Raw genomic sequence first — 144,179 nt, forward strand, 5'->3', positions numbered from 1 at the left:
TTTCTTCCAACCCTTAATCCAACTAGTCTATCAGAACCATTTTTCCAACACCATGCTCACTTCATGTCTCTATGTCACATTTTGGTAATTATTGAAATATGTTAAGCTTTTATATTATTATCACAACTTCTGTGGTGATCTTTTATGTTAGATTGTTGTTGTTTGGGGGTACCATTAACCTCCCCCTTATAAGACAGCAAACTTAATAAATGTTGCCGGTGTTCTGACTGCTTCACCAATTGGCTTTCCCCAGTCTCTCTTACTCCTAGGGCCTCCCTATTCTCTGAGATTCAAGAATATAAAAACTAGGCCAATTAATAGCATTACAATTCTAAGTGTTCAAGTGAAAGGAAGTGTTACTCATCTCTCACTTTAAATCAAAAGCTAGAAATGACCAAGCTTAGTGAGGAATGCATGTCAAAAGCTGATATAGGCCGAAAGCTGATATAGGCTGAAAGCTAGGTCTCTTACACCAAACAGGTAACCAAATTGAGGATGCAAAAGAAAAGTTTCTGAAGGAAATTAAAAGTGCTACTTCAGTTATCATACCAATGATAAGAAAGCAAAATAGCTTTATTACTGATACACAGAACGTTTTAGTGATTTGGATAGAAGATCACACCAGCCACAATGTTCTCTTAAGCTAAGCCTAATCCAGAGCAAAGTACTAACTCTCTTCAATTCTACGAAATCTGAGAGTAGTGAGAAAAAAAGAAAAAAACTGAAGCTAACAGAGGGTTGCTCCATGAATTTAAGGAAATAAGGCATCTACATAACATGAAAGTACAAAATGAAGCAGAAAGTGCTTATGGAGAAGATGCAGAAAGTTATCTAGAAGATCCAGCAAAGATAATTAATGGGATGACTACACTAAACAATAGATTTTCAGTGTAGATGAAACAACTTTGTATTTTAAGGAGATGCAACCTAAAACTTAAAGCCAATGTTTAGCTTTAAATCTTCAAAAGACAGGCTGACTCTCTTGTTAGAGGCTAATGCAGCTAATGACTTTAAGTTGAAGCCATTGCTCATTTACCATTCCACCAATCCTAGGACCCTTTAGAATTACACTAAATCTACTCTGCCTGTGCTCTCTAAATGTAACAACATAGCCTGGATGACAGCACATGTGTTTATAATATGGCTTACTGAGTATTTTAAGTGCACTGTGCACTGTTGAGAACTACTCCGCATGGGGGAAAAAATAGTAACCCTTTTAAAATCGTATTGCCCATTGCCAATGCACCTGTTCATCCAAGAACTCTGATGGAGATGTACAAAATTGATGTTGTTTTCATGTCTGCTAATACATTCTTCAGCCCGAAGAGCAAGGAGTAATTTTGGCTTTCAAGTCTTATTATTTAATGAATACATTTTGTAAAGCTATAGCCGCCAAAGATAATGATTCTTTTGATGAATCTAGGCCAAGTATATTGAAAACGTCTAAAAAAAAAAAAAAGAAAGAAAATTATCACCCTCCAGATGCCATTAAGAACATTAGTGATTCAAGGGAGGAAGTCAAAGTATCAACATTAACAGCAGTTTGGAAGAAGTTGATTCCAGCCCTCATGGATGACTTTGAGGAGTTCAGAGACTTAAATGGAGAAAGGAAGTGTAGACGCAATGGAAATAGTAAGTGAACTGGAATCAGTAAGTGGAGCCCGAAGTTGAGACTGAATTGCTGCAATCTCATGATTCAAATTCAATGGATGAGAAGTTGCTTCTAGTGGATGAGTAAAAAAAGTGGTTTCTTGAGATGAAATATACTTGTAGTGAAAATGCTATGGACATGGTGGAAATGACAAGAAAGGATTTATAATACTGCATAAACTAACTTGATAAAGCAGCAACAGGGTTTGAAAAGATTGAATCCAATTTTGAAAGAAGTTCTGTGGGTAAAATGCTATCAAAAAACATCACATCCTTCACAGAAATCTTTCACAAAATGGAGTCAACCTATGGGACAAGCTTTATTGTCTTCTTACTTTTAGAAATTGCCACAGTCACCCAACCTTCAGCAACCACCACCCTGATCAGTCAAGTGGATATAGGTAATAGCATGTAGAAAGAAATGAAGTCAACAGCGCAACCATCAACATCAAGGTTAAATCCTCCACTAGCAAAAAGATTAAGACTCACTGATGACTCAAATGAATATTAGCATTTTTTAGCAACAAAGTATTTTTAATTAAAATATGTACCTTATTTTTTATGCATAATACTATTGCACAGATAGTCGACAACAGTATTGTGTAAACTTTCTATGCACTGGGAGTTTTAAAAATCCATGTGACTCACTTATTTTGATATTTGCTTGATTCAGGTGGTCTGGAACTGAACTTGCAAAATCTCTAAGGTATGCTGTGTATTTATCCATGATCCCCAAAGAGAACTTAGCAATGGTCAGCTCATCTCTACTTATATCATTATAATGAGTTTCCACAATTTAAGTGGGAAACTAATTTGATCTTATAATAAGAGTGTGATTGTTCAGATGGGGCTCTGTTTATTCTCCTCTAATGCTTCTTCCTCCTTCGATACCTGCTTCCCTTCTACCTCACCTACTTTAAAAAAAAATACAAATATAAAAAGCATGTGTCTTCCATGTCAAGTGCTGTGTAAGTTCCAGGAACACGATTCTGAACAAAACAAAACACCTCACTTCTGGGAGTTTATAGACTACTGTAAGAAATAGATAATTTCAATATAGTAATGAATGCTGTTCCAAGGGTGAACAGAGCACATAATCAGGGCAAACAGTCCCACAAAAGAAAATACAATCTAAACTAAGAACCAAAAGATGTGCTGATTTTAGTCAATGATTAAGGGAAGAATGGTATAGGTAATAGCATGTAGAAAGAAATGAAGTAGAAGAAATTTAGAATGCAATAGTTAAAGAACGATAAATATAGCAATTGCTAGGGGACAGAGGCAGAAACCTATTGCAAAGAAGGAGGGTTACCATCTTAAACACTTTGTACTGAAGGAAATAAAAAGACTTGAAATGATTTTTGTACCTTAGAAGGTGTATGTTTATGTAAAATCTTGTTTCTTTGTGTTTTCTTGCTTAAAACTTTATTTTATACACCTCTACTAATGTGTTACTTTAAAAGAAAATATATTTGCATTTATCTGTAGAAATAAACTTAGTAAAATAATATTAAAAGGTCAACATTATTGATTCCTAAAAACAAAATACAATCATTAAACGTGTTCTCCTAAATGAAAGCAAGCATCAAGAAATCTGATACAATATATTCATATTCCAATAACAATTCTGGACATTAGTAAAATATTTTGAAAACACTTTCATTAAAATATAAATAGTGAAAAGATTAATTAGCTAGGTTCTTTTCATCACTGCTTTGGCATTATTATGTGTGTGTGTGTGTTTATGTGTATTAAATGTGTGTTAAATGCCATAAATCATTTTGATAATAATAAAACCTCTTTGTATTAAGTAGGCTAGCACAATACATTTATTTACATCATTTTGAATAATATGCCATATACGTCTAATACTGCTAAGATAATAATATAGATTTCACTATTTTCCTTCATATTTCTAGAGAAAAATACAAATAACTGAAAAATTTAAAAGTATAATTCTAGTCTGATCATTCTCTTAAAAATACATCAGGCTTGATAGTTATTCAATGAGCCAGACAAGGTTGCCATGCCTGGCTGATCAGTGAAGGACATCAAAGAATGGAAAATAAAAGTAGGAGCTCACAGTCCATTACTCTGTCCAGCGCACACTTTTCTTTAACGATATTACACAGCTAATACTATTGTATATTAAAAGATAAAATCTCATCCACATATAATTAGTCCTTCCTCTCTGATAATCAAAACTATAATGTGAAGACAGAAATTTATAATTCTATTCAGTCTATTATCAAGTAATTATACTTTTTATTAAGACAAAGCATAATTTAATGCCAAAAATATTTTCTTCCTATATGAAAAACTTTTTTATGGCCTTAACATTACCTGAAATTGTATGACTATAATTTTAAAAAGTTATTATGCTTTAATAATATACAACTATTGAATTTTCTGAAACAAACTACTTGTGAAATTTCAGATATTTTCACATAGTCATCAAAAATTGATGAAATAGAAAATTAGCTGGCGGAATCAAGGCAAAATCTCAGAATTAATGTTTATCAACATTATATGCATCATGAAATGCACACTAATGATGAGAATATGAAAAAAAGTGAATGTTTCTACCCATCCCTATCATAGAGGTATTTGCTCACTCTGCCTAAGTGAATCAGTTCTAACAGCTTAATTTAAACAAATTGGAAATTTGAAAATTTGGAACCTCTGGAAAACTGAAGTTTAGTATTGAACTATCGTGTTTTCTAAAAACACACAGGTAAATATACAACAAAGTCATGACAAAAATAAGTGTTGTTTTTGCTATTGAAATAAATGAATAGCAAAACCAGAAGATAGATTTATTTACTTATTTTGGTTGAAATTTGTTTGAATATAAATATTTTATTAACAGTTGAGAAAAAATAAAAATGAAACGGTCCTGGATAAGAAAATGCTCCCTCTGCTTTATGGATGAGTTATTATTAAAAGAGTTATAAAGTAAAAACACAATAGAAAATAAGTTCCATATCATGATATTAAAGTGTATATGATGTAAATGGTCAGACTTATTTTACTGAAACTAATTCCTAGAACCAGTTTGCCAGTTGCTTCATTTGGCAAAAGAAATGGAGAGTAGGGCTGGGCATGGTGGCAAGAGCCTATATAGTCCCAACTACTCAGGAAACGAGGCAGGAAGATGACTTGAGCCTAGGAGTTTGAAGCTGTAGTGTACAATGATCACATTAGTGAATAGGTACTGCACTCTAGCCTGGGCACCATGGGGAGACCTTGTCTCTAAAAAGAAAAGAAGAAAAAAGAAATGAAAGGGAAGGAAGAGGAGGAGAAGAAGGGGGAAAGAATGGAGGAAGAAGGGAGGGAGAGAAGTAAGGAAGGAGGGATGAAGAAAGGAAGGAGGGAGGGATAAAGGGAGGAAAGAAGAAAGGAGGGAAGGAGGGGAAGGGAGGGAGAAACAGAGGGAGGGAGGAAGGAAGAAAAGAAAGTGAAAGAAGAAAAAAGAAAGAAGGTAGGAAAAAAACAGAGAAAGAAAGAGAAAGAAGAAAAGAAAGAAGGAAGGAAGGAAGGAAGGAAGGAAGGAAGGAAGGAAGGAAGGAAGGAAGGAAAGAAGGAAGGAAGGAAGGAAGAAAAAGAGAAAAAAGAGAGAGAGAAAGAGAAAGAAATAGGGTAGATATTGCTATTTAGAATCGCTGGTTGTTTGGTTGGTTGTCTATTTCAACATTGCATTACTTGATACAGGAACTCAGAAAAAAGAAATTTGAAAAGATTAAATCTCTTGTAGGAATGCTTACATAAAGAAAGAATTCAAATTATTATTTTGAAAAGTGGATTTAGAAAGTATAGAGTGAATAGTTAAACTTTGGTCTGATTTGTTTAGCAGAGATTTGACATCCAGGTCCCTTCTGCTGAGACAGGCAATCTTCATTGTTCAGTTCTATAAGATATTAATTTCATTCTTGTAATGCTCATATGCTCCAACTTTAATCCTTTTAATATTTGCTCAAATTAAAATCTTTAAAATGGAGGTTTAAAAAGGCATATCCCCGATGAGACAAAGAGTGCTCTGGAGGCAATAAATCTAAGCCAGGTGTCTGCATTACGAATTCTATTGACCTTGCATTAATGTTTGTAAATGCTAATAATGAGCAGATAGAATGGGTGTCACATTGCTTCTGTGCTTGAAAATTATCAAATTTACTCTATATTATCAGGTCAAGGTTTGCCGGGGTTTCATGTTCTACTTTTTTTTTTTTTTTTTTTTTTTTTTGCTTTTTATAATGAAATATTCCTTAAAAAACACTGAAACAACAAATTTTTGGAACTAGAATAATAGACTGTTCCGAAAAAAATTCTATTCTCAGAAAAATAAATGTCAATCTCTACTAATTAGTTTTTTTAAAAAAATCTTCTTTACTATGCAACTGAATATACCTTGAAAAGGCAATCGATGAAAAATAATAGCTGCTGGGATATCACCACTCATCTACAGGGGATGGTTTCTTTTATTTACACGGCATCACATATGGTATTGCACAGGCATCACATGGCACATTTTTGCTGTTCAAACAAATCAGGTGTTTTTGGCTTTGGTGGTGATGGTGTGGGTACATAGGTTTTGATGGTGGTGCTAAAAATGATCATGGTGTGTTAAAGCAATAACCAAATCCAAAGGGCATTTAATTTAGGACAAGATAATGTGTAGTCCCTTTTTTTCTTTTCACCTCCGTATGAGAGGCATTCTTTTTTTTTTTTTTTTTTTCTTCTTTTTTTTTTTTTTTTATTATACTTTAAGTTCTAGGGTACATGTGCATAACGTGCAGGTTTGTTACATATGTATACTTATGCCATGTTGGTGTGCTGCACCCATCAACTCGTCAGCACCCATCAATTCATCATTTATATCATGTATAACTCCACAATGCAATCCCTCCCTCCTCCCCCCTCCCCACTCCCCCCTCCCCATGATAGGCCCCAGTGCGTGATGTTCCCCTTCCCGAGTCCAAGTGATCTCATTGTTCAGTTCCCACCTATGAGTGAGAACATGCGGTGTTTGGTTTTCTGTTCTTGTGATAGTTTGCTAAGAATGATGGTTTCCAGCTGCATCCATGTCCCTACAAAGGACGCAAACTCATCCTTTTTTATGGCTGCATAGTATTCCATGGTGTATATGTGCCACATTTTCTTAATCCAGTCTGTCACAGATGGACATTTGGGTTGATTCCAAGTCTTTGCTATTGTGAATAGTGCCGCAATAAACATACGTGTACATGTGTCTTTGTAGTAGAATAATTTATAATCCTTTGAGTATATACCCAGTAGTGGGATGGCTGGGTCATATGGTACATCTAGTTCTAGATCCTTGAGGAATTGCCATACTGTTTTCCATAATGGTTGAACTAGTTTACAATCCCACCAACAGTGTAAAAGTGTTCCTATTTCTCCACATCCTCTCCAACAACTGTTGTTTCCTGACTTCTTAATGATTGCCATTCTAACTGCTGTGAGATGGTATCTCATTGTGGTTTTGATTTGCATTTCTCTGATGGCGAGTGATGATGAGCATTTTTTCATGTGTCTGTAAACCCTAGAAGAAAATCTAGGTAGTACCATTCAGGACATAGGCATGGGCAAGGACTTCATGTCTAAAACACCAAAAGCAACGGCAGCAAAAGCAAAAATTGACAAATGGGATCTAATTAAACTAAAGAGCTTTTGCACAGCAAAAGAAACTACCATCAGAGTGAACAGGCAACCTACAGAATGGGAGAAAATTTTTGCAACCTACTCATCTGACAAAGGGCTAATATCCAGAATCTACAAAGAACTCAAACAAATATACAAGAAAAAAACAAACAACCCCATCAAAAAGTGGGGAAAGGATATGAACAGACATTTCTCAAAAGAGAGGCATTCTTAAGACAAACTTTTAGGTAGAATTTCATGTCATAATAACTAGAGGATGAGTCAGTTTTAGAGTCAAGCATTTGAGGAAAAGTAACATATGAAGCATTTTATTTCAGTTCCAAATTGTGAAGATGAAAATATGCTATACTCAGTAATAGATAGCTTATGGAATGTTTTGTTTTAATATTTCCAATAACTTTCTAGAGTTTTATGGTTTTCTCTTTTTGTCAAAACTTTATGGCTCAAAAATTTACAACTAAGCACTTTCATTTTCATTCTGTTTGAGAAAAGGCAATAATAATTTCTCTTATTTCATTGTGTGTTGCTATAACAGAATACCAAAGTCCGGGTAATTTATAAAGAAAAGAGTTTAATTAGCTCATGGTTCTGCAGGATGGGAAGTTCAAGAAGCATGGTGCCAGCATCTGCCTGGCTTCTTCTGAGGGCTTTTGTGCTGGTCACAACATGGTAGAAGGTCGAAAGGAAGAAGACGTGTAAAAGGGACCAACCAGGAGGAACTTCCCTTTACAACAACCCAATCTCATGGGCACTATTCCATTTTTATAAGAACTAACCCAGTCTCACAAGAGTAAGAACTCACTTCTGCAAGAAAGCCACCAAGCAATCCATGAGGGGTCTCATGACTCAAACGTTTCCCATCAGGCCCCATATTCCAATACTGCCACATTGCAGACAAAATTTCTACATGCATTTTAGTTGGGGAGAAACCGTATCCAAAGGATATCAAAATCAGTATTTTACTTGTCATTTTTAAATTTTCCTTACACCCATAATTCCTAACCAAGAATGCATATTAGAATAACTGTGAAGTTTTAAAAATATACCCTTGTCCTGCTTTCAATCCCAAAAGAATTTTTATTTAGTAGGTTGGAAATTGATATGGTTTGGCTCTGTGTCTCCATCCAAATTTCATCTTGGATTGTAATCGAACTTGTATTCCACATGTGTTGAGGGAGGGACATCATGGGAGGTGATTAGTTCATGGGAGTGGTTCCTTCATGCTGTTCTTGTGATAGTGAGTGAGTTCTCACAAGATATGATGGTTTTATAAGGGATTTTCCCTCTTCACTCAGCACTTCTCTTTCCTACTGCCATGGGAAGAAGGACGTGTTTACTTTGCCTTCTGCCATGATTGTAAGTTTCCTGCGGCTTTCCCAGCCCTGTGGAACTATGAGGTAATTGTACCTATTTCCTTTATAAATTATCCAGTCTCAGGTATTTTTACAAAGCAGTGTGAGAATAGATTAATACAGAAATACAGCTTTAACAAAGGTACAGGTGATTGAAAACATACTTATAGTTAAGGAGCACTATGTATTGATATTGAATTTACTGGAACAACATACTCATTTGATGATTTCTTAAAAAGAAGTAACTTCTGCATAAAAATACACATAAACACAAACACATGAAAATGCAAGCATATTTTCATGAAATTATGTCCTAAGATCTCCCTGCATCGACATACTAAACTATCTCATCATGACTCTAATACCTTACTAAGTACATTTTCTCCTTTATTCTTTTATGCTTTAATTTTTTTATTTTTAATTATTGTGGGCACATTGCAGGTGTACATATTTGTGGCTGATATGGTTTGTCTATGTCCCCACCCAAATCTCATCTTGAATTGTGACTCTCACAATTCCCACATGTCATGGGAAGAACCCAGTAAGAGGTGATTGAATTGGGGGGTGGGTCTTTCCTGAGCTATTCTTGCAATAGTGAATGAGTCTCACAAGGCTGATGATTTTAAAAATGGGAGTTTCCCTGTACAAGTTCTCTTTTTTTGCCTGCCACCATCCACCATCCACATAAGATGTGATTTTCTCTTCCTTTCCTTCCGCCATGATTGTGAGGCTTCTCCAGCCATGTGAAAGTGTAAGTCCATTAAACCTCTTTCTTTTGTAAATTGCCCAGTCTTGGGTATGTCTTTATCAGCAGCATGAAAATGGATTAATACAGCTGCATGCATGAGACATTTTTATACAAGCCTGCAATGCATAATAAAATCATGGAAATGGGGTAGCCATCCCCTCAAGCATTTATCCCTGTGTTACAATCCAATTATACTCTTTTAGTTATTTTAAAATGTACAATTAAATTATTATTGACTATAGTCACCCTGCTGTGCTATCAATAGTAGGTCATAACTCATTTTTTATAACTATTTATTTTGACTCATCAAGCATCCCCACCTCCCCCACACTCCCCAACTCTCCTTCTACCTTTCCTAACCTATGGTAACCATCCTTCTACTCTCTATCTTAATGAGTTCCATTAGTTTGATTTTTAGATCTCTCAAATAAGTGAAAACATTCAATGTTTGTCTTTCTGTGTCTGGCTTATTTCACTTAACAAGATGACCTCCAGTTCCATCCATGTTGTTGCAAATGACAGAATCTCTCATTCATTTTTATGACAGGATATATTCAAATGTGTAACTATCACATTTTCTTTACCATTTATCTGTTAATGAACACTTAGGTTGCTTCCAAATCTTGGCCATTGCTGTGACAAACATTGGAGTCTAGATGTATTTTTGGTATAGTGGTTTCCTTTCTTTTAGGCATATAGCCAGCAGTAGGATTGCTGGATCACATGGTAGCTTTATTTTTAGGTTTTCAAGGAAACTCCAAAAGGTTCTCCATAGTGGTTGTACTGTTTTACACCCCCACCAAGAGTGTACAAGAGTTCCCTTTTCACCACATCCTTGCTAACATTTGCTACTGACTGTCTTTTGTTTCTCTGCATTCTCTATTCTGTTCCACTGGTCTATGTGTCTATTTTTATGGCAGTATCATGGAGTTTTGGCTAGTATAGCTTTGAACTATAATTCAAAGTTTGGCAATATGATTCCTCTGGTTTTATTCTTTTTGCTCAGGATAGTGTTGGCTACTCTGGGTCTTTCGTGGAACTGATTTTGTATGGTGATTTTGTATCTTGCCACTTTACTGAATTTGTTTATCAGTCCTAACAGTTTTTTTGGTGGAGTCTTTAGGTTATTCCAAACATAAGACCATATCATCTACAACAAGGATAACTTGACTTTTTTCTTTTCAGTTTGGATGCCCTTTATTTATTTATTTATTTCTCATGTCCTATTGTTCTAGCTAGGACTTCCAGTAGAATTGATATGTTGAAAAATAGTGGTGACAGTGGGCATCCTTGTCGTGTTCCAGATCTTAGGGGAAACGCTTTTAGATTTTCCCCATGCAGTATGATACTAGCTATGGAGCTGTCTTACATGGCTTTTATCATGCTGAGGTATGTTCCTTCCATATCCAGTTTTTGAGGGTTTTTATCATGAAGCGACACTGAAGTTTACCAAATGCTTTTTTAGCATCAATTGAAATGATCATATGGTTTTTATCCTTCATTCTGTTGATATGATATATCACGTTGATTGACTTGCAAATGTTGAGCCGTCCTTGCATCCCAGGAATAAATTCCACGTGGACATAATGAATGATCCTTTAAATGTGTTGTTGAGTCCTGTTTGCTAGTATTTTGTTGGGGATTTTTGCATGAGTATTAATCAGAGATATTGGTCTGGCATTTTATTTTTTTGATACGTCTTTGTCTGGTTTTGGTATCAGAGTAATACCAGTCTCATAGAATTAGTTTTTAAGTATCCCCTCTCCTATTCTTTGAAATAGTTTGAGTAGGATTGGTATTATTTCTTTTTTAAATGTTTGGTAGAATTCAGCAGAGAAGCCACTGGGGCCTAGGTTTCTCCTTGCTGGGTAAGTTTCATTGCAGCTTCAATCTCATTATTTGTTATTGGTCTGTTTGGGTTATATATTTCCCTGGTGGGTTGTATTGTCTAGGAATTTATCTGCTTTTCTAGATTTTCAAATTTATTGGCATATAGTTACTCATAGTATCCACTAACGATCCTTTTATTTATTTGGGTCTTCTCCCTTTTTTCTTTGTTAGTCAGGCTAAAGGTTTGTCAATTTTGTTTATCTTTTTAAAAGATATTTGTTTTCTTGATATTTTGTATTTTCTTCATTGCAAATGTATTCACTTCTGCTCTGATCTTTATTATTATTTTTTTCTACTACTAATTTTGGCTTTGGCTTGCTCTTCCTTTTCTAATTATTTAAGATGCATCATTAGGTTGTTTATTTGAAGTTATTCTCCTTTCTTGATGTAGGCACTTATAGCTGTACATTTTCTTCTTAGTATTGTTTTCATGTATCCCATGAGTTTTGGTATGTTGTGTTTCAATTATCATTTTTTCCAGAAATCTTACATTTTCTTCTGAATTTCTTCATCGACTCACTGGTCATTCAGGACCATATAATTTACTTTTAATGTGTTTGTATAGTTTCCAAAATTTCTTTTGTTATTGATCTCCAATATTTTTCCACTGTAGCCAGATATGATGCTTGATATTATTTCATGTTCTTGAATGTTTTAAGACTTGTTTTGTGACCTAATGTACGACCTATCTTTGAGAATGATTCATGTGCGGAGGAGAAGAATGTGTATTCTGAAGCTGATGCATGAAATTTTCTGTAAATATCTGTAAGGTTCATATTTGGTCTATAGTGCAGATTAACTCTGATTTTTGTTGATTTTCTGTCCGGGAGATCTGTTCAATGCTACAAATGGGGTCTTGAAGTCTCTGGCTATTATTTTATTGGAGTTTCTGTCTCTCTTTAGATCTGATAATATTTGCTTTATATATCTGGGTTCTTCAATGTTGGTCACATATTTATAACTGTTATATCTTCTTACTGAATTTACCCCTTTATCATTAAATAATTACCTTCTTCATTTTTTTATAGTTTTTGTATTGAAATCTATTTTGTCTGACATAAGTATACCTACTCTTACTCTTTTTTGTTTGTTTCCAGTAATTTGGAATATCTTTTTCCACCTTTTATTTTCAGTCTACATGTATTTTTATAAGCAAAGTGTGTTTCTTGTAGGCGACAGATTATTTGTTCTTTTTTGTTTTCATCCATTCAGCTGCTCTATGTATTTTGATTGGAGTATTTAGTTCATTTATAATCAATGCTATTATTGATAAGCAAGGACTTCCTCTTGCCATTTTGCTAAATTTTTTCCAGTCGTTTCATTGTCTTCTCTTTTTTCTTTTCTGCCTGTATTTCTTTTAGTGAATATTGTTTTCTCTGGTGGTATGATTTAATTTTTTACTTTTTATATATTCATTATATGTTTCTCAATTTGAGGTTACCATGAAGCTTGCAAATGCTATCTTATAATACATTATTTTAAACTGATGACAACTTAATACTACTTGTATAAATGAACAAACATGCCAGAAGAAACCTTATAAAAACTCTATACTGTAATGTAATCCCCTACTTTAAAAACTGTTTTTCTTTCTCTTCATATCTTATTGTACTATGTCTGAAAGTTGTTGTACTCATTTTTAATGGTTCATTGTTCAGTCTTTCTACTTAAGATATGAGTATTTCATACACCCCAATTACAATGTCATAATATTCTATCCTTTTCTCTGAGCTTACTATTATGTGTGAGTTTTGTATCTTCTTGCTTATTAAAGTCATTTTCTTACAAATTCAAGAACTCCCTTTAGCATTTTTTTTGGAGAAGAGGTCTGGTATGAATGAAATCTCTCAGCTTTTGTTTGCTTAGGAAAGCTTTTATTTTTCCTTCAGGCTTGAAGAATATATTTGCTATATATACCATACTAGCGTAAAAGTTTTTTTTTATTATTATTTTATTTTTGGCTTCAGCATTTTAAATATGGTATGTCACTCTCTTTTGGCCTGTAATCTTTCCACTGAAAAGCCTGCTGCCAGACATACTAACATTCCATTATACGTTATTTATTTCCTTTCTCTTGCTGCTTTTAGGAGCCTTTCTTTATCCTTGACCTTTGGAAGTTTGGTTATTCCATGCATCGACATAGTTTTCTTTGGCTGAAATCTGCTTAGTGTCCTAAACCTTGCATTTGAAAGCTGATATTTTCTAGGTTTAGGAAGTTCTCTATTATTGTCCCTTTGAATGAACTTTCTACCCTGGTCTCTTTCTCTATCTCCTCTTTAAGGGCAGTAACTCTTAGATTTGCCCTTTTAGGCTATTTCCTATATCTTATAGACATGCTTGATTCTTTTTATTTTCTTATGTGTGCTCTGACTGTATTTCAAATAGCTCACTAATTCTTTCTTCTGCTTGATCAGTTCTGCTATTAAGAGATTGATGTATTTTCAGTATGTCAATTGTACTTTTCAACTCCAGAATTTCTGCTGCTTTCTAATTATTTCAATCTCTTTGTTAAATTTATCTGATAGAATTCAGAATTTCTTCCTTGTGTTATCTTGAATTTCTTTGAGTTTCCTCAAAACAACTATTTAAAATTCTCTGTCCGAATGATCACATATCTCTTTTTCTCTAGGACTGGTCCCTGGTGCCTTTTACTTCCTTTAGCAAGCTCATGTGTTTCTGAATCATCTTGATGCTTATGGATGGTCAATGCTTCCAGGGATTGACGAGTCAGGTGTTTATTGTACTCTTTGCAATCCGGGCTTGTTTGTGCCTGTCCTTCTTGAGAAGGCTTTCAAGGTATTCAAAAGGACTTGGGCCTGAAGCCCAATAATGCTGTTTTGTTTTGTTTTGTTTGGTTTTGTTTGTTTTGTTTGGTTTTGCAGATTCACAGAGATACCACTTGGTGACTTGAATAAGATCTGGGAGCATTTTCTGGATTACCAGGGAGAGACACTTGTTCTCTTCCCTTAATTTCTCTCAAATAAATGAAATCTCTCTTTGTACTGAGCCACCTGGAACTGGGAGTGTGGCACTGAAAGTACCCCTGTGGTAACCACTGCTAGAACTATGCTGGGTTTGACCTGAAGCCAGCACAACACTATGTCTCACCCAGTGCCCTTTGTAATGACTACCTGGCTACCACCTGTGTTCATTCAAGGCCCTACAGCTCCACAATCGGTAGGTAGCAAAGCCAACCAGTTCCTTCCTTTCAGGTCCTTCCTTTCAGATGGTGGGTTCTCCCAGGTCCCAGACAGGTCCAGAGATGCTGTCTGGGAGGCAGACATTAGAGTCAAAAATCTTTAAAATTTACCTGATGTTCTACTCTTCCGCAGCTAAGCTGGCACTCAAAGCACAAGACAAAATTCTTTCCACTCTTCCCCCTCTTTCCTCAGTCAGAGGAGCCTCTCTGTGGCCACCATCACCACCAGCCCATAAGGTTCTCTGCCAGACCACCACTGATGTTCACTTAAAGACCAAGTACTCCTCAGTCAGCTGTGGTGGATGCTGCCAGGACTGAGACACACCCTTCAGAAAAGTGGGCTCCCCTCTGGCCAAGAGCTGGTCCAGAAATGCTGTCCAAGAGCCTAGTCCTCAGCTCAGAGACCCCAAGACCCTGCTTGTTGCCCTAGCCCATTGTGGCTGAGCTGGTACCTAAGGTGCAAGACAAAGTCCTCTTTATTTTCTCCCGGATTTACTTAAACAGAAGGAGTCTTTCACCATTGTCACTAGAGCTAGGAGTGTGGTGGGTCACATCTGAAGCCAGTACATCTCAGAGCCCAAGGCCCATGGCATACTACTTCAGTATCACTACTGGTTATTCAAGGCACAAGGGCTCTTTAGTCAGCAGGTGATAAGTCCTGACGGGACTGGGTCTTTTCCTTCAGGGCAGAGGCTCCCTTTTGGCCCAGGATGTGTCTAGAAATGTCACCCAGGAGCTAGCATCTGGAATGGGGACCTCACAGCTCTACCCTGTGCCCTATCCTACGGTGGCTGAGCTGGTATACAAGATGCAAGATACAGTCCTTCTTACTGTTTAATCTCTCCTCAAGCAAAAGGAAGGACTCATTTTTGTTGCTGTGAGTCACATTGCCTGGGGTTGGGGGAGTGGTGGCACAGGCACTACTCCCTTAACCACCCAGGCTGGTGTTTCCCTAGGTCATGTGCCACCATAGTCCATCCTAGTCCCAGCCCAGCAGTAGGAATTGCCTAGGAATTGCAGTCCTTGTGTCCTAGTCTGCCTTTCAAGTTTACCTAGGACCCCAGAGCACTTTGGCCCATGTTGTTGAGGCTTGCTGAGACACCCAGGTTTTGACTGCTGGGATGGGAGATTTCCTTCTGGCTATGTGTGGTCCAAATACTCTCCCTGCGCACAGGTGCTGACTGAGCCCAGCACAGCTTTTCTCTCTACTGTGGCAGGGCAGCACTGAGTTAAACGTAAAAGTCCCTTAGTCACTGTGCTTTCCCTTCCCCAAGTGCACAGCCTGCACAGCAGTCCCTCTATTAGGAAATGGGAAAAAGGTGGCTTCAGCAATTCAAGAATGTCCCCTACCTCTTCAATGCCTGTTTCAGCAATATGAAGTTAAAACCAGTATTATGAATGTTCACCTGATTTTTTTGTTCTTGTGATCGTGCTTTTCTGTGTACATGCAGTTGTTAAAATTTGGTGTTCCTGCAAGGAAGATAAAAGGTGAAGGCTTCTATTCCACCATCTTGCTCCACCCCGTCATCCTTTTATTCTACTCCAGAACATTTATTATCCCTCCTGTCTCAGTCCCTAGTCTCCTTTCTGTTTGAAGACAGACGAATCTTGGCTACATCACATGGAGGTGCAACATTAGGCCAGAGTTTATAGAAGTAGTGGAAAGTAATACAAATTTGAAAGCCTCAAATTTTACAGTATAGAGAAGGCTATTTCAAACTGCTATTTGTTGATTAAATCTTACATTGCCTGGGAAAAGGCAAGTAGCAGGTCTCACTGGCAAACAAGAGAAATGGAAAAAAATGAATAGCATTTATACTCTAATTATAATGGTGTCTTGCATAAAGTACTTAGAATAAGTTAGAATTTTAGTTAATAGATCCTGAGTGAATAAATCAATAAATACGTGTACAGCTGAAGAACTGACTGCGTGAAGGAAGCAAAAAGAAGAGCACTTTGTCCATTTTTCTTTAACTTCCTTGGCCAGATTTCCTTATCTGCCAAGTGAAACCATCATAAGGGTTTTAAGTTCTATTTCAGCTCAAAAATAATATTCCTGCATTGTTCATATTACTCAGCGAATAGAAGGATGCAGAAATAATTCCTAGTGCAAGGCAGGTACCCAAACTGTAGATTATATCAAAAGGAAATGAAATCAGCACCTCATGGAAGATCTGTGCTCCCACATGCATTGCAGCATTATTCATAATAGCCAAGATATGGAAACAATCTAAGTGTCGATCAATGGATGAATGAAGAAATTATGACATATATATACAATGGAAGATTATACCATTTGCAAAAGCATGGATAAATTTGGAGGACATTATGCTAAGTGAAGTAAGCCAGACACAGAAAGAAATAGAGAAATAGAGCATGATCTCACTTATATGTAGAAACATAAAAAAAAAAAAAAAAAAGCCAAGTATATGGAAACAGAGAGTCAGAGAGTAGAATAGTTGATTACCAGGAGTGGGAAGAAGGTGAAAATGGGGAGAAGTAGGTCAAAAGGTTCAAAGTTATATAGATGAATAACTCTAGAGGTCTCATGTAAAACATGAAAATAATAGTTAATAATATTGTATTGAATACTGAAAAAATTGCTCAAAGAATAGATTTTAGGTTCACCAGAAAAGGCAACTATGGGAGATGATGGACAAGTTAATCGCTGCAACTATGTTTATGTATATCTAAACAGCATATTGTACACCTTACATATATACTTTTTTTTGCTTTCACTATATTTATATACATTAAAACAGCATGTTATATGCCTTAGATATATACTTTTTTTTTTTTTAAGAGCCCCCATGGCAAGAGAGCGAGAGAAGAAGAATGGTGCTATTTGGCAATGCATTATGTGTTACAGTTAAAGTCTGGCAGGTTAAGTATTATAAAGATTAGGGTACCATATAAAAATATTGCCTGGACACAAAAATAAACAAAATTTTTATTACTTCAGCCTCTGAAATAATGAAGCACATTTGTGAGTATTCATATGTAAAATGCTGTCCAAAATAAATTTTTCACAGAAATAAGTAAGACATAGACAAAAGAATATAGAATGCTGTCATTTATGCAATGTATTGTATTTCCAGAAGGATACACAAGAAACCGGCAATGGTGATTGCCTTTAAGGATGGACAATGGATGGCCAGGAGAAAGCTGGATGAGAACTTGCTTCACACTGAATTGTCATATTTTTTTAGTTTTGTATAATGTGCATATACTGCCTATTTATAAAATATTAAACATTTTTAAAGGGATACAAAACATAATATTTATGAATATATTTTAAAAGACTAAAAATTTATGCACCAGTGGAATTAATATTTTAAATGCTATGATACTGTTTATTAACATCTATCTATAGCAGAGCAAGAATACTGGCTGAAATAAATCAATAGATACGGCATGTTTATTACTCACCTATTTTGCTGCTATTTCCGTCACTGTTTTTAACATGTAACTGATCTGGTGGTAGGATAAATGAAAGATTTTTAACTAGAGGGCACTCAGTGAGTGCCCTATCCAATCTGCTCTATCCAATTTCATATATACAACAGTTTTATTTAAAAATCATAGTCTTTTATACTTTACAGACAATATTGACACAGCAAGCAGTCAATTGTACACATGGTTTCTTGGGAGGCTATAAGCACTTTTTCAAGAATCATAAGACTACATAAGAACACCATTGAACCATAATATTCTATTTTTCCTTTGTCTCTGAAGTGGTGGTAACTCTATTCAATCAATGTAATTAATCCCACTTGGAATGTGATGTTTAGTTATTATGAAATACCTAAGTGCTGACTGAAATGAAAGACAATCCAGTTGAGGTGATACAAAGAAAATCAATGTGAAAAACAAACATTTCTAAACTTTGTTTATTTGTAGATTAAAATGTAATGCATTACAATTTTAACAATCACTTAAAATGATTTATATTTGCATAAAACAGAAGCAAAACAGAAATAGATTAATTAAAATGTCATCTTGCTTCAAGTTTTCAAATTAGTACTTTAAGTACTTATATGCATTGCAAGTATATTGTATAAATATACTATGAATCATCTTGAAACCACAATAAATATCAAGTAGATTTTTAGGCACACGGCATAAGAAAAATGCAGAGTCTGCATAATTCTTGAGAGTGCTGAGTAACTCACTCTAGCTCATTTTCACACATATATTTTACATAAAATATACAGCCATCACTCACATGATTCTCAGTCACCTCTGAATCTCATCTTTCATCCCAGCATTAGTGCCTTCTTACGCTTTGATGCTATTGCTCTATACAGCTATTACATAAGAAAATATTTTGCAGTTTTCTTCAACTAATTGCCTAAGAAGGTATCAATGCTACCAAAATCAATACAGCCTATCTGCATAATATATTCATGGAAATGTGCTGAGAGGCACCCACTTACAGAACTGCTCATTGTGATACTGGAAGTTACCCTGAAGGCAAACTTATAAATTTTAAGGTATACCATTTTTAATTGCCAACACTACTAAACCCAGAAATTATTAGAAACTGAGGTAACACCATTTTTTTAAGAGATAGAAATACTTGAAAATACACCAAAGGTACTTAAAAAAAATCCTGGCATACATGTGCTTCAGCCATCCTAAGATTTGTCTGCAAACCTTTCTGCACAAATGTAAACCAAAGAATCCAAAAGAATGCTCAAGTTGAACTGACATATACTGTTAGGATTAAAGATCACAGCCATGGAACACCTGAGATCGCCCTCTGATAAGGGAAGCCTAATGCTTCTCTTAGTAGGGCCAATGTTCATTGGTAAAAATGAACCAAATAAAACCCACTGACTTTTCCCCCAGCTACAAATCAGACTCTGGCATATCTGGCATAATATCTGCCATCAAGTACCCTATTCCGTACCGTCCATTGGGAGCAGTATCCAGAGTTGGGGATCCACTCTGTTTTCGATAAATATTTTTACCAAAATTTGGAGATGGCATCTCGCTTGATATTTTTCCGTGAATGAGGCTTGTATCATCGCCCTCTAAGTTTACAGGCTCTTTCAGGACCCTTCCTCTCTTATAGGTCACGGATGCTAAATTACCAGAACTATCATCTATAAGGTTGAAGCGACGAACAATGAAGACTACAGGGACCGGGAGTATTGCAAAGACAACCAGAGAGACACAGACGACCAGTCCCCAAGTTGGATAGCTCAAAAATTCTTCAGATGCCTGTTAAAGAAGAAAATAATAATTATTAGTAATCTTTCTTTGCACATACATAAAATATTGTACTTGCTTCAGGTTTATAAGCAAAGAATCTGGGCTGGCTTAGTGACTTGTTTTGACCAATAGAAAGCGGTGGAAATGATGCTCAGCAAATTCCAAGACTAGGCCTTAAAGACCTTCCAATTTCTGCTTCTGTTTCTTAGAATGTTGCCCTGAATCCATAACGCTTGGAAACGTTATAAATGAAAGACCACCCAAAAAGAGAGCCCAGCTCTCCTCCAAGCTGAATGCAACTGCTTGAGTTAGCCCAGGCAAGAAAAGAAGAACAACGGCTTAGCTCAGCCACAGAACTGTAAGAAATAATACACCAATGTTGCTTTTAGCCATTAAATTTCAGGGTGGTTTGTTACTAAACAATAGATACTTCTTAAATGTGTCATATCTCTTTCTAAAATCTGAAAACTAAACTTTTGAAGCACATCTGGCCCCAAGGGTTTTGGTGAGAGAACAGATTTGTTTATGCCTCAGTCTAGAATTATTAACCACAGGATAGTTAAAGGTCACAGGTATCTCTGAAAATAAGCACTTTGATTTTATAGCAGCTGACATATACCTAATGATTACATTATTATTCAGCTTGAGAATAAAAATTGAAATAGCCATTGCTAATATAAATGTTATAACAGAACTTTACTTCAAAATTTACTAATTTAAATTGTGTACTTTGCTAATACATATTTTTCATCATTACATAAAATCTGGGATAAAATTCTTGTTTATTGATTGATTGATTGATTGATTGATTGATAGAGCCTTGCTTTGTCACACAGGCTAGAGTACAGTAGTAATCATAGCTTACTGTAACCTTCCACTCCTGAGCTCAAGCTATCCTTCAGCCTCAGCCTACCAAGTAGCTAGGACTATAGACGAGTGCTACTATGCCCAGCTAATTTTTTTTCATTTTTTGTAGAGACAGGGATTCTTTACGTTGCACAGGCTGCTCTCAAGCTGCTGGCCTCAAGTGATCCTTTTGCTTTGGCCCCCCAAAGTGTTGGAATTATAGGTATGAGCCACTGCACCTGGCCTGGGATACAACTTAATAAATTCATGTATTAAAACATTTCTGGTTTTGATTAATGTGTTTTCTAGAGTCAAAGGCCCAATAATTATTGGTTCATCAATGTTAAGATGGATATATCTGCTTTAATAAGGACAAGGTCAGTGTTTCATATGTGTTAAAAACATCCACAATGTATTTTTAAAATCATATATGCTTGGGGCAGGACACAAATGTAAATCTCATATCCTTGCATAAAAGCTATGCTATTCATTAACAGCAAAAAAATGCTGTGACAGAGACAAAAGAAAAAGCCCTCTAAAAAAGCTTTTTATGTACCTTTTAAAAATGTAATTCCCTTATTTTGTATTTACCTTATCTTCAATCCATGCATTATAGCCAGGAGGACTTAATCCCATATTCACAACACTAGCTATTAGCAATGATAATAGCATTAGAGGAGAAATGTATTTCCACATATAGTAGTAATATCTGCTGGGAGCAAAGCCCAGCATATCTTTTAGGTCTTCCATAAACCTGAATAAAAAGAAAGTATTTAATTATTCCTTAATTTAATATTGCTAAACCTTAAAAATGTGCATTGTATTAATGGTCTGACAAAAGATTTAGCCATGGATACCCTATGACATTTTAAATTGTATCAAAGTTCCTCTTGGAAGATGACTATAAAGTAAAATGAAAACAGTTAAGTACTATAATTTTTATTTAGGGAAAACTCTCTTAAGCCAATTATTGAATTCTTCTACTGATAACTTTCTATTCTATAAACAAAATATTTTCAGTGCATTAAAAATTTATTGTCTCTTTTTTAGTAATACAAGTAATAATTACTAAAAGAAATTATTTAGAAATTATTTATTTTAGTAATTATTGCTTAATTATTATCAAGAAATATTAAGTAATTATATATTAAGGAATTATTACTATGCTATTAATACTATGCTATTAAGGAATTATTACTTTTAGTAATAATTACTTTTTAGTAAATAATAATTATACTAACTACTGCTTTTACTAATAATTTTTCTATTACTTTTAGTAATAATTAGTAAAAGTAATAATTCCTTAATATCACAGCATTAAAAGCATAATAATAATTCCTTAATATCATCAAATATAACTAATCAATGTTGTATTTTCTGAACTCTTCTTTTTACATTCTCAATTTTTAAAAAGGTCTACATATAGTAACCAATTGTTATGAATTGTCATGTCTCTTAAGTCCATTCTTTCTTTTTTTTTTTTTTTGAGACAGAGTCTCACCTGTTGCCCAGGCTGGAGTACAGTGGCACAATCTCAACTCAGTGCAACCTCGTCTTCCCGGGTTCAAGCGATTCTCCTGCCTCAGCCTCCCAAGTAGCTGGGATTACAGACGACCACCACCATGCCTGGCTAATTTTTGTATTTTTAGTAGAGATGGCATTTCACCATGTTGGTCAGGCTGGTCTCGAACCCCTGACCTCAAGTGATCTGCCCACCTTGGCCTCCCAAAGTGTTGGGATTACAGGCGTGAGCCACCGTGCCCGACCCAGTCTTAATCTCTATGTTTCTCCTCCCTTTTTCATTTCTTCCAAGTTGTTCCAGAATCTTAAAGGACATCTTCAGTGTAAGAATTCTATACCTGCCCTTTAGTAAAAATACGAACTTTGAAGACCAAGAGACCTCATTTCAGATCACAGTTCTGTGTTCTTTTGATGTGTATCTTAATCTCTCTAAGTTTCATTTTTGGCGTTTTCCAAAAGGATAATATAATACCCACCTTTGACGGTTATTACTAGAACCATAAACAATGGATGCTTAGCATACTACCTCACATATGGTACAAAATCGACAGACGCATCTATTAGTAGTAGTATTTTTTCTTCTGTTGTTATAAATAGTGTTATTCAGGAACACTAGCATTAAAAAGAGAGATTCTTTAGTAAGTTTATCATGAATAATTAACCGTCTAAATGGAAATCTAAACTACAAATGTATTTATAGATCAATCCAATAACAATATCAAATTCCATCATGGTACAGGTTATGAGTTTTGAGTAGCCTAGTAAAACTTAGAGAAAACTGGCCTTGAAATGAAGGTCAAGGTTACAGTACTGGCTCTACAGCTAACATATTGTATCCTCCTGTAAAAGAAGGGGCAGTTTCCCATCTGTAAGATATGGTTTATGTTAGTTAACACGGACTATTTTTTTTTATTACAGACTTTATTTTTTAAGAGCAATTTTAGGTTCACAGCAGAACTGAACGAAAGTGGAGAGATTTCCCACATAGCTCCTACCAATATACACGCATAACCTCCTCCATTAACAGCATCTCTCACGAGAGTGGAATATTGGTTACAACTGATGAACCTACATAAGTTAACACATCATTATTACCTAGAGCCCACAGTTTACATTAGAATTCACTGTTTGTGTCAAAAATTCTCTGGGTTTGGACAAATGTATAATGACATGTGTCCACCATTACAGTGTCATACAGAGTAGCTCCACTGCCCTAAACATTCTGTGCTCTGCCTATACTTCCCTGGATCTGGCCCAACCCCTGTCAATTGCTGATGTTTTTACTGTCTCCATAGTTTTATCTTTTCCATATAATAATATAGGGGAATCTTACAGTATGTAACCTTTTCATATGTGACTTGTTTCACTAAGTAATATGCATTAAAATTCCCTCTGTGTCTTTTCATGGATTGAATAATATTTCATTGCCTGTATGTATCACAGTTTGTTTATCTATTTACCTACTAAAGGATATCTTGGTTGCCTCTAAGTTTGGGGAATTATGAATACAGTTGCTATAAACCCCCACATGCAGAATTTTAAGTGGGCATAAGTTTTCAACTCCTTTGGGTAAATACCAAGAAGCATGATTGCTGGATTATATGGTACGAGCTATTACTACTATTATTATACAGTACATGATTATTAAATGTAAGTTCTCCTAACCTTCCTGGCCTGGAGCTTTTGGCAACCATAAAACTTGGTTACAAAGCTCATTCAATACCAACAATATTCTTTATGTTGCTTAAAAGGACTCTGGTCTTCACTTAAGGTGCATGCATTGCTACTTTACATAGGGCTGTAATGAGCTTGGTGATCTTATTACCTCTCAGTCCATATATGTAATTAGAGACAGTGGCTATAAAAAATATTGGACAAATCCTCCAAAGGTCTTTTTCCCTTGAGATTACTCTGATGCTTCACATCAGTTAAAATACATATACTTTTCATATCAGTGTACCTGATTGATGTGAAAAGTATATGTATTTGATATGAATTTATGAATAGTGAATTTATTCATTGTTTATGCACATAGCGAATTTAAGTAATGACTCCATATAAATATAACGTTTGTGTGCATCAAATGACATATACATCTCACCTGGGAAAATATCATTTCCCAATATTGTCCTGCTATATAAGTCATTATGACACATGCACTCCTCTTATAAATCAGTTTAGCAAAATAATTAGGAGATAAGCTTTAGAGTTAAACAGAAATGGACATGAGTCCCAGGTCTGTCGCTGTCCAGGTGGGTGACAGGCAAGTCACAGGGTATCTCTCTAAGCTTGATTTTCCTTATCTGTGAAATGTAGATAACAACTACATCTGCGGAATATAGATTAACAACTCAAAAGAACCTAAGGTTCTTGGAACACTGCCAATACTTACTAGATCCTGAAAGCTACTTTTTGATAACCAGGACTAAATCAAAGCTCTAAAATTCTACACACTATTACATCCTATATAATTCTATTTGCCCAATAGGTAAATGTACTTTACCAAAACTGTCGAATCAATAAGAGCCTGCAAAAGATTTGATTTTTTTAAAGAATTGTTTCTTCGGCCGGGCGCGGTGGCTCAAGCCTGTAATCCCAGCACTTTGGGAGGCCGAGACGGGCAGATCACGAGGTCAGGAGATCGAGACCATCCTGGCTAACACAGTGAAACCCCGTCTCTACTAAAAAAATACAAAAAACTAGCCGGGCGAGGTGGCGGGCGCCTGTAGTCCCAGCTACTCCGGAGGCTGAGGCAGGAGAATGGCGTGAACCCGGGAGGCGGAGTTCGCAGTGTGCCGAGATCCGGCCACTGCACTCCAGCCTGGGCGACAGAGCGAGACTCTGCCTCAAAAAAAAAAAAAAAAAAAAAAAGAATTGTTTCTTCTATTCATTTCTTTCCTCTTCTTAATGAAATGAATGTTGATAATTGATGTTTTCAAAAGAGAGATAAAAATGAATACATAAAAGCAAATATACTTACTTATCTATGCCATAAACAAAGCATACAGCAATATTCTCCAAAATGACTACAATTAGCAGAGGCAGTGTAGCAGAATAATCATCAAACATTGTAACAAAGTAATTTCCAGAGCGTTGCACAAATATCAGGCCAATACAAAATGCCAGAAGACAACAGATAACTAGACAAAAGAAACAAATGAAAAAATGAGACTCTATTCAGAGCCAAGCCCTTTAAACTTTATTATAAATTATTATATTCAAACTTTTAAAACTTTTATAACATGTCCATCATATAAGCAGGCAATACCTTTCCTGATACATGGTATATAACCTACTAGGAATTAGGTTGCCTGGGTATTGTCCCAACATTCATAAAAATTTATTCTAAGACAGTGATTCATCTCCCTGAATTCATTTACCAAGGTAAATTTACCAAAGTAAATAGGGCTGTAATGAGCTTGGTGATCTTATTACCTCTCAGTCCATATATGTGATTAGAGACAGTGACTATAAAAAATATTAGACAAATCCTCCAAAGGTCTTTTTCCCTTGAGATTACTCTGATGCTTCACATCAGTTAAAATACATATACTTTTCATATCAGTGTACCTGATTGATGTGAAAAGTATATGTATTTGATATGAATTTATGAATAGTGAATTTATTCATTGTTTATGCATATAGTGAATTTAAGTAATGACTCCATATAAATATAACATTTGTGTGCAGCAAGTTATTCATTTACCAAGTACAATAATAAATGAGACAAAATTTACAGAAAATTTTGAAAGTATAAATTTCCATACTCTATTCCTATAATTAATAGCAAAGTGACTTCTTCAGACAGCAAATATTCATAGGTAATTTCTTCCTTTAATAATGTTCTGTAGTGTTGAAATATAGATGAAATTTTTGATTTAATAATGAGACTAATATGGCTTATAATATTATGAAATATACATATTATATCATTGATTGAAATATGGTTACTTTTCAAGCATAACTGAAAAAATCTGATCACACCTAACCTCAAAAACAATCCATATTTATATCTTTATCTTGCCTGAATAGATTAGTTTGGAAACAAATTATAATGGAGTTATGCAATCTGATCATCCAAATAGCATCTAAGAAAAATAATCTAAAAAGAGTTTCCCCAGTAATAGCTAAGAAACAGATGCATAAATTCCTGACCAGCTACTACTTAGAGAAGATTTGAAATTCATATAATATTCCCATATTTTTGTTAGACTCTTTGTTTGTTTGTGCTCATTTGCAGAGAAGCCTCCAAAGGTAAAAGATGACTGCATTCCATTCCTCAACCACATTTCGGCAGAGGTGAGTAAACTTGAAAGAAGTAGAGTAGTAATGGCAGCTAAGGAAAAAAGACATCCATGGATTCAATCATATGAATGTTCCCTAACAATTTCAGCAAGTATGTGTTACATGAAGAAATTACCTCCATCTCTTAAGTACTATACTGGTGCTGTGAATTACATCTTACAGAAATGAATATCATATGTAAACATATAATGTAGAATAAGAAAAGTAACATTTACTTGGATTCTACTACATATTAAATTTAAATGCTTATCACAGTATAAAATAATATTGCATTATCTCACTTAAGTTTTATAACATCCCAATTGAACAATGTATTGCTTTCTTTACAGATTAGAGAAATGGTCCTGAAGAACGTTAAGTAATATGCTTAAAGTCTCAAGCTGAAAGTAGCAGAGTCTCGATTTGCACCCAAATCTGTCTTTCTCAACAGCCTGTGTCACTTTCACTATCTCCTAATTACACCACAGTATGAGGCAAATATAAAAAAAGTACATTATAAGTGGTACAGACAGTAAGAGTTTTGCTGGAGATGTGAGGGAAAAAGATAATGAGTAATTCATTTGCCTAATCTTACTTCATTAAAGAGAAGAAAACACACCTACCAAAGAAAATGAGGTAACATTTCATTGAGGTCAAATATGACTACTATTTGAAGTATCAGTATCATCCCAAAACATAAGAAGTGGGAAAGAAGGTACATTCCCTTTTGCTCTTTCCAAATAAGACTTCTAGAAGGAGTTAGAAAATACTACTTTATGTGATTTTCCCTTTAACTGTTACTTTTTCCTTAACCTGTAAGCCCTTTACTACAGGAGAGGACAGTTTGGATATGGTAAGCAAGGATAAGAATACAAAAATGACCTTAGCCTGCATTTCAGGCAGGATATAGATTTTCATATTAAGAAGTAGAAATCACTTTCTTGAATAATATAAAGCAGCTCCTCATTTCTGTTCAGCTGAATTGTGGATATACAGCTATCAATATTAACAAACTGCTGAAATTAAATTGTTTTATACACACACATACAAGCACATGCACAAACACATACAGACACACTTATCAGAGCAGCAAGTGATAAAGGTATATATTTGAGAGTTATTTACATATAAATTCTTAGTTAATTTTTTATGGCTAAGAAATAGCCTTGGGGAGATGCACACCATTGTCCAGCATTCAAGGTTATCCATAAAATTTTTATCCAATCTTATTTTACATCACTTACCAGTACTGTTTCTGTACTCTTGTATGGTTAGCTTTCTTATTGTTGCCTTTATCTCCATTTATGTATGTTTACTAACGTTATCCTCTGACCCTTGAGAAGACCCTTCCTCTTTCCAATTCAACTTCCATCTCTTTCTCTGACAGTTCCATCATATATTTAGATGACTTAGAATCTTTTGAATTCTTACATGTAAAATCCATTATGCTCTCTATCAGTATTTTACATGCTATAAGTCTTATCTATGCAATCTGATTTTAGTTTTAGTGTTATTGTTTTTGGAGATTTTTTAATATGTATTTGTTTATCTCTTATAATTTCTTTTATATCCTTTATATCCCTTAAATGAGAGTGTGATGCATTAAACTGGTACTTTAATAATCACTTGTAAATTGGACCTATTAACTACCATTCATATTGATAAATTATTTTCTTCTCTACTTGGAGACATTAACTACTAGTAAATCACTATTGCTGCTGTATATGAGAACTGAATTTAGGTTTATCATTTTCAGCTATGTACTTTTTGGATAGGAATATTTCATCTGAACTGCTCTATTTATGATTATTTGACTTGAATACAAAATTATACACAAACACTCCGTGACTTTATTCTAGTGTCAGTAATTCTTGATAATGCATTACTATTAATGAATTATAACAATAAATATTTATTAATAAATGATAAAATATAATTTATATTAAAACATTCATATTATATAATATATATACAATAAAAATTTATACAATTAAAATAAAATAAATGTATACAATGTATACAATCATAAATAAATAGTAATAATAGACATTAATAAAACTCAAAATGTAAGACTTTCCAGTTTTCATCTCTAAACTTTCACCAAGAATAAAATGGCCTGGTTTTGTTCAATAAAAAGTCAAATACAAAAATACTCACCAGTAAGAATTTCTTTCCTCACTTTGAAAGTGTCCACAATAGGCGTGACAATCCCTTCAATGGTTCCAAACATACTGCCAAGGCCTAGATTGACCAGCATGAGGAAAAACATCACTGACCAGAAGGGAGACGCAGGGAAATGTGTCATCGCTTCTGTAAAGGCAATAAAAGCTAAGCCAGTCCCCTGAACAGCCTGCAAAATACACAAAATAGCAACATTAGTACAGAATAATAATTAAACAATGGCTCTATATATCATTTACAATGAGGAGAAAAGAACTCTGAATAATGTCCAGGGCTGCTGGAAATAGACATGCTCACATCGGCTCTTAACCTTATGAATCATGTTGTCATTCTCAGAACCAGGATTTAATGAGATCAAGCAGATCCAAATAATGAAATTTTGTGTATAATTACTGAACAGAGTACATGATTGTGTTGTATACACTAACTATTTCACAAGACTCCTAGAATGAAAAATTATATTAAAGAATACATAATATGTTTGGTTTTTTTAAAGCTTATGAATATGAATAGTGACATATTATCATAGACATACAAATACATATATATATACATATATAAATAAAACTATTTCTGGCTCATATATATATAAAGATTTTTAAAATTTGGTTTTACCTTACCTCAAAGTGGCTCAATCAATTGTTGTAAAATATATATATACTATGAATAATAAACTTGTTTTGATTTAAGAGAAAACTGCAAATGCAAAATGAAAGGATGTGAACAGAATAAGTAGATCATAAAAAGCCAATTTTTAATTTAAAAAATCTGTATCTTTACATTTTTTACTTCTGATATTCCTACCTCCCTGATTTAAAAAAAAAAAAAAAAAAGTTGGGCTGTTTTTCGTAATTCAGGAGACAGAGTGAATTTCCAGACAAAATTAATAACAAAATGAATTAAAAGACAGATACTCCAATTGGGCAGAAAGAAATTGAATTACTTGCAAATATTAATGTTAGCTTATTTTTATAAATATCACAAATATTGAGTTGCAAAATAACAACTTACTTCATCTAACTGTACCTATAACCAAACTTCAAGTCGATTGTGTCGTCTCAGAAAGATAGATGAGAATTAAAAAAAAAAAAACAACTTTGAATGCTACGTTCGTAATTAAATATTTCCTTAAGAAATTCAAGGTTTTTATATTAATGATGGCTTTATGTTTTTAATGAATAATATCCACACACGATTCCTTACGTTAGTCTCAAGTACATTTAACTATCTTAAAGCAAACAGTGACTAATTTCTCCATTATATTTCCCTTTTTGACAAACAGGAGACAGTGGCAGCCAATACAAGGATGTGTATTGATGGCGACCTTTTTCTTATTTAATACAACATAGCTAAGAAAAAGAACTTGATCGGTCGGGCACGGTGGCTCACAACTGTAATCCCAGCACTTTGGGAGGCCAAGGCAGGCAGATCATGAGGTCAAGAATTCGAGACCAGCCTGGCCAACATGGTGAACCCCCTTCTTCCATCTCTGTTAAAATTACAAAAATTAGCCAGATGTGGTGGTATATGCATGTAATCCCAGCTACCCAGGAGGCCGACCAGGAGAATTGCTTGAACCTGGGAGGCAGAGGATACAGTGAGCCAAGATTGCACCACTGCACTCCAGCCTGGGCGACAGAGTAAGACTCTGGCTAAAAAAAAAACAAAAAACAAACAAACAAATAAAAAAAAAAAAAAAACTTGATCATGACTTGTGGAACACAACAACTAAAATTTCTATTTTAAATATTATTCATGCATCAAAGCAATCATGTGAGGTATATGTAAATCAGAGCCATAATTCTAATTCTGTATTGAATATCATAGCAAGAAAGATTTCAGACTGATCATCATTCTATGATGAAAATCACTTTGTATTCACATTTTAAATTATTGTGGCTCAATCGATGAAATATCTTTTTAAAATAAAGCAAATCTTTGCCATTTAAGGAAACATATTCTCGGGCCGGGTGCGGTGGCTCAAGCCTGTAATCCCAGCACTTTGGGAGGCCGAGACGGGCGGATCACGAGGTCAGGAGATCGAGACCATCCTGGCTAACACGTTGAAACCCCGTCTCTACTAAAAATACAAAAAAATAGCCGGGCGAGGTGGCGGGCGCCTGTGGTCCCAGCTACTCGGGAGGCTGAGGCAGGAGAATGGCGTGAACCCGGGAGGCGGAGGTTGCAGTGAGCCGAGATCCGGCCACTGCACTCCAGCCTGGGCGACAGAGCAAGACTCCGTCTCAAAAAAAAAAAAAAAAAAAAAAAAGGAAACATATTCTCTAAAATTAAGAATGTAAATTCTGAAGGCCTTACAATGCTCAGGAGCTTCTCTGGGCATTTTAAGAGCTTTCTCGGGCATTTTAAGATCCTTTTCCTGAAGGGAGTCTGCGGATAATGCATATTTCAACTGAGTGATAATGATTTTACTGCTCAAACATGGCTTACTAACTTTATTTAGCTCTTCTTCAATTTGGCAGGAATTGAGATGAAGAGCAGGAAACTCTTCTTCCTTCACTTTTTGAATGATATCATAAACTAAATGATAATCTTCTGCAGTAACAGCTGAAAGGTTGATATGATGGGGAATAATATCCTGACTAATGTTTCCCATTTGCAAAAATTTCATGATCATCTCTGAATTTCTGAAAAATAAAACAACATACAAATGAGCACATAAGAGTTCTTTAGTGTGTAGTTTGTAAATGACTATGCCATTATAAGCTAATGAATGAGCCATGTTCCCCACACAAAGACATGATTAATGTTTGAGGTGATGACTATCCCAATTACCCAAATTTGACCATTATACATTATATGTTTGTGTCCAACTATCACATGTATGTCATAAATATGTATAGCTATCATGTATCAATAAAATTATAAATAACAAAATAAAAACTAAACAAGAAAAAAGGCAAATGGAAATTAATATTCATACTGCGTAATGCATTTCTCATTTATGACATTTGCTTTGAAGCCCAGAACTGCAAACACCACCAGTGTTGCCAGGACAGAAGTGAAAAAATTGATGAAGGACACCAGGACAGCATCAAAGTGGCAGTTGTTGTCTCTCTTGTTGTAGCTTGAAAAGGCAATGACACCACCAAATCCCAGACCTAAGGCAAAGAATACTTGAGTAGCAGCTTCTCTCCAGACCTTGGGCTCCAGCATTATTTCAAGCTGTTTAAAAATAAACATAATAGAATCAGCTACAAAATAATATTTCAGAAAAATTATTTTTTATGGAATTTACTGTTTCAATATATTACAATGATATTTATGCAGCCAGGTTATTTAAATCAGGAAATAATATGTTCTTAAGCATAAATAAACATCTATTTTTAGGAAATAAATAATTATGAGTAAGCAAGTTTATCAGTCCTTTACATGGAGATTTTAAGTACATGGGGATTTTCTACTTACATGGTGGTTTTTAAATATTTTAAGAATATGAAAGGAAATATGAAATGAGAATATGAAGAAAAATTAGTTATCTTCAGTAATTTCCCATTATGTCTTTTTTCTTTCCATAGCAAAACCGGTCAATTACCAATAAAAGTTAATAGTTGCTTCACTAACACTCCATGTTTTGTGTTTTCTGCTGTTAATCTAATGGTTGAAGCAGAAAACGATTATAAACTTGTTAGAGTTGAACTATTTGTACTTTGCATATTCACATATGTATTCTTCATTCATTTAAAAGTCTACTAAAAGATTTTTCTTTGAAAATAGAGTAAATTCATCTATATTGTCTATAAGATACTCTTTCAGATCCAAAGTTCTGACACTGAACAGATATTAAATATTGAACAGATATTTCATGCAGTTGTGCTTTATGTCTTAGATAATTATCACTGTATATAATCAAAACTTAAATGAAACAATTCAGATCAGCCATTTGTGGCACAGACCTCAATACATCAAAACAGTTCAGTTTGATTTCAGTAATAATAGTGTTTAAATTGGCATTTTGTCTCTTTTTACCATTACAATCAAATTGCCTTTATTGAGAGCAACGTCAAACATGGCTAAGAACATGAATTCTATAGAGAGTTTCAGATTCTGATTCTGCCATTTGGTAATTTTGCAATAGTGCAACCAATGGCAAATGACGTGTCCTCTCTGAGTTTCAGCTTCTTCAACAGAAATATCAGAATAATAAGAAGGGTGCCACTTACCATGGTGCCTACCACACTCTAAAAATGCTCAGTAACCGATAACATAGATGAGCTATAGCGGCAAACACACTGAAAAGCATTTTATATGGCTTAGTTCTTTTAGTATTCACAACCACCCATGAAGTTGTTGCTACTTTTAACTGAGTCTTAGGAAGGTTATATAACTTGCCTAAGGTTACACAGCAGCTCTGAGGTAGAGATGAAATAAGAACACAGGTAGATTCCAAAATCCATATTCTCTCAAACAATAGGATGTATTGCCTCAACTAATTTTGGTTATTAAAATCTATGAAATATTCTTATTAAACATAATCATGATTATCTTCATAATTTATGAACAATTAACATACGCATATTGTTTACTGACCATTGCTACATCATATTCTATTAAAATACACTCAACTGTCTATTTCTATTTTGCCCACTAGATGGCAGAAAAGACCTATTTATTAAAGACATTTCCAGCATTCCTTCCAATCTCTGACCTAAACCTCCACTCACTGTTTCAGGAGTATTTGATGTGCTTACATACTTTCTCCCCTGCACAAACAATGTAATTTTTTTAAAAAAATTACAACTACTTCTCATATTGAGTATCACATCCTACAGAAATGTAATAGAGTCTTATCAACACTCAATGAAAAGTTAGCTGAAGGAAAATTAACATTTTAATAGTGATCCCTAGCCCAGGTCAAAAATGTTAATTCATGCTGCAGTTTTCAGTACTGGGACTATATATAATTATTATATATAAGCATTTAAATTCTAAAATATCTAGTCAAATCAAATGTTTAGAATTTTGTTAGAAGCAATTTTCAGTTTAGAAAGAGAATATATTCTAGAAATTCACACAGAACTTTGGTTGTCTTGAACTCAGAAAACATTTTCTTCAATATTATACATATAAGTTTTTTGGTCATTAAGTATGGCCCATTTGTAGCAGATTTAAATTATAGTGGGGCTGAAACTCATAAATCTTAACTAGTTGTTCACAGAGAAGTTCCAAGAACTCTAAATGTTAAACAGGACGTTTGAAGTAGCTGAGAAAACCAGACACCAGTGTCAGCATTTTTGCTACTACAGAATGAATACCAACTCAGAACCAGACGCACAAAAAACACAGCTTCTTTCACGCAGTATCAAGGCAGCTGCCAGGAGTGACAAAGAATTCGAGAGAAGCTAATCCCTTCCGCCCAAATCTCACAGCACAATGCTGCCTGCACATTCATCCTTCAGATAACTTTTAATTTCTAAACTAATTTTGAAATCATATCTTTAGACAGTTTCATCTTTATGTCTGCCTATGATAGCATTAGCAAACTAATAGTGGGGATCACCTTCATTTCAGTGAATTTTATATATATATACACATATATATACACACACATAAATATAATATAATCAAAAACTTATTTGTTTCCTGTTAAATCAATATAAGAAGTTATGATTAAGTCTGCAGTTATGATTAACCAGGTTAAATGTGCCCAGTGTTGAGTTTAGCTCTACTAAGTTGCATGATGGATTATAAGTTCTGAGCCCTTGATGGAGTCTAATGAGAATTTTCCTAAAATATACATGCGTCTATAGAAGTTACAGAATTTCACAAGCTGATCACTATATTCTTCCAGAAGATACAAAACTACAAAACCTCAAAAAAATTCATTAAGAAAAGAAAACACTAATTTTCTCTGAGAGAGTATTTTAGGGTTCTTAATCTTATTTTAGGGTCCACGGATTCTAGGTGATCGGTCAACCTCCGGATACACTAAACAAATTAATATGTTCACTACTTTTTTTTGGTAAGAAAATCCTCGTCACTTTTTCAAATGGGTCCATAACACAAAAAGATTAAAAAGCACTAGAATAAAGGGGAAAGAGTAAATGAAGACCAAAAAATTGTAGTTTAATCAGTATAAAAATTAGAAATAAATTTATTATAAAAGAGGGATTTTTGAAGTTGAAATAGTGGTAGCCTTACTCTAAAATCAAAATGGGATATAGAAAATGGAGATAGATGGCCATAATTATACATAAAAAATGCTGGTTTTTCTAGACTGGTTAAAAACTATATTTTAAAAGTTTAATGTACATATATTAGAAAAATTATTCCTTAAATATAACTTAGAACATTTTAACAATAAACATAAAGCTTTCATGATCATAAGCCTTAAATAGAAATACGGTACATACCTTAGGGGTAAACATGTGGCGAATTCCATCAACTGAACCATTTAAAAGGAATGCTCTGATGAGGAAGCATATAAGTACCACATATGGAAACAGAGAACTAAAATATATTATCTGCAAAGAAAGAAAAATAAAAATAAGTGAGATGCTATGACAATTATATTTTTATAGTTAAGATTTTATATGTTAGTTTCTGTACTTTGACAGTCACTGTTTCATGACAGGGTTAATAAAACTATTAATAACTTCTAAAGTCATTTTTTAAGAATGGTTTATGAGTTGTGATTTGGCCTTAAGATTCTATCTGAGATGTAATTTAAATTTAAAAGATTCTATCTCCTTTGAAAAAATCCATAAGCTATGGTGTAGCTTCAATAGTGTTGATTCCTTATAGTCCATAAAACAAGAAATATTTAAGACAGAAATGAACACGCACTACCTACCTAATGAATTCCTACTTTTTTGTTGTTCTAAGTAGCAAAATAAAATTCTATGTCTTTTTCTTTTAACCAAATTTTCACTGTGATTCTGTAAAGCTTTCAGTGCAGCATTGTTCCTATGCTGCATCTTCCAGAATCCAAACAATCAAATGTGTAAAGATTTTACTTTCCGCTTCAGCAATTTTCACCATTAAACAGTTCATCAAATATTTATAATAGAAAAGGAAGTGTGCTACTCAGACATTCACTGCCTCCTTGACATCTTCCTCTGGAGGCCTAGTAGGTCTCTAAAATGTTTCAGATCCAGAAGAAAACTCTGAATTTCCCTCAAAGTTGTTCCCACCCATCTCTATTTCAGAAAATGGCCCCACCCTCCATCCCACAGGTAAAGCCAAACATCTAGAAGTGGTTCTGAACCATTCATAATATTCTCCTCTCTGAATTGCTGGCTGCCCTTTGGTTTATGTCATTCCCTGCTTAAAACACTCCAGGAATTTCTAATGCCATTGGAGTTAAGTGTTGATTCCACCCTCTGGCCTGCAAAGCCTTACGCTACAGTGCCTGACTGCCTGCTCACCACTCTTCCCATGGAGCTCTGGCCACTCAGGCCCCTGCTATCCTGTGAGTCTACCAAGCTCAGCCAGCCTTAGGGTGCAGGGCTGCACCTTCCTTCAGAAGCACCTCTTCCTTATTTGCAGATGACTTGCCCCTCCTTACTATTTTAGTCTCATCTTCATCTTCTCCCTGAGGTCTTCCCTGACCACCCAAAATAAGGTGACGCCTTTTTCCATTCTCTCTCTCCCATCTGCCCCTGCCAACCCTCAGTGATATTATCTGGGTTTGTTGTTGTTCTTTAGAGTACTTAGCACTTTTGGAATTTTATTTATGTGTTTCTGTGTTTGTTTTTTGTATCTTCTACCAGGGTATAAGCTAGTGAGGGTAAAGATCTTTTCTGTTTACTACCACATCCCACACACCTAACACAGTTGCTGACATAGTAACTCTACTATATGTATCTGTGGAAGGAAGGAATGGAAGGAGAATGGAAACAATGGAGGGAAAAGTGTCATAGCAAATGATGCCTCCGGGCAGGTAAGAGATACTGAATTCAGTAATAACTACAAACAACATTAACATAAGGTAACACAATAAGGGGAACTTTCTGTCTCGTTTTACCCACTTAAGAATCATATTTAAACACGTGGCACACCCTAAGGAAAAAATATGGATAAAATGTCAGCATACTTTAGAACTCAATATTTTAAAACTAAATTATATTTTAACTTAATTAGTTGTAATGAACATAATTTTTTAATAATTTCAAATTGGTTTAACCCTTTGATTAATCCTTCACTCAAATTTTTTGATTTTTTAAAAAAATCAGAATGCTTTCAGATGGATTTTTTTCATTCTCCCTGCCTGCATCTGGCATTCATTACATTTGGCAGTCGCCTTGATCTCACTTGAATCAAAGTTATCACCTTTATGACTCTTCTTCACAAGTGCTGAGGCTAGTCAGAAGTATGAATTTATTTTTGAACAATAGCTTGTTTTTACCTTTTAAAACAAAACTCAAATGTACTGCTTTATAAATAATATAAATGACTTCCATTAATTCTACTTTTATATAAATGAAATGAAGATTATACATTATAAAGTCTAGATTATGATTTTATCCAATAAAATATACCTTTTTAATTTTATATTTTAATTTCATATTTTATCTTTATATTTTTAATATAATTTCTAATTAGGTACTAAGAAAAGATTCTTCCTGTACTCATTATTCCAGGCTAAAATATTCGAATCTATCCTTAGTATGTCCCTCTTTCTCAAATCCCGTAAACCAACTGATCACCACACCCAGCTAACTCTACCACAGAAATCTCACATCTGTCCCTTTGCTTCCCCTCTCAATAGCACAACACCTTTCAGTCTGAAAACAGTTTCCTGCTCATCTTGCCTCCAGGTTCTGTTAGCTTTCCTCTGCATCCCAGAAATCCACCTTTCATCTTTCACACTTGCCAGAGTGATCTTTCTAAAAATCTGGTGCTGTCACTGAACTATTTAAAATCCTCAAATGTTCCACACTGTTTGCTAGGTAACAGCCCATCATTTGACAAGAGTTCACAGATCCTTCAATATCATCAATCAATTTGCATATCATCCTTCATCTTCCACAAGCTGCACAAGTTGTATGTAAAAGTCACACAGAAATATTCAGCAGTCGTTGAGCTTTGTACATGCTGTTATCTGTGCCTACACACAGTTCTCTGTGAACTTGCTGGTGAACTTCTCTTCAACCATCAAACCCTGCTCTAAAATTTACATCCCCTGTGAAGCCTTCTTCCAAATCCAGTTTAACTGCAATTGCTGACTCTACACTATCACACACTTTCTTTTTTCTTTCTTTCTGTTTTTTTTTTTTTTTTGGAGACCGAGTCTCACTCTGTCACCGAGGGTGGAGTGCCGTGGTACAGTCTCGGCTCGCTGCAACCACTGCTTCCCGAGTTCAAATGATTCTTTTGCCTCAGCCTCCTGAGTAGCTGGGATTACAGGCACCTGCCACCATGCCCGGCTAACTTTTTGTATTTTAGTAGAGACAGAGTTTCACCGTTTTGCCCAGGCTGGTCTCAAACTCATGAGCTCAGGCAAGCCACCTGCCTCGACCTCCAAAACTGCTGGGATTACAGGCGTGAGCCACCGCCTGGCCACTATTACACACTTTCTATGTGCTTCTGTTACTCCACTTAGTATGTTCTAATCATCATTACAATATGTTGTACTGTTGTTTTACAATAATATAATACTAAAAAATATTGCACATTAAGATAAGATTTATAGGAATTTAAGTTTTTCTTCTTGTGCACAATTCATTGAATTATGGGTTCCATGAGGACAGACTGTGGCCTCATAGGCATATCCATCAGTGCCTGACAAACAGCAGATATTCAAATACATTGTTCATTGAGATAGGATTTACAGGAATTTGAGTTTTTCTTTCTGCATAAAATTCCTAAAATTGCAAGCTTATCTTTATTCTGCAGTATTTTGAAAATTATATTCTAATTATATGTCCAGACATTTCAATTTTCATTTATTAATTCAACAAACATTTAAATTCTTAAGAACACTGATCTGTATTCAATAAAACCTAGTAAGTTACAATAACATTTCAAGCCCACAAAATGGAGAAAAATAAGTCAATATTTCAGACATTTAAGTGATATTAAGAAGGCAACACATCAATTGTATTCCTCTGTGAGCAGGTAAGAGGACAAAACATTTCATTATTAAATTCCATGATTTAAAAAGATGTGTCTTAGGAGTCAGCAGGTTATACAAATATCTGTGTCATTTTTAAACACAAATTATTTGCATCCGGTCATATAGCTCTAATCTTATTAGACCAAAATAGTCAGTTGCATATTATTAAAATGAGTTAAATTCAACCTACTGACTATATGCATACCAACTACTTTCTTGTTTCCATGCTTTATGTTTTGTAACTTGAAGTTATTTTATAAATGTGTTTATCGTTTGCTGCCTCTGCTACTATAATGGAAACTCCATGAGGACAGGCACATTGTTTACCTTGTTAGCTATATTTCCTAAACTAGATCAGTGTCTAGAACATAGTAAGTGCTTAATAAATATTTTCTCAAAATAATAATGAATGGGTGAATCATTCTTACACATTGTCCAAGAAGTATACATTTTTAAAACTGGGAAATGATACAATGAAACATGCTCCGTTGACTGATTTTTAAGACCCCCCTGGGCCTTGACAACTGTTACACCTGTAGAAGCAAGTACGTTAGTAAGAGAGACTATTTTATCATTCAAAAGATTGTATAAAACATGTATAAAACATTTTCATTTTACTAAACTGTTTAAAAAATCAAAACCATAAACCATTGTTTTACATATGAAAATGTTTATTATACATATTCCTTCAGAATGTATCATTCTTTTTGAAAATTTTGTAGCCTAGTTTTAGCCCTGTCTATCATGTATTGGTTGCTTAATTCTAGCCAATTATTTATTTTTCCTGAGCTTGTCAACTTTGCAGTGAAATGGGGATAAAATACACAAATTATCTAGCTGACAGAAAGAATAAACAAGCTAATGTATGCACAGTATTTAGCATAGTAATAGTAATAATAGAAAAGTAGTCGGAGTAGAAAACACTACCTTAGAGTTAGAAGAAAGCTTGGAGCTGCTCATTTCTATCCTCCATATTTGAGACAGGCATCCCTTTATTAGATGCTGTAACTAGGGCACATGCCACTTCTGTGTGACCATCTCCAATGACGCTGAGCTCTCTACCATTGAGGCAACTGATTTCATTATTATCAAGTTTGATTCTTAAAAGGCCTTTCTTTCTTTGAAGGCTTACCACCATCACAACCTCCTCCATAATACCCAATATTTGATCACAGTTTTGCTTTCTATGGCCACACAAAGCAGCCCTATTCTTCTTTTGTTTAACTATTTGAAGACTTTGATCACAGAGCTGAAAGTTCTCATAATAAAAAGGAAAATACAATATTTCAGTAAAATCCAGTATTGCAGATGTGGTCCAACTGTATGTACCTACCTAGCCCAAAGGACAATGTCCCTATCATACCCCTCTTTTAATTCATGCAGTTTCCACTTAGCATTTTGTGGTATATGTATATGCATGTATGACTATGTGGTTTGACCAAGCACATCACCAGCTGACTCATTCTTCTTTTAGCTGCTAAATCCTCTAAGTTGTTTTTCCATGCACTAGCCTTAAACAATATTTCTTCTCTCTTCAGTACTTGTGATGCTGTTTATTTGGGGGCATTTTCTGTTTAGTAGGTAAACACAAAGCTTAACATTTAATTCCTCATGAAGTCATTCTTATTATACTTAACTCATTGTTTCAGATTGAGGAATTGTGACTATTTTGGCTTCCACATCTTTGCTCACATTACCTACAGCTAGCTTTCTCCCCATCAGTGCCTGTTAAATTCTTTCTTCAAATATTGCCCAAATACTAGTCTTTTCCTGAAGCATTCTCATTAAAGTAATGAGTGTATGTACTAAATAAACTGTATTACATTTTCTATATAAATTTATACTATGTGACATGAGAAAAACAAGCCCAAGATTCTGTGATAAGAAAAAGATGCATAGTTCGTTAAGTGATGCTACGACACAGACTAAGAAGAAACAGAAACAAAAGGTGGTAGTAACGGAACTTGAGTACAAGAGTTTTCGAGCTTCTCTGGATGACTACAGTTGGTTTTCTTTCTACCAAATGATACTATGTTAGGAATCATATAAATATGGTTAGGTCTTGTTTAAGAATCTATTCCTTCATTTATAATGTGAGGGGAATGTAGTTCTGACGTAGTGGAAGACACACAATTGAACAATTTGAAGTTATTTAGTCATACAATACAATAACATTTGCCAAAGACTTAAAGATATTTAGATGTGTTATCAAGTATATTCACAAATTCAAAAGACAAAATGATACAGAGTTTCCTGCAGGAAGGTAAATGTAAAATCAGCTACAATTTACAATTTTAAAAGTCACTAAAAATTGTAATTAAATATAAAGTAACAGGAAGCAAAGATGAATTAGACAGACTTCTGCCCTGAAAGAATTCACTAATTTTTGGGACTAGGACAGGGTGAGACATTATAGTGTTGCAGTTAAAGAACATGGGCTCTAGATTGAGACAGACTTGCATTTGACTCCAAATACTAGAACTTAGTAGCCATGAAACTTTGGATAAGTCAACCTAATTTCTCAAGTCTGTTTATTTTAAATCTGCAAAATGGTTCTGAAAATCAAAATTACTTCTCAAGAGTTGTTTTTATAATTAAATGGGATAAAGCATAAAAAGTAGTTATCACAGTGCCCAAAGCAAAATAAATTTGTAATAAATATTGGCTTCAATTATTGTTCTTACCCTAATTATTGTCAGAAACATCTTTATCATCATCTATTATTATTATTATGTCTACTTCTACTATTACTGCCGCTACTACTAATACTATTGCCATTCCTGCTAGTATGTGATGATGAGTGGTAATAAGTCAGCCTGAAATCAGAGTTACACTTTGAAAAGGAAAATGGGCCGGGCGCGGTGGCTCAAGCCTGTAATCCCAGCACTTTGGGAGGCCGAGACGGGCGGATCACAAGGTCAGGAGATCGAGACCATCCTGGCTAATACGGTGAAACCCCGTCTCTACTAAAAAAAATACAAAAAACTAGCCAGGCGAGGTGGCGGGCGACTGTAGTCCCAGCTACTCGGGAGGCTGAGGCACGAGAATGGCGTAAACCCGGGAGGCGGAGCTTGCAGTGAGCTGAGATCTGGCCACTGCACTCCAGCTTGGGCGACAGAGCGAGACTTCATCTCAAAAAAAAAAAAAAGAAAGAAAGAAAAGGAAAATGGTACAGCTGTACTGTTAAAGGGCAGAGAGAAGAATCAGCAGTAAATTCTTGCTATGATCCAGCCAAGAGATATAGAGAGCTTTAGAATAATGGCTGTAATAATGAAAAAAAAAAAAAAAGGAATATGAAAGCAAAATAGTGAATAGCAATTACTTTCCTAGTGCATCCTTTAAAAATAACAACAAACAAGCTACCTAGAATTCACTTAATGTCTTTTTAAACCACAACCATTCTAATTTTCAATTTGCCCTAGAAGGAATGATATTTAGTCTTTTACACCACTCTGAATTCCTTGTTGGAATTATTATTAACTACTTAATGATGTTCAGAGCTTTAAGAAACCCTCCACATTACTTTATTTCAAAATGTCTTATGCAACTATTCCTTAGAACACCTACAGCAGAGTGAAACAAATGATATCAAACAAACAAAACGAATGAATTACTCATTTTACTACTTTCCCAACTTCCATAATTTAACTAATTGGTAATTAGAGAACTGAAACATTAGGGTAAATTGAATAAATGGCAAGAAGAAAGGACTTTTAAGTATTAACAAAAATTTTAAAGATCTTGTTGAAATAAGGAAAGATTATAATTAACCTTAGATTTTATTATAAAACACTTATGTTTTTGTCTTTTTAAAAATTTAAGCACACTTTTAAAGTGTCACTTTTCACTAATCTTTAACTACCTAGAATGATTTGCCCACAGAAATTTGTAACAGAATTTGAAAGAGGGATGAATCCAGAAATGGTGATTAGCAGAACAGAGAAGGGCTCTAACATACTAACTTTTCCAGAAGACTGAATGCCTTTGATCATAGCCAAGCAAACCATGACCCAGGCAGCCAACAAGCAGATGGTCATCTTCCAGTTTAAGCCCCCACTTTCAGAAATGGAACTTGAAATATTCAGTGCTTCCCTGTACCAGTAATAGGTGGTGGCAGAACTTTGTTCACATTCTGGTTCTACAACTGTAGAAAGAAAAGTAACACACAATTATTTCAGAATATAAAGAGCAATGAGACAATTTTTTGTCCAATAAACCTGTAAGTGAATTCTTAATGCTTCCTAGAAAAGTACTACCATTGTATAGCAGCATGTAAATTCACAATGAACAATAAAATCTCAACTGTGCAACCAACAGAAATGTATCCTCTTAGATATTTCTTATGCACTTCTGCAGTAAGAATATGTGAACTTCTTATCAAAGTAATTTTTATTTATTTATTTTTATTTTATTTTATTTTTATTTTTGAGACCAAGTTTTGCTCCGCTGCCCAAGCTGGAGTGCAATGGCACGATCTCGGCTCACTGCAACCTCTGCCTCCCAGGTTCAAGTGATTCTCCTGCCTCAGCCTCCCAAGTAGTTGGGATTACAGACACCCACCACCAAAGCCAGCTAATTTTTGTATTTTTAGTAAAGATGTGGTTTCACCACATTGGCCAGACTGTTCTCAAACTCCTGACCCTCAGGGGTTCCACCTGCCTTGGCCTCCCAAAGTGCTGGGATTACAGGCGTGAGCCACTGCACCCAAACCCTTATCAAAGTAATGTAAACAAATCAGGCTTATCACCCCTACTACCCCTGGAGTTATGGGATTGACTCCCTGGGTAAGCACTGTCAAATATGCTAGCTGCTGGCCAAGTGTTGCTTTTGAAATGGGGCCAATCTAAAGTGACATGGGTTACAAATGTGAAATTTGAACTAGATTTCAGATTCAGTATTGGAAATTATTGTGAATTATTATATTAATAATGTTTAGAGTAATTATATATTGAAATAATATTTTCATATATTAGATTAAGTAAAATATTTCACCTATTTCTTTTTACTTTCTTTAAACATGTTTACTTGAAAAATATAAACTATACTTGTGCATTAGAATCTATGTTTACTGGACATCACTACTATAGGTGACTGCTCTTTATAATATTTATATTATCTTATGGGATTTAAAAAATGATGGGAAAAGTACGAAACAAGAGAACCAAAGATATAAAAGCAATTATTTTCATTCAAATTCATATTTCTGTCCCCTTTGTGTTAGTTTTAATGAAAATGTAAGGCATCAATCAGGGCATACAAAATAAAGATTATCAAAGTTAATAAGTGAAGGCTTATAATACTTTACCCTAATATCATAGGGCATAGTAAAATAACTAGGAAAGAGCTAGAAAAACTAGATGGTCCCAAAAGTCTACCTCTAAGAGTATGTCAATCCTGAATGTGAGCAAAGTCTGTTATAATGATAATTTTGAATGATGTTTCTACATTATTTTTAAAAAGAAAATATCTTGAAAGCTTGTACCTTTGCCACTCTTATAATGCTTAAATACCAAAACACTATATTATACATATCTTACAAGTGTGTGAAGCATTTTTCACCAAAGGACACTGATCCCAAGGCAGGGGTTGCTGAAAAGACTGAGAAAAATAAAACAAACTCCAGCCAATGATGACGTTGTAGTAGAGAGCCACAAAATAGCACACCTGCAAAATAAAATGACATTCCATTAAACCTCTCATACCTTTTCCATTAAAACAATGAAATCAAATGCATAAAATGTTACTTAACATTTAAAAATCCTCTTCATTTTATTATTTATTTGGAACACATTATCTTTTCTAAAAAGTTAATGTCTTTCTCAGGACTTAGAACAGGCATTAACAACACCGAGCTATAGCAATATTTATAGTTAGTCCATATGCCAGTAATGTTTTCTAAAACATGGTAAAAGAGTTGTTTATTAACACACACTCCAAAGTTTCATTTAAAAATGAATTATATCATTTCAAACCCTATAAAGATTACAGCATACATCAACACCAGGAAACTTACTACACAACTTGCAAATCCAATCCCGCCCAGTTTAGGGCTTATGTAATTCCATACACCAATGCTGCCTCGCCGAATTCTTTGACCCACAGAGAGTTCCAGGAAAAAAAGGGGAATGCCTATTACCATAAGTAGTATTAAATATGGTAAAAGATATGCACCTAAAGAAACAAGAACAAAACATAGATTATATTTTCAATACTCACAGTAGAAAATACACTAATTCACTTTATCCCATTAAAGATATTTGAATTACTATATAGTGTCATTATGGAGAACTCTGAAGAAAACACAGTTTCATGACTTTGCACTTTCTAGATTCTGAAATTTGAATTTGATTTTTTTTTTTTTTTTTTTTTTTTTGAGACAGAGTCTCGCTGTGTCACCTGGGCTGGAGTGCAGTGGCCGGATCTCAGCTCACTGCAAGCTCCGCTGCCTCCCGGTTCACGCCATTCTCTTCCCTCAGCTTCCCAAGTAGCAGGGACTACAGGTGCCCGCCACCTCGCCCGGCTAGTTTTTTGTATTTTTTAGTAGAGACCGAGTTTCACCATGTTAGCCAGGATGGTCTTGATTTCCTGACCTTGTGATCCGCCCATCTCGGCCTCCCAAAGTGCTGGGATTACAGGCTTGAGCCACCGCGCCCGGCCTTTGAATTTGATTTCTACGAAGAGTTTCTGATAATAAAATAACTAGGATAAAATTAAGAATATTAATGAATAGCTTTAGTTTAAATTTATTTAACGAGTAAAACAGTTTCATTTTCCATAAAAATAATTGATTATTTAAAATTCATTCTTTTCTGGGGCAGGTTTCACAAACTCCTAGAAATCTTATTCACACAATGTTTATGAACTCATTTATTAAAATTTATGCAAACTCATTGAAATAATGTATTCTAAATCAGAAAAATTAGAGTAAATGAGATTTTATGGTATTAAAGTTGACTTTTTTTTCCAAATAAAATAATATCATGGAAGAAGAAATGTCTGCTTAGACTGAAAAATTTTAAAAACAAAAGGCAAAATAATTTCTACCAGAGACAAATGTCATGTTTTCCCATAAATACTACAGAAAAGAAGTATACAAATAGTTTTTTGTTTTCCAAAATTATCAGAAAAGGTAGTGAATCATTAAGAAACTAAAACATTTAATGTCTATTGTAAAAATGTATATGTTATTATCCTTGTAATAAAGTTTCCATATTTTAAAAAGCATTTTTTAGTTAAATCACAAATTAAGACGTATGCCTATGACTGGTGTTTTTAAAAGGTACCTAAATAATTTGACAGTGTTAATACAAGATTCTATTAACTGAATTATAAAAAGATAAATGTGAAAGCTTTACTCATTTCTTTGTGTCTTTCTTTTCTTTTGGAGACAGGGTCTCACTCTGTCATCCAGGCTGAAGTACAGTGGTGTGAACACTGTTCACTGCAGTCTCAAACTACCCAGCTCAAGGGATCTTCCCACCTGAGCCTGCAGAGGTCATTCCTACAAGAAGCTACATGTGCAAATTATTATTAAATAACCTCTTAGCTAAACTTCTTACATTCAATTTTTTAATCTGCAGTTTCGTCCAACTAGATACTGTTAAATGTAAAGATCTTCTTTTTTTTTTTTTTTTTTTTTTTTTTTTTGAGACGGAGTCTCGCTCTGTCGCCCAGGCTGGAGTGCAGTGGCCGGATCTCAGCTCACTGCAAGCTCTGCCTCCCGGGTTTACGCCATTCTCCTGCCTCAGCCTCCCGAGTAGCTGGGACTACAGGTGCCCGCCACCTCGCCCGGCTAGTTTTTTGTATTTTTTAGTAGAGATGGGGTTTCACCATGTTAGCCAGGATGGTCTCGATCTCCTGACCTCGTGATCCGCCCGTCTTGGCCTCCCAAAGTGCTGGGATTACAGGCTTGAGCCACCACGCCCGGCCACAGGTCTTCTAATCAATGGTAACTAATTCCTATTTTCTATAAAGAGCCTTTTATTGGCCGGGCGCGGTGGCTGAAGCCTGTAATCCCAGCACTTTGGGAGGCCGAGACGGGCGGATCACAAGGTCAGGAGATCGAGACCATCCTGGCTAACACGGTGAAACCCCGTCTCTACTAAAAAAAAAAAATACAAAAGACTAGCCGGGCGAGGTGGCGGGAGCCTATAGTCCCAGCTACTCGGGAGGCTGAGGCAGGAGAATGGCGTGAACCCGAAAGGCGGAGCTTGCAGTGAGCTGTGATCAGGCCACTGCACTCCAGTTTGGGCGAGAGAGCAAGACTCCGTCTCAAAAAAAAAAAAAAAAAAAAAGAGTCTTTTATTATGCATTTCCTACATATTCATCATGTATTTAATGGCACTGAATAGATTTTTGAAGTATTCAAATTGTCTTAATGGAATATTTAGTGGAATACAAATATTTAGTGAATAACTGTCTTCAGCTGAAGCAGTGAAATAACGGATTTTTTCAAATTATTTATCTCAGCATTTGTATATCTCTGTAATAATGATTATATACAGGAATTTTCCCTACATAGTGGTTGCTACATAATCTGAACCTTCCTATGACTGATTTTCAGTCTTTCATTCTTAGTTGATTCTAACAAAACTACATATACAATGTAAAAATTGGATGCATGAGCTTAGAAAACAAAATTCCAGTTCTAAAATGATTAGTAACATTCAGCAACTGTTGACCTGAACGTTTTTCCCAAAGACTGAAAGTGAATTTTAACACCTGCATCAAAACTTAGATTATGAATGGGTTGTTTATATGCATGTGAATGAGTAAGAAAAGAGAGAGAAAGAATTATGACTGAACTCATTGGGGATTTTTTTTTCCAGTTATGTGTGTGTGATGTGCTGTTGGATACTTAGACTTTTCTTCTGTCTCAAATTCTTCTATGGAAAACAGTATGAAGATCTCTTAAAGAACTGAAAGTAGATCTACATTCAAGCCAGCAAGCCCACTCCTAGATATCTACCCAAAGGAAAAAAGTCATTATGTGAAAAAAGATACTTGAGGCTGGGCATGGTGGCTCATGCCTGTAATCTCAGCACTTTGGGAGGCCGAGGCTGGCAGATTGCTTGAGCTCAGGAGTTCGAGATCAGCCTGAGCAACACGGTGAGACCCCTGTCTCTACTAAAAAACAAAAATCCAAAAGAAAAGAAAATAGCTGGGCATGGGGTATGCGCCTGCAGTCCCAGCTACTTGGGAGGCTAAGGTGGGAAGATTGATTCTTGAGTCCGGAGCGGGGGAGAGGTTGCAGTGAGCTGAGATCATACCATTGCACTCTAGTCTGGGTGACAGAGCGAGACTTTGTCAAAAAAAAAAAGCCAAAAACAAAAAGGAAAAAACACTTACATGCATATATTTACAGCAGTACAATTCACAATTGCAGAGATGTGGAACCAACCTAAGTGTCCATCGATTAATGAGTGGATAAAGAAAAGGTGATATTATACACCATAGAATACTACTCAGCCATAAAAAGGAAAAAACTAATGCCCTTCATATTAACTTGAATGGAGCTGGAGGCCATTATTCTAAGTGAAGTAACTTAGGAGTAGAAAACCAAAAGCTTTATGTTCTCATTCATAAGTGGGAGTTAGGCTATAAGTGTGCAAAGGCATACAGTATGATGTAATGGACTTTAGAGATTCAGAAGGGGAAGACTGAGATGGGGGATAGGGTTAAAAAACTACATATTATATACAGTGTATGCTACTTGGGTGAGGGATGCATTAAAATCTCTGAATTCATCACTATATAATTCATTTATGTAACAAAAATCCACTTGTACTCCAAAAGCTATTGAAATAATTTTTCTTTTAAGCGTGGCACCTTGGCATGCTGGGTACCTTCAACTAAAGGAAATTGGAATGACCTCAGAAGCCAAGGCTTCCTGGCCTTTTCCTTTATTCCTGTCTCCCACTCTTTTTTTGTCCCTGAAGCAAGTCACAGACACGAGATTTCTTTTCCCTCAAGGTGGGTCATAGAATCTAGAATGTCTCTTCCCCAAAGCAAGCCATAACACCTAGAAAGCTCATTTTCTCCCTTTTCCCTTGAAGATCCTCATTCCAGAGAGGTCCTGTTTCATATCCAGGAGGAAGGAATGCTACTCAGAGAGGCTAAGAAGAATCTGAACAGACAGGATTTGCTGGGTTTGCTTCCTTTAGTCTATTCTCATTAGATCATACCCTTTTGTCCAAGTACATTTCTACATGACTGCCTATTCTTCACGTAATCTAAGCATAAAAATAGTTTTCCCTGAGTCTTTGGGTCTTCATTTCTGAAAGTTCTCATGTCATGTAAGACTATGATTAAATAAATGTGTTATGCTTTAAAAATATATATTTGAACATTTACTATTTGCCAGCCACATTTCTAAACATATTACATGTAGCTATTAATTTATCCCTTACAAGAATCCTTGGAGAGAGATACAATTATTAACCCTATTTTACAGGGTGGAAACTAAGACTGAACAAATGAGGTAGCCTGTGAAAGGTCACATGGGTAGTGTGAAAAAGAACCAGGCTTCAAACAGTCAAATTGACTTCCAAACCTGATCTGGAAGTCTCTATATTATACCACCTACTTCGCTTAACCATTGTGCTTTAAAAGGATAAAATCATTTGAATATTAAACTTATATTGACTCTACTACTTTTTTTTTATTACTCAGAAAGTGCTTAAATGATTCATGAATAAGATTTTGATAGCCTGAGGCTGAGAACTATCTTCTTGTTGTTTAGCCAGAAGATATTCCTCCAACAATTAGAAGACTCAATGCCATACTGAATTTTGAGTACCATCTTTGGTACTGTAACAACCATTCTAAAAAGAAAAATCAGGTGGTATTTTATAATATGTACAGTACTGCTTTCTAATATTTCCATTTAGTAGAAAATAAATAAGACTAGAAAGATACTTTGACTTTTTTAACATATGGAAATAAGAAGGAGGAGCCATTTTTGCTACGAACCCATTACTACATATAAAATCTTTCAGCACTCTCCAGCAAGACAGAAATTGTACTAAATGGAAGTCACCCTGACTTTTTAGCCAAATCAGCTATCCTCTTTAACAGTGTGGTCAATACCATTTACAAGGCAAAAAAGTCTCAAAACCAGAATTGATCTTCTGCTAGTCTTGGCAAATGGAATGATTTGTGAGAAACAAAAAACAGGAGAGTACATAGCTGCTTACAGCTGATTTGATAAATGATTGATGTGTGAGGTTACTGGCTAGCTAATGAGCTGTTCAGTATAGGGATGCACAGTGCATCACTGACACTATGTATCGATCTTTACCTCTAAGGCAGATTTGCCAAATGGGCTACTTTTTCCAAACCTTTTGTTTTGCGCCTGCTTGAATTAACTAAAAGATATCTTAAACATATTTTGTCACCATAACATCTTAGAGTTTCATGTTTCAGTGGCCAGGAAAAAATTTACATACGCATGGGTTTTATTATTTTATTTGATGCAGGGTTTGTAGATTACAACTATATTAAAAATAAACCATATTTTTGCCCAGTCAATAAAATTATCACAAACTAGACTCGAATACCAAAATATTTGTTATATACTTTGTGTCCTGAAATGCATGACATATGGAGTATTTTGTTTTCAGCCACAGTTATTTTAACAGCATGTACATGTACATAAATAATAATATTTCATATACATAGATAATAACATTTCAATCCAGTGTTAGATTAAATTCAGTTTGATTTTGGTGTACTATAGAACTAGCATCATACATAAACAATTTTCCCTTTTGTAAAGTTTTTTCCCTAGACTTCTAAGATAATTTTTGCTAAATAAGCCTTTATAAGTACAAACACAGATATTAATAGCAAGAATAGCAATGATGTTGCAGCTAATTTTGTTCAAAATTAAGGTTGCTAATTTCTTTAAAGTTGTCTTTGAAACTGAACATTGTTCCAAAATACCATGGAACTGGAAAGGAAATACATAAAATGCCTAAGGATGAAGAATGTCTAGCATTATATTATCTGTTTACATTGCTTCTACTGGGATTTAAATGTTCTCGTCAGCATTTGAAGATCATAATTATTCTAAATTACATATCATTTTTTATTTTTTGAAGAGTGAGGCAACTTAAAATTAAGAATTAATAAATCATGGAGAGAAAATTCTCTGTTTTCCTTCACCAGTATTGTCATATATCAGAAGCTTTAGATTATTCTTCAAAGGGAATAACTGACAGGCAATAACAAATGATGCAATATTTGTTAGAAAAGTTTCACTCAGTAATTCAGAGATGTTTGATAAGCTTCCAGAGAAAGAAGTTGAGAACGTGTTACCCTTAAGAGATCCCAGAGTATTCACAGCAAGCCCATCTGCTCCTATGGAAACCTAATCCGAAAACATATCTGGGCTCACTTCCCACAAAGAAGTGTGTTTCTCTAGTTTTACAATGAAATTGAAAGTTTCAAAACTAATGAGACACAGCAATAATACGAGCTATTTGAGAAACCCAATTGCAATTTACTACAGTAATTTATCACTTAAAAAAATTACTTACCGCCCCCATTCTTCTGACATAGGTATGGAAATCGCCACACATTTCCTAAACCTACAGAAAATCCAACTTGGGCCAGGATGTATTGTAGTTTACTGTTCCAAGCTGGTCTTTCATCTTCGACTTCAGATCCTTCTTCAACATCTGTATCTTTCTCTTCTGGGCTATCAACAATTAGTTCACTTGTCTTAAAAGCATCATCAGCTGAGTCTTCATTGGAAAGAAGGTCTTTGACAGACTCAGTAACATCATCATCTAATTCTCTTTTTACCACCTTGCTATTTTTAGGCATTGGAAAGTATGGGAAGTATTAAAAAAAAAAAAAAAAAAAAAAACTCCCTATGGCAAATGTGTTAATTCTGTTTTTCAAAACAATGTTACTTGATAGGAAGACCGAGGATGATATCAAATAAATCCTTGATTCAAGGTGATAAAGCCTTATGGATTCTGAATCCGTATGTCCAGTATTCTGTAGGTACCTGTAAAATTATAAGTTGAAATGTGATTATATTTAATGATGAAAAATATTTAAAATACAGAATTATTCTTTTTTATTTTTATGACAGAAACCCTTTCTACAGAGTATAAGACATGTAATTGTCTTTAGTGTTTCAGGGCTTAATATTCCCATAAGTATAAGAATTGTAAAGCACATATGAGCTTCAAACACAATTTTCTTAGCTAACATCCTCCTTCTTGCAAAAATCTCAGATATACTCCAAAGCATAATGAATATTCTGTTCATTAGTAACTAAACTTTTAGGACTCTTTTTCTTAATTCTTTATTTTTTCCTCCCTGACTAAAGCAGATCTTTTCTTATATATCCCTGATTTTGTTCCTTGTAGAATTATATACACAATTGCAAACCAACTGTGTAAATTTGTCTTATATATAATCTCTTCTGTTCAAATATTTGTCATTCACTCATTTGATATTAATTGTTCTTCTTAAAAATTTAACCTAGTTTATTTTATTTTATTTTTGGAGACAGGCTCCCACTCTGTCACCCAGGCTGGAGTGCTGTGGCAAAATCAGGACTCACTGCAGCCTGTATCTTTCCCATAGATACTCTTGCCTCAGTCCCACAAGTAGCTGGGACTAAAGGTGTATACCACTACACCCAGCTAATTTTGTTTTTCCTTTTTGTAGAGATGAAGTCTCACTATGTTGTCCAGGTAGGTCTTGAACTTCTGGGTTCAAGGGATCCTGCCTTGGCCTCCCAAAGTGCTGGGATTATATTGCATAAGCCATTGCACCCAACCCGTTTGATATTTATTGTGATGGGGCTTTATGGGATATAATAATCAATGAAACGTACAAAGCATGTTTTTAAGGATATTATATTTAACAGAGAGAAAGGGACATCAAATAACAATACTATAGTGCAGAATTTAAATGACCCAACATTATTACAACAGGAAAAATCGAGAACGTTGGATAAAATTAGAGTTGAGCACAAATGGAGTGAGGTCATACCCAAACATAAGGAAAAGTATAAATGAGACGAGAAATGGTCAATGTACATTATATATGTGATCAGTCTCTTAACAGCTCAAAAAAATACCATAATCACTTTGGGATTTTTTTTTTCCTTTTTTTATTTGTATGTTACATCTCCTATCCTTTTCCCCATTCAGACACAGACCGAGTAAGTATACAAGACATGTCTACAAATCAGTGACACTATGTTAAAATGTGACTGAAAATATGAGCACTTATCTTCAAATCTGGATCAGGAAGCTTATGAAATGGTAGCCCAAGAATTCTGCCCTTCATTTATGGAATAAAATATAATTTCTTAAGAGAGCTGCTATTAGATTGACATTAAAAGTCAAAGAAAACAGCTATCATATTTCAATCTACAATCTTAAGGAGCAAGACAAAGTGTTGGGTAACCCAATGGAAAAAAATTACTTAACTTACTATGTAACTAATTTGTTGCCTTTAGGTTGGATGATGTTTAGTTGTTTCCAAAATTAAAATATACACCCTAAGAACAAACACTTCTCATTTAGGATTTGGTGAAGATTAAGTGAAAACTGTTTAGAAAATTGTGAAAGAGGTGCATTCCCAAAATATTTTGACTGATAGACACATCTCTAGAATAGGTGTAAAACTTCCCACAGTGATTATTTTAAACTGGTAAGAACAGATAGTACACTTGATCTTAGCAAAAAGGCCGAGAAGTGATCACAGTGACTATTTCACAGAGGTTTTGATATGGAAATAATTCATGAGGTTTGACATTTTGTCTGTTTAATTTATATTGTTTTCCCCTACAGCTCAGTAAATATTAGTTAAATACATTAATAAATATAGCCATTGAAAAATTGAAATAAACAAATTTCTAGACAGTATTTGCTGGAAGAAAACAACAGGATCTATAAAAAATTGTGATTTGTAAGACATGAGTTATCCAGAAAAAAAGATTTACATTTATTAAATTATCTGAAGATAATGTGTTGGCATAGTAGCAAGTGATATATGGATAAGAGCATGGATTTAGTCTGATAAATTTGGAGTTGTGTCCTAGCACTACAACTTATTAATTGTGTAAAAGCTGATAGTTATGCCTCTCTTAACCTCAGTTCCCACAATAAACTTTGGTTTCTTACTCCTTTTGCTTTTTCCATATAGACAGAAAAGTAAGGAGGATATCCAAGCTTAGAGATACTATCATAGTAAAAACACTCAACATTTTATAAAGAAAAAATATTTAAATAGTGTTAACCATGAATCTCCCCCAAATTATTATGGAAGATAGTATATCTCTTCTATACATTTCTATTCTTTGAACAAAATAATACACAAAGAAAAATCAAAATAAAAGGTAATACCTCTGGCTACTACTGCATGTTTTTTACACACCAAGTGAATAATCCTCACCAGTTTAGATAAGACATCCTTTGGCAAAGTTTACACTTAAAAATTCTGATCAGACTACCTAAAGGTCATATTTTCTGTTTTAAAAAATCAGTATCTAATGTAAACAAATTTTAAATGTAATATTATATCATAAACACTTTGAATATACATATATACTATAGATATTGTATAACAACTCTAGCCAAACTTTATATAATAAAATACTTATTAAAAAGGGAGTTGAAGTGAGTATTTGCAGGCATTAAGAGCTCCTCTTCTAATATGAGCAAAAAAAAAATAATGAATCCTTAACGATATTATAAATAAAATTATTTAAGCTCTCTTTTCTTACTATTTTGTTTACCCTCTCCCACTTCTTGGTCTTTCTAGGGTGGCTGTAGGAAGATAGCGGAAGAATTGTAATTAACAGTAAAGTATTCACAATAACATGTAAGTCTGGGAGAAAATAAGTCATTGCCTTGAGAATGGCATTGTTTATCTTACCCCCATATTATCGGTGTTTAAACTCATCTGTTGAATGAATGAACTGAAAGGTTTAAAGAATAAGATCATATAACTAAACAAGTATTGTGCAGTATTAGATGTTTTCTTTTTTTTTTTTTTTTTTTTTCTCAGATGGAATCTCACTCTGCTGGACTGCAGTGGTGCAATCTCGGCTCACTACAGCCTCTGCCTCCTGGGTTCAAGCAATTCTCTGCCTCAGTCTCCTGAATAGCTGGGATTACAGGCTCCTGTCCCCATGCCCGGCTAATTTTTGTATTTTTAGTAAAGACAAGGTTTCACCATCTTGGCCAGGCCGGTCTTGAACTCCTGACCTCGTGATCCACCCTCCTCAGCCTCCCAAAGTGCTACGATTACAAGGGTGAGCCACCGCACCCAGTTTGTTTGTATTTTTACTCCAAGACCATGCACCCACTGAACATAAGAATTCACTTCTTGGCCGGGCGCGGTGGCTCACGCCTGTAATCCCAGCACTTTGGGAGGCCAAGGTGGGTGGATCACAAGGTCAGGAGATCGAGACCACGGTGAAACCCCGTCTCTACTAAAAATACAAAAAAAAAGCCGGGCGCCGTGGCGGGCGCCTGTAGTCCCAGCTACTCGGGAGGCTGAGGCAGGAGAATGGCGTGAACCCGGGAGGCGGAGCTTGCAGTGAGCAGAGATCGCGCCACTGCACTTCAGCCTGGTGGACAGAGCGAGACTCCGTCTCAAAAAAAAAAAAAAAAAAAAAAGAATTCACTTCTTGTGCACAGGTTTCATACAGCCAAAAGTAAATAAATAAATTTAGTTTCTGAAGAGATTTATTAAAACTAAGTATAGTGACAACAATTTAGAAGCCAGATCAATTTCAAATTTTTAAGAGCAACTTTCTTGAAGGATAACCATTTTTATAAATTCTAAAAGTCCGCCTAAAACCTTAGTCCATAAATGTAGTCTATAAACATAGACAAAAAAGAAAATCATAAGAGAGGTTAGCAATTGTCAAAAATGTGTTATAATTGTTACATCTGGGAATAGAAGAAGAAACGAACAGAATTGTCCAGGAAGAGAGATAGAGTGATAAAGTACAGTGCTTGATAGGTCATATGGACAGTGGTGGAATCAGTATCAAGTAACAGCACAGCCTCTGCCAACTTACAGCATCCATTCTTGTGACAGAGAATCAACTGAGGAACAAATTATCACTCACTGCACTTCCTCTGCACCGAAGTGTTGTAATACTTGTCCTCATCATTATTTGGTAAGGGCCTCCTGTCTACAACTGTACAATAGAGGAAGAGTCAACAAAATATTGCTCATGGGCCAAATAAAACCCACCATCTGTATTTTGTAAAAAAAAGATTGTATTGGCACGTATCCATGCCCATAAAATATTGCTCATGGGCCAAATACAACGCACCATCTGTATTTTGTAAAAAAGATTGTATTGGCACATATCCCTGCCCACAGATTTACATATTGCTATGGCTGATTTTGTGTTACAACAACAGAGTTATTGTTATGGACCGTAAAGCCTAAAATGTTTACTAAGTCTTCACGGAAAACATTTGCCAACCTCTCTTTCAGAGAATAAATCTAAATGAAAAATGTGGAGTTCCCCAGTTCACTCCATTTGTACGGCACTACTTTCCATGTCAAAAAATATTCTAATATAGAACTTTTCTTATTCAAAATGAGTAGTTTCAAATAATGAAAAACATGTGTATGGAAATGGAGAGATATAGGTGATAGTGGACAGAGGAAGAAACATAAGCAAAAGACATATACAGAATATAAATATACACCAGGAACAATGTGCTTCAGAGTTACAAAGAAAACATGTATTTAAAATAAATTTCATGGAAGTGAACTAAAAGATTAACTGAAAGAAGAAGGTAAGTGGATGAACACCAGAAATGGGAGAATTCATCAGGGGGCTAAAAATCACATTAGAAGCAACTGAAGGCCGGGTGTGGTGGCTCATGCCTGTAAACCCAGCACTTTGGGAGCACTAGGTGGGTGGATCACTTGAGGCCAGGAGTTCGAGGCCAGACTGGCCAATATGGTGAAACTCCCTCTCCACTAAAAAAATACAAAAATTAGCTGGGTGTGGTAGCGGGCACCTGTAATCCCAGATACTTAGGAGGCTGGGACAGGAGAATAATTTGAACCAGGGAGGCAGAAGTTGCAGGTAGAGGTTGCCGAGATCACGCCACTGCATTCCAGCCTGGGTGACAGAGCAGGACTGCGTCTCAAAATAAAATAAAATAGAAAAAGAAACAACAGAAACTAGAATAAACAGTACTGAAACTATATCTGAGACATGGAGGACAGATGTAAAGAAAGTTCACAAAAAAGAAATGAAAGGGTACAAATATCTTAAAGTAATTTAGAAGAAAGATAATGGAAACTGAAGTCAGCTAAAAGTAGTCCAACAAACTTCTAATTGGTATAGCCAAACACAATAATACAATTAATAAGACACAAAATACTACAAGAAAAGCAGAGGTTTTGCTTGAAGACTTGTATTTGCAAATAATAGTAACAATATAGAAGAATAAACACTGAGAATTTACTAAGATAAAGAATTCCTAGGGATTTCAAGCAGAATTAGAAAGATGAAATTAAAACACTTCTCATAATATTCATTAATAGATGAAATTAAAACACTTCTCATAATATTCATTAATTTCAATAAAACTAAGAGAAAAATATGTGCTTTCCAATTTTATACCCAATTAATTTGTATTCTGATTATAAAAGCCACAGGCAAATATTCCTATGCATGACAGAAATGATGAGTGCTATGGGATGAAGGAGTGGGGAATGGAGGGAAAGACTAAATAATCATAAAATTTAGCCAAAGAGAGAAAACGAAGTAAAAGATCTTAGTAAAGAGGAGCCACGTTAAAGAATAGAAGTGGGCCGGGCGCGGTGGCTCAAGCCTGTAATCCCAGCACTTTGGGAGGCCGAGACGGGCGGATCACGAGGTCAGGAGATCGAGACCATCCTGGCTAACACGGTGAAACCCCGTCTCTACTAAAAAATACAAAAAACTAGCCGGGCGAGGTGGCAGGCGCCTGTAGTCCCAGCTACTCGGGAGGCTGAGGCAGGAGAATGGCGTGAACCCGGGAGGCGGAGCTTGCAGTGAGCTGAGATCCGGCCACTACACTCCAGCCTGGGCGACAGAGCGAGACTCCGTCTCAAAAAAAAAAAAAAAAAAAAAAAAAGAATAGAAGTGAACATTAATTTAAACAAGGAGATATGGTTTACATTTTATAGAAATTATGTGCAGGGAACAATTATGAATTGTTATAAAAATAAAATCAAAAATTGAAATGAGAGGAGAAAAAGAAATAAAAGTGTGAAAATATGCTCATCTTTCATGTAGGAAGTAATAGATACTGTGTAAATATGACTTGGTTGGGCTCAGTGGCTCACACCTATAATCCCAGCACTGGAAAGCTGAAATGGGCAGATCACTTGATGCCAGGAGTTCGAGACCAGCCTGGCCAACATGGTGAAACCCCATCTCTACCAAAAACTACAAAAAAGCACCTTTAGTCCCAGCTACTTGGTTGGCTGAGGCACAAAAATCACTTGAGCGAGGAGGTGGATGTTGCAGTGAGCCGAGATAGCACCACTTCACTCTAGCCTGGGTGACAAAGTAAGATCTGTCTTAAAAAAACAAAACAAAACAAACAAACAAAAAAAACCTTTATTATGTAAAAGAGGATAATAACCTTAAGCTCTTCATGTTTTCATATAATCTGTCCTATTTAATTGTAATGTGATATTATAAGAATCAATATGTGTTGATGTGAAAAGACATGTATTGTTCCCAAATATTTAAACATAGATTTTAGAAAGAGATTATCTTGAGTGCAAATTGTAACTCTGTCACTTATGGTTTTATGACCCTGGCCAAGTTACTAAACTGTGCTTCAGTTTCTTCATTTATAAAATGAGAACAATAATATACTTATCTACTAAAAAAGTGCATAAACTCAATGTCAGCACACTGAGAGGACTCAATATATTCTCTCTTTTATTACTATGATTATCACAACACGAAGACTATAACTGATTTGTTGTATATGCTTCTGTAATATTAAGGACAATGTTAAGTCCAGAGCCAATGCTACATGTTTTAATTTTCTTCTTAACACAACTTTTTTGTTTGTTTCAGATATCCATTGCTGCACATCAAATATCCTCTCTATTTAGTGGCTTTGAAAAAGTTTAATTCGCTCATGATTCTCTGGATTAGCAGTGTGAACCAGGTTTACACGATCAGTTGTTCTTGAATTCGGTCCTGCACTGCAGTGATCTGTCAGTTCCAAGGAGGTGGTCTAATATGGTCTAACTTACATTCTAGCAAAAGGCAGGCTATCAGGTGGAGCACTTTGGTTTGCTTATAAGTAATCTCTCCAAAATACTAGCTGCAACTTGTTCATGTTGTAGCTCAGATTTCCAACCGTAGCCAAAAAAAAAAAAAAAAAAAAAAAAAAAAAAAAGGTGAGTCCAATGCACAAGTGCTACTGGAGCCTCTCTCTAGTTCACATATGCTAATGCCTCATTGGCCAAAGAAAGTCTCAAACCTAAGTCCACACTGATTCAAGAGTAGAGATAAACCTTACTTTTTGATGGAAGGGGCAACAAAACCCTACTGCAAAAGGCATGCTTAGAGAGGAAAAAAAAATACTGTCACTATCTTTGAAAAAAAATCAGCATCTGCTTAGTTTCCACCTCCCTTGAGTTTTAGTCTTGAGGAGAGGCACAAAGAGATTTCAAAAGTAGGCATGTCATCCAATTCCATCAAAGGCATTATGCCCAGGCTGTAAATACTGCCGTAGTCATGGACTTTGGTTCCTGGTTTTCAGAACTATTTTCATTCTTGTCCTTTTCCATTTCATTGCCAAGCACCCCATTGTTTCTTTGAGCTCCTGTGGCTGCCAATATTACTTTTCTTTTGCCTCTTATCCAGCATAAGTTTCTACAGATTGCAAAAAACCCCAAATGGCACACCAATTATGAATCAAAAACTACTTCTCTATTTCCATTCATCTATCTCTGTATATGAACATAAGTACACAAATATGTTGGGAACTTCACATTATTTAACTCTGAACTTATATTTACCTCTTTCTCAAGCTCTCATTTTTTGTATTGCTTTAGTTATCTTCGTATATTTTTCAAAATAAATCCATTTTGAAGCACTTAAAACTAGATCCAAAATTTTTATAACCATGATAATAAATTTCCATCTCAGTGGTTCTTAACCCCAACCATTTTGCTTTTTGTGTTCTTTCTCAAGATTGTTTCACCTATTCTAGGTTCTTTGATTTCCACATAAATTTTGAAATCAGCTTGACAATTTCCACCGAAAAAAAAAAAAACACACACACACACACACACACACAAAACAAAAACAGCCTACTAGGATTTAAAATTGAATTACGTTGATTTTATTGATCTATTTGGGGAACACTGACATCTAACCAATTGAGTTTTCCAGTCTATAAACTTGGTGGATCTTTTTATTTATTTCATGCCTTTAATTTATCTCAACAGTGCTTCAGAGATTTCATTGTATTGGTCTTGCACAACTTTTGTTAAATTTATCTCTGATTAATGTGTGTTTGGGGTATGATTGCAAATTCTTTTCTTAGTTACAGGTTTCAATTGTATTTTGCTACTATGTGGAATATAACTGATTTTTAATATAGGCTTCTACCCACAAAGATGCTAAATCAAGTTTTGTATCTTTCTAAGATCCCGGAGGACCTCCACTTACATAATCATGTCATCAGTCAATAATGATAATTTAATTTTCATTTGTATAATTGTTTACTTTTATATCTTTCTCTTGACTTATTTTACTGGTTAAGACATCCACCAAAATATTGACTAGATATGCTAAAGGCAAACATCTTCATTTATGTCTCAGTGTTACTTGAAAAATAGTCAGTGTTCCCCTAGTACAATATTAGTTGGGCAATTTTTTCATAGATCCCTTTATTAGTTTAGATATGTTACTTTATATTCCTAGTTCAATGTGGTAGTTATTTTGAATTATTGTGGTAAATTTTGACAAATTACTTTTGCCTTTATTAAGATAACCACATGAGTTCTTCATCTATTGATATGGAGTATCCCATATTCATTGCTTTTGTATCTTAAAACAATCTTTCATTTATGAAACAAACCTCACTTGGTCATGATGAATTACTTTTTAATATATCACTAAAATAAATCTGCCATATTTTGTTATAGATTTTCTTTCAACTGCATTCATGGGAAAGTGGGTATTTTCTATATAAATTTATTTTGTTTCTCTGGTTTTGGTGGTGTCTTAGAAAGCTTTAAAATGATTTCTCTTTTATTTTCTGAGAGTATGTGTGTAGAATTAGTTTTATTTCTTCTTTAAAAGTTTGGCAGCACTCACCAATAACCCAAATCATCTAGTTTTGGGGTTTTCTTTCTGAAAATGTTTTAAATTAAAAATTCAATTTATTTCATTGATATACAGCTACTAAGATTTTCCTTTTCTTGTTTTACTTTTGGTAAGCCATCTTTTTGAGGGATTTGTCCATTTTACGTAAGGTGCCAAATTCATTGCCATAAAGTATTCTATAACATTCCACAGTTTTTAAAACATGCATAGAATTTGCCATCATATCTCATTTTTATTACTGATATCGGTAATAGGTCTTTTTCTTTGTTTTTATCTTGACCAGTCTTGCTATATAATATGTTCACTACAAAATTAACTCAATACTTTCTGCCATTCTTGTTCCATCTTTCAAAACTTTCTACCCCCCAAGCCATTGTTACAATCTCTTTTGAAATTATATTACATTTTAATTAACATTTCCAGGGAAAATATGCAAACACTTGAAGTAGCAGGTAAGTATCTGCATCTGACATAAATGATGGATGACTCAAACAGATATGTCTGCACTGGCTAATTTTTGGCATTTGTCACAAGCTTAATATTCTATAATAAAGCACTAGAACACCAGTAAATTATCTCCCTGACTTTGACAAATCAAAATTTCACTGAAAAAAAAAAGTTTTATTTAAATATGAACTAATCTGAACATGGAATTAATTATTTACAGATTCAAATGCAATTCATTTTTCTATTTTCTAATATAGGACAAAAATAAAGACCATTCAAATCAAATCAAAATTTGGACCATACTGTAATGCTCAAGAAAATTTGTCACCATATGCTGATTAGTTTATAGTTATGGTATAATTACAGAGAAAAAAATTTTCATCAAGAGATTTGGTGAAATACTGAAATAATAATCTTGATGAAAAATATGAATTTTTTTTGCAAATTATATCCCCTTTACATAAAATTTTTGCATTAAGTTATAAAATAAAAAATTACAGAACCAATCAAAAGGAAAGGAAATTTTTTTTTACAAATAGCAATACCAAGTCACGATTTATCCTTCATTAAATATATATATTTTTTTCCCAAAAGGTGGACTATAAATATAACACTTGTCAGAATGGCTAAACTTTGTTTTTTAAAGTAATAACACCAAATATTGGTGAGAACATGTAGAAACTAAATCAATCACATGTTGCTGATAGAAATGTAAAATAGTACAGTCACTCTGAAAAAAAGCTTGGTTACTTTTAACACTAATAAAGACTTCTCATAGTATCCACCAACTATATTTCAGGGATTATCACAGAAAAATAAAAAAAGACTTACAAAACTTGTATACAAATGTCCATAGCAGCTTTACTCATAATAGTCAAAAACTGGAAACTATCCAGTATGCGTTTTAATGGGTGAATGGTTAAATTGTGCTATATTCACACCATGAACCACTAATCAGCATTAAAAAAAACTACTGATACATGCAACAACTTGCATGTTCCTAAAGGAAATGATACTCAGTGAAAACAATATAAAAATGCCAATTTCAAAGAAATACATATATAACAGTTTTTATATAACATTTGTGAAATAACGTAATTATAGAAATGAACAACATATCCATGGTTTGAAGAGTTAGGGACAGAGAAGGTAAGTGGGTGTGCTTATAAAAGAGTAGCAAGGGCCGGGCGCGGTGGCTCAAGCCTGTAATCCCAGCACTTTGGGAGGCCGAGACGGGCGGATCACGAGGTCAGGAGATCGAGACTATCCTGGCTAACATGGTGAAACCCCGTCTCTACTAAAAAATACAAAAAACTAGCTGGGCGAGGTGGCGGGCGCCTGTAGTCCCAGCTACTCCGGAGGCTGAGGCAGGAGAATGGCGTAAACCCAGGAGGCAGAGCTTGCAGTGAGCTGAGATCTGGCCACTGCACTCCAGCCTGGGCGACAGAGCCAGACTCCGTCTCAAAAAAAAAAAAAAAAAAAAAAAAAGAGTAGCAGGTTACTATCTTCATTGTGGTAAGGGATACAAGAAGGTACACATTTTATAAAATTTCATAGAGCTGTAAACATAGACATATTGTGGATTATGCCACATCAATGTGCTGGTTTTGATATAGTACTGTGTCTTATATAAGATGTTAAAGTGGTGGGGAAGTCAAGTAAATCGTGCACAGACCTCCATGTGCACCCTTCTGTGAAATTGTAATTATTTCAAAATTAATTATAATCATAAAGCAATTTTCATAAACTGGAGTATATTTTTGTTGACTTCTGTGAACCAAAGACAGACAATCTTTCAAAATTCTTTTTAAAGATTTCTGAAGTAGAGAAAAAGTTTTTAAAACAAAGTTTTATTAACATATTAAGAACACCTCAGACTTAGGCATTATATTCATTTCATGAAGATTGCTTTAACAAATTACTTCAAATTTAATGTCTCAAACAACAGAAATGTATTCTTTCATACTTCTAGAAACCAAAGAATCCAAAATAAGTTTCAGTCAACCAAAATCAAGGCGTTACCAGGTCGGTATTTTCTCGGGAGGCTCTAGGGGAGGGTGTGAACCTTGCCTTCTCCAGCTTCTGGTGGCTGCTGGCATTCCTCAGTTTGTGGCCTCATTACTGCATTCTCTGTTTCTGTGGTCAGATTGCCTACTTCTTTCTACTTCAGTCTAATATCCTTCTCCATCTTTTTTATAAAGATGCTTGTCATGGCATATAGGGCCCACCTGGATCTTCTGAAATCATATCTTCATCTCAATACTTTATCTGCAAAGCCTTTTCTTCCAAATTAGGTAACATTTACAGATGTCAGGGAGTAGGAACTGGACCAATCTTTAGGAGGCATATACTATTATTTAAACTAATGTATACTATGTTTTCTAAAAATAATAATTTAAAGGCACTGAATATGTTTTATTTGTTCATAAATCCTTATAAAATGTTATTGGATCTTTCATAGTGATTTGCTATAGTAGGCTGTTTTCCCTTCTTTTAAATCTGGGTTAACTTTGAGCTTGCTTTGACCAGAAGGCAGCAGCAGTGAAACTATGCAAGTTCCAAGGCTATAGAAGCTCAGCAGTTTCTGCTTTCCCTCTTTTGGAAGCTAGGCACCATGTAAAACAGTATACTTCTCCTGCTAAAACCCCACATGGAAAGAGGGAGAGAGAGAGAGAGAGTGAGAGAGAGAGAGAGCGAGCGAGAACGAGAAATAGTCTCAAGCAACCATCATCTGAGGTGAAGCTCCAGACATAGGAAAAAAGGTATTGATATTCCAACCCTAGCTGAATTGCCAGCTAACACCAATCAGAACAGATGAACCATCCAAATGAGCCCAACCACCTCACAGAAGAATGATTTTTAAGTCATTATTTTAAGACACTATGTTGTAGAATGGTTTGTTGTGTAGCAATAGATACCTGAAAGGCCGGGCGCGGTGGCTCAAGCCTGTAATCCCAGCACTTTGGGAGGCCGAGACGGGCGGATCACGAGGTCAGCAGTTTGAGACCATCCTGGCTAACACGGTGAAACCCCGTCTCTACTAAAAAAACACAAAAAGCTAGCCGGGCGAGGTGGCGGGCGCCTGTAGTCCCAGCTACTCCGGAGGCTGAGGCAGTAGAATGGCGTAAACCCGGGAGGCGGAGCTTGCAGTGAGCTGAGATCCGGCCACTGCACTTCAGCCCGGTCGACAGAGCAAGACTCCGTCTCAAAAAAAAAAAAAAAGATACCTGAAACATTTTCTATGGATAAGATTAATTATGTATTGGATTTAACTAAAATTAAGCAAACTTTACTGAAATTTAAAATACTGTCCAATAATCTTCACAATGTGGCAAGATCTATGTAGAGGATATGTGGTTTAGGTGTTTAAATACTCACAGTAATTTTATTTTAACCATAAAATAGGTATTAACTTTCCAAGCCACATTTAGTGAATCATATGTAAAGATGCATATAGTCAATTTCATGCTTAAGGCATCTTGGAAATCATAAGTGAAACAGAAATTATCACTGCAAAATCTGCAGACATCAAAATGACCATGAGAGAATACTAACATAAACTCTACACACATACATTTAGCAACTTAGGTGTAACCAATCAGTTCCTTAAAAAACACAAACTACCATAACTTAGCCAATAAGAAATAGATCATTTAATAGCTATATAACTAATAAAGAAGTTGAATGCATAATTTTAAAACTGTCACAAAAGAAATCTCACTGGAAAATTCTACCATACATTTAAAGAAGAATTAACACCAATTCTACACAATCTCTTTAGACAATAGAAGATGATAGAATAATTCGAATTTCATTTTATGAAAGCAGTATTACTCAGATACCAAAACCAGGCAAAGATCATAGGAAAAAATAAAAAACTACAGATCAATATTCCTAATGAATATAGACACAAAATTCCTTTACACAGTGTTAGAAAACAGAATTCAGCAATGTATAAAAAAATTATATTCCATAACCAAGTAGGGTTTATTCTAAGTATTCAAGGTTGGTTCAATATTCAAAAATCAATATGTAATATACAATAATAACAGACTAAAGGAAAAATCACGTGACTATATCTACTGATCCAGAGAAGACAAAAGTCAATATCCATTTATGATCAAAAATGTCAAAAATTAGGAATAGAAGGAAACTTTCTCAACTTGATCAACAGCATCTACAAAAATTTTACAGTTGACATTATATTTACCGGTGAAAAACTAAATGCTTTTCCTTCAGGATAAGAAACAAGACAAAAACGCCTACTCTCACACTCTTATTGAATATAGTATTGGAAGTTCTAAGCAGTGGCATAAGGAAAGGAGAAGGAAATACAGTCACCCCTTAGTGTCCAAGGGGCATTGTTCAAGGACCTCCCACAAATACCAAAATCCTCAGATGCTCAAGTCCCACATTCATCTGTGTGTCCTGCATCCCACAAGTATTAGATTCACATCTGCATTGGTTGAATCTGTGGATGCAGAACCTAAGATATAGAAAGCTAACTGTATAAGTCACATAAATCAAGAAAGGAGAAGAGTCAAGTTACAAATTTATGTGTAAGTCACATAAATCAAGAAAGAAGAACAGCCAAGTTACAAAAGAGTTCCATCACATAAGGATTCCTTGTGTTGGCCTTTTATAACTACAACCACTTTGCTCCAGTCCCCAGGCTCTCCTTAACTCCTGGCAACCTCTAATCTGTTCTCCATGTTTATTTTTTGGTCATTTCAAGGATGTTATATGAATGTTAATAATACAGTATTCAATTTTTTTTGCAGACATTCTGAATGTCTATATTATAAATTCTAATGAATCTACAAAAATACCTTCTAGAGGCCGGGCGCAGTGGCTCACGCCTGTAATCCCAGCACTTTGGGAGGCCGAGGCGGGCGGATCACAAGGTCAGGAGATCAAGACCACGGTGAAACCCCGTCTCTACTAAAAATACAAAAAATTAGCCGGGCGCGGTGGCGGGCGCCTGTAGTCCCAGCTACTAGGGAGGCTGAGGCAGGAGAATGGTTTGAACCCAGGAGGCGGAGCTTGCAGTGAGCCGAGATCGCGCCACTGAACTCCAGCCTGGTGGACAGAGTGAGACTCCGTCTCAACAACAACAACAACAACAACAACAACAACAACAACAACAAAAAAACCTTCTAGAATAATAATCCAAAAAAATCACAGAATACAAGGTAAACATACACAAATCATTTATAGTTCCATATGTTAGCAATAAACAAGTGGACGCAAATTAAAAATGCAATAGCATTTATAATCATTAAACTGACATAATTACACAAAAATGTAACAAAACCTGGATGGTACATTTTTTGCTGAAAACTAGAAAGTGCTGATAAAGTAAATGAAAGAAGATCTAAATGTATGGGAAGACATGCCATGTTCATGGATTAGAAAACTCAACATAGGAAAGATGCCAGATTTCCCTAAATTGATATATGGTTAAATGAATTCCTATCAAAATATCAGTGACATTTTTCTACAAAGAAGATTATTTCAAAATTTATATGAACAGGCAAAAAATTAGAGAAGCTACAACAATTTTAAACAGAAGAATGAAGTGGGAGGAATGATTCTTTCTAATTTCGTGACTTATTATGTAGTTACAGTAATGAAGTCTATGTGAGGTTGGTGAAAGGATAGCCAAAAATGAATGTAACAGAAGAGGCTACCCAGAAAGAAGTGCACACAATATGCCCAACTAATTTTTGATAAAGGTACCAAAGCGATTTCAATGGAGAAAAAAATAGCTCTTTCCACGAATCGTTCTGGAAATAATTGGACAACCCTAGGCAAAAGTATAACCCTGAACCTAACCTCACACCTTATACAAAAATTAATTCAAAATGAATCACAAACTTAGGTGGAAATTATAAAACTTTAAGAAACAAATCATCAGATTAAATCTTTGAGATCTAGGGTTAACCAAAGAACCCTTAGACATGACAAAAGCAGGATTCAGCAACACGAAAACTGGTAAACTGGGCCTCGAAATTTGAAACTTTTGCTCTGTGAAAGAACCTATTAAGAGGATGAAAAAAAAAAAAAAGCTTAAAAATGGGAGAATATATTTGAAGGTCACAAAGGACTGGTGTTTAGGATATATAAAGAACTCTTAAAACCCAACCGTTGCGGGGCGCGACGGCTCACGCCTGTAATCCCAGCACTTTGGGAGGCCGAGGCGGGCGGATCACCTGAGGTCAGTAGTTCGAGACCAGCCTGGCCAACATGGTGAAACCCTTTCTCTAGGAAAAACGCAAAAATTAGCCAGGTGTGGTGGCAGTCGCTGGTAATTCCAGCTACTATACTAGGGAGGCAGAGGCAGGGAAATCTCTTGAACTAGTGAAGCGGAGGTTGCAGTGAGCGGAGATTGTGTCATTGCACTCCAGTCTGGGGCACAAGAGCGAGACTTGGTCGGGGGGGCGGGGAACAAACTCAACCATTGCCAGCCGCGGTCGCTCACACCTGTAATCCCAGCACTTTGGGAGACTGAGGCGGGCGGATCACGAGGTAAGGAGATCGAGACCATCCTGGGTAACAAGGTGAAACCCTGACTCTACTAAAAATACAAAAATTAGCCGGGCGTGGTGGTGGGCACCTGTAGTCCCAGCTACTCGGGAGGCTGAGGCAGGAGCATGGCATGAACCCAGGAGGCAGGGCTTGCAGTGAGCCGAGATGGCGCCACTTACTCCAGCCTGGACGACAGAGCCAGACTCCGTCTCGGGAGGAAAAAAAAAAAACAAAAAACCCACCATTATAAATAAAATAAGAAAATAGGTACAGACATTTCATTGAATATAATATATGAATGACAAATAAGCACATGAAATGAGGCTCGATATTATTAGCCATTAGGTAAATGCAAATTTAAAATACAATGAGATGTTGCTATATACCTATCAGAATGGCCAAAATATAGTGACAACCAAATTCTGGCAAGGATGCAGAGAAAATGGATCATTTATTCATTACTGGTGAGAATGTAAAATTGTACAAACACTCTGGGAAACAGTTTGAGTGTTTATTTAAAAACTAAACGCACAGCTACCATATAACTGAGCAAGTGTTCTCATTTATCCCAGATAAATGAAAATTTATGCTCCAGAAAAGCCTATGCAGGACTGTCCATAGCAGTTTTATTTACAAAAACCCTAAACTAGAAATAATCCAGATGTCATTCAATGGGTAAATAATTATAAATTCTGGCACATCCATACCATTAAGTACTACTCAGCAAAATCTACTGATATACATAACTTAGATGAACCTACAGAAAATTATGCTGAGTGAAACATTAATTCAAATACATTGAATACTGTATGATTACATTTTTATAATATTCTTGTAATGACCAAAAATTAAATATGGAGAACAGATTAGAGGTTGCCAGGAGTTAAGGAGAGCCTGGGGACTGGAGTGAAGTGGTTGTGAAAGGCCAACACAGGGAATCCTTATGTGATGGAGCTCTTTTGTAACTTGACTGTATCAATGTCAATATTCTGATTAGGAAACTTTCATATAGTTATTACAAAATGTTATATTTGCAAAATGTTATATGTATTGTGTAAATGTTATTACACAATGTTATATTGTCAAGCGCTTACAAGAACTCTGTGTTATTTCTTACCAACTACATGGGACTCAACTCCCATCTCAAAATTAAGACTTTTTTTAATACCCTAAAATTATGCCTTTTTTTTTTTCTTTTTTTTTTTTTTTTTTTTTTTTTGAGACGGAGTCTCGCTCTGTAGCTGGGGCTGGAGTGCAGTGCAAGCTCCGCCTCCCGGGTTTACGCCATTCTCCTGCCTCAGCCTCCCGAGTAGCTGGGACTACAGGCGCCCGCCACATCGCCCGGCTAGTTTTTTTGTATTTTTTTAGTAGAGACGGGGTTTCACCGAGTTAGCCAGGATGGTCTCGATCTCCTGACCTCGTGATCCACCCGTCTCGGCCTCCCAAAGTGCTGGGATTACAGGCTTGAGTCACCGCGCCCGGCCGCCTTTTTTTTTGCTAGTATAATTGACTAACTTTATTGAATCAAGTACTAAATATGCTTCTACAATATAATTTTATTACTAAAACTCTGGAAAGAGGAAACTCGCTTGTAAATTCAGAAACAACAAAAATCAGGGAGTAGTCAAAATACTCATTGACTTTTGTACCTTACTAATTCCATGACATGTGATGAATGAATAAAACTCTACCAAAGGTGTTCATTTGCCTCTGTCTTCACTTTAAAATATTTTATGTATTTATATTTTGAATACAGAATACTATAATATGGTATTAAAGGGCACAGAGTAAAGAAATATATATATCTTCCTACCCTTTCTCCCTAGAATATACTGTACCATCTGTACCTCCCAATAAGTAATCAATATCTTCAATAAATATTTTCTGTATATACTAGCATATATAGATGTGTGTGTGTGTGTATACACACTTAAACATTCTCTGTATATTCAAGCTAATATGTGTTTTCTCCCCACCAGTCCCCAATCTGCTTCTTTTTACACAACAATTACGATGTGCATAATTCTACCTCTTAGTTTTTCACTCAAATAAATTCTTTGAAACTTTTGATCTCAATGTAATAGCTTCATTTAGAAAAACTTCTGTATGATATTGCTTGGTATAGGTATACCATATATTTAGATCACTGCTGATAATTTGCTACTACAATGTTCCAACAAATTACTTTGTATATCTTGCATCTCCATATCTATAGAATAAACTTCTAGAACTGGAATAGCTTGATCAAAAGGTATGAGCTCTTATAGTTTTCATAAATATTACCAAATAGCCCTTTATAAAAATTGTGTCCATTTGCACTATCACCAGCAATGCATGAGAGTACCTGCTTTCTTCTGCCCTCTTCTGTATAACAAATAATCTCTTTGATCTTTGCCAATCTGATAGGTGAAGAAGTTCCCAAAGTATGCATTCTATTTAAAAATAAAAATCAATTGATCTTACGTGAAAAGATACCTTACTTAGCACATTAATCACAAGGAAATAAAGTGACCTTCAAGGCTGAACACAACTTACAACTCTGCCCTGTGCCAAGTGATACTACGCATTTAAAATTGCCCTAGGCCGGGCACGGTGGCTCAAGCCTGTAATCTCAGTATTTTGGGAGGCCAGAGACGGGCGGATCACGAGGTCAGGAGATCGAGACCATCCTGGCTAACACGGTGAAACTCCATCTCTACTAAAAAATACAAAAAACTAGCTGGGCAAGGTGGCGGGCGCCTGTAGTCCCAGCTACTCGGGAGGCTGAGGCAGGAGAATGGCATAAACCCAGGAGAGGGAGCTTGCAGTGAGCTGAGATCCGGCCACTGCACTCCAACCTGGGCGACAGAGCGAGACTCCGTCTCAAAATAAATAAATAAATAAAATAAAATAAAATAAAATTGCCCTATAACCCAGTTTATTTTTAGGGCTTGTTGTTCACAGAAAAAGAGATGATAATTACCAAAGTTAATATTTAAGCAGATAAATATATCAAAAATTATTTAGTAAAGACTGCCAGAAGAGTAGTGTTATAAGTAAGGGGGAAATAAATCTAATGATTCCTGCTGTGTAACCTTGAATGTTGTTCATGCATCTAACTATGCCTGTGGATTTTTATTAATATCATCTGCTGAGAAACCATTTCAAAATCTACTCTGCAGAGCTGCATAGGAATATACTAATATATCCTATCATGCATATGTATGTAGTAATAAAGAATTAACATACTCTTCCACAAGGTGAAAGGTCCATTGAGAAATGAAAGAAACGTTTTTAGGAGCTTTTGATAGCCACCAAGTTCTCTTTTTGAGAGAATTGCCATTCTAAGTCAATGATTGAATTGCCTCGATGATATAATCCCAGAGTTAAAAAGAACGCACATATCTTACCTATTCACATACACATTTTATTTTATGACAGGAGAAGCATATTTACAACTTCAACTATGATCACTGGGTAAGGTAATAACTATGAATATGGACTTTAGATTTTAGTAACTAGTCTGACTTATTTTAAATGTTTCAGTGGGTGATAAGGAAGGCATCTCATCTGATTATTGGCATCTCTCATAACTGTTATCCAGTTTTAAGATTCCATATTATTTCATATTTATTGAGTGATAGAGTACTTATCTCCTAGAAACATATAAAAATGCCTTTCTTTATTCCATTAAAATATTATATCTTGAGTTAACTATATTAGAATTATAAAATAATTTTTCAATCAAGTATATAACATGCAATCAGAAAAAAGAAAAGCTTATCAACAGTAAAGTATTATCTTTCTTTAAAAATCCTATTAATTCCTGTCATCCCAAAAAAAAAAAAAAAAAAAAAAAAAAAAAAAAAAAAAAAACACAGACTGAAAATCACCGGATTTTCATGGTCGAATATCTTGAATTTAATATGAAAGAAAAAAATACATACTGTTTATTAGTCCAAACTGCACCATGTTGTAAGCTCCCTGCTGTTTTGCAGACCTTGGTCAAAGCGAAACATTTCACAGGGGTTCGAGCTGTGAGAAACATCCCGTCTAACCAACTGTCCACAAGGGGGACAAAGGCCCAACTAAAGAGACATCCCTATCATATCTTGTTGGACAAAGGTCCAAAGAACACCCTGAACACCAGAACGACATTCCGCCGGAACAAGGGCCAGAACTGCCTCTTCATGGAAGCATCTTATTAATATCCCGCCGGGCACCAAGGCATACTGCTCAGATCCCTTCTGCCCATACCTTTAAATTGACCCAGCCTGTAAGTGGCAGCGGGCTCTGGCATTAGCCGGGTCCCCCACTTCTGTAGATTTTATGCTGGACAGAAAGCCTAAATTTGCTGTTGAGCCGCCTTCTTTCTGTGTGTGTGTGTGTGTGTGTGTGTGTGTGTGTGTGTGTCTTTAACCCTCGCCTTCCCTTCAAAACCTGACACTGTTCAAAAAAAATTTAGTCCATCATTAAGCATTTATTAAGAACGTACAAGTCAAGCCCAGTACTAGGTGCCTAAGACATAAGTAGGTCTGTATTTCAGCACTGTTCTTGCAGAAATGAGACTGGGTAGGTGAGGGGCTTGATGAGGGTTGTGTCTGCAGAGAATAATTCCTCAAAGCAAACACTTTGTTGCTGGTGTAGCGGAAAAGCAATCAGGCATTGACAGGTAGAAAATAGCTTTTACAGGATGGGCTATAAGGAGACCAAAGGCAGCATATAAAGCAAATCCTTCATCTCTCCCATACGTCTTAAGTAGTGAACCGCAAGGATGGTGCAGACTAAGATTGGGTCTACCTTTAAGATCTGGAGGGGGAAATGGCAAGACCAGAAAAACGGTCGCAGACTCATTTGCATAAGCACCCAAACACTGCTTACGTCACTGCGCCGGAGTCCGGACCCCGCCCCGTCTTACTCCAGCCTTTCCCAGCTAGGGAGGAGGATGGAAAGGGAAAGCGGGAGGATGGAAAGGGAGAGCGCGACGCTGTAGAGCGCGAGCCTCGGGGCTTTGCTTTCCTCAAATGTATATCAAATGCTGCTTCTCAGCTCAGGGAAAATAATTCCCGCTCCCGCAGCCTGTGCCACTGGGTGGGTCATGCCTGCCCCCGAACGCCTCGGGCGTCTTGATTCATTCTTATGTATCACGCTGGTGCGCTACGTTAGAGTGCAAGATTTTCCCTGTACTCAATACCGTCTTCCCAGTCACACACAGAGCAGCCTAGTGAAAGAAAGGTAGAAACGATCTGGGTTTCTAACTGATTCCCATCTTCTTACAATCCCAGCAGCACCACCCTCATCGCCACACTCTCAAATTCCAGGTGCGCAGAAACACAGGAGCCGTGATTTCTCCAGCAGCCACGTGCCTTTCTCACGGCGAAAGGCCCCCTTTCGGGCCATTTATCACAGGATACCTCAAGCAAAAGGGAACTGTGGTCACATGAAAACACTCTGTCCTCGGTAGTCGCCTTCTGCCTTTGCAAAAGCGAACGGAAGCGAATGAGGAATAAAGCTCTCTGCTCTCCCCGCCCCATCGCCCACCTGCACGAGGTTTAGCTTCCAATTCACCTCGCGCCTCTCTCTTCCCCGACCCTCCCAACTTTCCTCTTGGACTTCCCCATGTTGGACCCCACCCTTCAACCAACCCCGACTTGACTTGGAAACGAGTAGGTCTCTGGGGATGCTGTGGGTAATTTCCACGACGGGAAGGAAGGATGGCGGCACGTTTCAACCCATGTGCTTCCCCTTACATGTGCAGCCTGTCGCCCCCCACCCTGATTGTGCAGAGGTGCAGAGTTAGAAGGTTGCCCGCCCAGCCCAGCTTCTCCCTCCCAGGGCTTTTGAGCTGCCCTCCCTCCTCCCACCCCAGGACGCAGCGAGTCCTTCCCGGCATCCGTCTGCCAATTCGCTCCCTGTGCTGGTGCCCAGGCTCCTGGGTGGCTAATGGCGAGCCCCACCTCATCCCCAGTTGTGCCCTTAGCCTAGGCGCTTGCCATTACCGTCAGTGTGTCTTGACCAAGCGCCTTTTGCTGCTTCCACGTCCCAGCAGGAGCAGCAGCAGTCGCGAAAGGGTAGGGTCCAGGTGGCTGTGACGGAGGCCGAAGAGGAGCTGTTTTCAGAGAAGCAGCTTCTTGCCTAGGATGGGACCAGGAGCTGGGTTTTGGGAGCTGCTGCCCTGCAGGCTGGCAAGGAGAGACTCGTGAGCGCCTGTGTGTCTGCCAGGGAAACAGCACGGGATACAGGCGCGCGGGTGCGGGTGCGCGTGTGCATGCGTATGTGTGTGCGCGCGCGCGTGTGTGTGTATGTGTGAGGGTGTGACGGAGGCGCCCACGTGCCCGGCCCGCCCGTGTTGCGGGCGCCTACAGGCTGCGGAGGAGAAGGGTAAGCTGTGGGCGGCGGCGGGACGCGGAGGGGTAGCCAGGAGAGCAGGCTGAGCTCGGCACCTCCCCGCCCCAAAACCCACTGATGCAGCGGCCACTGCGGCTGCCCAGCGGCGTCTTCCAGAGCCCGGGGCTGTGCCCGCCCGATGCGGGGTGCAACTGAGGAAGCCCGCTCCAAAGCAAAACAAAACAAATTCCTCCAGCCATCCCGTCTTTCTCCAACCCACTCAAGCGAAAGAATGGACACCAGTTACCCGCCCCTGACTTTTGCCTCAGTGAGAATAATAATAGGCATGGTGCTACCTAGCACCATCTGAATATTCTCTAAGAGTCAGTAATGGGACTAGAAAAAAATGGGTGACCCGAAGAACCCTTTTCCCAACCTATCTCCACAAGCCGGCCATTACCATCTCTTGCGAAAGAAAAAGCCTCTGGGCACTGGCTTCTCCGTCAGGCGGTGGCCTGATAGCGCTCAGTGATTCCCTCCAGGTTATGAAAGGCCGTTTTAGAAAGCTGGTCCTCCCTCACCTACCGTGTGTTGGTGCCTCAGCAGCCGACTCTTTTCCAAGGGGTCTCATTAGAAGATGAAGCCTGACTTACCTCTGCTGACAATCAAAGCATGATCGTAATTATGCCACGTGGAGAATTCCTAAAATATACATCTCTGAACACAAAGCTTAGCCTGCTTTTGAAAATGGCTGAACTGTCCCCTAAACAGTGCATATGCTCTAGGGATGAAATTTTCCGTCCTTGAAACATTCAAAATTTAAAAGAAATGCAAAATGAACCTAGAACGTAGGTAGAAAGGTTCAGTAACTTAGCAAAGTACATTTTTCACTTCCAGATTATTAACATTACTCTTAAAAATACTTTTGTGCACTTTTAGGCCTTTTAACAATCCCTTAGATTTTTACGGTTCATAACCAATTAAGATTGAATTAAGTAAAAAAGGCCATTGCAGACAGGTTTTTCATGCAGTGAAAAATCTCTTGGAAAGAAATCACAAGACCTAAATTTCAGGTCAGAACATTGCTACTAATCCTTAGCTTTTAAAGCAGCCAAGAGAGCTTTTTCTCAGACTCTCTTCCAATCCCAACTTTGAAAAATTAAAAGTTAAGAAATTAAATTAGATTTGATTCCCTGATACCCCTTCCCTGCCATGAGTAAATAAATGCTCTTTGATAGATGCACCACAAGAAAAAATAAACGGTCAAAATAAACCTTTCATAGAAATTGTTTGCTTTTTACTTCACATTTTGGTGACAGGCAAATATTTAATGTTGATATATAAAGAAACTGAAATACAGTACCAATGTTATCAATAACAACTGAGAAAATTTTAAGAAAATAAGGAGAGCTGTGTCCACCATGATCAGGATTAGGATTATCTGTGGGAAACACAGTTATCCGTATGCTGGCAGAAATAGTTCACGGTAGTACCAAGAAGTACTAAAATTATTTCTCTCTCATGCTTTTTCAGTAATGTCTGATACCTAATTCCAATACATATGCATAGGTCACAAAATATTTGTAGAGTGATGCCCTCCATAATGACTGATACTAATTTATGTCTCAATGCCAATGAAGAGAAGTAAGAGAAAGGAACTATTGTTTTAAGCTTCCCACTAAGTACCTGGGGTTTGATAATATCTTATTTAATCCTCTCAACTAATTAATGAGGTGATTTTCCCTAATTTAGAGATTAGAGAGAGGTGATACTCAAACAAATTGCAAAAAGTCAGACAACTTGTTCAATGACAGAATGGAGAAATAAATTCAGATCTGCTGGCCTCAAACTTCATGTGCATTTATACTATTTTGTAACCCTTTAACAAATTTATATATTTTTAACAGGAGGAAGAGTAGAATCTCAACACATGTAGTAGGCAACTTTGAAAACAATAAATAGAGGAAGAATGGAGAGACCCCAAAAGGAGAGTCTGGGAACCCCAGCCAAAGGTAAAATGTATCCATTTTTAAAATTTAACAACAGTGAGTCTTCAGAGATTTAAAATTCAGTTGCTAATATCTTTTAGGGTAATGATCACAGAGTTCTTTCTGTTTCACCATTGGGCAAAACAGCCAACATGGTATTGGTGTGGGAGGAAGAGGCAGCACACAGAAAGGAAAAAAAAAAAAAAAAAAAAAAAAAAACAGAACTTGGAAGAATTAACTACAAGTTAAGGTAGACTAGTGCTTCTAGCCACACTGTATTTAATAATATTAACAGGATTCATTAAATGTTAATTATGTCTTTGCAATGTACAGAATAATTTCAATATTTTATGAATATTTACTTCTTAATTCTTACACCAAGCCTGTGATGTAGGTCTAGTTATTATCAAACATTGTCAAAGAAAAAACTGAAGTTTCGATTGTCCAAGGTCATACAGTCAGAAGGCATCTGTTAGATATTGTAAAAATAAAAACCTGCCCCTATCTAAATCACTTTCTGAAATTGATACCTGCTTTCAAGCAATTAATATTACACTTATTATTTTTAAAATTTGATAAAAGATCACATGAAGGAAAAGATTATTCTCTTTGACTAGAGGAGAGAAGGAATCTGACTCACCAAGCCTTTCTACCTAATTTCTTAAACCAAATCCCTTAGAATAACAATATTATGTAAAAACTTCCAAAGATGTAGCACTAGAGTTCAGAAAATAATTCAAACATTTACTGAGGGATGATTTTAAAACTACAATACTAAAAACAAAAACAAAAACAAAAACATTGAAAACAATTCACATCCTAGCCCGGGCAACAGAGCAAGACTCCGTCTCAAAAAAAAAAAAAAAAAAGAAAAAGAAAACAATTCACATCCTAAGATTACATTGATTCATTTGCTTATATTGCTATATGTGCATTAGAGTATATTGTGAGGATCTTTTTTTGCATTGTAATAAAATTTTTTATTCTAATGTCCTCCATGCCAAATGCTGTTTGAAATATGGTCTCCAAATTTTTATGAAACCAAAGTCTGCACAAGCCCAAAATATCCACTGAATATTCTGTTCTGTTCATACTACTGATAAAGAGCTGAGAGGTAGATGCAAGGAAAGTAGGTTCTCTGATGACTCAATAGGTAGAGGATGGGTTAACTGAATTGATAAATGCCAAAGTAATCAAATCAATTTTTTAACTAATTGATTAAGATAGTAAAGCAATTAAGACAATGTAGAAAATAATTGAATTTTGCTGTTTCTGCACTTTGAAGATAAAGCCTAAATGGCCCTGGCAAGTAAAAATACCAATACAAGCTGTCATTTTTTTGACAGAGAAGTGCACCCCCTACCTCTGTGAACTGATTATAACCACTAAGTTTTTAAGTTACTCTTTTATTATAATGTTTAATATAATAGCAGACTATGTCTCTAAAACATTTTGTGTGTGTCAGGTACTATGCTCAACATTAGTCTATATAGTTACTTAAATATCCAAAACCAAAATATTTAATATTTGTTTTGTATAAAGCATATGAGTTGCCTTTTATTTGCTGCATAGTCTCACTGATATATACAGATTCTATAGGCTCCATGATTTTTATACTTACTTCTAAAATATAATTTGAATACAAAAGTGATACTTGCTCATTGAATACATTTCAATCTATGAACTCGTACATGGTGAAAAGTTAAGGCCCCTGTGTTTATGTTCCCCTGACTTTGAGGAGGGTCCCAGGAAAAGGGTAGAGTTAGATTTTAAATGGAGTGGTCAGGGTAAGTCTCACTGAGATTTTATTGGTGCAAGGACATGAAGGATTTGCAGGAGTTAGCCTTATAGATATTAGGAGATGGGGGTAAGTTCCAGGTAGAGGTCAGTGAAAAGGGTCTTTTCAGTCCATTTAAAAAGATTGTAGGATCAGTGAATAGACTGTAAAACAAGAATTTAACTGGTGTGTTTGAGGAAGAGAAAGGAGACCCAGACATTGCAAAGATGTCTTACTCCGTAAAGACAGCTTATAGTTTTTACAATTTAATTTATTTAATAAAATTCACATTCATAGATTTTCTGTTATTGAACCATGCTTGCATCCCTGGAATAAATCCTACTTGATTATGAGATACTATTCTTGTTTATATAAATTGATGGACCCATTTTTTTCATATTTTTATAGAGTTTTTCATCTATATATGTAAATGTAATTGATACGTGATTTATGTTCTCCTTATAAGGTTATTCTAGAATTGTAAAATGAGATCCAAAGCTTACACTTGTAGTCTCTCGAATACCCTTTTATGAGATAGACATTGTTTCTTACTCACCTGAGAAATCAAGCAAAGGAGGAAAGGGGTAAGATAAAGATATTTTATCTATGCTTTTTTTTTTTTTTTTTTTTTTTTTTTTTTTGAGACAGAATCTGGCTCTGTCATCCAGACTAGAATGCAGTGTTGCAATCACAGCTCACTGCAGCCTCAACCTCCCAGGCTCAAGTGAACCTCCCACCCCAGCTTCCCAGGTAGCTGAGACTACAGGTGCATGCCACCATGCCCAGTTAATTTTTTAATATTTATTTATTTATTTATTTATTTATTTATTTATTTATTTATTATTTTGAGACGGAGTCTCATTCTGTCACCCAGGCTGGAGTGCAGTGGCACAATGTTGGCTCACTGTAACTTCTGCCTCCTGGGTTCACGGGATTCTCCTGCCTCAGCCTTCCGAGTAGCTGGGATTAAACACCACCACGCCTGGCTAACTTTTTGTATTTTTAGTAGAGACGGAGTTTCACTATGTTGGACAGACTGGTCTTGAACTCCTGACCTCGTAATCTGCCTGCCTTGACCTCCCAAAGTGTTGGAATTACAGGCGTGAGCCACTGCACCCACCTTAATTTTTGTAGAGATAGGGTCTCACCATGTTGCCCAGGTTGGTCTTCAACTCCCGTGCTCAAGCAGTCCTTCCACCTTGGCCTCTAAATATGCCAAGATTACAGTTGTGAACCACAGTACCCAGCAATATGTTTTATTATTTATTCAGTTTTTCTGTTAGTCTATTCAAGTTAACTAGTTTTTCTCGAGTACATGAGTAAATGTTGGTGGTTCATTTATTTTAAAATGTTCATTTCACCTAATTTTTAAAAGTGCTTCAATAATTTTTATACTATTTTCTTTTGAATTTTAAATCCTAGATTACATTTATAGATATATGCATTTCTCCATATGATTGGTTTCAACCTTTTCTTCATTTCTCTTTTAATCTGTTAAGTGCTAAATGTTATCTGTTAGTCTTTTCAAAGAAACAGCTATTAATATTACTAGTGTTGTAATTTTTTATTTTCTGTAAATTTCTTTTCTTGTGTTATATCTTTCTTCAACTTTCTTTGAGTTCAGTCTTTTTCTAGCTTTTGAATTTGAACAAGTGCATTATATTTTAATTTCTACATTGCTTCAAGGTTATAATTTATTTTATGAGTATAGCTTTAGCTGCAACCTAAACATTTTGGTTATATAATACTTTAAGTGCTCATTTAAAATAATTTCAGAAGTCTCTCTGAACCTATTCTGGCTTGAGGAGGCTGCCCTGAAAAATAATAATCATAATTTCAATTATTATTTGCTTAATTTATAAGCATATTTTAAACTATTTTACTGTTTATTACTTATAGTTACATTTAAGTCATATAACTTAATCTTTATGATATCAATTCTGTTGAATTTGTTGAGACATTCTTTGTGGCCTAGTACTTGCTCACTTTCATTTACGTTATCTATGTTGGCTTCCAAAGAGTACATATGTTTTACTTGTTAAATCTAGCTTATTAATTGTGGATTTTAAATCTTCAAATATGCAGCATAGACTTTTAAGACACATATGATTGCATAATCCTATTCCAACTAGATTTAGATTTTTATTTGTTTGTTTGTTTTGAGAAGGATTTTTGTTCTTGTTGCCCCAGCTGGAGTGCAATGGCACGATTTCAGCTCACTGCAACCTTTGCCTCAGGGTTTCAAGCAATTCTCCTGTCTCAGTCTCCTGAGTAGCTGGGATTACAGACATGTGCCACCACACCCGGCTAATTTTGTATTTTTAATAGAGAAAGGGTTTCACCATGTGGGTCAGGCTGGTTTCGAACTCCTGATCTCAAGTGATCCACCGACCTCAGCCTCCCAAAGTGCTGGGATTACAGGTATGAGCCACCATGCCTGGCCTAGATTTATTTTTATTTTTTTTCTGTTTCTTTCTTTCTTTCTTTCTTTCTTTCTTTCTTTTTTTAATTATACTCTAACTTCTAGGGTACATGTGCACAATGTGCAGGTTTGTTACATCTGTATACATGTGCCATGTTGGTGTGCTGTACCCATTAACTCATCATTTACTTTAGGTATATCTCCTAATGCTATCCCTCCCTGCTCCTCCCACCCCACGACAGGCCCCAGTGTGTGATGTTCCCCACCCTGTGTCCAAGTGTTCTCATTGTTCAATTCCCACCTATGAGTGCGAACATGCGGTGTTTGATTTTCTCTCCTTGCAATATTTTGCTCAGAATGATAGTTTCCAGCTTCATCCGTGTCCCTACAAAGGACATTAACTCATCCTTTTTTATGGCTGCATAGTATTCTATGGTGTATAGACTTAGTTTTGTTTTTTTTTTTTTTTTTAATTTTAGATTAAAAAAATAAAATGTGGGGGGGGGGGTTGGTTTGTTTTCTTTATGTTTCTTTTTCCTCCTCCTCCCCCTCTTCCTCCTTCTTTCCCTTCTCCTTCCCCTTCCCCTTCCTTCTCCATCTCCTTCTCCTTCTCCTTCTCCTCCTTCTCCTCCTTCTCCTCCTTCTCCTCCTCCTCCTCCTCCTTCTTCTCTTCCTTCTCCTCCTCCTCCTCCTCCTCCTCCTCCTTCTTCTCTTCCTTCTCCTTCTCCTCCTCCTCCTCCTCCTCCTCCTCCTCCTTCTTCTCCTTCTTTAACTTCTATACCTCCCAGGGAAGACTTTGGCTATGTTGGGTCACATTCCTACACCTGAGTCAACCAAGGTGGCTTCAATAATGAAGTTCATTTTTCTGTATGATCAAACAGAGTGGCATAAACTTCTCCCAATGAAAGAAAACACTATTAACAGAAAAAGGGCAAGAGGGGGAAAAAAAAAAAAACATTTTAAACACTCAAAAACATGAACAAATAAAAGATTTCCTACACTTCGTGGTATGAAAATACCTTCTACAGGGAGTATAGCTACATTGGATACTAGGAACTGAAGAGTTTGAGTCATTGAGAAAAAGTTTGATGGTCTAGCATGTAATTAAAGGGTGATGTTTGGGCCTGGCTTTCTCAGCTGATGGTGGAATCATGAGTCAAGAGTACTCGAATGAAGAGCATCATCCCTGAGTAATGGCGAACTCTGACCTCCTATTGTTATTTCTGTATCTCATCCTTGCCCCCCCCACTCCTGACCACAAGCAATATAATAGGGGTGGACTTGCAGGTCACCAGTCTACTAATTTGGAAGCTGGCTTTAGACCTAGAGAATTTGGAATTTTCTAGGTGTACAGGGATTCAGCATATGTAATTTTATGCAAGCAGTAAATATTTACTCACCCACCTCCCAAATCTAAAGTTTACGTATGCTAGAACCTCAGTAGATAAATGCCCTAGGATTATCAGACCACATTCAGCAATACAGTAGTCTCCCTTTATCCTGGGAGAATATGTTCTAAGACTTTCCATGGATGCTTGAAATCATGAACAGTACCAAACTGGATTGCCATCAGTTGGAACATGTTTCTCTTAATGTCTTTTATCCACAAATTTGATGCCTTCTCCATCTTATCTAAGCACTAAATATGCACTGTACCTATAACTTTTGCAGTTTGATGTGCGACAGGAAAACCAGCACAAATCTACTTTTTTCTTCACAATGACACAGATAGAAGAATTATTCTTAATGTAAATCTTAGCAACCTCAGCGTACGATTGTTTCTTCTTTTCATATTGAGAGCTTTCATCTTTTTATTTTTATTTTTAATTATTGAGACAGATTCTCATTCTGTTGCCCAGACTGGAGTGCCTTGGTTCAATTATAGCTCACTGTGGCCTCAAACTCCTGGGCTCAAGCAATCCTTCTGCCTCCGTCTCCTGAGTAGCTGGGACTACAGGCCTGCATCAGTACTCACAGCCTCACATTTTACTTAAAGAAAGCAGTTTACTCCTTTCCTCTGGCATATCGAAATTGCTAGCATCGCTACTCTTACACTTTGGGGCCATTATGAAGTCAAATATGGGTGAATTGAACACAAGCATTGCATATCATGATAGTCTATCTGATAACCGAGGCTGATAAAAAGTGACTAATGAGCAAGTAGTGTCTACAGCATGAAGAATCTGGACAAAGGAATGATTCATGTACTAGGCATGACAGTGTGGTACAGAACAAGATTTCATCACACTACTCAGAAGGGCCTGCAATTTAAAACTGATAAAACTGTGGATAAGGGGGGACACTGTAGTTTATTTCTATAAATTAACTTAATTTCTAACTCTGAACTCACACACAATTTATCTGGCAAAGAAAAAAAAAGTATACTTCATTCATTCTAAGGGCCTCCTTGCAATCTCCAAGCATCCCCCGTGCCCCCATCTCATTCCTACATTTTTATATCAAGGATTTTGGGACTTCATATAGGCCCCAGGCAAAAGAGCTGCTATCATCTGATTACTGGGTTATCTGTCTGCAGAGATAATCACTAAGATGTCCACTGTCTTTGCTCATATTATTCCTTCAGGTTTTATGGGGTACCATGGTTTCCATTCCAAGTTTGGGACACAAGACTCTGCTAAAGCAGAGTCTAAGTCTATGCTTAGAATTCCACCCAACCTACAGTTAAACTTTACTGATTCCCTGTTGCCTCTTTAGCTTAACAGATGCTAATACTAAGCCAGAAGCTATTAGAATTTATTAATTGCAAGGCAGTTTGCTTGCTATCAAATAAATACCCATGCATACTTCTTCACAGACCCACATATGCTACCATGTGGCCCTCCCTACTCAACCTCAGTATTTCTTTACTGGAAAACACATGCCAAACGACGACACCCAGAGAACTGGAAACCCTGGGAAAGATTTTGTGATGCCCCCAACTTTACCTTACAGGGAGGGTACTTAAGTAAAATCGCATTATAGCATCCTCCATAGGGAATTGTCCAATAATTGCAATGACAACATTGTAAATTAATAAAATTGTTATGTTAATCTCTGTTGCATGAGGAACACAAAAATAAACAAAGGCAAAGTTACTCACTGTTAGAGAATAAGAAATAAAGGAGGGAAGCTTGTTGTAGTGAAAAGGGGGCTATGTCATTCATGGGCATCAAAGTAAGGGGCAGAAACAGTTTAAATCAAGATCAAATATCTACATTTGAGTTTCAGATATTCCATTTGTAGCTCTTATAGCTTGAGTTTGGTCCCCCAACTAATACTTCGGTGACACTTCTCATACTGACTCAATTTTACCATTGTTATTTAGTGTCTTTCCTAATACTAAAGAGACTGTCAGAATCTCATTTACTACTGGCAGGGAAATCACTAAAGCCTTTTAATGTAAGCAGATTCTAGAACCACTTTCAGACTCCTTTCCTTAAAGTCAGTTCCCCTAGAACCATTCTTGTATGAACATTTTTATTAGTCCTGGTTTGGTCAGCAAAGCAGAGCCACTATAAATGTTACAGGAATAAGATATTTAACATAGGAAACAGAACTTCAAAAATTTGGCAGGAATTAACGTAGGAGAGTAAAATTCTAGAATGCTACAGCCAGAGAATCAAATATTTACCAACAACTTTAGCTTCAAGCAATGTAAGCTGGTTGTATGACCTCCTGAAAATTGTGGCTTCTATTTATGTCTTCCAAAATACATGAACATTTATCTTATTATCAAGCCCTAAAAACCTACAGGAAAGAGGATTCTTTGAAATGTACTGCCCACTATACTAGAAGAAAGTAATGGTAGCAACAAAGTGACAACATCCAATCCAGTAAAGTATTTCTATCTCTAACAGAAATTTTTTTCTCATGAGTTTGTGTGTGTGTGTGTGTGATATTTTTGTTAGATGTTGTTTTTATGGCAATGCTGATTTTTACAAAATGAATTGGAGATATTTTTTGTTTTACCAAATTGTCAAATAGCATGGATGTATCTTCCTGGAAGTATCTCTTCTTTGCAAGATCGAAATAAATTAGCTTGTAAAGCCATCTGGCCTGGTAGTCCTTAGGAGGTAATTCTTTCACATTTTTTCCAAGATCTTCTTTAAAAATCTGCCTATTTCATTTTTTCTTTCTCTATAGCCATTTTGGAAATTTTTTTTCAGAAATAATTACTTCAAGAATATTATTTTATATTGAAAAATCAACTTTCCTGTAAGCTTGTATTTCAATTAGTTCAGGTTGCTGTAACAAATTATCATAGACTAGGCAGCTTACACAACATTTATTTCTCACAGTTCTGGAGGCTGGGAGTCCAAGAGCAAGACGCTAGTAGGTCTGGTGTCTGGTGAGGGACTGCTTCCTGGTTTGCAGATAGCTGACTTTTTGCTGTGTCCTCATGGCAGAGAGCAAAGAGAAGAAAAACAAACCTTAGAATCCCTTTTATAGGAAGACTAATCCCATTCATGAGGTGTCCACCCTTATGATCTAATTAATTAACTATGGATCAGTCCATGGCAACTTGTCTCAGACAGCCTTACTGCACCACTATTCAGCGAAAAATCTGAGTTCCTTACAACACAACACACATTTATTACTCACTCACATTACATTCCTGCAACTGTAGTTTGCTCAGCTCTGCGGCTCTGCTCCACTTTGCTCCATGTTTCTACTCATTCTGGAACTTTGCCTGAAGGAGCGAACTTTCTCAGGACACACTTATTCTCTTAGGAGATAAGTGGAAAGGGAAGAACAAGAGGACAGATCAAACCACGCAATTACAAATAGAGCTTCTGTTTAGATGTAGTTAGTATGTTTCACATTTTTCAGTTTTCATTTTCCAAAGCAAGTCAAGTACATTTGTGGCTGCTCTTAATCTAGAGACATAGTACGGGGGGAAAGCCAAGTTGTCTAGCCTTCTACTCTTGCCACCAAACCCCACAATACAAATCCAATACTTAATGGCAGAATGGGGACAAGATTAGCTATGATAAGCACTACCTTTTAGAGTATTCATTGGTTCATAGCAATTCTGCAGCCTCACTGAGCTAACTTTGTTGAATGTTCCTACTCTGATCAAGGAAATGTTACTTAGAAGTTATGGTTTTCCTCCCCAGAAGTAGCACACTTGTCTTTTGTTCTCCATGACTCCTGGGTTCCCACTCTTTTTCCATTATTATCTTTGGCCACATCTGAAATGGAGAGTTTTGTGCGTAAAATATCTGTCTCTCTAACTAAACTGATGGTGTTAGGGAAACAGGAGCCTACAAGAGCCAGAATAACGCCATTTTAAAATCAACTCCATTTTGAGACTAGCAAAGCACATTTCTTACCGATCACAACCCATATTCACAGATGCTTATAGCAAAAGAAACAACCTAAGGATACGTGCAAGGACACACTCCTACAACAGCAAAGTCCAGATCTCTCAAAACCAATAACAATATATGTTCTTCAGATAATAACAGTTATGATTTCATGTAGTCACAAGCTAGACTGTCAAGGCTAGTTCTCTTTAAATAAATAGAGAAATAAATTTGTCATAATGCCTGCTCACCCACATGTGGACACAGCTTAGCTTAGTCTTTACATAGACAAGATCCCTATATAAATAATACCTTAAAGCCAGGGCATCCCTCCTCTTGCTTGCTTACCCTACTCTGCACCCAGGCTGGAGCCCAGTGGCCGATCTTGGCTCACTGCAACCTTCACCTCTCAGGTTCAAGCAATTCTTCTGCCTCAGCCTCCTGAGTAGCTGGGATTATAGGTATGCACCACCATGCCTGGCTATTTTTATTTTTATTTTTAGTAGAGATGGGGTTTCGCCATGTTGGCCAGGCTGGTCTCAAACTCCCGGCCTCAAGTGATCCATTCACCTTGGCCTCCCAAAGTACTGAGATTACATTTTTACTTTTACCAGTTAGAGAAGAGAACAATATATTTCCAAATCCTGCAAGTCTTGAATTTCTAAACTGCTTTTCTCTTTCATCTCGTTTTGAAAATGAGCTGATTCTTCCTTGAACTTAACTCTTTCTTGGAAGGTATCTTATCAAGTGCAGCTAATACCAAAAAGCTCATTTAACAACATTCTGTTTAAAAATTCCTTTTCCCAGAGCTACAGTTTCATTACATACAATTATGTGTTTTTTAAATTATTGCAAGTGACATATTTACCAAATATTTTACCATTGCATTATGCCTGTTGCCATTTTTCTCATCTCTAGTAACTGTTTACTGTCTATCTACAGCCTGATCACAAGCCAATATTACATGTGTCAGTTGTTTTGTCGATATTTGCTTATTTGTTATGTGTTATGTCAGGACCCACTTCTTGTATCCATTTCTCTGTTAATCCTCTTTATTGGATAACAAACATGCTTAATGTAGCTTATTCTGGAGCTCTTGCAGCAGATGCCTATGTGTCCAGGCAAAGAGCAGAGGCAAGAATATAAGCAAAACCACGGGATCATATTCATAACTGCTAATACATTCAGAATGTTTTAATTTTGTGAAAGACTCAACTCTTAAACTTATTTATATATTTTATCAATTTTTCTACTTTCCAATTTACTAAATTTGGCTTTAACTCTGTTATGTTCTTCTTCTGCTGTTATTGATTTGTTTTTTTATTTCTGCCTCCTTAAATTAATGCTCAATTCATTTTCCTTTCCTCCTTACCTTCTTTCTCACCTTTTTTTTTGCTTTCTTAATGAGGAAGTGATCTTACCAGTCACAAAGTGATGTTGTATTCAGCCTCTTCCCTAGAGTTGCTGACTCAGTGTCAGGAACTTTCCCCAGATGCCCTTTTATTTCAGCTTTCTCTGAAAGTTACTTTCTGTTGTCTGTTGGCTTATTGACTTATGGTTTGAAGTCCAGCTGCTTTCAAATTTAAACAGTTCCATTGCAGGAAAAAAAAAAAGAGAGAGAGATAAATGGTATCTCTGCCTCATACTTGATTGAAGATTTTACCCCTTGCTCTACAAATCAGAGTGCACTTAAGATGTTCTAAAAGGGTATGTCTTTATTATTTAGAAGTGACACAACATTTTCAAGGAGAATAAGAATCCTCTTTATGCCTTCATTTGCTATATCTAGTTAAAATTCTTCACAGTTATTTTTTAACATCTTTCTTTAGTTTTCAGTTTATATTCAGAAATTTCCTCGTGAAAATTCCCTTTGATCATTGCAGTGAGGAGCCAAGGAGGATTTAATTGCCTGTGTTCATCTTACTCAAAACTTCTCTTTTGAATCATACACATATAATGCAATACAGATTTCAATAATGTCTAAATACACTGAAGTTGTAGGGAGGCAGAGTTTTTACTTGTGGAGAAGAGTGATACAAATGAGCAATGCTGGAAGTCAAAGAATGAAAAAAAATGTAAAGAAGAACCCCCTACTATTGCAGCAGAATTGCAGATATCAGAATAAGTTCATTACTTAAAGGTATAATTTAAGCTTTAAGTGATTAAAAAGAGATGGGAACATTCAAAAGGATACAGGAAATAGCTTGAAAGATTTCCAACCTGATATATATATTTAAATTGTATATTTGAATGGAAATTCAGTAGAATTTTATAATCTTTATACTTGAATATATAACATATATTTAAAAATAAAATGTATTTATAAATCATAATATATGTCAATTTTAAAATAAAATTCATGAAATATTACCAAAAGTGCCTAAAGTCAAAGACACACCTAGCAATGAGTATACTTAGAAGTCAAGTCTTGGCTTCTAGATGTTATTCTCAATTCACAAGAATCAAAGTTTCTGAAAGGAATGGCTGCATCAAGATCTGGGACCAACACAATACAAGATGAGCTTGCAAATATCCTGTGTCAAAAGTGATTAAAATGGGATAGGGACATATCTAAAGGAAACAGAAGTAGCTTGGAAATTAATAATAACAGTGATGTAGTATAATTCAGTAAATAGAGTAAGTCCAGACCATGCTAACAATAAATAAATCAATAATTATGGGGGGATAAAAAAGCTTTTTGTTACAGTAAAATGCCAACTAATAAATGTTGATGGAATGAAAGACTTAGAGAAACAATCATTTTGCATCCAGGAGAGTAATCCTAGATTAGAGTAACAATATGATTTTGAAAGGTAGTGGTTAACATATTTTCCAATACTTACTATGAAAAATCTCAAGCATACAGAAAAGTTTAAGGAATTTTCTAGTAAACACTGATAACCCACCACTTTGATTCTACCATTAACATTTTACTACACATGGTTTATCACACGTTGTGACATAATAAGGATGCATATTTGGTCTCTGCCCCCAAGAGCCCCTAAACTACTTATCATTTCCTGGGTCACAGAAAGATTTTTTTGTTCTAATGAGGGAACTCTTGTTGGGCTCCTGATAGCTTCATAGTTGGGGCTAGTTACCAGAAAGACCAAGCCATAATTAGAATCTTGGAACTTTCAGCCCCACCCTTTATTATCTGGGAAAGGGAGAGGGGCTAGAGATTGAGTTAATAATTGATCAAGCCTATATGAAGAAACCCCTATAAAAACCTCTAAACTATGGAGTTCAGGAGCTTCCAGGTTGGGGATGCATCCATGTGCCTGGTGTGTGGCACACCCCCACTCCATGGGGACAGAAGCTTCTGTGCTGGGAACTCATCTAGATCTTGCCCTTTGTGGACCTCTTCACCTAGCTGTTCATTTGTAACTTTTATAGTATCCTTTACAATGAGCCTGTAAACATTAATAAAACGTTTCCCTGAGTTTTTTCGGCTATTATAGCAAATTCTCAAACATGAGAAGAAGGTGGTAGGAAGCCCAATTTGTAGCCAAGCCAGATAGAAGTGAGTACCCCAGGCACTAAATACTTGTGACTGGTGTCTGAAGTGGGAGCAAGTCTTGTGGGACTTACCCTTTAAACTGTGGGGTCTGCACTAAATTTGGATAGTTAGTGTGAGAATTGAATTAATTGTAGGATACCCAACTAGAGTCCACAGAAAATTGGGGAGTTGGTTGGTATGGAAAACTTACATCTTTGGTGAGTACTGAGTGTAGAGAAACAGTTTCCTATACACATTAGACCATCTTTTCACCATTCTACCTAACAATCAATCCATCATATTTTATTGAAGCATTTCCAAATAAATTTTAAACATCAATGCATTTTCTCTCTGAACACTTCAGCATATATTCACTGGAATTCAATATGTTTGTAGTTCTTTTTTTTTTTTTCTTTGGAGATAGAATTTACATAAGACAAAGTTAACAAGTCTTAAATATATCATTTAGAATCTTGACACAACTGTGTAACCCAACTACTTGTCAAGATACAAAACACTGCCATCACTGGAGAAAATTTATTCTTTTCTCTTCCTAGTCAACACCTATACCATTCACCAGAGACAACTGCTTTTCAGATTTTGATTTTCCAACATATATACATTTTACTTCTCTACAACTTTTAAATAAAATCATAGAGTAGTGTCTTTTATTAATGCTAGTTTCACTGAGTGTAATACTTTTTGATTCATCCATGTTGTTGGAGTTTCTTTTTATTGCTGAGTAGAATTCTTTCAGAGGAACACAAATATACAACGATTATTCATACTCTTACTGATGGGTATCTGCGATATTTTCAGTGTAGAATGTTTAGAATACATTTGCTACAAATATTCTTGCATATTTCTTTTTGTGTACTTTTTTTTCATTTCTTTTAAGTAAATTCCTTGGACTAGAATTCTTATGCCGTATCATAGTTGTATATTTAGCTTTAAAGGGAACTGGTGGAACTTTTAAAAAATAGGTCTAGCTTCCAAGTTTGTATTCTTAATGACTATGTATAGAGTCGAGAGGGACTTTATAGGAAGAAATCGGATTTTTTTTTTTCCAAAGAGGAAATTTAGAGAAAGATATTTCAGATCAAGGGAATAATACCAAAAAAAGTACAGACATGTCAGAGTACATTTCGCCCATGAGAAGAAATTAGGTATGTTTTTGGATATAGTGAGAGACGAGATTGTGAAGGTAATTAAATAGCGTCCTGGAGGTTTGCTTGATCACAGTGCTAAAGATTTGGGACTTAATGCCACAAAAAGCGGGCAATCATAGCAGTTTTGGGGAGAAGGAGTAACCATTTATTCATTCATTCTTAACAGAAAACATTTCTAAACTGCTAAGCATACGTAAGCACTATAGTAGTCTCTCTAGTAGTTTAAGAAGAGATGCAAGGTGTCTGAGACAGTACAATCTTAGGAAAGGAAAGAACATCTCTTGAGAATCACTGAAAAGGTGAAATCTAAGGGATTTTGTGGTTAATTAGCTTCAGCTTTCTGAAAGAAAATAAGGGTCTGTTGTTAGCCCGAATCTGAAAAGTTGGGAAGCTAACATTGCCTTAACCAGAATAGGAAACCTAAAAGATAGTCAAGTTAAAATCAGAAAGCTGAAAGCAGGAAGTGTTTTTGAAGACATACCTCTTAGGAAACACAGCAGTTCTGCTATGATACCAAGTATCTCATAAAAGAGTTTCTAATTGTGAGAGTTTGTGTTCCAGGTTTTACATAACAAAATAAAACTTGTTTAAACTGTTCTGTAATAAATACAGGGCTATTTTAATTCTAAGTTGATATGCCATAGTCCAGTTACAGTTATAAGGATCTGTCAGATAATTTCTTAGAATAGTTTTGTTTGTTGTAGGAAAGAAATACAGCCAAGAAGATCATATTTCCTTTGAAAATAACAATATTCAGTGTTTTAAAATTGGATTTTAAGTCAAGTGCGGTGGCTCACCCCTATAGTCCCAGCACTTTGGGAGGCCAAGATAGGCAGATCACATGAGCCCAGGAGTTCGAGACCAGTCTGAGCAACGTGACAAAACACCAACTCTACTAAATATAAAAATTAGCCAGTCCTGGTGATATGTGCCTGTAGTCTCAGCTATTGGGATGCTTGAGGTGGGAGGATCACTTGAGCCCAGGAGGTGGAGGCTATAGTGAAGTGAGACCATGCCGCTGTACTCCAGCCTGGGCAACAGAGCAAGATTCTCTCTCTAAATAAATTATATATGTATGTGTATGTGTGTGTGTGTGTGTGTGTATATATATATATGGATTTTAGAGCTTTTAAAATGTATTAATGTATTAGTATTAGTGCCTTTTTGGACTCAGGCTAAGCCAATATACAGAACTAAGAGACAGAGGGAGCTATAATAACTTTATATTTCAAGGAAAAGCAGTGTACAATTGTATTTAATATGTCACTTTAATTTTCTGCCTAGAAAGGATTTGGGGATTTGCGTAAAACCTGAGAATTCAGAGAGAGTCAGAAGTGAATCTATAGTCTCATAAAAGCTCTACTAACAATTTTTCTCTTTCATTATTTTAAGATGCCCTACCTTGAGTCTAATTGTCATATCATAATCTGTTGGTTATCTGCACATGCTTTTCTTGTGAGTAATACTTGAGCATTATATTTTCCACCCAGCTAAGTCAATTTTTATATTAAATTATTAAATTAAATTCTGCTTTTTTCGTTGTCTAGAGTCTTCCTCTATTTGAGAATGCTGAGACCACCATTTAATGAACCCTTTTACCTGTGTGCTCAGCTCTGTCAATTTCTGATTAGGAAAGTTATAATAAAAGTCACAATTTTAAATAATATAGCATGTAGGAGGATAAAGGAGGGACTTGGGACATTCAATTGAAAAATAGTGCTAATTCAAGAAAAACAAGTGAGGAGCACTGAGTAAATCAACTGTTGCCACAATAATGCTGCAAAACAAATGATTCCCAAGGCCAAAGTCGTAAAACTATAATTATTATATTTGTCACATATCTATGTGGTTATTGGACAGTACATTTTCTAGACTGGCCTGGATCTATGGCTTCTAAACTTTATTCAGTACTGCTTCACAAGTTCCTCATCCATCTTAAATCGATAGTGTGAAGGCATGCTTTTCTCATGGAAAAGGGCAGGAATGTAAAAAGGGTCAACAAAAACGTGGTAACTCTTAAGGCCAGGATTAGTTCTGGGACACTATTAGAACTGCTGATATTCTACTGGCCAAAGCAAGTCACTTGGCCAAGCCCCACATAGTGAGGTAGGGAAGTAAATTTCTTCTATAATGTTAGGGGAAATAATTGAATATTTGTGAAGAGTAATCTAATACAATACAAGCACTTAGGTAATCTAAACTATTTTCTGCAACCTAGAATTATCGCTCTTGAATTTCATACCTATACATATCCCTGCCTAGATGTTTCCCCAAATACTTCTCTGTCCTTGACAATTCTGATCTTGCCCAGTAGCATCTTTGAAGGAACATTTATTTGTAGGCACAGCCTTCACCTGAGTCATCAATAATAAAATAAAGCAATTTATTAGTCATCCCGTTTCTGTTAAGTCTTGCTGTAGAAAGTAAACATCATTATGCCATAGGTCCTATAGGCTTGCCAGGCATCAGCCCGTGTTTCTAAAAAACTTTTGCAGAGAGATGGGAAGCTTTAAAACTAGGATTCTGAATCACTTTTCCAAAGTGCATGCTAGAATCCTCAATATCATCATGTTAGAAACGGTCTAATCTATCTTTCTAGAGCTTGATCTGCTTCTTATGCCCATAGTGCTTGGACTGAATTCTTTTCCAACCTCCAAAAACGATCCACATGTCTGAAATATTGCTCATGGCAAATATTTCCTGCTTGAAAACCTACTTGGCCAAAATGTTACCTCTGAAAAGAGTTTTGGTTTTTTTGTGTGTATACTACATGCCAGATAAGCCCTTGGATGTTGACTTTATTCTGATTAAGGAAAGGTCCTTAGAGGTCTCAATCAAGTATCAAGAAAAACATTAAAGTTCATGGAGCTACCATCTTTTCACCTTTTTCTATGTACAATCACATACTACATAACAGCATTTCAGTCAAGGATGGGTTATATATATGATGGTGTTCCCATAAGATAATAATGAATCAGAAAATGTATACTACCTGATGACATTATAGCCATCATAAGGTCATAATGCGATGCATTATTCATACATTTTCAGTGATGCTGGCTTAAACAAATCTGTGCTGCCAGTTATATAAAAGTGTACTGTAAGGTCCTTGACCTTCATATTCATTTATTACTCACTCACTAATGCACCCAGAGCAACTTCCTGTCCTACAAACTCCATTCGTGGTAAGTGCCCTATAAAAGTATATATTTTCTTAAAAAAAATCTTTTATACTCTATTTTTACAGCACCTTTCCTATGTTTAGATATGTTTAGGTATACAAACTTACCATTGCGTACACTTACCTGGAGTATTCAGTACAGTAACATGCTGCACAGTTTTGTGGCCTAGGAGCGATAGGCTATACCACATAGATTATGTGTGTGGTATGGTGCATCATCTAGGTTTGTGTAAGTTCACTCTTTGAGGTTCACAGAATGACAAAATCACCTAATGATAAGTTTTTCATAATGTATCCCCATTGTTAAGCAACACATGATTACATAATATATTAGCAAATCTTATCAGCTATTTCATGAAACATTTCTCATAATGATTCATTTCTCATTATTCTTTGTGTTTCTACCATTATCTCAACAAACATTTTACTTACGAAACAGTTCTCGTCACTGAGCTATAATCTCTGTGAGCTATCATTTCTAACTTTGAACCTTCCAAACACAGCTAGACATTTTATTTGGACTTTTGGCTGCTCTCTTCAGTATGTTGGTCTTGCTAACCGTGAATCTACACAATCTTGACAGGCAGACAACACTGCTGAAGACCAAGGACTCAGAAGACTCTTTTATTGGGTTTGAACCTCAGCTCTGCCATGTGCTATCTGTACAGCTTTGGAAGCTCACTTAACATTTTTTGTGTTTCAGCTTTCTCCTCTATAAAATGGAGATAATAGCACCTACCTTACAAGATAGCTATAAGCATTAAAAGTTACGTAAAGCATTTATAAAAGTGGCTAACATCTAAAGAGGTTCTTAAAAGTTCATGGAAAATGTGTATTATGAAAAAACTATGCATGAATTTCAACTTTTTTGCACCAAAATAAACTTTTACTACCTTGTTATAATATGTCTGAACAATACATCATGTCAGACACTAATAAGGATAAAACATCAGTTTGAAAAAAACTGCAGGCCATGCACGGTGGCTCACACCTGTAATCCCAGCAATTTTGGAGGCCAAGGCAGGAGGATCACCTGAGCCCAGGAGTTTGAGACCAATCTGGACAACATGACAAGACCCAGTCTCTACAAAAATTTTAAAAAATATCTGAGTTTGGTAGTGTGTGCCTGTAGTTTCAGACACTTGGGAGGCTGAGGCAGGTGAATCATTTGAGCCCAGGAGGCTGAGGCTGCAGTGAGCCGTGTTTGGGCTACTGCACTCCAGCCTGGGCGACAAAGTGAGACTCTGTCTTGGGGGAAAAAAAAAAATACAAGAAAAGAACACCTTTCAGAGCAATGTGAACTCTGCTAAAGTTGAAGCAAGAACAAACATCAAATTCATGGTGGAACTTGGGTGGGAGAATGATGAAGTCATTGATGCTTTATGAAAAGTTTATGCAGACAATGTCCTAAAGAAATCAGCACTTTACAAATGGAAAACTAATTTTATGAAGTGACAAGAAGATGTTGAAAATGAATCCTATAGTGTCAGACCATCAATAATTTTGAAGGAAAAAAATTGTTCACTGTTTCATGCCCTAATTGAAGAAGATTGAGGATTAATAGCAGAAACAATAGCTAGCACTGCAGACTTCTCCATTGGTTTTGCTTACGTAACTCTGACTCAAAAATTTAAGTTGAACAAACTTTCCACTTGATGAGTGCCATAACCATTATACCCACATGAGCTGCAAATAAGAGCACAGTTTTCCATGAAAAATTTAAACAAATGAAACCAAAGTCCTGAAGCATTTCTTCAAAGCATTATAGCAGAAGATAAAACATGGCTTTACCAGTAGGATCCTCAAGACAAAGCACAGTCAAAGCTATTAGGAACAGGCCCCCCAAAATCTGGCCATAAACTGGCCCCCAAACTGGCCATAAACAAAATCTCTGCAGCACTGTGACATGTTCATGATGGCCATAACGCCCGCTCTAGAAGATTGTGGGTTTACTGGAATGAGGGCAAAGAACACCTGGCCTGCTCAGGGACGAAAACCACTTAAAGGCGTTCTTAAATCACAAACAACATGAGCGATCTGTGCCTTAAGGGCATGTTCCTGCTGCAGATAACTAGCCAGACCCACCCCCTTATTTCCATGCATCCCTTTGTTTCCCATAAGGGATACTTTCAGTTAATCTAATATCTGTAGAAACAATGCTAATGACTGGCTTGCTGTTAATAAATACTTGGGTAAATCTCTGTCCAGGGCTCTCACCTCTGAAGGCTGTGAGACCCCTGATTTCCCACTTCACACCTCTATATTTCTGTGTGTGTGTCTTTAATTCCTCTAGCCCCTCTGGGTTAGGGTCTCCTCGACCAAGCTGGTCTCGGCAAAAGCAATGGCTACCATGCCAGTTAAGAGCAAAAGTCATGGCAATAGCTTTTGGGGATGTTCAAGGCATTTCGCTTGTTGACTTTCTGATGAGCTGGAGAAAAAATAACATCTGCTTTTTATGAAGGTTTTGAGAAAGTTAACCAAAGCTTTAGCAGAAAAACACCTGAGAAAGCTTCATCAGAGAGTCCTTCTCTACCATGACAATGCTCCTGCTCATTCCTTTCATCAAACAAGGACAATTTTGCAAGAATTTTGATGGAAAAATTATTAGGCATCCATCTTTCTGTTTGGATTTGGCTCCTTCTGACTTCTTTTTGTTTCTAATCTTAAAAAATCTATAAAGGGCACCCATTTTGCTTCAGTTAATAATGTGAAAAAAGCTACATTGACATTGTTAGATTCCCAGGATCCTCAGTTCTTTAGGAAATGTATTAAATGGCTGGTATTATGGCTTACAAAAGCATCTTGAACATGATGAAACTTATGCTGAAAAAATTGTTTTTATTTTTATCTTTTAATTTCATTTTTTCACGAACATAATATATACAAGCTCCCTTGTGTATATATTATGAATTTGTTTCACTTTCCTTGTTCAATGCTAGAATTTCACACCTTGTTGGGGAGACCTAAAGAATCCATAATAGAAAAAAGTGAAGTTTCCACTACATAAGAACAAACAAAAATAAATATATAAAGCCAAAGAGACCAAATATAATGTCAAATTCAAAAAAATTAAATGTGAGAAAATATTTACTATGTGCCTTGCTTTTCCTTGCCTTTATATAAGCTATTGCACTTTCTTTCCTTCTCCAACTGACAAAAAGCTATTTGTTTTTTAAAACACAATTTATTTTTTACTGGCATAACATAAAAGTGGGATAAAAGGTAAAGTTATAAAAATTCAAAATATTCAAGGTGAATAGTAAAATAATGGGACACCAATGATAGAAATAAAATTATCAGATAGGGAACCATTTTTGAAGAAAGACATTATAGAGATCCAACTGAAAGTTTCCAGGAAGCTTAGCAATCATATAGAACAAATTCTACATTGTGTTAGAAAAGAACTCTGCAAGCCAGGGAGGTCAAAGAATTTATTGTCAGATGGCTAGTTAAAGAAGAATTAGAAGGCCGGGCGCGGTGGCTCAAGCCTGTAATCCCAGCACTTTGGGAGGCCGAGACGGGCGGATCACGAGGTCAGGAGATCGAGTCCATCCTGGCTAACACGGTGAAACCCCGTCTCTACTAAAAAAAAATACAAAAAACTAGCCGGGCGATATGGCGGGCGCCTGTAGTCCCAGCTACGTGGGAGGCTGAGCCAGGAGAATGGCGTGAACCCAGCAGGCGGAGCTTGCAGTGAGCTGAGATCCGGCCACTGCACTCCAGCCTGGGCGACAGAGCAAGACTCCGTCTCAAAAAAAAAAAAAAAAAAAAAAGAAGAATTAGAAGAAAAACACCCTAAATACGTTTTCACCTACACTATGCTACCTTCTAACAAGTAACATACTTGAGGTCAAAATTAGACCTCCAGTTAGATAGTCCATGAGAGCACTAGATCAAGTGTCACTAGATATGATACTAGATCAAGTGTCAGGCCTAGATATTTAGAGGAACAAAGATTTATATTAAGGACGAGAGAACATAAGTACACAGCAGTGTGCATTCTTTGATATCTTAAGCAATAAGTCATGAAAGGAAGAAAGAACATATAAAAAGGGAAAGAAAAATTCTGAGAGGAAGTAAGCACAGAAAGAGAACAACAAAGGTAATATGAAAGAACTTTGAATAAGTTCATCCTGTTTTTTTGTTTAGTTTTGTTTTGTTTGACAGAGTCTTGCTCTGTTGCCCAGGCTGTAGTGCAGTGGCACGATCTCAGCTCACTGCAACCTCTGTCCCCCAGCTTCAAGTGATTCTCTTGACTCAGCGCGCCATGTAGCTGGGAGTACAGGCAACCACCACCATGCCTGGATAATTTTTGTGTTTTTAGTAGAGGTGGCGTTTCCCCATGTTGGCCAGGCAGGTCTCAAACTCCTGACAACAGGTGATCCACCTGCCACGACCTCCCAAAGTGCTGGGATTACAGGTGTGAACTATCATGCCCAGCCAGAATAACTTCATTCTGATGATCATTTGCCTCTCTTAGGTGTTCTATTTAGTTTCTGTAGTATTAGGAGAAAAAAATAGAGAAAAATAATTAGTAACAGGAAAATATAGTGCCCTAGAAATTTAAGGAGTAATCAGGCAACAGAGTTTTGGTCTAAAAGGAAGTTGCCATAATTTATCTTAAATAATGCATTGTTAGTATAAGAAGAATAAGGAAAGCATTGTCATTCTTATTCATTTATTTAATAAATATGTTTGGGAAAATCTAATTTGTGCTAGGCACTTGTCTAGATGTAGATTTTAGAAATCTGAGAAAGAAACATTTGGACAGGAAGTTGACCTTGAATCTGGGAACAAAAGGAAAAACAAATGATAGGGTCAATAATAAAGTAATTACTTGGTTTTGTTTTCAACTTTAACACATTCTGCTCTGCAGCAAGCTATGTATTACTAGCACATTCCAGTCTACAAAGTGTACATGTAGATTTAAAAAAAATCAGCCAAATTAATGCTGTTTTTTAAAAACTTCATCTTTCAATATTAAGGACTTCTTTCATTGTTTAAATTGATGACAATACAATGTTAATATGCATAATTGAAGTGTCCATGATATTGAATCTTATGTAGGTCTTCTTGATCTTTGAATTTTTAAATTTGAAAATTATTCCTGATTACTATAAAAGTAACTGAATTCAAAGATATGTGGCCAATTGTGACTTAGAAAAAAATATGTTCTTTTTTTTTTTTTTTTTTTTTGAGGGAGTCTTACTCTGTTGCCTAGACTGGAGTGCAGTGGCGTGGTCTCAGCTCACTGCAACCTCTGCCTCCTGGGTTCAAGCAATTCTCCTGCCTCAACCTCCCGAGTAGCCAGGATTACAGGTGTGTACCCCTACGCTTGGCTAATTTTTGTATTTTTAGTAGAGATGGGGTTTTACCATGTTGGCCAGGCTGGTCTTGAACTCCTGACCTCAGGTGATCCATCCACCTTGGCCTCCCAAAGTGCTGGGACTACAGGCATTAACCACTGTGCCCCGCTGAAAAAAAATATACCTATAAGATAAAAAATAAATATAAGAATAAACTTTATTATTTGTTTTGCAATAAAGGTTGAGGCATTTTTCTCTGTATTCTTGTGGATACTACTATATTCCAGGACATAAAATTTGGAAAGTAGGTCTATATACACATAATTACAGTCACAGGACAAAAAAAAATCAGTAATACATATTATACTGTACCCTCAATGGTCATTACATGGAATATAATCAAGTAATTTGTACTCTGTAAATAAATGGATATATTTAACAGTGCTAAGTTTGTGATTTGAAAAAAAAATTGGCCCAATTTAAAGAAATAGTTCACGTCAACATCAAAAATGGCATTTTTATTTTGTCGTACTTTTCTTTATAAAGAAATGATTGATGTGAACATATTGCATTTAAAGTGGTAGTGCAGAACTATGCCAACCTCATTATATTTGAATTACTAAGAATGTATCATTTTGTAAGAACATTAGCTAAAAGAAAATGGAAAATGAACCTTCCAATAAAAAGTTAACACCTTTAAAGTTATAGTTCTATCAGAAAACTTTCTTCTGTTTCATAGAAATAGTTCTTAAAATCAGATACAATAAAATTGGTATCAAGCTAGCTAAATAGATTTGATAATGCCTATTATCTTTATTGAAAAAATTCTTTACTCAAAAATATTTAAAGTTTAAATTTTGTGGTTAAAAATTGATTAGAAAGATTACTAATTTACATAAAAACTGGCTTATTATCATACCAGCTGCTGAAAAATTTGTGAAACAAGTTTCAGGTTGGCAAGCAGAACTACAGGCTGTCATAGATGCAAAAATATCTGCAAGCATGAAAGATGTTTTATGCAATTAGAGAAGAAGTACAAGCCCAAGTTTTGAATTTCTGAGAGTTTGTCTTGTAGACAATTTTTATTCTCAGTGAACACAGGAAGTATCAAGAGAAGTTTACCTGGCAAAGGTGGATACCCTGCAACTAATTTGACCTCTTCTCAGGTAAAAATATTATTATAGACAGAATCATGTAAGCTTAATGAATCAGCATGCGATAAGATATAGATGTACATTAGACATTTTCATAATAAAATTAAATCAATGAGTAGTTCAGATTTTAAGTCTTTCTATCCTTACTTCTGAGAGAGTTCAGAGTTTTAAAATATGTCCATGTAGTTTCACCTATTTTCCACTCAATAGTAAAATAGTCAAAGATTAAAATATCTTTATCTAAAAAAATTTCTCATTTGTTTTTGCATTCAAATTGTTGACAGACCAAAATAAAACAAAAAACAAAAAGAAATTCACAAGAATGTTCTGAAATAGTTTCATGATTTACATAATGTTATCCATTCTGTGGAATCTACTAGAGGTGATTTTTAGAAGAAAAATTATAAAATTATCCAATGAACTCAGTTTTTCAAAGAGCAGATGCTTCCAAAATATTTTTAAACTGAACTCCTTTTGTTACATGAAGTTTTATAAAAACTTATGTCTAATCATTTTATTCAGTGCCCTAAATATCTTCAGTCTGTCATTTATATTTACTAGTTAAAACAAACAAACAAACAAAAAAAAAAAAAAAAAAACTAGAAAAACTCTGGTTTCAATTACATTGAAATATAAATATCAATTTAAAGGTACATGTAAGCATAGTCAATGTAGAAAATGTATAGTTACTATAATAATGCAAACAAGATCCTTTGCTTCTCTATCGACTAGACTTGTTCTCCAATTTATTGGATTAGTTACTTTCACTACTGTTATAGACTTTAGATAAAAATAATTTTAAAATAAAATTAAGCTAAAATAATTAAATTTCCACTTTATATATTCATGTGTCCACTTTTTTTTACTTTAGGACCCTATATATTTTCTCAGATCAAAAATAAAATCCATATTGCCATTTATAGAAGGTAAAAACAGGGTACATTTCCAATTTGTTGTCAGATTTGGGAACTATATTACTTGTTTTTTTCTTACTATATAACTTAAATTAATAGAGGTTATTGGAAATTTCTGTTCATTTCGTGCTAAGTTTAACATAAACTTTACAAACTGTAAGGGCAAATGTAATTATATTTGTTGTACTACTTTTTGTATCTTTATGGAAAGAGCAATACCCAAGAATGCTGTGTTAATTGTTCTCAAGAATATCTTATTGGCTTAAATTCACATTGCCTTCCAAAAAAGACTTGTATTTAAAATAATTTTTCACTCCTTTCTTTTTTCATCCTTTCTCTTTCACTGGTAGTATCTCTTTCTTGATTGCATATTTTTGTTAGGAACACAACTATTACATTCTCTCACCATAGTAATAATATAATTGATGAAAGGATTAAGTGAATTAATCTTTGTAATTATTTTATTAAAATAAACATGAGTATCTGATCTAACATATCATTAGATGTCACATAATATTTTTCATTACAGAGCACACAATAAAATAGCTAAACGTAATTGAAAAAAAATTTTTTTTTTTAATTTCTTTTTTGAGACGGAGTTTCGCTCTGTCGCCGGGGCTGGAGTGCAGTGGCCGGATCTCAGCTCACTGCAAGCTCCGCCTCCCGGGTTTACACCATTCTCCTGCCTCAGCCTCCCGAGTAGCTGGGACTACAGGCGCCCGCCACCTCGCCTGGCTAGTTTTTTGTATTTTTTGGTAGAGACGGGGTTTCACCGTGTTAGCCAGGATGGTCTCGATCTCCTGACCTCGTGATCCACCCGTCTCGGCCTCCCAAAGTGCTGGGATTACAGGCTTGAGCCACCGCGCCCGGCTGAAAAAAATTTTAAAAGCTTTCTCAAATTATTTAATTTAAGAAATTTTACAGCAGTGGTAAGATGGTAGAATAGAACCCTGCATAGTTTGTCCCCAACACTGAAACATCAAATTTTAGCAACTATCTGCACACAGTTAAGTGCTGTCACAAGAACCAAAAATCAGGTGAGCAATCACAGTATCCCATTTTAACATCATATTTCTGAAAAGGGCATTAAGGAGGGCAGGAGAGACAGCCTTGACATATCAACAACACCTCACTCCCATCCTCCAGGCAGTGGCTTTCTGGTGTGGAGAGAAAATCCATGCAGTTTGGGGAGGGAGAGCACAGCAACCAGGAGACCTTGCATTGAACTCAGTGCTGCCCTGTATGTAACAGGAGAAAGAAAAACCATGTTGAGCCCAGTGAGCACCTGTGCATAGAGAGAACATTTAGACCAGACATAGCAAGAGGGGAATTGCCCATCCCAGCAGTCAGAGCTTGAGTTTCTTGGCAAGGCTTGCCAACACAAGCCAAAGTGCTCTAGGGTCCTTGGTAAACATGCAAGGCATGTTTACCTTGTGTCTGAGACACAAGGACTGCAATTTCTAGGCAACTCCTAGTGCTGGGTTGGGCTCAGAGCTAGTGGTCTAGGGTGACATGTGACCTAGGGAGACACCAGCCTGGGTGGTTGAGGGAGTGGTGCTTGTGCCACCACTCCCCCAACACCAGGTAGTGCAGCTCACAGCAACAAAAGTGACTTATTCTTTCTGCTTAGAAAAAGGCGATCAAAGAGTAAAGAGGACTAAATCTTACATCTTGGATACCAGCTCAGCCACAGTAGGATAGGGCACCAGGTTGAGTTGTGAGGTCTCTATTCCAGATCCTAGCTCTGGATGGCATTTCTAGACACATCCTGGGCCAAAAGGGAGCCTGCTGCCTTGAAGAAAAGGACCCATTCATGGCAGGACTTAATCACCTGCTGACTAAAGAGCCCTTGTGCCCTGAATAACCAGTAGCGGATACTGAGGTAGTATGCTGTGTGTCTTGGGCTCTGAGATCTACTGGCTTCAGGTGTAACCCAGCATACTCCTAGCTGTGGAGGCTATGATGAAAGACTCCTTCTGTTTAAGAAAAGCAGAAAGAAAAGTTAAGGGGACTTTGTCTTGCACTTTAGGTACCAGCTCAGCCAAAATGGGTCAGAGCAACAAGCAGGGTCTTGGAGTTCCTGAGCCCAGGCCTAGGCTCTTGGACATCATTTCTGGACCAGCTCTGGGCCAGAAGGGAGCACACTGACCTGAAGTGTGAGTCCCAATCCTGGCAGTACACAACACAAGCTGACTGAAGAGCTCTTGGCCTTTAAGTGAATACCAGTGGTTGCCTGGAAGAACCTCCATGGACTAGTGGTGGTGGTTGCCACAGGGAGAGACTTCTCTGCTTGTGTAAGGAGGAGGGAATAGCAAGAAGATCTTTGTATTGTGGTTTGAGTCTTAGCTTATCCACAGTAGAATAGAAATCAGGGAAACTGCTGAAGTTTTTAACTCCAATTCCTGGCTCCCAGCCAGCATCTCTAAACAAGCCCAGAGACTGGAATAACTTAATGTCCTGAAGAGAAGGACCTTGGGCAAGACTCAGTGGTGTGCTGGCTTCAGGTCTGACCCAGCACAGTCCCAGTGGTGGTGGACATAGGGTTGCTTGCATCACATACTCCCAGTTCCAAGTGGCTTGTTACAGGGAGAGGGAGACTCTGTTTGTTTGTTTGTTTGCTTGCTTGCCTGCGAGAAAGTAAGGGAATAGAACAAGAGTCTCTACTTGGTTATCTAGAGAATTCTTCCAGATCTTATCCAAGAAAACCAAGGTGGCATATCTATGAGTGTGCAAAATCTACAGCGTTATTAGGCTTGGGACCTATGCCCCTTCAAATACTTGTAAAGCCTTCCCAAGAAGGACAGACACAAACAATCCCAGATTGTAAAGATTACAATAAATACCTAACTCTTCAATACCCAGAGAATGACAAACATCTACAAGCATCAGTGTCAACCAGGAAAACAAGACATCACCAAATAAAATAAACAAGGCATCAGGAATGAATCCCAGAGGAACAGAGATATATGATCTTTCAGACAGATAATTCAAAAGAGCTGTTTTGAGGAAACTCAAAGAAATTCAGGATAACACAGAGAAATAATTCAGAATTCTATCAGAAAAATTTAACAAAAAGATTGAAGAATCAAAGAAAATCAAGCAGAAATTTTAGAGCTGAAAAATGCAACTGATATGCTTTTTTTTTAAAAAAAAAAAGTATCTTTAAAAAAAAACAAAAAAACACAGAGCTTTATTATTCTCAACACCAATGGCAGTGGTCTTCGTAGGACAGGAGAGTGAGTTTTGTCCACAGAGAGGTGGCCCCTACTTGCTGGCAATGAGCGAGTTCCACAGGACAACGATGACTGAGTCCCCATGCAGGACTATCTTGGAGATGTAGTGGTCTTTGTTGACTTGCTTGGAATTCTTCTTGCCCTTGCTGCTCTTGGGTACCTCAGTCCACATTTCCTTCAAGTATCTTAATAGCAGAATTGATCAAGTAGAAGAAAGAATTAGTGAGCTTGAAGAAAGGCTATTTGAAAATAGACAGTCAAAGGAGACAAATAAAAAAGGATAAAAAAATGAAGCAAACCTATAATATCTAGAAAATTGCCTCACAAGGACAAATCTAAGAGTTATTGCCCTTAAAGTGGAGATAGAAGAAGAGTTAGGGGAAGAAAGTGTATTCAAATGGATATCAGAGAACCTCTCAAACCTAGAGAAAGATATCAACATTCAAGTTTACAAAAGTTATAGAACACTAAGTAGATTTAACCCAAAGAAGACTTCCTCAAGGCATTTAATAATCAAACTCCCCAAGATCAAGGATGAAAAAAGAATCCTAAAAGCAGCGAGAAAAAATAAACAAATACCATACAAGGGAGCTCCAATATGTCTGAAAGCAGGTTATTTAGTGAAAACTTTATAGGCGTCAGGAGATCGAGACCATCCTGGCTAACACAGTGAAACCCCGTCTCTACTAAAAAAAATACAAAAATCTAGCCGGGCGAGGTGGCGGGCGCCTGTAGTCCCAGCTACTGTGGAGGCTGAGGCAGGAGAATGGCGTAAACCCGGGAGGCAGAGCTTGCAGTGAGCTGAGATCCAGCCACTGCACTCCAGCCCGGGTGACAGAGCGAGACTCCGTCTCAAAAAAAAAAAAAAAAAAAAAAAAAAAACTTTATAGGCCAGGTGATAGTGGTGTGACATATTTAGAGGAAGGAAAAAAAAATTACACTAGATGAGTGTATCTGGTGAAAATATGCTTCAGGCATTAAGGAGAAATAAAGATATTTCCAGACAAGCAAAAACTGACAGAATTCATCAACCCCAGACCTGTCCTATTAGAAATGCTGAAGAAAGTTTTTCAATTAGAAAGAAAAGGGAGTTGGCCAGGTGCAGTGGCTCATGCCTGTAACGCCAGCACTTTGAGAGGCCAAGGTGGGTAGATCACCTGAGGTCAAGAGTTCAACAAAGAAAAGGGAGTTAAGCAAGAGGAGGTCATTTGAGAGTATAAAACTCATTAGTAATAGTAAGTACACAGAAAACACAGAATATTATAATGCTATCTTTGGTGTGTAAACTACTCATATTTTAAATAGAAAGATTAAATGATGAACCATTCAAAAATAATAATTACAACTTTTCAAGACATAGTGTAATAAGATATAAAGAGAAATAACAAAAAGTTAAAAAGCGGGGAGCAAATTTAAATGGTAGAGTTTTTAGTAGTTTTTTTTGTTTGTTTATGCAATCAGTGTTGTCATCAGTTTAAAATAACGGGTTAGATAAGTATTTACAAACCTCAAATCAAAAAAATACAACAAATACACAGAAAATAAAAGGCAAGAAATTAAATCACATCACCAGAGAAAATCACCTTGACTAAAGGGATAACAGTAAGGAAGCTGATAAGGATATGAAGACCACAAACCCACCAGAAAACAAATAACAAGAAGGCAGAAGTAAGCCCTCACTTATCAGTAATAACATTGAATGCAAATGGACTAAACTTTCCAATCAAAAGGCATAGGGTGGCTTAATGAATGAAAAAGCAAGAACAACTTGTCTGTTACCTACAAGAAACACATTTCCTCTACGAAGTTACACATAGACTGAAAGTAAGGGTGGAAAATAATATTCAACACAGTAGAAACCAAAAAAGAGCTGGAGTCTCTATACTTATGTCAGACGAATACATATCAAGACAAAAACTGTAAGAAGATACACAAAAAAAGGTGATTATATAAAGACAAAGGGGTGAATTCAGCAAGAGGATGTAATAATTGTAAACATATATGCACCCAATACCAAAGCACTCAGATACATAAAGCAAATATTATTAGAGCTAAAGAGAGACATAGACTTCAATACAGTAACAGCTGGAGACTTCAAGTTCTCATTTTCCAGATTGGACAGATCTCCCAGACAGAAAATCAACAAAGAAACATCAGAATTAATCTGCACCGCAGACCAAATGGTCCTAATAGATATTTACAGAAAATTTCATGTAACAGGCACAGAATACAAAATAGTCTCCTGAGCACCAGGATCATTCTTGAGGATAGACCAAATGTTAGGTCAAAAAACAAAACTTAAAACATTCAAAAAAATTTGAAAAAATATTAAGCATATTCTCCAACCACAATGAAATGAAACTAAAAATCAGCAAGGGGAATCTTGGAAACAATACAGACGTGTGAAAATTAAACAATATGCTCCTGAATGACCAGTGGGTCAATGAAGAAATTAAGAAGGAAATTGAAAAGCTTCTTAAAACAAGTAATAATGGAAAGACAAAATATCAAATCCTATTGGATACAGTGAAAGCAGTGCTGGGGAAATTTATAGATATGAGTAACCACATCAAAAAAAGAAAGAAAAGCCGGGCGCGGTGGCTCGAGCCTGTAATCCCAGCACTTTGGGAGGCCGAGACGGGCGGATCACAAGGTCAGGATCCGCCTGACCTTGTCTGAAAGCAGGTTATTTAGTGAAAACTTTATAGGCGTCAGGAGATGGAGACCATCCTGGCTAACACGGTGAAACCCCGTCTCTACTAAAAAAAAAAACAAAAATCTAGCCGGGCGAGGTGGTGGGCGCCTGTCGTCCCAGCTACTGCGGAGGCTGAGGCAGGAGAATGGCGTAAACCCGGGAGGCAGAGCTTGCAGTGAGCTGAGATCCGGCCACAGCACTCCAGCCTGGGTGACAGAGCGAGATTCTGTCAAAAAAAAAAAAGAAAGAAAGAAAGAAAGAAAGAGAGAGAGAGAGAGAGAGAGAGAGAGAGAGAGAGAAGGAAGGAAGGAAGGAAGGAAGGAAGGAAGGAAGGAAGGAAGGAAGGAAGGAAGGAAGGAAGGAAGGAAGGAAGGAAGGAAGGAAGGAAGGAAGGAAGGAAGGAAGGAAGGAAAGAAAGAAAAACTTCAAACACATAACCAAACAATGCAACTTAAAAAACTAGAAACCCAAGAGCAAACTCTTATCTAAAACTAGTAGAAGAAAAGAAATAATAAAGATCAGAGCATAAATGAATGCATTTGAAATGATGAGAGCTATACAAAACATTGCCAAAAAAAGGTTGGTTTTTTGAAAAGATTAAAAAAAATTGACAAGTCTTTAGCCAGACTACTGAAGAAAAAAAGGGAGAAAACTCAAATAAACAAAATCAGAGATGAAGAAATAGGCATTGCAACTAATACCACAGAAATTTAAAGGATCGTTAGTGGCTACTATGAGCAGGTAAATGCCAATAAATTAGAAAATCTGTAAGAAATTCCTAAACACATACAACTACATGGTTTAATGTCAATTAAACCATGATGAAATCCAAAACCCAAACATAGCAATAACAAGTAATGAAATTGAAGTTGGAACGAAAAGTCACCCAAAACCAAAGCCAGGGACCTGATTACTTCACTACTGAATTCTACCAAATAGTTAATGAAGAACTAATACCAATTTTATGCAAGTGATTTCAAAAAAAAAAAAAATAGAAGAGGGAATACTTCCAAACTTATTCTATAAGGCCAATATGACAATGGTACAAAAATCAGACAAAGGCATAACAAAAAAGGAAAATGACTGGCTAATATCATTGATTAATATTGATGCAAAATCCTCAACCAAATACTAGATAATGTAATTAATAATACATTAAAATATTGTTTATTATGACCAGTGGATTTGCCCAAGAGATGTAAGGATAGTTCAACATATGGAAAGCAATCAATGTAATACATCATATCAACAGAATAAAAGACAAAAAGCATTTGATCATTTTAATTGATTCTGTTAAAGCATTTGACAAATTTCAACATCCCTTCGTCATAAAAACCATCAAAAATTGTGTACAGAAGGAACATACCTCAACATAATAAAAGCTGTATATGGCTTTTATTGAAAAGGCCTGCAACTAGTATCATATTGAATGGGGGGAAACTGAAAGCCTATCCCCTAAGATCTGGAACATAATAGGGATGCCCTCTGTCATCACTGTTATTCAACTTATTACTGGAAGTCCTAGCTAGAACAATCAGACAAGAAAAAGAAATAAAAGGCATCTGATTTGGAAAAGAAGAAGTCAAATTATCCTTGTTTGCAGATGCTATGATCTTATATTTGGAAAAACCTGGAGGCTCTGAAAAAAAATCAGTAGGACTGATAAATGCAGTAAATTTGCAGGATACAAAATCAACATACAAAAATTAGTTTCATTTCCATGTATCAACAGTGAACAATTTGGAAATGAAGTCAAAAAAGTAATCTCATTTACAATAGCTACATATAAAATAAAATACCTTGGAATTAACATAACCCAAAGAGTGAAAGCTTTCTTTAATAAAAAGTTTAATATAAAACACAGATGAAAGAAATTGAAGTGGCACAAAAAAATGGAAAAATATTCCACGTTCATAGATTAGAATAATCGATATTGTTAAAATGTCCACACTACCCAAAGCAATCTACAGATTCAATGCCATCTCTGTCAAAATAGCAATGACATTTTTCACAGAAATAAAAATAACAATCCAAAAGTTTATATGGAACCACAGAAGACACACAATGGACAAAGTTATCCTGAGCAAAATGAACAAAACTGGAGGAATCATATTACCTGACTTCATATTATACTACAGAGTTATGGTAACCAAAACAGCATGGTATTGGCATAAAAATAGACACGTGGAGCAATGGGACAGAATGGAGAACAGTTTGGAGATTACTCAAAAAATCTAAAAATTGAGCTACCATACGATCCAGCAATCCTACTGCTGGGTATGTACCCGAAAGAAAGAAAATCAGTATATTGAAGAGATATACACACTCCCTTAGATGTTACAACACTGTTCACAACAGCCAAGATTTGGAAGCAACATAAGTGTCCATCAACAGACAAATGGATAAAAAAAATGTGATGCTTCACTTGAACCCAGGAGGTGGAGGTTGCAGTGAGCTGAGATCGCACCACTGCGTTCCAGTCTGGGCAACAGAAGGAGACTGTGTCTCAAAAAAAAGAAGAAAAAGGAAAAGGAAAAGGAAAAGGAAAGGGATGGGAAGGGAAGGGAAGCAGGGGAAGGAGGGAAGGGAAGGAAGGAAAAAAAGAGGGAGGGAGAGAAGGAGGGAAGGAGGGAGGGAGGAAGGGAGGAAGGAAGGAAGGAAGGAAGGAAGGAAAGAAGGAAGGAAGGAAATGTGGTCCTTATACGAATGGAGCACTATTCAGCCATAAAACAAATGAGATTCTGTCATTGCAACAACATGGATGAAACCTCATTATATTCAGTGAAGTAAGTCAGGCACAGAAAGACAATCATTGCATGTTCTCGCTTATCAGTAGGTTATAAAAATCAAAGCAATTGAACTAATGGAGATGGAGATTAGATGGGTGGTTACCAGAGGCTTAGAAGGGTCGTGGGAGGCTGAGGGATAGGTAGGGATGCTTAATGGGTACCAAAAAAAGTAGTTAGAAAGAATGAGTTAAAACGTAATATTCAATAGCACAACTGGATGACTATGTCAATAATAATTTAATTGTACATTTTAAAATAACTAAAAGAGTATAACTGGATTGTTTGTACCACAAAGGATAAGTGCTTGAGGAGATGGATACCTAATTTTCCATGATGTGATTATTACACATTGCATACCTGTACCGAAATATCTCATGTATCCCATAAATATATACTCCTACTATGTACCCATAAAAATTTAAAACATTTAAAAAAGAATCTTTAATGCTAAAATATTTACTGAGTATCTTGGAAAGTTAAGGCAAAGTGATAAATATATACATCCTGTCCTCAAGCAATTCACTCACCATTCACATGAGAGACAATAAAAATATACTTAAAAGGAAGAATGGGTGCAACATTTTGAGGAAGTTAGTTGGCATTATATGGCCATTTTAAGAATGTAATCTGTAGCTGAATTAATATAAGAACACATTAAACTTTTTTTTATTTTTTTTTTATTTTTGAGATGGGGTCTCCCTCTGTCACCCAGGCTGGAGTGCGAGTGCAGTGGCGCAATCTCGGCTCACTGCAAGCTCTGCCTCCCTGGTTCACGCCATTCTCCTGCCTTAGCCTCCCGAGTAGCTGGGACTACAGGCGCCCACCACCACGCTCCGCTAATTTTTGTATTTTTAGTAGAGACGGGGTTTCACCATGTTAGCCAGGATGGTCTTGATCTCCTGACCTTGTGATCCACCCACCTCTGCCTCCCAAAGTGCTGGGATTACAGGCATGAGCCACCGCGCCCGGCCAGAACACATTAAACATTTTAAATGAAACTTGAAAATTGGTAAACTTCAAAACGCATTCAGATAGTAATTACTTCTCATTCCTTCTCCATCTATCATCCCTATATGAACCACCATCTTATCTTTTATCTACGTTATTCTCATAGCCTTCTCACTGACCTGATTCTGCCATGTCTCTCTACACTTCATTTGCAATAGCACATGCAATGAAACTATACTTTAAAACACGGAAGTTATATTCTGTCTCTTCCATGCTTAAAAAGCTGCAATGACTCCCCATTTCATTCAGAGTAAAGTCAAATTTTATCAAATGATCTATCAGATCTTCCGTGATCCCCCCTCCTTTCCTTATCACACCACCCAGGCTTATTATGTGCGATTCTCCCTTGCTCATCTTTGCTCAGTTAGCTGCTGCCACATTGGCTTCCTTTCTATTCTTGAACACTCCACGCATGCTGTACCCTTAGTAGGGCCTTTGCAGTGGCTATTTCCTCTACCTGCAATATTCTTGCTCCAAAGTCAAATGTTATCACCTTCAAATTTGCTCAAGTATCCTGGACCATGTTTTTTTGTTTGGTGCTTGTTTTCTTTGTTTGTTTTCTCCCCAAAATGGAGCCTCACTCTGTTGCCCAGGCTAGAGTGCAGTGGCATAATCTTGGCTCACTACAGTCTCCGCCTCCCGGGTTCAAGCAATTCTTCTGCTTCAGCCTCCCAAGCAGCTGAAACTACAGGCATGTGCCACCATGCCTGGATAATTGTTGTATTTTTAGTAATGATGGTGTTTCACCACATTGGCCAGGCTGGTCTCAAACTCCTGACCTTGGGATCCGCCTGCCTCGACCTCCCAAAGCGCTGGGATTACAGGCGTGAGCCACTGCGCCTGGCCTAATTTTTGTATTTTTAATAGAGACAGGGTTTTACCATGTTTGTCAGCCTGGTCTCGAACTCCTGACTTCCAGTGATCTACCCACCTCAGCCTCTGAAAGTGTTGGGATTACATGCCTGAGCCACTGTGCCCAGCCAACCATCTTATTTTAAATCGCATACTACTCCTTAGCCTGGCGTTCTCAATTCTCCTTAACCTTCTCTATTTACTGTTTTTCCATTGCACTTTTTACATTCTAATGAACTATAATTATTTAGTTATTTGTTATGCTCAGTGTTTACTTTTTCTCCTTAACTCCATGAGGCTAAGGGTCTTTGGATTGCTTGCTGATATATTTCAAATCAGTAGAGTAATGCGGAACTCACAGAGGGAACTTAATAAAAATGTGTTAGGTAAATTAACAAAAGATTATATGAATGTATAGGAAATTCTAGTTTGATTTTTATAAAAGGTCAACTTTTACGATAATGAAAGTTACCTATACTGTGTTTGGATTTTAATGTATTTTTCTTCTTTATTTCTAATTATGAGCTTTTGTTAGAAAAAAACTAAAACAACACCACTGTGTATGTAGTAGAAACAAAAAATAATAAAAGAAAAATTATCAGTGCGCCTGTTATTTTTAATTAAATATAAAATTTCAAAGTTAAAGACTAATTATTTTCTTATTTGCTATTCAAAAGGGAATATCTCTTGTGATGCTACATTAGATAAATTATTAATCTGATCTTCCAACAGGCAGATCAAAGCCTGGGCTTTGGACCACTTTCTGAGAGGGGCACCTTATGTAGGTTTGTGGAAGGATGAGACTGAATAGCTTTTCCCCCTTGATGAGAACAGACCTCTGCACACCTGTTTTGTTCCCACTCTCTCTTCTTTGGTGCTGGCACTTTTTTTCCCTTCCAGGACATAAGCCATGGACACATACTTAAGGGTATAAATAGAGCTATGTCAAATTATTTCCTATTTTAACTATGGCTCTTCCTCTTTCTCATCTACAATAATAATAAGCATATCAGAATGCCAGTAACATTAGTAATTTTATATGTAATCCAAATGGTTTCGTGAAAATATTTTAAAATTTATAAAAGTTAGCTTTTATTGCCTGCAAATATAAGGTAGGACTATAGATGACAAAGCAGCAAAAGATTTTGACACTGAGTGAAGAAACACTAGCTGATCAATTTCTGAGCATGCATTTGAGAGAAAAACGGGAAGTGAGAGTTTCCACTGCTACATACTGACAGCTGACTATAGAACATTTATTGATTCATTGATTCATTAATTATTCAATGGATATTGAATCTTTCATCTCAGAAAATATATTATTATAACAGGGTGCAAATATAAGACGTTGTCTTTAAAAGAAAGAAAGTATGAACTGGTAGGAGAAGGAGAGATAAAAAGACAATTAGAGTGCAATATGCTAATTTCGCTAGGTGCAAAATATAAGCAAAAATTCCATAGAAAAAAATAAAATAAAACTTTATCCTCTCTGAAACTAAATAGTCAATATTCACTAAAATTTAGCTCAAGCAGCTCCCTATTTTGAGCATCCTATGATTTGGACTGTGGAATAAATTCTTTGACTTAAAGTTACACAAAAATATGCATGTATAAACTAAATCTCTCATGGTGATATTAACATGGAATGGACATCTAATTATTTCTTTCTGTGGTTAAAGCATTTCAGTGTGCTCTTTTTTTGTCAGTGACTACATGACTTTTTATAACTTGAGCCTCAACCTTTACTTCTCATGTTTTGCCTCCACATCTTGCTTTTCTAAAGTCAAATTTCTCCCCTTTCCAAAAACTGCTTCTTTTTGATTTAACAAGGCAGAACCACATATAGCTTCCTCAAAACAAACTACGCTTTTTCATGCTTCTGAATTTTTGTTCATGCTGTTTGCTATTTTCTATTCCTATAATACCATTGCAACTTTCCCCCAATAAAATTCTGCGTATTCTTTAAAACTTTTTACATCCAAATTCCATGAATCTTTCCCTGAGGTCACAGTCACCCACTCGTACTTAGCACTCTTGAAATTGCATTTAAACGTTTTTATTTTGCATTTGTATATCACATTTTAAATGTACTCCTATTTCTGTCTGTTTCTAGTTGGCTAAAATATTCTGAGAATAAGAGATACAACATTCATTTATGCTTCCATTATCTCTCATAGTATTGGTATATAATGGCTGATCAGTAAATATTAATCAAAATAAGCTTAATTTGAACATCATATAAGTTTTTGTTATTTTTTGTTTATGTCATGGGAAATTTTTGAAAGCATCACATTTGCCATTTACTTCTCAGCAAATATTTAGTTTGCCTTATTCTCCTAGCCTAAATGAATTCAGCACTTTATGTTAAACTCATAGACAGCTAATATTTTTTCATTCTATCTTTGCCCAGAACCACATTTTAAAACTACCAACATTTATGTAATTTTCATTCACAACTCCAAATCAGGAAACTATGTATCTTTGTTTCTAGTTGAAGTACCTTCTAACTACTTCATGAAACACATGTATTTTTCAAATGATAGGTTACTCAATTTGGCAAAGACAATCTGTTACTCTAGAAGATACATATTCATTTTTCTATTCATAAGAAAATAATATTGATAACCTAAATTACTAAGATTCTTATTGTTTCAGGCAAGAAGGAAAATATAAAGAACCCAGTCATATTATAATAAGAGCTGATTCTAGTGCTTTCTGTATATTGACTTATTTCAGTGTGTCACACTTCCGTTATTTCACTGAGTCAACACGTTGGTGCAGGTTTACGAATCCTGACCTCTTGAGGAATGGTCCTATACTGACTAGCTGACAATATTTGAAACATTTGTGAAAAACAGAATAATTTGTCCATCACTGAGAAACATTTTTATATTTATCAGGTCATATGAGTGAAATCACAGAATCAAATTAGCATATTTATTTCTAAGCCAAAAGGTTTCCTTAGTCATTATAGTGATTTGTTTGGGATGGGAGTGGGGAGGACACATTTTAAAGAAAAATTCTTTAATGCACCCATATTTTAAAATTTGCAAAAAAAAAGTAACCTTCCTAAATCTTAGGCTAATTTTAATACAAATAATCAAGTTAGTTTAGAATATGAGGTAAATAATCTACAAAGTCAATAGCTAGATAATAATACCAACCAGCACCAGAACATAAAGACTTGGGAGTTCACTCTAGAATAAATGTTGAGTTGGTTTACTCTACCCTGATTTATCCAGGAAATTTTAATAAGATTTGCTGCAATTATGACTTCCAACACAGTTTTAAAAGGCAAAATATTTATATGATCTGAAGAGTAACCAGAGTTTAACCTAGTTTTAATCCACAGAGGAGGTACGTGGATTTATGATAAAGGAACACCAGACATTCACACATATTTTTACCAATGAAAGTAGTCAGCTTGATTCTTGAAAACAGTACTGTTTTATGATTGTGGAGATGTGGCAAGAAATGAAAAGAGGACTGTGTTTTCAGTCAGTTTCAGCTAGTTTCATTGAGCGATGTAATAGTACCAAACATCATCTGAATTCTGTGATTTTTGTTTCCTATGCTGTATTAATATCACAATCTCTAAAGTCTCCAACATTTGCAACTCTCATCACCCATCAACCCATTTCAATAGGAATCTTTGCATAATCTATATTTCTAACCTTGTGTTCTAGACCTAGATGCTAAAGTAATTGGTATTATGGAATCCAACCTTGTTACCATCCTTTAGGTGCATATAAGAAAATGTATTGATCTTCTTATATACCCAACAGCATTCTCCACATACACTGCTGCAAATACATAGATTCCACTCTGTTAGGAAAATGTATTGTTCGTTAAAAACAAAACTGTTGATGATGTTTGGTGAAAACAAATCTGGTGACTGACAATTGCCAGGGGTAGAAGAGAGTGAGAAAATTGCTACAAACATGTTACTAAGTCCAGTATACATGAAAAAAATGTATTTATTAACAATGCCACCTAGCTAGTATCTTTAGCCAAAAATTTGGTAAATGACTCACTGCTGTCACCTTAAGACAGTGCTGCAGGTTTTCAGCACTCAAATGCATTGTGTCTAGAAACAGAAGCTGATGATAGCCCTAGGCATTGGAAACACTGTAAAAGAATAATATTCTTTTTTATGTAATCTCAAGATTGACAACTGAAATTGTTATTTTTATTTTGAAACTTAAACTTCTCTTGAATAATTTAAGAGTTCATTGTTAAGGATGTTAGTGTTTACAGAATGTTTTGTAAAGTCAAAAAATGCAAACTGATCAGGCAACTACATATAAAACCAAATTAGATAATACTATCCATACAATATTTTTCTTTGTTTATGTTATTCATGTTGTGAATTAATATTTGAAATGATTGGCCACTTTAGGAGGTGAAAAAAAACACTGCAGTAAATTTAATGTAAACTTATGGAGCCATATTGTGTCTGTCAGATTGTGCTTAATACTTTTTTGTTCACTTTATAATCTCTCTTTTTAAAAATTTTTAATTAAGCTATAATCCAACCCAACAAACCTGCCACACATTTCCTTTAATATATAAATCATGCTTCCAGGAAAATTTTTACAAGTTCAATCAAATGTTGGAATGTATTAAGAAAGCCGGCCGGTCGCGGTGGCTCAAGCCTGTAATCCCAGCACTTTGGGAGGCCGAGACGGGTGGATCACCAGGTCAGGAGATCCAGACCATCCCGGCTAACACAGTGAAACCCCGTCTCTACTAAAAAAATACAAAAAAAAAAAAAAAACTAGCCGGGCGAAGTGGCCGGCGCCTGTAGTCCCAGCTACTTGGGAGGCTGAGGCAGGAGAATGGTGTGAACCCAGGAGGCGGAGATTGCAGTGAGCTGAGATCCGGCCACTGCACTCCAGCCTGGGCGACAGAGCGAGACTCCGTCTCAACAACAACAACAAAAAAAAAAAAAAAAGAAAGCCATAGTTGGGTAAAATGAATTTAATATCAATAACCTATCATAAGGCACTTACACAAAACAAAATGAAGATTTCTAAATAAATTGAAATGTTCAGACCTTCTCATGGTATGACTTACATTATGCTAAAACATGCCCCCCTTTTCAGCTTGGTGTGTGCTTGATATTACAAAATAATCATTTATAGTAACAGAAAAGTATTCATTTATTTATCCATCTATTTGGTTGATATTTATTCATTGACTTATATATGGCCTACACTGTTTCTAAGGAATGAAATGTATAGTTTGTATCTGATATGTATTTTCTCTTTATCCAACATCAGTTCCTTTAAGAGTAATTCTCCGCTTTTTTTTTTTTTTTTTTTTTTTTTTTTTTGAGATAGAGTCTCACTCTGTCGCCTAGCCTGGAGTGCAGTGGCACAGTCTAGGCTCACTGCAGCCTCTGCCTCCCGGGTTCAAGTGATTTGCCTGCCTCAGCCTCCCAAGTAACTGAGATTACAGGCGGACGCCACCATTCACAGCTAATATTTGGTTTTTGTTTTTTGTTTCTTTTTTTTTGAGAAGGAGTCTGGCTCTGTCACCCAGGCTGGAGTGCAGTGGCCGGATCTCAGCTCACTGCAAGCTCCGCTTCCCGGGTTCACGCCCTTCTCCTGCCTCAGCCTCCCGAGTAGCTGGGACTACAGGTGCCCGCCACCTCGCCAGGCTAGTTTTTTGTATTTTTTAGTAGAGTCGGGGTTTCACCATATTAGCCAGGATGGTCTCTATCTGCTGACCTACTGATCCACCCATCTCGGCCTCCCAAAGTGCTGAGATTACAGGCTTGAGCCACCGCACCCGGCATATTGGTATTTTTAGTAGAGACAGGGTTTTGTCATTTTGGCCAGGCTGGTCTTGAACTCCTGACCTCAAGTGATCCACCTGCCTTGGTCTCCCAAAGTGTTGGGATTACAGACATGAGCCACCATGCCCAGCCACCCTTTTTTATACCACGTGTTTCCGATAGAGTTGAGTTTTTGTTGTTTTGTTTTTTCTGATGGAGTCTTGCTCTGTCACCCAGACTGGAGTGCAGTGGTGTGATCTCGGCTCACTGCAACCTCTGCCTCCCAGGTTCAAGCAATTCTCCTGCCTCAGCCTCCCGAGTAGCTGGGATTACAGGAGCCTGCCACCATAATGAGCCCTAACTAACCCACCACAGAGGTGAGCACATAGTCCAGGCTAACCAAAAACAAAAACAAAAACAAAACAAAACAATAAGTGAGAGAGAGAATAGAAAAGAAAACAAGCAAACAAACAAATCATTCCACTGTACATGAACAACTGTTCCATGATTGGGCACATAATAACTTGCAATCACTGTTTGCCTATGAGTGACATCTACACAGAAGTAAACTCAGATTACTTGAGAGTGAAATCTACACAGAACTAAGATTGCCTGAGCGTTACATCTACCAAGAAGTAAACTCAGGGAAGAAATGATTTCCTATGCAGTGAATGGTACTGGCATAACTGGCTAACCACATGCAGAAGATTGACATGGGACCCCTTCCTTTCACCATATACAAAAATCAACTCAATATGGACTAAAGACTTAAATGTAAAACCTAATACTATTAAAAACTCTAGAAGAAAATCTAGGAAATACCATAGGCACTGGCAATGATTTCATGATGAAGATGCAAAAAGCAATGGCAACAAAAATAAAAATTGACAAATGGGACCTAATTGAACTAAAGAGCTTCTGCACAGCCAAAATAAAAAATAAAATAAAGAAACTATCAACAGAGTAAAAAGACAACTTACCCAATGGGATAAAATATTTGCAAACTACGCATTTAACAAAGGTCTAACATCCAGGATCTATAAAGAACTTAAATCAACAAGCAAAAACCAAACAACCTCATTAAAAAATAGTCAAAGGACATGAACAGACAGTTCTCAAAAAGAAAAAAAAAAGACATACATGCAGCCAACATACATATAAAAAATCAGCATCACTAATCATTAGAGAAATAGAAATCAAAATTGCAGTGAGATACCATCTCACATCAGTCAGAATAGCTATCATTAAGTCAAAAAATAACAGATGCTGGTGGGGTTGCAGAGAGAGGGGAACACTTATACACTGTGAGTGGGAATGTGAACTAGTTCAGCCACTGTCTGGAGTTCATAGCTGTCTGGAGATCTCTCAAAGAAGTTAGAACTACCATTTGACCTAGCAATCCCATGATTGTGTGTATACTCAAAGGAATATAAATAATTCTGTCATAAACACCCATACATGTGTATGTTCAGCGCAACATTATTCACAATAACAAAGGCATGGAATCAACCTAAATGGCCATAATGGTGAACTGGATAAAGAAAATGTGGTACATATGGATCCTGGAATACTACACAGCCATGAAAGACTATCCCTTGAAGATCATGTCCTTTGGAGTAACATAGATAGAGCTGGAAGTCATTTCCTAAGCGAATTAACACAGGAACAGGAAGCCAAATCTTGTGTGTTCTGACTTATAAGTAGTCCGCAAACATTAAGAACACATGGACATAGGAACAATAGATACCGGGGCCTATTTGAGGGTGGAGAGTGGGAGGAGGGTGAGGATGGAAAAACTAACTATGGGATACTATGCTTATTTACGTGGGTAATGAAATAATCTGTATACCAAACCCCACAAGATGCAATTTACCTATATAACAAACTTGCACATGTACCCCTGAACCTAAAATAAAAGTTCGAAGAAAAAAAAAAAGAAAATATTACAGAAACTGTCTAAAGAAATTGTCTCTCAGACATGAGATGCAGGATATGCATTAAACTTACCTTTCATAATAAAAAGAAAAGAAAAGGAAAAGCAGTCACATCAACTTGAGAATGATAAGAAGAATCAAAAAATTAGTCAGATTTAAAACTGATCTTGAGGAATGCAGGGAATTCCGGCAAGTACATGAGTGCAAATGCTATTGCAGGCCTGGGCAGCATGAGCACATGTGGAGTATCTGCCTGTTTGCCTTCCTTCTTTCCTCCCTCCCTTCCTCTCTTCCTTTTCTCCCTCCCTCCCTTCCTATCTTCCTTCTCTTTTCCCTTCCTTCCTCTCTTCCTTCTTTCTTCCCTCCCTTCCTCTCTTCTACCCTTTCTTCCCTCCTTCTCTCTTATTCTCTCTTCTTCCTTTCCTTTGTCCATCCTCTCCCTTTCTCCTTTCCTTGCTTCGCACCTTAAGCGTTTTGGGGGCAGTAACTAAAAACCATAATGGATGCTAAGGTTAAAAATGAAAATAAAGAGTTCCTGTCTTCTAGACCATGAAGTAAGAATGCAATATCCATATATTTTTGATGGAATTTTAAATGATCCATACAAAGCAACTTTTTTTCTATTCCTCTTAGAATTCAGATATTACAGCATTTCTATAAGTAGAAATGTATAAAAAGTATGTTTTGTGGAAGTTGTATTTAAATCTTTGATACATGCCAAGTGATCAAAAATTATATATTGCTCCGAGTCTATTTAGAATATGAAATATTGGATATGAAGTAGAAAATAATTTGAATTTTACATGAAATATATAAATTTATTTGAAACTATAAAATACAATTAGTAAATATTTTCTCTCTGACTGTTGTTATGCTATGTGATATGCATCTTTAAAAGAATGGTTTTAGCACTTTTTAGAAAACTGTGTGACTGATGACTTTTCACATGGCTTAAATAATTATCAGATTAAATTTGTGCATATAAAGCCAAATGGAAAAACATTTTGTTTCCAACAGATGAATAACTTGATGAAGAAAGAATAGAGGGATAATGTAAAGGTAAATTAAAAAGTACACACACACACGGTGGAAATGCTCTCATAAGAGGACAATTTTACCTTAATGTAATAAAAATTAAATGTCAATTAATTTAATGATTCTAAGAAAATAATTATATTATTTAGACTTCTTCAAAACCGTAGAATCTTCTATTTTTTTTTATATTGGCAACTATGAAATTCCTTTCTTTTTGTAGCCAGAAAGCACAGATGACAGATAAAAAAATTGTTAATTTCATAACTCTTAAAGACTAAATGGAGACTGGCATTAAGATTTGAGATATTCAATGCTATTTCTGTACAATATGTTTAGTTTGTTGTTTTCCCAATTTGATGTTGGGATATGGCCCAGAGTTTTTCTTCCTATTATAACTGTGCTCTTAAGATATGCATTTCATAATTTTTTCTCTATTACAATTGAAAAAAAAATGTCTGCATAAATTACTCTAATTACATAAATTACCTAAATTAACTGAAGACAGTAAAAGGAAAACTTTGCATTTATCCATTTCACTTAACATAGAATTTGCACAATATTATTTTAACAGATGTCTGCTTTATATTTTGTTTAGACACAACTGTAAAGCACTTTTTTTTGAGATTCCAACAGGGGAATTTTCTACGAAGATGTAAAATAAAAAAGATGTTTGATTACAATAAAATAAACTTTATTCAATTATTCTATGAGGTGCACATAATAAGACATTATAAGTAGTTCCAAAAGTATAAACATAGTTTTTTTCTAAAATTTTACTTACGAGAAAAAATTTTTTCAAGAAAGGGAAAATTAATGGCTTTTCTATAGAATCTCATAAAAGTTTATTTTATCCACTAATAATCTGTCTTACAGCAAATTAAAGCTCTGTTAATAAGTGCCTGTGTATAAGGCTACCCAGAGAACATAAAATTTTTTTATAAGACTAATACAATTAAGCAAAAGTTAATAGAAATTATTAATGAGAAAGAAATGGGACAAAATATTTTATGTTGATTTTTTTCAAACTTTTATCTGGGTAAACTCGTAAAATAAAGAATTGTTTTAAGCAATGTTACTATATTGGACATTTCGGTTTTCTCCGTTATCTATGACTTTCCAATATATTAGCCCATTGGTTTGTAGGATTCATCTCAGCTCAGTTAGGTGCTGTGAGTAATCTAAGCTTCTTGTTCTCAACACTAACAGCACGTTAGAATGAGCAGGAGAGCTTTTTTTAAAAACAATCTAATGATGTTAGGGCCTCACTTCATAACCTCTGACCAGTATTTTTTATTTCTTGGGTCATTCTAAAGTGCAGCCATTACTGAGAATTATTGGTGGCAACTAATTATAATATTGCATTTATCTATCCAATGAATATTTTAGAAACCAGGTTTGATTCAAGCCTGGGAATGTAGAATTGTAGATCCTGGTCAGGCAGTGGCATCTGGTGTCTCCTGGCAACATCAGAGAATGCATACCCACAGACAGATGAAACCTATAAGGCACTGCTCATGAGTGATATCTAGTGACTAGTTTGTAATGTGTCCAAGACATATAAAGATAGTCCTCATTGCATTTTAAGAAAATATATGTAAATTTCACATTTTAGATCCAGGTGACATGGGTTGTTAGAATCAATTATGGTAACACTTTAAGTGTATTAGAGCTTCAGGGTAATACGCTAAGGTAGGTCCCTTGGTAAGCCCACTCTTAGGACTTGTCATAATCTAGAAGAACACGTAGAATACTATTGCCAACATGACCAGAAAAACTGGAAAATGTCAGTTTTAGACATCCCAGTTGTCTCAGTGCTTTCTCAGTACCCTCTGCTGAAAATATATTGTCTGCATTTATCACAGCAAAATATAACTTCTATAGAATTTGTCAGTGTTTATTTTTATTATGTCTCTAACCCATTCGCTTATGGAATTACCACAGCATATGATGTAATTCTGTCTACTGACACATGAATGAAAGTTCATTGGGATTTCTAGAATACATTTTCACTGGGACTTCTACAATAAATTTTCACACGCCTCTTCTAGATGTTGTAATGTGGCTTTGAACCTTACAAAATGTTGTGTCCTTTCATTTGTATCAAATGAAGATGAAACTGGTGAAAGGAAGATGGTGAATTGCAGAGAAGCATATTGGAGATACGTAGGGCAACTCTGCAGCCTGATCTACTTCTGGATTTCTAGTTACATGAAGCAATAACTGCTGCCAAGAGCATGCTTGCCATAAGAGCTAGTACATGTCTACCCAGAAAACAGAGTATGTTCAGGCCCACCGTTTTTATCTAAAATGCTTGGGATCAGAAGTATTTCATAAGCATTTGTATTATTTTAGAAAGACAGTATATATGTTACATACTCTGAAACAACCTTAGCAGAGCCTAGGACAGTACTACATTATCAAGAAAAAAAATCTCCGGAATGAAAAGAGTGTGTGGATGGATGGTTGGCTAGACAGATGGAAATAGATATACTGATATACAGGTATATACAGGTATCTGTGTACAGTTATATACACACACATTCACACTATGTATCATAAAGACTCTAAATAGTGTCACTTCAGTTCACTTCAGGTTTTGTTTCAATTAGTCATAAGCCACCTTCAGTTTTTGGATTTCAGATTTGTGGACAAGCATTGTGGACCTTTTATATTTATATGACTCTTCTCTTCCTCTCATTCTATTTCCTCTTTACCCTTTTATGTTAATCTTAGATTATGGCACCAGAGATAAGAAGATAATGTGAACATCAAATATAATTACAATCAGTCCTGTATGACTGATTTTTAAGATTATTTTGTTAATTTTTGAAACTCAATTTCTTCTAATTATATTTGGCAATGATAGGCCATATTAAATCATAATTTGAGCAATTTGAAAAAATTCAGTTTAATGCTTATTCATGAAAATGTTCAAGAATAATTATTAAATTATAAGACATAAATTCACATATTAAGACTGTAAAACTAATGGTCATCTAATTCTCTTAAATAATTAGGTTATATACAAACATAGTCCAGAAATTTCATCTAACTAAGCGTGCTTGAAGTAATCATCAGAAGTTCATAAAAGACTTTCCTTAATCATCTTCCTTTTCTTCCTGGTCATATTTCTCACTTTTCATTGCTTCACAAATTAATAATCATTCCAAGCTATTCAAATTCAGAGAGCAAGAAACTCAGAAGTAGCATAGCCTTAACAAGGGATGAATATGATAACACATTAAACGTATTTCAAAATTTTATTTCCAGGTTTTGCATACTGTGATTTTATATGTTTAGTGTTACAGAAAGGTTTAAAATATCTTAATCACAATTTAAATGCACCATGATACTTGGATATATGTTTTTACATTTCAATCTCTACATTTTTTTTCCCACTGTAATGTAACTGCACATGAGTCATTTGAACTAGTTTATTTATAAACATGTAGCTCTGGCTGAGGAGACCTAAATGATTCCTTTAGTTTTAGACTCATCCCCATTTCTTACTCATCGCCTGAATAAGGATATCCTGCAGATACTTCCAATTCAAGAAGGTCAAAACTGACAGCAAGTTCCTAAGAAAGCAAGCTCTCGTTTTTAAATTCTCCTTTTCATTAGATGCCATTCCATTTGCATTCAGTCAGGAACAGAGATACTTGGGGGTCATCCCCAACTCCTCTTCATCACCAGTTTCCACATTCAGTCTACTTGCAATGTTTGACAACATACTTCATAACTATCCATTATCAGTTTTCTTCTTTGTCACCCATATTAACAATGATTAAGATCAGCTACTTAGTGTCTCTTACAGTGGCTGTACAGTCATGTGGTTTCCCTGATGCCAGTCGTGTACCCTTCATATTCGTCTGTTCTAAATTGGCCAGAGTGATATTTTGAAAATGTAAATATGGCCATGTCATTCCTATTCAAAATTCTGCAAGAATTTATGGCAAATAATGTTCTATATGATGTGCCACTGCCTAACTCTCCAAATTGATTATCCAATAAATTCTGTTTCAAATGTTATCTTTCAATGTGTGTTTTTACCTACATAAACAATAATATGTTACCTGTTAGGGTCAAGCACTGGGGATACAAAATAAATAATATATGGTCCCAACTGCTAAAAAGGTCACAGGCACGTAAACAAAAACTTACAAAGTTTTTGTAATAGTAGAGATATCCACCATATTTGGTGACAACACAGGATGGGCTGAGGATAGCTGAATATACTTATTTATTTCCCATTTATACCCCAACTAGTGCACTTTGATTTTCTCTCCTTACCACTTTGCAGCAGGCGCATCTTTCACAGTCATGAACATTGTTACTTTCTTATTGAACAATAATATTTGACATACCCAAAAGATAATCTCTTTTAAACTTTATAATCCTTTGGTGTACGTTAGAAAATTAGACTCGGCCGGGCGCAGTGGCTCAAGCCTGTAATCCCAGCACTTTGGGAGGCCGAGACGGGCGGATCACGAGGTCAGGAGATCGAGACCATCCTGGCTAACACGGTGAAACCCCGTCTCTACTAAAAATACAAAAACTAGCCGGGCGAGGTGGCGGGCGCCTGTAGTCCAGCTACTCGGGAGGCTGAGGCAGGAGAATGGCGTGATCCCGGGAGGCGGAGCTTGCAGTGAGCTGAGATCCGGCCACTGCACTCCAGCCTGGGCGACAGAGCGAGACTCCGTCTCAAAAAAAAAAAAATAAGAAAAGAAAATTAGACTCTAGAATTCTTTTTTCTCCTTAATAACTCTTTATTTTGTTTTCTCTTAGAGCCATCTAGCTCTGTTTCCACTTTCATACATATCAGCTACTTACTTTATATTGTAATGTTTCAGAGATGTCTGTCTCTAGGCTTGACCATCCTTTTGAGATTTGGATTCCTACATCTGACTACTTAACAGGTATATATCCTCTAGATACTCCTGAAACAAGGTCTGTATGCCCCATGCTATGAAGCAGCATCAAACATTCCAATTCCCAAATGTATCATCATATTGTTCTGATTGTATATGTTATCTTTCTTTTGTATTAAGTAGTTTTTAGAATACAAGTATTGTATTCATTCTTTTGTAATTATTTCTAAATATTTTATTCTTTTTGATGCAATATTCAATGGAATTATTTTATTCATTTCATTATCAGAATTTTAATTATATCTATTTGATCACAATTGATATTTTTCTGTAAAGACTGCAACTTTTTTGTGTGTGTGTGTGTGTGGAGACTACTATTTGATATATTGCCCAGGCTAGAGTGCAGTGCCTATTCACAGGCATGATTGTAGCACACTACAGACTCAAACTCCTGGACTCAACTCATTCCCCTACTTCAGCCTCCCAAGTAGCTGGGACTATAGGCTTTGAAGGCAATTGATTTTTGTATATTGATCTTGCATCCCTCCACTTTGATAAACTCACTTACTAGTTCTAATAGCATTTGGGGGATTTCTGAGGGCTTTCTATATAGAAGATCACGTTATCCACAAATAGTGTTTTTTAAATTTATTTATTTATTTTATTTTATTTATTTTATTTTTTGAGACAGAATCTCACTCTATTGCCAGGATGGAGTGCAGTGACGTGATCTTGGCTCACTGCAACCTCTGCCTCCTGAGTTCAAGCGATTCTTCTGCCTCAGCCTCCTGAGTACTTGGGATTACAGGCATGGGCCACCATGTCCAGCTAATTTTTGTATTTTTAATAGAGACAGGGTTTCACCATGCTGTCCAGGATGGTCTCAATCTTTTGACCTTGTGATCCACCCACCTCGGCCTCCCAAAGTGCTGGGATTACAGTCATGAGCCACCCAGCCCAGCTTATTTATTTATTTATTTTTAAAATTTGCATGTATTTTATTTATTTTTCTTCCTCTTTACCCTAGATACCAGTACAATGTGAAATGGAAGTGTGAATGTGATTTTTTTTTTCCTTAGAGGAAGCATTTCTTCTTTTTTCACCACTAAGTATGATATCAGCTGTATATTAATCATAGATGCCCTTTATCAGGTTTGAGGTTGAGGTTGAAGTTTGTCAGGTTGAAGACAGTCCCTTCTGTTCCTAGTTTGTTGAGTCTTCTTCTCAGGAAAGGATTTGAGATTTTGTCAAATGCTTTTCCTACATATATTGAGATGACCATGTGTTTTTTGTCTTTTATTTTTATTAGTAGGGTATATTACACTGATTAATTTTCAGATGTTAATTCAAGCTTACATTTCTGGGATAAATCCTACTTGACCATGGTACATAGTCCTTTTTATATGTTGCAACATTTGGTTTGCTAGTATTTTGTTGAGGATGTTTGAAAGATGTGTTTATCAGATTTTGGTATCAAGATAATGCTAGCCTAATAAAATGAATTGGAACGTGTTTCCTCCTCTTTCATAATTTGGAAGAGTTTGTGAAGGACAAATATTATTCTTTGAATGTTTGGTAGAATTTGCCAGTGAAGCTCTCTGAGACTGGGCTTTACATTGTAGGTAGCTTTTAAAATATTAGTTCAATTCCTTCATTTGTTAAAGGACTATTCCAATGTTTTACTTCTTTAATTAGTTTTGTTCATTTGTTTCTTTCTAGAACATTGTCTATTTTATTCAGGTTATCAGACTTGTTGGCATATAGTTGTTGATAATATTAACTAATAATCCATGTATTTCTATAAGATCAGTAATAATGCCTCTTCTTTTATTCCTGATTTACTAATTTGAGCCTTTTATGGTTTCATTTATGTCAGGCTAGTTAAACTTTGTCATTTTGTTGATTTGTTTAACAAACCAGCTTTTAGTTTGGTTGATTTCCTCTATTGTTTTTCCAATCTCAATTTCATTCATTTTCATTCTAATCTTTAATCCTCCTCTCCTGCTTCCTTTGTATCTTTTTTTTTTTTTTTTTTTTTTTAGTAAAAGGCGAAAGATTTATTCGTTATGAAGAAAAACCAGAGCATCCTTTGTATTTTATTTGTTTTTCTTTTCCCAGTTTTTCAGATGAAAGTTTGTATTATTTGAAATTTGAGATTTTTTTAAATGTAGGCATTTACAACTATAAATTTCTCTCTAATCATCGCTTTACCTGCATCCTGTAGATTTACATATGTTGTGGCTTTGTTTTCATTTATCTCATGGTATTTTCTAATTTATTTTGCTATTTCTTCTTTGAAGTTATTTAGGAATGTGTTTTTAAATTTCTACTTGTTTTGAATTTCCCAAGTTTTCTTTCATTATTGATTTCTAATTTCATTCCATTGTGGTCAGAAAACATACTATGTATGATTTTATTCCTTTTACATATATTGAGGTTTGTTTTATGGAGTAACATATGGTCTATCCTGGAGAATTGCCATATGCACTTGAGAATCTGTTCTAGAGATATCTATTAGTTATCATTGATTTATAGCGTTGATCAAGTCTTCCATTTCCATGTTGATTTCTACCTAGTTTTTCTATCCATTACTGAAAGTGAGCTAATAATATCTCTCACTATTACTTATTATTGAATTGTCAATTTCCCCCTTCAATTCTGTAAATTTTAAAAAAATATGGGGCTGTCTTTAGGCCCATATATGTTCATAATTGTTTTCTTGGTTACGAACTGATACCTTTTCTTTTAAATGTTCTTCTTTGTCTCTAGTAACAATTTTTGCCTTAACATTTGTTGGCATATAGTGTTGATAATATTATCTTATAATTCATGTATTTCTATAAGATCAATAATAATGGGCCAGGTGCAGTCGCTCACGCCTGTAATCCCTGCACTTTGGAAAGCCAAGGCGGGTGGATCACCTGAGGTCAGGAGTTCTAGGCCAACCTGACCAACATGGTGAAACCCCATCTCTACTAAAAATACAAAAATTAGCCAAGCGTGGTGGCAGGTGCCTGTAATCCCAGCTACTCGGGGGGCTGAGACATGAGAATAGCTTGAATACTGGAGGCAGAGGTTGCAGTGAGCCGAGATTTTGCCATTGCACTCCAGCCTGGGCAAGACTCTGTCTCAAAAAAAAAAAAATTTAAAAAGTCAGTAATAATGTCTCTTCTTTCATTCTTTTATTCTATGATAATATCTTGTCTGATATTAGTATAGCCACTCCAGCTCTATTTTGTTTACTATTTGCATGGTATGTTTTTTTTCTTCCTTATACTTTCAACTTACATGTGTGTTTAAATTTAACATGTATCTCTGGTAGACAGAATATGTTTGGATCATGTAGTTTTACCAAAAATTCATTCAACTAACTTCTGCCTTTTGATAGGAGAGTTAAATTCATTTATATTTATTATAATTGCCAATATAGTAGGATTTACAGCTGCCATTTTATTATTTGTTTCTATATGTGTTATGTCTTTTTCTTTGTCTATTCTTTCATTACTATTTTCTTTTGTACTAAATTAATAATTTCTCATGTGCTATTTAAAACCCCTGTTGCTTTTGCCATGTTTTAAGATTTTTCTTAGTGCCCTGAGCATTACAATTAAAATATTAACTTAAATATTTAGTTCAGATTAAGACCAAATTGATTTCAATAATAGTATATGAAAGTTTATTTTAATAGAATTCCATTTCCTCATCCCTTCTTTATGTTCTTATTTTTATACTTATAAGCCCATTGATACAGTTTTATGTTAATACTTTAGCCATTATTTTTAAATCCGGTAAGAGAAGAAAAGAATTATAAACAAAAATATATTTATATTTTCATTTATATTGACCTATGTAGTTACCTTACTGCTTCCATTTACTTTTTAATATGAATTCAAGTAAAATTTTAGTGCTTTAAATTCTGATTGAAAGATTTTCTTTAGTAGTTCTTTTAAGGTATGTCTGCTAGCAATGAATTCTCTCAATTTTCATTTATATGAAAATCTCTGTACTTCCCCTTCATTTTTGAAGGACAGTTTTACTTGATCTAGAATTATTGGTTGACCGATATTTTCCTTTAGAACTTTGAACAATGTCATTGTACTGTATTCTGGTCTACATGACTTTTTTAATGAGAAGCCAGCTATTAATATTATTGAGGATTCATTGTATGTGATAAGTTTTTCTTGGCCGGGCATGGCGGCTCACACCTGTAATCCCAGCACTTTGGGAGGCTGAGGTAGGTGGATCAAGAGGTCAGGAGATCAAGACCATCCTGGCTAACACGGTGAAACCCCGTCTCTATAAAAATACAAAAAATTAGCCAGGCATGGTGGCGGGCGACTGTAGTCCCAGCTACTCAGGAGGCTGAGGCAGGAGAATGGCGTGAACCCAGGAGGCGGAGCTTGTAGTGAGCCGAGATCGTGCCACTGCACTCTAGCACTCCAGCCTGGGAGACGAACCAGACTCCGTCTCAAAAAAAAAAAAAAGAAAAAAAGAAAAAAAATTTTTTTTCCTCTTTCATTGTTTTTAATAATATCTTATGTCTTTGGCTTTCAACAGTTTGAATATTTTCTGTCTAGATGCAGTTCTCTGACTTTATCTCACTCGAAGTTCATCAAACTTTTTGGATATAGAGATTAAATGTTTTTTCATCAAATTTTAGAGTTCTAGCCTTGAAAATATAGTAAGACTACATCTCTGCTAAAATTTTTAAAAATAGCAAATTAGCCAGGCATGGTGATGTATGCCTGTAGTCTCAGTTGCTTGGGAGCCTGAGGCAAAAGGATCACTTGGGCCCAGGAGTTCAAGGTTGAAGTGAGCTGTAATTGCCATTGTTCTCTAGCCTGGGAAACAGAATGAAATTTTATCTAAAAATAAATTTTTGAGAAGTTTTTGCAATTTTTTTCAAATATTCTTCCCATTTCTCTCCCTCTCTCTTTCTAGGATTTCCATTATGTGTATATTTTAACACTTGTTGATGTTCTACAGATGTCTGAGGCTCTGTTCAATTTTTCTTTATTCTATTTCCTTTTCATTATTCAGACTGAATAAACGCAATTACCAGTTTTCAAGTACACTGATTATTTCTTCTGTCAGTTCAAATTTTCTGTTAATTCCATCAAGTGATTTTTTTTTTAATTTCATTTATTGGACTTACATATACTACAATATTTCTTTCTTTCTTTTTATAATTTCACTTTATGGATAAGCTCTATTATGTGAGATATTGTTCTCACACTTTTCTTTCACTCTTTAGAAAAGGTTTTTTTCCTTTGTTTCTTTAATATACTTATAATAGCTTGTATGAATTCTTTGCCTAGTTAAGTTCACATCTGAACTTCCTCAGGGATAATTTATTTTGACTTTTTTTCTATGTAGGGGCCACCCTTTCCTATGTCTTTGTATGTCTCATAATTTTTAAATAAAAACTGGAAATTTTAACTCACATAATGTGGCAAATTTGTAAATCAAATCCATAGCTGGTTGTTATTGCTGTTTCGATGTGGCTAATGCAGCTGGTCTTTAGTGGTTTACCTGGACTTATTCTGTAAAAGCTGTATTTTCTGTCATGTACAGCTTTTGAAGTCTCTGCTCAAAGGACTATTTTATTGGTTATCTCAGGACTAGACAGTCATCTTTAGATGACTTAATCCAGTAAGTTTTCCACCCCTTGCCAAATGATTCTGTGCTTTTGTTGGAACATGGAATCAATGCTTTGGCAGTTTACAACTCTGCCTTCTTGTCTTTCCTTACTGGTAATTCAGAGTCTCATAGACAGCTGGCGTTAAAAGATTAGTAATTCTGCATGACTTTCCTGAGCATGTACACATTTTTACACATGTATGTGAATCAGATCATCAGAAAGATCTCAGTGTTTTTCAAGGTTCTTATAGTTACCTGATTTCCAGATCTCCCTTTTCAGATTTTTTGGCCAGCCTTTCATTTGTCCCATTGCTATCACTGCCTCACATAGATTAGATGCTAAATAATTGCTGCTGATTGTCTTTGAAAAATTACCTAGGAATGTTTTTTTTTTTTTTTTTTTCCTATTTTTATTTTCATCGAATGAGCTCTGGGTCCATTCAAATAAAGACAATTCGTGTAAATGGGACTTTTCCAGCGAACTACCAGACAGGTCAAATACTGACAATTCTCTAGATATAAGGAATTTTTGAGGTGCTGTAAACTTGGTCTATGTTCACTATGTTCAGTGATTGCTAGACTGTTGGTTTCAGTAGCTGTCATCGTAGTGAACCTGTTGGTTTTCAAGGCTGCTATGGAGCTGAGAGAGGATAAATTAAGACATTGTAAAGTTCACAGCTTTTGCCAAGATTCTGCTGTTTTTCATGAATAAATATGCAGACAGTTGCAAGCCTTTGGTTAATTTCCATAGTTCCAAAATGATTTTAATAATTATTGACTGTTTTCTCATTGTACTTACAGAGGAATAGATTTTTGATGTCCTTACTATGCCATTCTGGAAATACTGCATTCCACCTATTTTGAAGGACTATCTTCTATTCTTCTTATCTGTTTTTTCCCTAGCAGACATTTTATGTAAACGCACCTGCTATCCCATTACTCCAAATGCCTTTCCTTTGGTCATAAGTGAGACAATATGAAAAACCTTTGATTAACTACTGGGATTGGTTACAAAGAACAATTCAGTAATCACGACATTAAATCTGTTAGAATAGATGTTTAGATAGCATTGGCATAGAATAATAATTAATTGCTTCTCTTGATGTTTTGAGGGAGAAAGGAGCTGAGATAAATAGGGATGCAATTTTTCAGAGCACTTATATAAACTGAGACTTCTAAATGACAGTATGCTGATCTCTAGAGATAGAGTAAAATAAAACCCTATATGATGTCACCAGAGTTTCATTTCTTCCTGGAGATGATGAGCATGGAAATGTGTGGGGAGAGGAAGCCACTCTGTATCATCTAGAATAGATGGTCAGAGTCTACATATTGACTAACAAAAATGAGATAAAGATATCATACAGCAGTAGCAACATCAAGAGTAAGAAGGCAGTTATAACAAGAATGAATATAATTTTTCCCCAGGGAAAGCCTGAGATTTGGATTAAAATGAGTGATAATATGTCAGCCAAAACAATTAATGCCAGCTACTGCAACAAAATTTTAGGGACTTACAACCAAATATTTTTTTCTTCTCACTCACATAACATCCAAAGTGGCTTAGGTGCTACTCCTACAAGAAATCTGTTCCTAATAATAATGAAGACACCCATATTATTTCCATCTTGCAGATCCACCTTCTTGGAATTGTTTTTAGCTGCACAGAGGAGCAAAAAGAAAGAATGAAGTGAAAAGACCCACACATCCTTGGCTGCCTCAAAGCAGAGGTGACCCAGCACTTTACTTCTGCTCCTAATACATTGATGTTAAATAACTACCTACCTGTACCCAGCTAGACATTTTGTAGGTGTCTATGAAATACAGGGAAAACGTGGATAATTGATAAGCACTAGCTATCTCTGCCGTACCCTCACAATCTAACAAACCAAACAATAACCAACCACAAAAAGAAAATATTCTATTGCCTTTCTGAATTTGATGGCTTCACACTTCACCTAGTAATTTCTATAAGTCAGAATTAAATTCCACTGTGTAAAACTTGTTAACATTAGTTTCAATGATAAGAAATCTGAAAAATTATGACTTTAAAATACAGACAGTTTGGCATTTTTGTATGAAGATATACTTACCATATGACCATCAATTCTTAGATATTACCCAAGGATAGCAAAAACTTATGTTCATGCAAAAATGTGAATGGGAATATTATGGTGGCAAGAATGGTTAATTTTGTCAACTGAGCTTGGCTATGGTGCCCAGTTGTTTGGCAAATATCCGTCTAGATATTTCAGTGAAGTTTTTTTTTTATATTTTTATTTTTATTTCTTATTATTGTCTTTTTGAGACGTAGTCTTGCTCTGTCACCCAGGCTGGAGTGCAGTGGCACGATCTCAGCTCACTGCAAGCTCTGCCTCTCCCGGGTTTACGTCATTCTCCTGCCTCAGACTCCTGAGTAGCTGGGACTACAGGCGCCCGCCACCACGCCTGGCAAATTTTTTGTATTTTTTAGTAGAGACAGAGTTTCACGGTGTTTGCCAGGATGGTCTCGATCTCCTGACCTCGTGATCCGCCCACCTCGCCCTCTCAAAGTGCTGGGATTACAGGCGTGAGCCACCGCACCCGGCCGAAGATTTTTTTACATGTAATTAACATTAAAATCAGTACACATTGAATAAAGATTAACATCAAAATCAGTAGATTTTTTGGTAAAGCAGATTACCCCCTATAATGTGGTAGGCATTATCCAATCAGTTGGAGGTCCTAGGAGCGAAGACTGAGATTTCCAACTGGAAAGGAATCCTGTCTCTAGACTGCCATCAGACTCAAGATTGCAACACTGACTACTGGCAGAATTGTCAGTCTGCCAAACTTGCCATCCCCTACAATCACGTGAGATGATTCTTTAAAATAAATCTCCTGTTTTTTTCTTCCTCTTTCCTTCTCTCACTGCCTTTCTCTCTCTCCCTCTCTCTCCATATACATACACACCCCCTATTAGCTCTGTGTCCCTGAAGAACCCTGATTGAGCATAAATTGCCTAGAAGAAGAAATGGCCAGATATGCAATTGCGTATCAACTCATGAGTTGGGACCAATGACTTGACTGAACGGTCAGGGACTTGGAAGAAACATTACTGGAAAACTGATAACGGGGAAGTCTGGAGAAGAGGTATATGGATAGACTTCTATGAATGGGCCAAAAATGTCAAAAAATAAAGTGAAGATATTTATGTCCCTTGTGAATGTTCACTAAACAGTGATCTCAGTATAGGAAAATTTTAATCATTAAATGGACAAGATAACACATTGTGTAATAGCAGACAGCCTCTTTCCCCACCAACTTTCACTGTATTCTATTCTTTTTCAAGGGAGTCACTAGGTCTAACCCACAGACTCAATGGAGGAGATCACATAAGGGTGTAACTACCAGGCAGGGGGATGGAGATCATAAGAGGCTGTCTAATACGTAGGGCCTATCTTCCTTGATTAGACACCTGAGAGAAGGAGTTTCTTATCAGCACTGCTCACAGTATTTGGATAATAGTTTTGAAATAATAAATGACTTCTTTATCTTTGTATTCCCCTCCTTCAGTATCCAGTGCAGGTTTAGCATGTAGGAGAATTTCAATTAATATTCTTTGAACTGAGCTGAACTGAAATTCCATTTGTGAATCCTTCATTCAAACCAACCCTGAAAAACCACTATCTCCTGAACACACCATAGACTTTTTCTTTCCCATGTTTTTATTAATTCTATTACCTACTGAGAATGGCTTTCTCTAAACTCTAGTCTAAATCCATTTCAAATTCTATTTCTAATAAATTTTTATAGAATTCTAGTGAAAATCAATAATGCTCATATTTATATATACTACATCCTTGTTTTAATATTATTTAGATCTTCTGCTGCCTTTTAGCTTTTCATACTTTCCTATCTTCTCTCCCCAGCTAAATTGTAAATGTGCTGAGAACAGAAATGCTCTTGTGAAATTCTTTACATCACTCAAAAAGACGTATGGTGTAGCATGTGATTTTATGTTTTCATGGTAATGGATTATAAGGCATTTTTAATATTAGGCAGTGTTATGAAAACTTAATGTACTTATTTTTCCTTATGGCTATTATAATCCTTTTAAAATGACATGGCATTATTCAATAGCATTTTTCCCTTTAGGGTAATATATATTAAGCCACTAAAAATAATGAAGTCTTATTGTGCTGGAAAGTTAATAGTAAATTTCAAGGGTCAAAATATTCATATATACACAGAAGAACATTACTGACTCAACTCTTGTCAAATTTTGCCCAAAACTAAAAATTTCACCAAAACAGTCAAATACGTCTTCAACTTACAGTATTCATAAAAATACAGATACTTGTATATTTGCTATATAAATGATGACCACTTTTTAAGCCAAATTTGTAATGTGATAAAACTAACATTTTATTTTATATTTTTATTCATTTTTTGACTTTTTTTATTATTATACTTTAAGTTCTAGGATACATGTGCAGGCAGAACGTGCAGGTTTGTTACATAGGTATATATATGCCGTGGTGGTTTGCTGCACCCATCAACCCTTCAGCTAGGTTTTAAGCCCCACATGCATTAGGTATTTGTCCTAACACTATCCCTCCCCTTGTCCCCACCCTCTGACAGGCCCTGGTATGTGATGTTCCCCTCCCCATGTCCATGTATTCTCATTGTTCAACTTCCACTTATGAGTGAGAATATGCAGTGTTTGGTTTTCTGTTCCTGTGTTAGTTTGTTGAGAATGATGGTTTCCAGCAAAGGACATGTATTCATTCTTCACTCTTTTTTATGCATAGTATTCCATGGTGTATATGTGCCACATTTTCTTTATCCAGTCTAACATTGATGGGCATTTGGGTTCGTTCCAAGTCTTTGCTATTGTAAATAGTACTGCAGTAAACATATGTGTGCATGTGTCTTTATAGTAGGATGATTTATAGTCCTTTGGATATATACCCAGTAATGGAATGACTGAGTCAAATGGTATATCTGGTTCTAGATCCTTGAGGAATCACTTCAGTGTCTTCCATAATGGCTGAACTAATTTACACTCCCACCAACAGTGTAAAAACATTCTTATTTCTCCATGTCGTCTCCAGCACCTGTTGTTTCCTGACTTTTTAATGATCGCCATTCTAATTGGCATGAGGTGCTATCTCTTTGTGGTTTTGATTTGCATTTCTCTAATGACCAGTGACGATGAGCTTTTTTTCGTGTTTGTTGGCCACATAAATGTCTTCTTTAGAGAAGTGCCTGTTCATATCCTTTGCCCGCTTTTTGATGGGGTTGTTTGTTTTTTTCTTGTAAATTAGTTTAAGTTCTTTGTAGATTCTGGATATTAGACTTTTGTCAGATAGATAGATTGTGAAACTTTTCCCCTATTCTATAGGTTGCCTTTTCACTCTGATGATAGTTTATTTTGCTGAGCAGAAGTTCTTTAGTTTAGTTAGATCTCATTTGTCAATTTTGGTTTTTGTTGCAATTGCTTCTGGTGTTTTAGTCATGAAGTCTTTGCCCATGTCTATGTCTTGAATGGGATTACCTAGGTTTTCTTCTAGAGTTTTTATAGTTTTAGGGCTTATGTTTAAGTCTTTAATCCATCTTGAGTTAATTTTTGTATAAGGTGTGAGGAAGGGGTCCAGTTTCAGTTTTCTGCATATGGCTAACCAAAACTTAACATTTTAAAGTGAGACTCTTACACAATGTGAATGTCACCATTGATGTAAGCCATCAGCAAACACTTAATCCTTCCTTTGGCCAAAATTCTACATTCATTAAAATGTCCAGGACTATTCAATACCACCAGTGAAATCTATTTCCACTAGTGCGTTGGTTCACATCAAAAACAAAACAAAAATGGATGATCAGGCTTTCTCTTCTCAGTCACTAACTACTGAAACTTTGAAAATATTTATTTCATACAGTTTGAATTTTTGTCTATGTAATTCATCGAAATGAACATATTTATGTTTCCAATTTTACTCTATAAGAAGTTACAGAAAATTACATATCACTTTATGGAAAATCTGAAAATAAAATAACATTCTAGACATTTTTTCATGCCACTTATAATACTGTAAGTTTTTATTGTACTATTAATTTCTATTTGATTAAAATCCACAACTACCCACATATATTTTACTCTTTCTTACTCTCCTAATCTTATAGAGTAATTTATATTCAGATAAATTCATGCCACATTCACTGAAAGTCAGGCTAATTCAGAAGATGCTTTTCTTCATAAAATGCTTCAGTAATAAGTAACTTCAGTAGACATTGGCTATGCTGAACAGCTGCTGGAGACTCCAATGAGTCTCAACTTTATGGCTACAGTAAGAAATGTTTGACTTCAGCTTAATGTTGTTATTGTTGCAAATCTGGACTATAGTCTTAAAAAAGCAAAGGTCATATCTCTGTCCCTCACTTTAATGTTTCTTACATCTAACATACCACCGGGCATGCAAAATTCATTCTGTAAATACTCACTGAATAAATTAGTTTATGCTAAATTAATTAGGAATACCATAATCATCTCTCTACACTACTTGTAAGTAATTCCCACTCTTTATCCCATTAATTAGCTTAATGTACATTTTTTCTTTTTCTACCAAATTTTCTTCACTTTTTCCCTTTATCTAACCTTGGTATCCGTCTCATAATGTCATGATCATGAGCCACAAATGGTTCTGTGTAATAGAATAGTGACTCATATGCACATCAAGATTCTATGTGCAGACACTGAACTTGATATGCATTAACTCACTTAATGCTCCATATATTTGTGTTGGTGTTTTTATTTTTTAACTTGTCACTGACTTGAAGCTCATGTGAAGTTGGGATTGTTAATATATCTATTTCACAGATAATGAAACTGAGGCGCCTAGAAACTGGTAATGTGCTTAAGGTCATACAGCTAGTGACACTAGGATTTTAATTTAGCCTGTTAGACTCCAGAATGTGTATTCTAACGTAACATTCTAGCCATTACAATCTTATGCTGCAATCTCGCCACTATGGTGTGATTTAAATTATGAGTCACTTTTATAATCAACTTAGCTCTCATTGTATAAGAGCCTCTCCTTAAATAAGTTCTTATAAATATAAATAATTGATGCTTATATCTCAAATATGTTGCTTAAAAGTTAATGTTTATATTTTAAAATTATATTTTTCATCTACAAAATTTGTGATCAGGCCCAGATTCAAATTTTATATTTGCCTCATATTAACTCTGCCACTCTAAGTATGTTACTTATCTTTACCACTTTTAGTACAATTGTTTAATCTGTGACATAGCTAATACAACTGCTCTGAAGTTAAATAAGATGAAAAAAAAATTTTAAGTATTTAAAACAGTGCCCAAAATATAATAGCCTTTCAATAAATATAAATAGTAATAATACATTTTGTAAGGATGCTAAGATAATTACTGTATTTGCAATATTTGTGCCAAATTTCCTCTCATATTTAGTTAAGGTTTATGGTTCAGCATCCTGGGTAGTACGTTGTTAAATCTCATGATTAAACATATAGCTTAGAAAGATTACCTATTGCTTTATTATTTAATTGCAATGATACACATATTTCATGGGAGATGAATAAAAGGCCTCTAAGTAAGTTTGTCTTTAAACATAAAATATTTCCATGAACTCAAATGTTGAGTGTACTAGATCACTCTATTGGCACTTTGAAAGTATATATGCATCAACTATGCCCTTCAAGTTTTATCTCTATTGATAATCTTATTTAAAATCAGATCTATTCATATCTTTAAATTAAGAAACAGAATATAAAAGGACCTTAATTTCAGTTTGTTTTCAAAAGAAAAAAATAAATCAATAAAAAGCTGTGTTGTACAGGAAATAATACATGTTTAACTAATAAATGCCACAGGATTTATTTCAAAATTGTAGACTAATGTTCAGTTATGAATGTACACTTTGAGGATTAGCCTGTGGGTACAGGAAACAACATGTTCAAGAGATCACCTTTTCAGAACAATGAAATACCCTAGAGCATTATGAGGCTTAATGAATAAAATTTCAACATATACACCCATTTATAAGCCTACAACTCTTGACAAGTTCAAACTTCATCAAGAATTCAACATCAATAAAAATTAATATCTACCAGCCATGATGCGTGAAACCCTAATCCAGACAGGATGATATTACTAACATCTATATTCTTTCTCCAAGACACAGTTGCCTCTAAGCTAATTGTAAAATGTGTTTCTCTTTTTTCCATTTCCCTTGAAGAGAGTATCATAAACAAATGACGTCCCATTCTGATATTAGTTTTTAAAGTACAGGACTTTAAAATTTTATTTTCCTCCAAAGGAAGTAATCCATCACTGTAAAGCATTTACATATGTAGCTACAAAATATTCCTAGCCCTTCATAAATTAACAGTAGGATTATAAGAATAAATGTATTAGCAGTATTAAAATTATTATTCATTTATACAAATTTAGGAACTACTCAAATTCTTCTTCAACAAATCAGGGCTTTCGACTATTGTTAAATATCAGTTGTGTGCCTACTAGGTGAAATATGTATACATTTCTTATTAATCAAGAATAAGGATAGTGCAGACTAAAGCAGAATGTAGTGAGTATGTTGTAGATAGTGATTTCATAGATTAGGGTCTTAAAGACTAAGAAATTTTGCTAAATTATATGATTAATTCCAAAAAGTAATAACTATCTTATGTTGGATAATTATGAACAAAAACTAATGGGGTCAGTAGAGTCTTAGTAAGTGCATACTGTGTCACTCAGATTATTCATAAGACAGGTGATTCTAAATATATTCAGTTGTTTGTTCCTAAGTGTTTTCCACCCTTCTATTATGTTTTGATTACATATTCAGTCTAAGAAGATACATGCTGAAAGAATAGAGTTATTGTGACTTTACTTGTCTTACTTGTCAGATGATTTGAAATGGACTTTAGATCAACAGCATTTAAAATTTCTATTGAATAGGGAACAGCTGAAGGAATTTTCCGGGAGAATGAAAAGGAATGAATAGACTTTTCTTAGATCCTAACAGAATAAACAAGCTGTGAAAAATTCCCTTTGTCTTCCTCATACCATTTTCTCTTTTTCATTACTTCAAAATCTACTAAGAAATACAACCCTTGCTCTGTTTCTTTGGCTTTTAGAAATAAGTTTGTTAGACTGTTTAACAAGTCATTTAACTGTTCAGTGCTTCCGTCTTCTCATCTGCAATATAAGGTGACAGGATTAGAACATGCGGCCCACAGACTTTAGGTGTGTATAAGAATCAACATGGAAAACTTGTTAAAATACAGCTTCCCAACGCCAGCTTCAGAAATCCTCATTTAGTAGGATTGGAGTAACTCTCTGAATCTGCTTTTTTAAAAAAAATATGCCCCTAAATATTTTTGAAGCTGATAGTCTACGTATCTTATTTTGAAGCCCTGAAAATATGATAAATTCTCTCCAAGTCTCCTTCCAGCTCTCATAAATCGCCAGGTCAGTATTTCCCTTAGAGTCCATAAAATGAATGAAAACAGATTTTCTGGCTCCCAAAGGTAAAGTAGAGAGAATTTTGATATTATCAATGTGTTCCAATTCATCCATTCAGTTTTTTAACATCTATGTAGAGGCCGCTCTAAAAGTCAACGGAGTATTGCAAGAGAAAATGTACCTTCCTAGTGGTTATATTGTAGTTCATGGAGCATTTTATTAAATATTAAAAGACTATACAGATATTCTATTATGATATCAGAACAAATACTCTTGTTTGAAAGTGTTGGCCTCTTACAGATTCAAGGTGATAACAGAAATAAAATGAATATGTACCTTGTCTTTTCATTTCAGTTTGTAATGGAGCATCAAGAAGAATCAAAATTACAAAGTTTTAGAGGTTGTATATTATAAATATTTCTATTCCATCTAAAGTGTTATCTGCTCCCTGATACCAACCATCCAAATGTCTTTCTGTTTGTATTCTGGTAGCACAGTTCTTCATTCACTGTAGACATTCAAAAAAGAACACTGAATGAATGAGAATAAATAAATGGAAGAGAATGCATTCCGTCATTGAAGTACTGACAGAGACTCAGTGAAGTACTGGACTCATTTGTTAAAAGGCAGACCTATTTTTAGGGCATGGTCACATATCTTCTTTCCTAACAGAGGCTTTTAAACATTTGTGTTGTGCTTCTTTGTATAATTAGCTTTTATGTCTCTAAAAATGTGTTAAGGGCTGCCTTTCCTCTTGTCTCATCTCCACTACCGCCATAGGCAACATAGCTTGAAATGCTCAAGGAAGTGACATTTTATTCAAAAAATTTTACTACTTAGAACCTGTATGATTGAAAATCTTAATAATTCCAGATTACTTTTTTTGAAGTTAATTAGTCTTTCTGTGTACTACTTAATGTATACCTATCATATGGCAGTAATGTAACAGGTTACAAACAATAGCCAGTAACATCTGAAATCATGTGATTCTTGTTTCATTTTTATTTGTGAGAATTACATCATAAAATGAGGCTTAATGTTTTATATCACATTAGCTCAAATTTGCAAGATTTAAATCTTCACAAAATGCAAAACACACATTCTCACCATTTTAATTCTGGTGCACAAGTCTCAAAAAAACTGGGCTAAGGCTATCTTGGCAATCTCTTGTCAGTCTACTTATTTTCTACATGGCCTTGCTTGATAGCAACATGTGTAACTGGAGTGAATATTTAGTTATTTAATTTAATCACTTGCTCCCAAAGAAAGCGGATACTGTCATCTAGCTTTTCTCAGTGTACAGGGAATGAGATTTTTCATGTGATTTGCTTTACACAGGTAAGATGCCATATGTATAAGGCAAAAAATTAGGAGTCAATTCAAGGACATAATCAATACTTAATGTTTTAGCAGAGGTAGATTTATTCACTGAAAAAAGAAACTAAAATTTAATACACTTGAGAAGAGGCGAGAGTATTCCTGTTGTTTCAGTTATCTATGGTCATCTAACAAACCACCCCAAAATACAGTTGCTTAAAACAACAACCATTTTGTGGTATCTCAGCTTCTGTGATACTCAGATTTCTGTTTACTACTTAATACTTCTGTTTAGCACTTTCTCTGCTGGTCTTGCTTTCAGTCTTCACAGTGTTACAGTTGAATGGTAGCTGTGACTGACATCTGGCTCATTGTTCCTCCCCTTGACCTCTCTTCCTCCAGCAGATCTGTCTAAACTTCATTAATGTGGGAATTAGTGTTCTAAGAGGGAGAAAGGGGAAGTTGCAAGGCAGACTTTTACATCCCTAGACTCACAAGTCTCAGAGCATTTCTTCTTTCACATTATGTTGGTCAAAGCAGGGGCAAGCCCAGCCTAGATTAAATGGGAAGGGACATAACTGGCACCTCTTAATGTGAGGAACAGCATTCAGGACAAGAGATGAGTGGAATTGTTTGGAAATTCATTACCACATTTATGGATCTTCTAGGGAAATATTGATATACCCAGATTACAGATTATTGTGATCTGTGAGGGCAGTTGTTGGATGCTTTCTGAAAGTATTTCTGTGAATTTTTTCTGAAACCTTATATGGTCAAACTATACCATCCAGTATTATCTATGTACTTTTACAAAAAGGCAGAATAGCATTCATTGACTGTGTGGCGCAGACGAAGAAAAGCTGGAAATCCTCTTATCACTCACACATCAACTCCTCGACCCTTGCTGGTATCACAGTCCCACAATGAAAGATTCTTGTGGGTACAGGCATTCTTTCTCTCTGAACTGACATCCCTAACAAACATGTGATGTGAAAAGAATGCTTACTTACCCAGATTATGACCTTTGCCATTCTAGGGAGAGTTACAGGAATAGTGTAGGGTTTAAGATATTATCCTAGACAGGTGGAAGACCAACCAGAGCAGCCCTAGTTTTGCATGAAGTGGATTCTACATTTTAAGGTCCTTCCCTATTCTTGTAACAGTTTTTTTTTTTTTTTTTTTTTTTTTTAAGTCAGATCAAGATTGCTTTAAAGGGTCTTCTTTTCTCAAGACTGCCATCAGAAACTAAAGAGATGTGTCTGTTATAGACTTACTTCTTCCTGAGACTGATTTGGAGGTATGAGATAGATTTTATATTGTCTCAACTGCTACTTCCTGCTATTTCTATTTCTATATTTCTAATAATACAAAGTAATCATAGATAAAAAACCTAAATGCTCTGACTTAACAATTGCTTTATGATTTTTAAAAACCCCAATAACCAAGAATACCTAATCCAAAAATCACTTAAGAAATTTCTGAGGTGAGCCAGGGTGTCAGTCCACATATGCCTGAATATAATCCTCTTTGAATCACAGAAGAGGAGAAGAAAATAGCAAACTTATAATTCTATAGTAGAATGGTACAAAAAAAAAAAAAAAAATCCTAACCTTCTCTGAAAACCGGGTACCATGATAGAGCTTCACCACATGACCAGGATAAAAGACTGTGTCATGGCCTCAGTAATCCCTAGATTCAAGAGATTCTTCCTATAACCAGTGTGTATTGAACAAATGGCTGTCATGAAATGTAACCATAAAACATATTTGATTTTGCATCTGTGGAGAAATTGTTATTGGTGAAAACATGGGAAGTTCCATGATTTTACACCTTGTTTTTAGACAATTAAAATTTCCTTGGTGTCTCTAAGTCATAACACAATGTCAATTTAATATTTAAGATTATCTAGTCCTGTGTACTAGTCAAAACTTTTCATTTCATTCAAGATAATAGCATTTTTGTTTGTTGGTTTGCCTGAAGCTTCTAACTCTTCTGTCCCATCTTTTAACTGTAACTCTGATTTCTCAGAGTTGAAATAAAGGGAGGCAGAAGAGTAAGGGGAGAAAAATAAGTCATGCTTGGCTGGTATTCTTGTATCCTGGCTACATTATTGATGAGTTTTCCAAGTTTTTAAAGCAGACAAAGTCCCTAGTGGCTGTCTTCACACATTCCTCAGAAGTCCCACATTCACATTCAGTTTCCTCAGTCTGCATGAATGATCCTCTGATGTGACATTTTGCTTAATCTTGCAACCCCAAAAATATATTAGTTTCTAGCACTTAATGCTGAGGTTCTCTTGCTCCTCAAAATTGATCGTACTGGTAAGGTGCAGGACTATCTGCATGCTGCCCTTTTACATGTGCCCCATATGTGGCCTTCAGGAAACACTCACACAACTTTGTTTCTATAGTTAGTGAGAGGAAATGCTGATCCTAGCTAAGTGGCAAAACCTTTTAACTCTTGCCTTTGGAGTAGTTGTCCAGGCCATCTCTGCTCTTTACCACTCACAGATGAGGGTCAGGAACAAATCTACTATGCTTCCCCAAGCT

At 35.7% G+C, this 144,179-nt stretch overlaps 1 protein-coding gene and 1 pseudogene across 2 annotated transcripts; both read right to left on the reverse strand.

Annotated features, from left to right (window-relative positions):
- Window positions 1–18,395: 18,395 nt before the first annotated feature.
- Window positions 18,396–74,228, reverse strand: SLC6A15 (solute carrier family 6 member 15). 2 transcript variants are annotated; one of them, XM_010355537.2, is made up of 12 exons: window positions 73,950–74,226; window positions 51,179–51,654; window positions 44,653–44,810; window positions 44,177–44,303; window positions 42,602–42,783; window positions 34,936–35,046; window positions 31,506–31,747; window positions 31,017–31,209; window positions 28,541–28,733; window positions 25,080–25,239; window positions 21,170–21,332; window positions 18,396–19,741 (listed from the first exon to the last, which is right to left on the reverse strand). In XM_010355537.2, exons 2-12 carry the CDS (start codon window positions 51,465–51,467, stop codon window positions 19,367–19,369), a joined length of 2,193 nt encoding a protein of 730 aa, XP_010353839.1. In that variant the 5' UTR covers window positions 51,468–51,654; window positions 73,950–74,226; the 3' UTR covers window positions 18,396–19,366. The 2 variants fall into 2 exon arrangements, with proteins under 2 accessions (XP_010353839.1, XP_030794920.1); XM_030939060.1 differs by lacking the exon at window positions 51,179–51,654 and having other exon boundaries at window positions 73,950–74,228.
- On the reverse strand, window positions 53,214–53,367 carry LOC115900236 (annotated as a pseudogene).
- Window positions 74,229–144,179: the final 69,951 nt, after the last annotated feature.

The sequence above is a fragment of the Rhinopithecus roxellana genome, chromosome 10 (genome assembly GCF_007565055.1).
Source record: "Rhinopithecus roxellana isolate Shanxi Qingling chromosome 10, ASM756505v1, whole genome shotgun sequence".
Taxonomy (NCBI): Eukaryota; Metazoa; Chordata; class Mammalia; order Primates; family Cercopithecidae; genus Rhinopithecus; species Rhinopithecus roxellana.

Coding starts and splice junctions, on each gene's coding strand:
- SLC6A15 (XM_010355537.2), bottom strand. CDS start 51,467: ATGCCTAAAAATAGCAAGGTGGTAAAAAGAGAATTAGATGATGATGTT. Junction 44,304..44,652: donor TTGGATTTGCAAGTTGTGTA/GTAAGTTTCCTG, acceptor TTTATTTTGCAG/GTGTGCTATTTTGTGGCTCT. Junction 31,748..34,935: donor GCCACATGTTTACCCCTAAG/GTATGTACCGTA, acceptor ATTTTTAAACAG/CTTGAAATAATGCTGGAGCC.